The 143,757-nt window shown below is 37.2% G+C and overlaps 8 protein-coding genes and 2 long non-coding RNA genes across 15 annotated transcripts; 3 read left to right on the forward strand and 7 right to left on the reverse strand.

The window, feature by feature from the left end:
- The first annotated feature begins 279 nt into the window (after nucleotides 1-279).
- On the forward strand, nucleotides 280-11,632 carry LOC116717647 (uncharacterized). Its single transcript, XR_004338776.1, has 2 exons — nucleotides 280-2,198; nucleotides 11,391-11,632. It is a non-coding gene; the product is annotated as an uncharacterized LOC116717647 (long non-coding RNA).
- LOC116717596 (P2Y purinoceptor 1-like) lies at nucleotides 2,136-4,358 on the reverse strand. Of its 2 annotated transcripts, none has more exons than XR_004338769.1 (2): nucleotides 3,003-4,358; nucleotides 2,136-2,860 (listed from the first exon to the last, which is right to left on the reverse strand). XR_004338769.1 is itself a non-coding variant. In XM_032559091.1 (2 exons), exon 2 carries the CDS (start codon nucleotides 4,093-4,095, stop codon nucleotides 3,097-3,099), a length of 999 nt encoding a protein of 332 aa, XP_032414982.1. In that variant the 5' UTR covers nucleotides 4,096-4,136; nucleotides 4,274-4,351; the 3' UTR covers nucleotides 2,136-3,096. The 2 variants fall into 2 exon arrangements, 1 of the variants encoding a protein (XP_032414982.1); XM_032559091.1 differs by having other exon boundaries at nucleotides 2,136-4,136; nucleotides 4,274-4,351.
- Nucleotides 8,061-9,435, reverse strand: LOC116717638 (P2Y purinoceptor 1-like). The gene has a single exon (XM_032559153.1). The coding sequence runs from the start codon at nucleotides 9,103-9,105 to the stop codon at nucleotides 8,113-8,115; it is 993 nt and encodes a 330-aa protein (XP_032415044.1). The 5' UTR covers nucleotides 9,106-9,435; the 3' UTR covers nucleotides 8,061-8,112.
- On the reverse strand, nucleotides 9,536-26,536 carry ccn5 (cellular communication network factor 5). Of its 2 annotated transcripts, XM_032559068.1 has the most exons (6): nucleotides 26,182-26,536; nucleotides 24,222-24,438; nucleotides 22,680-22,928; nucleotides 19,943-20,184; nucleotides 18,305-18,339; nucleotides 9,536-10,417 (listed from the first exon to the last, which is right to left on the reverse strand). In XM_032559068.1, the coding sequence occupies exons 1-6, from the start codon at nucleotides 26,239-26,241 to the stop codon at nucleotides 10,255-10,257; spliced, it is 966 nt and encodes a 321-aa protein (XP_032414959.1). In that variant the 5' UTR covers nucleotides 26,242-26,536; the 3' UTR covers nucleotides 9,536-10,254. The 2 variants fall into 2 exon arrangements, with proteins under 2 accessions (XP_032414959.1, XP_032414950.1); XM_032559059.1 differs by lacking the exon at nucleotides 9,536-10,417 and having other exon boundaries at nucleotides 17,743-18,339; nucleotides 26,182-26,529.
- Nucleotides 12,032-13,495, reverse strand: LOC116717624 (P2Y purinoceptor 1-like). The gene has a single exon (XM_032559128.1). It carries the CDS (start codon nucleotides 13,302-13,304, stop codon nucleotides 12,306-12,308), a length of 999 nt encoding a protein of 332 aa, XP_032415019.1. The 5' UTR covers nucleotides 13,305-13,495; the 3' UTR covers nucleotides 12,032-12,305.
- A 12,865-nt stretch (nucleotides 26,537-39,401) lies between the features above and the next one.
- Nucleotides 39,402-61,727, forward strand: ada (adenosine deaminase). Its single transcript, XM_032559174.1, has 11 exons — nucleotides 39,402-39,585; nucleotides 46,435-46,496; nucleotides 49,674-49,796; nucleotides 53,861-54,007; nucleotides 54,090-54,205; nucleotides 55,448-55,572; nucleotides 57,170-57,241; nucleotides 57,902-58,003; nucleotides 58,432-58,499; nucleotides 58,579-58,708; nucleotides 60,272-61,727. The coding sequence occupies exons 1-11, from the start codon at nucleotides 39,439-39,441 to the stop codon at nucleotides 60,374-60,376; spliced, it is 1,197 nt and encodes a 398-aa protein (XP_032415065.1). The 5' UTR covers nucleotides 39,402-39,438; the 3' UTR covers nucleotides 60,377-61,727.
- LOC116717653 (uncharacterized) lies at nucleotides 58,715-59,727 on the forward strand. Its single transcript, XR_004338780.1, has 2 exons — nucleotides 58,715-59,213; nucleotides 59,244-59,727. It is a non-coding gene; the product is annotated as an uncharacterized LOC116717653 (long non-coding RNA).
- A 773-nt stretch (nucleotides 61,728-62,500) lies between the features above and the next one.
- pkig (protein kinase (cAMP-dependent, catalytic) inhibitor gamma) lies at nucleotides 62,501-93,390 on the reverse strand. Its single transcript, XM_032559190.1, has 3 exons — nucleotides 93,108-93,390; nucleotides 66,377-66,558; nucleotides 62,501-63,141 (listed from the first exon to the last, which is right to left on the reverse strand). The coding sequence occupies exons 2-3, from the start codon at nucleotides 66,528-66,530 to the stop codon at nucleotides 63,062-63,064; spliced, it is 234 nt and encodes a 77-aa protein (XP_032415081.1). The 5' UTR covers nucleotides 66,531-66,558; nucleotides 93,108-93,390; the 3' UTR covers nucleotides 62,501-63,061.
- A 3,210-nt stretch (nucleotides 93,391-96,600) lies between these two features.
- On the reverse strand, nucleotides 96,601-102,857 carry ttpal (tocopherol (alpha) transfer protein-like). Of its 3 annotated transcripts, XM_032559221.1 has the most exons (7): nucleotides 102,803-102,817; nucleotides 102,663-102,721; nucleotides 102,000-102,226; nucleotides 100,465-100,708; nucleotides 99,003-99,196; nucleotides 98,809-98,919; nucleotides 96,601-98,631 (listed from the first exon to the last, which is right to left on the reverse strand). In XM_032559221.1, exons 3-7 carry the CDS (start codon nucleotides 102,207-102,209, stop codon nucleotides 98,353-98,355), a joined length of 1,038 nt encoding a protein of 345 aa, XP_032415112.1. In that variant the 5' UTR covers nucleotides 102,210-102,226; nucleotides 102,663-102,721; nucleotides 102,803-102,817; the 3' UTR covers nucleotides 96,601-98,352. The 3 variants fall into 3 exon arrangements, with proteins under 3 accessions (XP_032415112.1, XP_032415093.1, XP_032415103.1); XM_032559202.1 differs by lacking the exon at nucleotides 102,663-102,721 and having other exon boundaries at nucleotides 102,803-102,857; XM_032559212.1 differs by having other exon boundaries at nucleotides 102,663-102,808.
- A 12,813-nt stretch (nucleotides 102,858-115,670) lies between these two features.
- Nucleotides 115,671-126,135, reverse strand: hnf4a (hepatocyte nuclear factor 4, alpha). 2 transcript variants are annotated; one of them, XM_032559232.1, is made up of 10 exons: nucleotides 125,831-126,135; nucleotides 124,436-124,610; nucleotides 124,253-124,347; nucleotides 121,350-121,456; nucleotides 121,122-121,277; nucleotides 119,610-119,697; nucleotides 119,382-119,534; nucleotides 118,142-118,378; nucleotides 117,179-117,301; nucleotides 115,671-116,241 (listed from the first exon to the last, which is right to left on the reverse strand). In XM_032559232.1, the coding sequence occupies exons 1-10, from the start codon at nucleotides 125,916-125,918 to the stop codon at nucleotides 116,099-116,101; spliced, it is 1,365 nt and encodes a 454-aa protein (XP_032415123.1). In that variant the 5' UTR covers nucleotides 125,919-126,135; the 3' UTR covers nucleotides 115,671-116,098. The 2 variants fall into 2 exon arrangements, with proteins under 2 accessions (XP_032415123.1, XP_032415129.1); XM_032559238.1 differs by lacking the exon at nucleotides 125,831-126,135 and adding an exon at nucleotides 125,106-125,646.
- Nucleotides 126,136-143,757: the final 17,622 nt, after the last annotated feature.

The following is a 143,757-nucleotide window of genomic DNA, read 5'->3' on the forward strand; positions in this document are numbered from 1 at the left end:
CTTGAAAATTAAATAATGTTGCAGGCACATATCTTTTTTGACTGAGTGCATGAAATAGAAAGACTGAGAAACGTTGGCAAATTTTGTTGGGTTAATGCAGTGCTTCTCAATTCCAGTCCTCAGGCCCCCCTGCTCTGCATGTTTTAGATGTGCCTCTATTCCAGAGCAGCTGATTCAAATGATTGCATGACCATCAAGTGCTGCAGAAACCTGTTGATCACCCATAGATTCAATCCAGGTGTGTAGCAGAAGGGAAACACCTAAAACATCCAGGGCAGGGGGGCCTGAGGACCGGAATTGAGAAACGCTGGATTAATGGCGCAACAAAATCACATTTTTAGTGATTATTTGTTGAGTTGACTTCTTAGGTTAAATACAACAAAGGAAGCAAAATCTAGCCAACACAAACAATAATGACTTTTTTCTTTTCAGTTAACATCAAGCTACAAACGTCCCAGGTTAACTTTTGTAGTTTCTATTCAGAAACTACAAAAGAAAAAACCTTGGTGGAGGTGACAATCAACAGCTGAAATTCAGCTGGTTCATTTTGACGTATTCAGTGTCTATTTATGAAGTCAGAGTAATAATAGCCATAAAGAACACACCCAGAGTTTGGAATTGCAACTTGATATGTTGGCCAACCTAAACCTGAAAATCCACAAGATGTGTAGCACAAATACGTAAAAGGTGGTAGCAATAAACAAATGGGTAGTTGCACATATTATGATTTGTACCATATTGTCTGAATGCATAAAATATAATTTAATTTAAAGGAAATTCTTTTGGTTTGTGTTGTCAATGCTAGTGGCAGGCTTTCCAATGTGCAACTAGAACAGAAACAAAGACCCCTAAAAATCCCTGCCCTCAGGTTATACAGCTAGCTAATGCTTGAGTTGGGAATAATCCAGTCCTTAATGGTTTTGTGACTTTATGGATGGCCTGCGTGTTATTGTTTATATCCGGAAATTTCGCACATGCGCACAACAATGCGGGGTATAAAAAAGGCTATTCATTTACATCCACAGCCGTGCTGCCACGGTAGAACAATTCCGTTTACTAAACAAAACCTGGAGATTTACGTATTATTAATTTAGTGCAGTGCGCCCCAGCAAAGGGAAAAAAACTTTAAAAGACAACTCAAAACAACATATTTCTCTGTGTCGGCTGTGCTACACGCAGACTCAGTTGCTATAGCAACTGATGACACCACCAGCAAAAACATCCCCCACACAAAGAACAGAGCATTCAGTCCACTAGAGTATTAAGTGTTTAGGGTTGATGTTTATTTTGCAGTTATTGTTAAGTGAAAGCTGTGATAGATTAGCTACTGTTGCTACTAGCTAAGCTAACACAGGGTGGTTGAATAGCTAATTTAAACATTGCTCTACTGATGATTTGTCAGACATTACTTAAACGTGGACTACTAAACTGGATTAATGAGAAGTCTCCCACTTTAACTCAGTGATGTAAATCATTTTTTAAGATATTGATACTAGAAGCTCAGTACAAGATTGAGAAACAATGATGATGGATTTATGAATATATATTGACCTCCAGTGGAAATCTGCTCCGAATCTACAATATATTATCCAAGGCATTATGGTGTGGTGAGGATATGGAGGGGTTACTTAAAATTAGAGAAAGGAAATGTGTATTTTTATTAAAGCCTTTTTTATTTTGCATGTAAGCACAAAAATGTCTCTAAAACTCATAAACTGATCAGGAAACCAGTTATTGGGTATAAGAGGCAATTTTTTTTTTAATAAATAAAACTATAATTTGCAAACATCAGTTTTCATCAAGTCAAAAATACCTTTCATATTGCAATGTTTAATGTTAAACATTTGAGTGTGACAAATAAGAAGTATACAAGCGGACAAATACTTTTTCAAACGATGGTATTTAGAATTTTCTCCATGTGTGAATATGAAGAAAAAAGATAATAATAAATTAAATCAAGAAGGGTTATAAACAGACTGCACATTTAACCATTTTCACACTATATTAGAATCTGTTGTTTGAACTACGTCTGTTTCAGTAAGCAATAAATCAATCGCATGATAAATGAAAACAAGCTTGTGTAGCGTAGTTGATTCTGCGTTGTGTTTTGTGGGGAATAACAGCCAGACAACAGCTGATCTGAAGGCACTTTTAATGCTCCTGCATTCAAATAGCAGAAAATAGTCATTCAAAAACAGGTTTTTTCATCACAGGGTTCCACAGCGCTTTCTCCCACGGAATCCGAACAGAAAGAGAACGTGCAACTTGTGTAAAGTAACACATTTACCTTACAAAATAAAAATAATTGCAACAATAATGAGTAACTAACCCCAAGCATGAGCATAATGATCTTAAACAGTACATGAATAAGACAAAAAATAATAAATAAAATAATCCCACACCAAAAGTAATGAAACATCACATACCTGCATTCAAATAGCAGAAAATAATAATTCAAAAACAGGCTTTTCATCACAGTGTTCCACAGCGCCTGTCGACTTTTCAAAATAAAACCCGCCCGTGCTCATATTATTTAGCTTCTAACTTGACAATCTAGTGTAATAACATCGCACTGCTACATTTGATCATTTTTATTTGCTTGATTTACAGTTTTTCTTTTTTCTCGCGCTTTTTATACCAAAACTGGATGACAACTCTTCAGTGTGTTGCTTTGGTCTCAACTAGCCCTTTAATTTGAAGGACAATTTATTTTACAGAGACTTTATAATTCAATATATTTGTTGCTTTGGTTAATAGTTTTAAAATGTCTTCCAGTTCCAGTGTTAAATGTTCATTAGAATTTAAAGTTTATTGATCTTTGAGGATGTGTTCTTGCCATTACCATTATATTACTTGAAAATTGTCTCAAAACAACAATGTTATCGTTTATCGGAACAACTTCTGGGAAAATTTATCGCCCAGCAAAATTTGTCATGGTGACAGGCCTAACTCCAACAGCAACAGTTAAAATGTTTACCTTCATTACTTGTTAATTAGGAATTTTCTAGAATCAACCAGTTGGAACAATACAAACCAAACAGAGCGTCAAAAAATTCACCTCATGACATGATTAACAAAGAAAAACTACACCTGCTGTCATAGAGGACTGTCAGCTTCTTGTTCAGTCTGTGGTACCGGTACAGACCTGGATTTGGACTCCAACAAACAACTGAAACTCTGTGAACATCTTTGCAGCAGCTGTGTGAACTGAACACCCATATCCTCGTTTACATGGAGGTAAACCAGCGGGTTGAGAGCACTGTTCAGGCTCACGAGACCTCGACTTGTCTGACGGGCAATAAAGACTCCAGAGTCCCACTGAGGGCATTGATTCTCATTACTCAGGGTTCTGGAATACAGGCTGAGGTTCTTGAAAATATGGTAGGGCGCATAACAAATTGAAAAGAGAAGAATCATAAAAACCATAAACTTCAAGAATCGTCGTTTCATGTCCTTCTTCATTTTATTTGAGCGGCAGACAACAACAGTCACATGTCCATAGCAGCCCAGAATGATGGCGAAAGGAATGCAGAATCCAAAGAAGGTCCAGGTGAGGCTGTAATCCAGATAACGCTTAATATGTTCATCAGAGGTGGTGTCAAAGCATTTTGATATGTTTGGATATGTTTTTTGGTAGAACATGTCTGGAAGACTTTGAACACTCACCAGAATCCAAACCACGGCTGAGATGACCACAGAGTGAGTCGTAGTTAATCTCCCCATCATTCTCATTGGATGGACAACAGCCAGGTACCGGTACACACTTATACAGGTGAGGAACCCGATGCTGCCGTATAAATTCAAGTTGAAAGAGAATCTTGTTGCCTTGCAGAATCCTTCTCCAAAGATCCATTTGCTTCCTTCAAGGTAGTACACGACGAGAAAGGGGAGTGTCAGCAGATATAAAATGTCTGCTAGTCCAAGGTTAAGAACAAGAATGTTTATACGCCGAAGTTTCTTCCAGTTATGCAGCAAAGACTTCATTCCCCATACATTCAGGACCAGTCCAACAGCAAATACCAAGATGTAAAGAGTAGGCAGGACTGTATGTTCGAAAACTTTCTTATCCGGTTGAGGACAGTGAGTTTTATTCATTTTGTTTCCAGAAACAAGTTAGTTCAGTCTTTCTGCTGTGTCTTCGCTCACAAAATGAAAGCAGAGTGAATGAAAACTATCACAAACAACTTACTCCTTGAACTCTAGTTAAGTTAGGTAATATGTTGTGTGGAGCCGGTCGAAAGATTTCAAAAGTCAAAGAATTGTAGATATCTACCTTTTTATAGCATAAGCTAAACACCTCTTCAACCGCGGCGATGCCTTCAATTCCCAGGAAGCAAGTCAGGTAGTTGGCAATTGGCCATGTATTCAGAGAAAGGCACGTTCAGACAAATCAGTGAATCACCAATTATTTTTACATGCATGTGGTGTTGTGTAATTTGTTTTACAAAATCAAACTGTGTTTTTTGTTCCTCAGAAGGAACAAAGTTTTTTTTTAATTGAGAGTAATCAAAATGTGTGTTGATTTCAAATATGTATTTAAAGGAGTATAGAATAGAATATAATTACTTTATTCATCCCAGCAGGGAAATTATTTCGCAGTTACAGCAGCATAGAGACAAGACACACAACAACCACCACTGAGTAGCAATTGTAGACAAAATAAAAATAAAAATAAAATATAACATGCTGTCAATATCAAAAGCAGCTTAGAGCAGTCCTTGCAAAGATTCAAAAAATGCAGATACAGTATGTATATGTAAATATATGTACAGCAAGTGTGCCACAGTGCAGTTGTGCAAAATTGGACTGATTAGTGCAGAACAATGATTTAGCTTTTATTGTACTGTGAGATGGCATGTGGCAGGAAGGATTTCCTGTATCTGTCCCTACGACAGCGGAGCTGGAGCAGCCTATGTGAGAAGGTGCTCCGCTGTCTGTCCACTATGTGGTGGAGAGGGTGCTGTTTATTGTCCATAATAGACAGAACCTTCTTCAGTGTCCTCCTCTCCACCACCTATCATGAGTACTTCATGATAGGAGAAAATCGAAGTTGTGGAGCCACATGAAGATCACTATGCACAAGAAATGTATTTGAAATTAGATAAATAAAAGAAAATTTCACTGGCAGATTGTCAAGATGCAGGATGTTAATCCACTTCTACCAAAGAAAACTGAATGTCGAAATAAATCAGAAGAAGTATTTAAGCATTTTCACATTTATTCAACCAAGTTGCACATTTTTAATTTTCCTTTTAACAGAATTGTTTTATTTTAGCATAAATGATACATTATATGGAGAAAAGGTTTTAATTTTTTTTTATTTTAAGCCACTGCGTAGTAATAGAAAAATGAAGTAAATCTACTGTATACTAGCATATTAATGTATAGCCAAACTGAGCAGTAGTTTAAATCTTAATATTGGGAAGTGAACAAATTCAGTCTGTGTTGTTCCAGCTTCCAAATATTGAATTAACAGTGCAGGGTGACAGTTTACAGCCCAGGCTGTTTCTGATAAACTTCATAGCATCAAACTTTAGCGGCTGAGTAAAATTTAAAACTTCAACAGCGTTCACACCTCTAAAAAGCAATTATTTCTCAATAGGCCAGAGTACAGAGCTTCTGTACAACTGCAATGTCACATGCATTTGTTCTAGTTTGTCACATTAAAAACATCAGTTGTGGTTATCTAACATGCGCCACCTCAGAAGAGCACACTCACATATTTTTCCATTGTTGTAAGTGTTACGACAGGAAATGAGGAGACTATCGCATCTCAAAGGAAACCAATGCAAGAACTGCAAGAAGAGACATGCAGAAGAGTTCACATCCCTTGTAACCAGTGTATTAAAGGTGTGAATGCCTGACTATCTGCAGGCTGCAGATGTAACTGTGGCCAGATTCTGCATTCACACCTTCTGTTCGTAGTCACTGCAGCCATAAAGGTGTTTTGGAGGGACGGGGGGGAGGGGGTTGACAGAGCTATGAAACCGAGAAACAGAGGTACAATTATATTTTTAAACACTAAAAGGGAAAATGTGATGTGTCAGTTGCAAAAAAAAAAAACGGCTTTTAAAGCGATTTCTTCTTTCAGAGCCTGGTTCTGGAGCCAGGGCTGCTGGTTGAATCCTTCCCTGTGACCTTAAAGCCCCATCAATAGAAAGCATGGTTTATTTTTTTTAAGACTTTTCTTATCTGCTTGTGTTGAATTTTAAACCCGGTGTTTGGATTTCCCGTTTTTCTTTCATGGCCTGGAACTCAGAAATACACAACTGTGGGAAAATAGCTGGATTTGTCAGCGTCAGCTGTATGTTTGTGTGTGAGTCATTTGGAAAATGTTGAAATGTTAATCTGTAAAGCTGAAGCAGGGTTGTTTTTTTTAATCATACATGGATAATATCACCAGGTATATCAGTTATTTCAGCTAGAAACGACTGATCAGGCCCAAAATCTGGGTGAACTTTCAGAAACACATAAAGATAATTACAAAGTCAGCCTTTTATCACCAGAAGAACATTTAAAAGATTAAGGACTGCAAAAACACACACTCTTACCAAGTATTTTTGTCTAGTTTCAGTCACAAGGAGCTTAGTACACTTGAATTAAGTCAAAACCAACTTAACAATAACTTATCAGCAAGATAAAGGAGCTTTTTTAAGTAAATAATTCCTTCATATTGATGAAAAGGTTATAGTTCTATTGGAAGATTATTTCACTTTTCTTGTCATAAGTAAATTTATCTGCCAATAGAACTATAACATTTACATTGATATTAAGAGATTATTTACTTAAGCAAGAGCTTTATCTTGCTGAAAATATACCTGTTAGTTAGTTTTGTCTTATTTCAACTGTAGCAGGATATGTGCACTAGAAATGAGATTAAAATACTTTTGGTGTTTTGCAGTGTAATGTTCCAGCAAGATCTTGAGAAACTCATCCAGGGGATTATCTTTAGTTGCATTTATCTTTGCTGAAGTGTCTTCATGTGTCTGCCTAAAAACATCACAAATGATGCTGCTTGCATTTTCTCTGAAAGTAGGAAATCAGTGGATTTCACCCCAACTCTAAAGTCCTTACACTGGATCCCGATCTCTCAAAGAACAGATGTTGAAATGCTTTTGTTGGTTTATAAATCACTGAACTAGCTTAGCACCAAAATCATTTTTTTGTGGTTGTTTCAACCTTCCACACCTCTCAGGTCTTCTGGTTGCGGAATCGGCAAAACTGCTGAAACACCGAGCTCCTTTAAATCAAAGCTTAAACCCCGTTTGTTCAGAGCTGCCTTCGATTTATAGCTGTTTTAATAAGAATTTATTTATTTATTATTTTTTTACTTATTTTGTTTTGCAATGTGATGTTTTTATCATGTAAATTGCTTTGGACTGCTTTGTTGCTGAAATGTAAACCTGACTTAATCTTCAGGACGCTGACATTTTAAAACATGGAAATGAATTCTGACTTTTTCTAGACATTCCTGCATGTTTGTGTAATATTCACCAATATAATCACTCAGTACCAGGATGTTAAAATTGAGATAATACCAGAGCAGTTGACATCCTTCCTGTTTCCTGTGCAAAGTATTAATAATATTTATAAACTACTTGACTGTCCTCCGGTGGGTTGCAAATGTCTTTTATGTGCAACAGATTTGATTCAGCTATTTTATTTCAAACCTTCTGCATCCTGTTTTTTACACATCAGTTAAGCTTTACACTTGAATAAGCAGTGCATTTAGCACTACCACCACAAACCACAAACAATCTAGTAGATATTTTTTAATATAATGTGTAATTTCCATAGAAACATATAACAAACACAATTTATAGAATAGAATAGAATAGAATAGAAGTACTTTATTCATCCCAGCAGGGAAATTACTTTGCAGTTACAGCATAGAGACAAGACACAATAACAACTACCACTGAGTAGTTGTAGATAAAATAAAAATAAAAATATAAAATGCTATAAATTGTTAAAATATGAAATGCTGTTAATATAAAAAGCAACTTAAGAGCAGTCCTTGCAAAGATTTTAAAACATGCAGATATGTATATGTAAATATATGTACAGCTAAATATATGTACAATATATGTACAATTTAAACCCATAACTACATCAGGAATTAGCTTGTGTATTCCTGAATGTTCTTGAGGAAAGAGTTTGGATGTTTGCAGAGAGCTGATTTGCATCTTGCCGAGTCCACTGGCACAACTGCCTGAACTGAGCAGAGATATCCTCGTCTACATGGAGATAAACCAGAGGGTTGAGAGCGCTGTTTAGGCAAACAAGACCGCGACATATGCGTTGAGCGATGTAGACTCCATTAAACCATTTGTAGCATATTCCCTGTTTGGAAAGAACTCTTGACCAGAGGTTGAGGTTCTTGAGCACATGGTAGGGGATGTAGCAGATGGAGAAGAGAAGAATCAAGATGATTAATAGTTTTAAGCTTCTTTGCTTCAGGACTTTGTCAACATTATCCTTGTAGCAGAGGAGGACGATCACATGTCCGTAGCAGGCCACCGTGATGAGAGACGGGATGCAGAATCCAATGACTGTCCAGATGAAGCTGTACTGCAGGTAAACATCAACATGCTCAGTCATGGTTGTATCAACACATTGTAAAGTCTTGTTTTCTGAGTTTTTGGGGAAGAACATGTCTGGTAGGCTTTGAAGACACACTAAAGTCCAAACAATGGCTGAGATGATAACCGAATGAGTCACAGTTATTCTCCCCATCACTTTCATCGGATGGACGATGGCCAGGTAACGGTACACACTGATACAGGTGAGAAACCCGATGCTGCAGTATAAATTCAAATTGAAGCAGAACCTTGTCACCTTGCAGAAAGCTTCTCCAAAGATCCATCTTCTCTCATTAAGGTAGTAAGCGATCAGAAAAGGAAGCATGAGCAGATACAAAATATCTGCAATTCCCAGGTTGAGGATGAAGACATTGACGTTCCCCAGTTTCCTCCAGTTGCGCCACAAAGAGGCAAGTCCACATCCGTTCGCTATGAGTCCAAAAACGAACACCAAGATGAAGACAGGAGGCAGGAAATTCAGTGGAAAGGTAAAGTCGACTTTAGGACAAGATGTTGGGTCCATTATTCGTTGGCAGGGCTGAGGAGAATTTCTCCTCTTGGTGCCGGTGTTCAGCTCTTAGACAAACAGAAATACGCTGCACATGGTCTAGACACTTCCTGTTTTATAACGTTCATGGTGGGGATTTTTTTCAGGAAACCACATTGGTTGAATCATGCATGAGATATGAAAATGTTTAGAAAAGTGAAACAAAGTATTTCAAAAAGATCCTAAGCTCCACAGGCAAGATTAGTTTTTCACACATTATGCTGAACATCATATGGAAATTGTCTAAATGCGATGTTAAAGATTTCTCTCTTTTTTGTGAAATATTAAATCAGTTTGTTTTGTGGTTTGTTTTTAACAGTACATCACTTACGGATTATTTCTTCATTTTTAAGGCAATAAAAACCTCATTTTATTTCATTTTACTTTCGCAGCTTTAGCTCTTAAATTGCATTGAAGACTGAAGATTAATAAGATGTAAAGTCAAATGGAAGCTTTAGCATCTGAGAATACTGTACCATAGCATACAGAATACTGTGAAACAAGGTGGTGGTAGCGTCATACTGAGGGTCTTTTTTGCTTTGGATCTTCAGAGAATTAGAGAAAATCCACCAAAAAATCAACTTTCTTTACTAAAATATTGGTTTGAAAAAATATGCACAACCAGTCCAACATGAAAAGACCTCAAATGAATCCTTAATTAATTCTGTTCATGCCCATTATGACTACAAGTGAACTTCTGGTAGCTGGCTTAATTTCCTCATGTTTAAAATATAAATTAAAAGCTGAACAAAATGTTTCAAAACAGAGTTTACCACATCTTTATATGTTTTTGAGGCTGCAACAAGAAAAGATTTTATTGCTATTCTCAAGTTGAATGTTCTGTCCAATGCTCTGCATCTGCAGTACACTGTTCCGACCACTAGATGTCAGAACATGCTGAAAGGTTTGGGCTGTAAACCTCCTTGTCTGAAGGCAAATGAATAGTCAGCATAAGATGATTACAGCTATCATTTCAGGCACAATTAAACTGTTTTAGGAGGGTTGAAAGTTGACAGAAGGAGCAGCTCTGACATGCAAGAGCAATTTGTTTTACAATCTACGATCTTGATACTTCCCAGAATCAGTACAAAGTAGTAAAATATGTTAAAAATACCACAATATTCATTAGGAATTCAATTCAAAACTTGGCTGTGGAAGGTCACCTGAACGGTGGAGGTTTGGTGCGGCGTGCAGCATCGAGAGTCGTTGCACTGGCCACAGTACTGCAGCTGGTAGGCTTTGAGTGCTGAAGCAGCCATGATGCACAAGTCGGATGGGACCTGGTGACCTGCACCAACCCTTCTGTCCCCTCTGGGAAATCAAAAATATAGGTAAATCAGAAAGCTTTTTGCAGATTAAAGTTTCTACAAATTTTGCTGGACGACAAGTTATCCCACAAGTTATTGCGATAAATGATAATATTGTTGCTTTGAGGCCATTTTCGAGAAAAATGTCAATGACAAAATAATGCAAAAACACATTTTTAAGTATCAATAAACTTTAAATTCTAATGAACATTTAACACTGGAACTGAAAGACATTTTAAATATCCAAAATAAATAAAACAACAGAAACAGCAAACAAAATGAATTATGAAGGAAAACAACATTTTCCTTCAAAAAAAGGGATAAATCATGTTTTGTCATCCAGTTTTTGGCTTTAATCACTGTCAAGATTGAGAAACAATGATGATGGATTTATGAATATATAATTACCTCCAGTGGAAATCTGCTCCGAATCTACAACATATTATCCAAGGCATTATGGTGTGGTGAGGATATGGAGGGGTTACTTAAAAGTAGAGAAAGGAAATGTGTATTTTTATTACAGCCTTTTTTATTTTGCATGTAAGCACAAAAATGTCTCTAAAACTCATAAACTGATCAGGAAACCAGTTATTGGGTATAAGATGCAATTACTTTTTTTTAATACATAAAACTGTAATTTGCAAACATCAGTTTTCATCAAGTCAAAAATACCTTTCATATTGCAATGTTTAATGTTAAAAATTTGAGTGTGACAAATAAGAAGTATACAAGCGGACAAATACTTTTTCAAACGATGGTATTTAGAATTTTCTCCATGTGTGAATATGAAGAAAAAAGATAATAGCCTAATAAATTAAATCAAAAAGGGTTATAAACAGACTGCACATTTAACCATTTTCACAGTATATTAGAATCTGTTATTTGAACTACGTCTGTTTCAGTAAGCAATAAATCAATCGCATGATATAGCAGAAAATAATAGTTCAAAAACAGGTTTTTTCATCACAGTGTTCCACAGCGCTTTCTCCCACGGAATCCAAACAAAAAGAGAACGTGCGACTTGTGTAAAATAACACATTTACCTTACAAAATAAAAATAATTGCAACAATAATTAGTAACTAACCCCAAGCATGAGCATAATGATCTTAAACAGTACATGAATAAGACAAAAAAATAATAAATAAAATAATCCCACACCAAAAGTAATGAAACATCACATACCTGCATTCAAATAGCAGAAAATAATAATTCAAAAACAGGCTTTTTCATCACAGTGTTCCACACCGCCTGTCGACTTTTCAAAATAAAAGCTGCCCATGCTCATATTATTTAGCTTCTAACTTGACAATCTAGTGTAATAACATCGCACGGCTACATTTGATCATTTTTATTTGCTTGATTTACAGTTTTTCTTTTTTCTCGCGCTTTTTATACCAAAACTGGATGACAACTCTTCAGTGTGTTGCTTTGGTCTCAACTAGCCCTTTAATTTGAAGGACAATTTAGTTTACAGAGACTTCATAATTCAATATATTTGTTGCTTTGCTTTGGTTAATAGTTTTAAAATGTCTTCCAGTTCCAGTGTTAAATGTTCATTAGAATTTAAAGTTTATTGATCTTTGAGGATGTGTTCTTGCACTATTATGCTATTACCATTATATTACTTGAAAATTGTCTCAAAACAACAATGTTATTGTTTATCGGAACAACTTCTGGGAAAATTTATCGCCCAGCAAAATTTGCCATGGTGACAGGCCTAACTCCAGCAGCAACAGTTAAAATGTTTACCTTCATTACTTGTTAATTAGGAATTTTCTAGAATCAACCAGTTGGAACAATACAAACCAAACAGAGCGTCAAAAAATTCACCTCATGACATGATTAACAAAGAAAAACTACACCTGCTGTCATAGAGGACTGTCAGCTTCTTGTTCAGTCTGTGGTACCGGTACAGACCTGGATTTGGACTCCAACAAACAACTGAAACTCTGTGAACATCTTTGCAGCAGCTGTGTGAACTGAACACCCATATCCTCGTTTACATGGAGGTAAACCAGCGGGTTGAGAGCACTGTTCAGGCTCACGAGACCTCGACTTGTCTGACGGGCAATAAAGACTCCAGAGTCCCACTTAGGGCATTGATTCTCATTACTCAGGGTTCTGGAATACAGGCTGAGGTTCTTGAAAATATGGTAGGGCGCATAACAAAGCGAGAACAGAAGAATCAGTAGAGCCATCAGTTTTAAGATTTGTCGTTTCTGGTCTTTTTTCATCATATTTGAACGGCAGATAACAACAGTCACATGTCCATAGCAACCTACAATGGTGACAAAGGGGATGCAGAATCCAAAGAAGGTCCAGGTGAGGCTGTAATCCAGGTAACTCTCAATATGTTCATTAGAGGTGGTGTCAAAGCATTTTGATATGTTTGGATATGTTTTTTGGTAGAACATGTCTGGAAGACTTTGAACACTCACCAGAATCCAAACCACAGCTGAGATGACCACAGAGTGAGTCGTAGTTAATCTCCCCATCATTCTCATTGGATGGACAACAGCCAGGTACCGGTACACACTTATACAGGTGAGGAACCCGATGCTGCCGTATAAATTCAAGTTGAAAGAGAATCTTGTTGCCTTGCAGAATCCTTCTCCAAAGATCCATTTGCTTCCTTCAAGGTAGTACACGACGAGAAAGGGGAGTGTCAGCAGATATAAAATGTCTGCTAGTCCAAGGTTAAGAACAAGAATGTTTATACGCCGAAGTTTCTTCCAGTTATGCAGCAAAGACTTCATTCCCCATACATTCAGGACCAGTCCAACAGCAAATACCAAGATGTAAAGAGTAGGCAGGACTGTATGTTCGAAAACTTTCTTATCCGGTCGAGGACAGTGAGTTTTATTCATTTTGTTTCCAGAAACAAGTTAGTTCAGTCCTTCTCCTGTGTCTTTGCTCACAAAATGAAAGCAGAGTGAATGAAAACAATCATAAACAACTTACTCCTTGAACTCTAGTTCAGTTAGGTAATATGTTGTGTGGAGCCGGTCGAAAGGTTTCAAAAGTCAAAGAATTGTAGATATCTACCTTTTTATAGCATAAGCTTGTCATGTTGGATTTTAGTTTCCTTGCCTACATGCAGGTGCGCACAGAAGAACAGACTTTACTGTTAAGAGGGTTGTCTTTAATCAGTTTTACGATTGTTCAGGAATCGAGAAGAGCGGACGTCAGAAGGGGAACCGACTGATCCAGAATAAACGATCTGGGAATCCAGGAGCGCTCCTCCGGGCCGTACCCTTTCCAATCTACCAGATACTGAAACCCCCGACCTCGCCGACGGACATCCAGAATCTTATTTACCGTATAGGCCGGAGCTCTATCGATGAGGCGGGCAGGGGGAGGGGAGGCAACAGGAGGACACCACGGGCTAGTCCTCACCAGTTTCAACAAGGAGACATGAAACACGGGGTGCACCTTGAGAGAGGGCGGGAGTTTGAACCTGACCGCAGAAGGGTTTATCACCTCCTGAATCTCAAAAGGGCCCAGAAATCTAGGGGACAGCTTCCGTGGTGCAGCTTTTAGGGGAATATCCTTAGCAGATAGCCAAACTCTCTGACCAGGACTATAGAGAGGGGTCGGCTTCGTCCTCCTATCAGCAAAGCAGCGGTTCTGGGCAGCGGTGCGATGCAAGGCTGCCGCGGCATCCTTCCAGATGTGCTGACACTTGCGGATGTGGCTGTGAACCGACGCAACGGCATTCCTCGGTTCGTCAGAGGGCAGGAGAGGGGGTTGATACCCCAGAGAACACTGAAAAGGGGAGTGACCAGACGCAGAGGAAATGTGACAATTGTGTGCATACTCTACCCAGGGCAGATGGACGGACCAGGCGGAGGGGTTGGAGGAGCACAGGCAGCGGAGTGTAAACTCCACTTCCTGATTCAGGCGCTCGGTCTGCCCGTTGGTTTGAGGATGATACCCCGAGGACATCGATACTTTGGCCCCCAGCGCGCCACAAAACTCCTTCCACACTCTGGACACGAACTGGGGCCCCCTGTCGGACAGGATCTCTGTGGGGATTCCATGAAGCCTGAAAACATGTTTAATGAGCAACATGGCGGTCTCCAAGGCCGACGGCAGTTTCTTAAGGGGAACCAGGTGACAGGCCTTGGAGAACCGATCGACAATAGTGAGAATTACACTAAAACTCTTTGAGGACGGGAGGCCAGTGACAAAATCGAGTGCAACATGGGACCAGGGACGTGCCGGGATGGGTAAGAGTTGCAGGAGACCACAGGGCGGCTGGTGTAGGGACTTGTTTCTCGCACAGGTGGAGCAGCCTGAAACATACTCCTTCACATCCTTGTGAAAGGACGGCCACCAGAAGGAGCGTCGAATAAGAGCCACGGTCTGACTGGTGCCAGGGTGACCAGAAAAAAAGAGAGGCGTGGGCCCAATGGATTAAATGGGGGCAAACAGAGAGGGGAACATAGATACGGTCCGGAGGGCCGGTGCCCAGATCAGGATTGGACCGTTGAGCTGTGATTACCTGATCAGAGATGTCCCAGGACACCGCCCCAGGATGCAGGAACTCGGGACTATGGTGTCGGCGACAGGAGGTTCGTTGTCCGAGGATTACTGTTGGGAAAGGGCGTCCGGTTTCACGTTCTTCGATCCAGGTCTGTAAGAGATGAGGAAGTTAAACCGGGAGAAGAAAAGGGACCACCTGGATTGCTGTGGGTTCAGCCGCTTGGCTGCCTGCAGGTAGGATAGGTTCTTGTGGTCTGTCCATACTACGACTGGAAGGGCGGCTCCCTCCAGCCAGTGGCGCCACTCCGCTAAGGCCAGCTTCACCGCCAGCAGCTCGCGGTCACCCACATCATAATTCCTCTCCGCGGGCGACAGGCGGCGAGAGAAAAAGGCACAAGAGTGCAGCTTGTGATCGAAGGGTGAAACTTGGGACAAAACCGCTCCCACCCCAGAATCAGAGGCATCCACCTCCACGGTGAACTGCTGAGTGGGGTCCGGTTGAATCAGCACCGGGACATCCGCAAACTTTTGCTTCAAGACCAAGAAGGCTGCATCCGCTTCCGAGGTCCAGGAAAACTGGGACTTGATGGAGGTAAGACAGGTCATGGGTCCCGCGGTCTGACTAAAGTTGCGGATGAACCTCCGGTAAAAGTTGGCGAATCCCAAAAACCTCTGTAACTGCTTACGAGAGGCAGGAGGCCATTCCAGCACCGCACGAATCCGTCCCGGATCCGGCTTCACCCGCCCACTCTCTAAAATGAACCCCAGGAGCGAGATGGATGGCACGTGAAAATCGCACTTCTCCGCCTTGACATACAAATTGTTCTCCAGCAGGCACTGGAGGACCAACCTGACGTGTCGTTTGTGCTCTGTCATGTTCTTAGAGAAAATCAGAATGTCATCCAGGTAAACGAACACAAACTCATCCAAATAATCCCGCAGCAACTCATTAATCAGGGATTGGAAAACGGCCGGGGCGTTCGTCAACCCGAAGGGCATGACCAGGTACTCGAAGTGGCCCACCGGGGTTTTAAAGGCGGTTTTCCACTCGTCGCCCTCCCGGTAAGAACTGTGAAACAAGGTGGTGGTAGCGTCATACTGAGGGTCTTTTTTGCTTTGGATCTTCAGAGAATTAGAGAAAATCCACCAAAAAATCAACTTTCTTTACTAAAATATTGGTTTGAAAAAAATGCACAACCAGTCCAACATGAAAAGACCTCAAATGAATCCTTAATTAATTCTGTTCATGCCCATTATGACTATAAGTGAACTTCTGGTAGCTGGCCTAATTTCCTCATATTTAAAATATAAATTAAAAGCTGAACAAAATGTTTCAAAACATAGTTTACCACATCCTTATATGTTTTTGAGGCTGCAACAAGAAAAGATTTTATTGCTAATCTCAAGTTGAATGTTCTGTCCAATGCTCTGCATCTGCAGTACACTGTTCCGACCACTAGATGTCAGAACATGCTGAAAGGTTTGGGCTGTAAACCTCCTTGTCTGAAGGCAAATGAATAGTCAGCATAAGATGATTACAGCTATCATTTCAGGCACAATTAAACTGTTTTAGGAGGGTTGAAAGTTGACAGAAGGAGCAGCTCTGACATGCAAGAGCAATTTGTTTTACAATCTACGATCTTGATACTTCCCAGAACCAGTACAAAGTAGTAAAATATGTTAAAAAATACCACAATATTCATTAGAAATTCAATTCAAAACTTGTAAAAACATTAAATTTATTTAGAAAAAAACTCCATCACACAGGATATAAAAATATTCATTTGAAGAAAAGCTTCTGTCTAGAAAATATTTACATTATACACAAAAAAATAACAAAGTGCAACATCAATAAACTGCTATTACGACTTTAAAACTGTACATTTTAGAGGTTGCAGGAAAAATTAAATCAATGCTCAAAGTTATTCTTTAACATACACTATAAACAGATAATGTACATGTACTAGAATCTATTTACATTTTAGCTCCAAAAGATGCTGCTCAGCTATTCAAACAAGTATTTAAAATATCTATTACTTTAAATCTAGTTAGGTCCAAGGTCAGGTTTACAGGAAAACAAATCCATTTCTTTTCCCTCTTCTTTGCCAAACTGTTTCAATTCACTTTTCATCCTAACAAGCTGCTGGCCACGCCTTCCAACTCAACGTTTAAGCTCACATGTGAAAATGGCTGCAACTAGATGCGCAATTATGTCTTATTACCTTTGAAAAGCAGAATTGGAGCCTCCTGCACAACCAACAAGAATCCAGCAAGTGGTTTCTGGATGGTAAATCAACAACAAAACACTTGTCTTTCCAGCAGCCATTGTACAGTCAAACAGCCAAACAAGCTGGAGCTTGGCTGGGGTTGCTAGGTAATGGGCAGAGTTCCTCTGGGGTTGCTAGGTAACCGGCAGAGTTCCACTGGGGTTGCTAGGTAACGAGCAGAGTTCTGCTGGTGTTGCTAGGTAATGTGAGGGGCAGTAAAGACCCAAATGTAAGTACAAAAACATGGTCACTGCAGAAACACAAAATATCTAAACTTATGAGTAAATTTTCTGCAAACAAAGGGAGCTCAGTTTAAGTCAATAATTACTTAATATTGATGAAAAAGTTCTAGTTCCACTGCCAGATTATTTCATTTACAACAAAACATTTTTCCCATAATATAAGTGAAATGGTGTGCCAATGGAACTAGTACGCTTTCATCGATATTAAAGAATTATTTACTTAAAACAAGCTCCTATAACTTGCAGAAAATTTACTTATAAGTTATTTTTCTTATTTCAAGTTGCACTAGAAACTAGACAAGAGTACTTAGCAAGATTTTCTATTTTTTCTGTGCAAAATAGGAATTTTGCAGAATAGCTCCTATTTAAGAGAATGTTTTTGAACTAAAGTTGCTTAAATTGTGAATAAAAATGAGCACCTAGATGCTTTAATAGATGCCAGAGCTTCTTGAAGCTTTCAAAAGAGTGCAGAGTTCATCAAGGTGTATAAATCAACATTCGTTCAGGTCAGTCACAGTTTCCTCTGATCATTTTCATGTCTATCTTCATTTACATTGAACCTTGTGATGTTTTTCACCAGTCAGCCTATCAGATCAGTCGTCTGATTCTCCGCAGACCAATCAGGGCCTGTGTGCCCAGAGAGCCGGGTTTGTGTAAGGCGCGTAGGGACAGTTGTTGTGACACACGCAGGAGTGGATCATCATGACGGCTCTCTGCAGGAGTCTTCCTGTAGGGCAGCGGAAGGTCACCTGAGCGGTGGAGGTTTGGTGCGGCGTGCAGCATCGAGAGTCGTTGCACTGGCCACAGTACTGCAGCTGGTAGGCTTGAGTGCTGAAGCAGCCATGATGCACAAGTCGGATGGGACCTGGTGACCTGTAGCTGGCTTTGCACCAACCCTTCTGTCCCCTCTGGGAAATCAAAAATATAGGTAAATTAGAAAGCTTTTTGCAGATTAAAGTTTCTACAAATTTTGCTGGACGACAAGTTGTCCCACAAGTTATTGCGATAAATGATAATATTGTTGCTTTGAGGCCATTTTTGAGAAATATGTCAATGGCAAAATAATGCAAAAACACATTTTTAAGTATCAATAAACTTTAAATTCTAGTGAACATTTAACACTGGAACTGGAAGACATTTTAAATATCAAAAATAAATAAAACAACAGAAACAGCAAACAAAATGAATTATGAAGGAAAACAACATTTTCCTTCAAAGAAAGGGATAAATCATGTTCTGTCAATCACCGTCTAAGTCTGGATTTACTTCTGGTTTCTTCTGGTGCTGCTTTGTGACGCATGTGTCATGTTTATGAACTAAAAGTCAAATAAAATTCAACACAACCATTCAGACCATCAACACTTGCAATGTTATTAGTTTTATGATGTAGGAAGTGGCACAAATCTGATTTCTTTTAAGAAAGAAAAGATCAGAATTGGTCCATGAAAAAGTTGGATTTGAGTCACATTTGCTTGTTCCTTCCTAATTTAGAGCAGGATTTCTATAAATGGAGATGAAGATAATGGTGCTTCTAACGCTAAGAAAATACATGCAAATACTACGCTTATCCATCACATTATGCTGGGATGCTCAAAATGGATCCCAAAAGTATTCTGAAACACAAACAAACAGCTAATTGTCATTAAGTACTGCAGTACCTTCGGTGCCAAGAGAAACAAGAGGCAAAGTGACAACATGAACCTTAATCTCATTGCAGAAACTTGGACAATCGGAGGAAATCTACGTCCATAGAAGATCTTTGCTTAGCTCTGCATAACCTACCAGCTGAGTTGCACAATAAAATTGTATGGATGATGCTGTTTTGAGTGCAAAAGGCGGCCATAACAAACACTAATTTGATTTAAATTTCTTTTCAGTTCATGCACTACATTCTGTTAACCTTTGGAAATACAACATTTGTAAACAAATGCTCAGTTAGGGAATTTAGTAAACATAGTAACTCCTTGCTGCATCTATAATTTAGCTAAAAATGGAGAAAGATAATGATTATGATAAAGACTGTGTGGTTCAGAGGCAAACACTGAAACCTTGTGGTGAGTAAAAGACGTCTGTGGTAAGAGAGGAAAATATGTTTTCTGTTTTGGAGGAAAAAGTTTGCCTACTGCTGCGTGGCAAATCCCGACTGCTTTCCATCTCTTCGCATAAGCAGCAGGAGATGTAATTAAACTTTTAGCACTGTCTAATTTTACTTACAGGCAGCAGCTTAAATATAAACAACACCACAGTCTCTGGTAAGCTAATGTAATTATCTGAATGACTGAAAATTGAAGACTGAACATATTTCTATTTCTAGTTGCATATTTATGAACTGCTGCACAGCAAAACATATTTAATGACATAAAAGTTTCGATTTTGCTTATGCAATTCAAAAATACAATAAAAACAAGTCATTTTAGTTTCTGTTCTATTATTTATTTTTTTAATAATCACACTTCCTAATGCTAATTGTTCATAAATATCTGAAACATTTTGTAGAGTTGTAGAGCTCACCCTGGGTTTCCTTGGCACAGGCTGAACGGCCCCGCAGGGCCGCACTTTGCACAGTCGGGTCTCCATTTGCAGCTTGCAGGCAGGATTTTGGTTTGAGACCCGAGTGGAGACGCCGGCCCCGCAGCTCTGGGAGCAGGCGCTCCACTGGGTGGCCTGCTCCACGCAGCTGGAGGCTGGCAGGACCAGCTGTTTCAGGACAGGAGCTCCTGCCATCGTTGACCCCGACCTGCCTGGATTCATGGCTGGAAGAGAAACAGACACAAACAATGAGTTGGAGAAATCTGCAGGATGAAGTTTTTGGTCAGCATGGCGCCAAGACAATAAACTTTGGGATAAATAGTAAGATATTAGAATAAGAGGCTTATGTAGACTAAAATTTTCTTTAAAATGTCAAGTTGGGATGTTTTCACAGTGGCAACACCCAGGGGGGGCAATGGGAGGCCGTGCCCCCCACAGAGAATCATGATTATATAAAAAAAAAGAGGCATACAGTCTTCTTCAATAAAGTCATAAATGTAAAATCCAATAAATAAATAAATCTATATTTTTTAATATCTAAAATATAGGTAATATATGTAACATATTTTATATATTATATATATATATTTAAAAATATATCAGATATATAATATATACAAAATTATATATATAATATTTTTTTATATATTTTGTATATTAGACAGTCAGACAGAGGGATAGATAGATAGATAGATAGATAGATAGATAGATAGATAGATAGATAGATAGATAGATAGATAGATAGATAGATAGATAGATAGATAGATAGATAGATAGATAGATAGATAGATAGATAGATAGATAGATAGATACATTTATTTTTTAATAGTCTTGTATGAATTGTTCTAACACAATACTTTCACTTTTAGTTTTTTAAAAATGGTATTCTAATTTTTGACGTGTACCTGTACGAACCTCCCTCCGCTCCAAGCCACCCAGGAGAAAAGCAGCTGCAGGAAATATTCCAGGATATAATGTAATGCTTCATAAGAACGCAGCTGTGGATGTTTTTGTGAAAGTAGGAAACTTTGACTGGTGGAGAGACGTTTTTAAATCTAAACCATGTGTCTCATAGCTGGACTCTGGGAGTTTCATTTTGGTCAGACTTTGTGATTTAATGCAAAAGTTAACTGGTGAAAATGAAAGTTTAAACATGTATTGTCTGTTTGCCTTCATTCATTCTTCTAAGTTTAAAGAGCCACGTTTTAACTGCTCTCAATGTGTTTAATTCTTGTACTATAAAAAAAAACTACATTCCTTTTCAAAACTGACTCAAAATCATGTTTTTCAAGCACAACAATAACAAAATGTTCCTTTGTTGTTTCCATAATGAAGTGTTGCTCACTGCAGTGGTGAGACTGGCTTCTTTTTCCCAACACCAGCCTCATGCACAAACACTCACTCCCCTTTTTTTTAACAGAGTAACGTAATCTTCACGTGTTTAAACCTTCCCCAGCTGCGGTTTTTGTTATGAAACGAGGAAACATGGTGAGTGACAAAATGAAATGTTTTGAACCCCCCAAAAAGAGGAAAAATGTGTTTTATATTTGGCCTTTTGGAATTTTCCTTTGGCCGGACACACCCTGGTCTAAAGCGAAAACGCTCCAGTAAAAACTTCCAGACATCGACAGAGCTCATAAAGCGGATTGAACGATTATTTTACACATTTGCTAACTGATCGACAGAAATGAAGCCACACGGACCCAAACACTGGAAACTATGCTGTCAGTTTCCAGAATAAAAACTTTGTGATTTTATTAAACACAAAACCACAGCCAGCAGACGGCTTATGTTAGCTTAAAGTCTGGAAATGGGGCAGGAAAATCCTTCCTGCTGGACGACTAAAGCTCATTAATTAACACATTTCAAGTGTTTAATCTTACTAACTGTCAAAATCGGTTCTTTGTCAACATATTCAACTTTCCTGTTTCTTTCTCCACATCTTAAAAATAATGTAAACAGATGCTAATCATAGCATGAAGCATGTTCTGGCAAGTTGAAACCCTGAGCATTAATGTATTTTATTAGGTGATAGACCAAAATAAAATTGTGCATAATTGTGAAAGTATAAAGTGTGGCTTGGATTTGTATTCACTGAACAAAAATGAAAAAGAGAGAATTATAAAAAAAATTACTTAATTGAAAGAAAGAAGAAAAAAGAATGACATATAGTACAAAAAAGAGAAAAGAAAGAATAAAAAGGAGGATTTAATGACTTGAAAGGAAAAAGACAGAAAGAAAAAGAACAAAAGAAAGAAGGAAATTATTTCAGACACAAAGAAAGGAAGAAAAAGAAAACAGGAAAAGAAACAAAAACAGAAATGAGAAAAAGAAACAGAAAGAAAGATACAGAAGGAGAAAAAGGAAACCTTTTATCTTTTCTACATCTTCGTTCCTTTTTCTTTATTAATTCTTTTTACAACGAACCTCTGACGCCTTTTTCTAATAAACTGACTGGATTTTATTTATGGAGATCAGAGTAAATGGAACAGAACTTATTTTCTTTCATTTTCTCATCTCTTGACATTTACACGCCCCTTTGTGTCAGTCAAACACATAAAATCCCAAAAATTTAATGTTTTTTTTTTTAAATAAGGTGAATTTGAATAATTCTGCAACCTCTTTGAATTTCCAGAATGGTTTGTTTTCGGTTTATTCTAAATGTTCTTCTGGATTTGATCCAATGTGTGTTCATCCATCCCATCCAGGTGTCTCTTACCTGTAATGGCGTCTTGAATCACGGTGTTTTCCAGGTTTTCACACACCCATTCCCTGCAGCACTTCCCCGGTAAACGGACGAACTGCGGGCTGGGACAGTCCGGAGTGGGAAGGCGGCCCGTCAGCGGACAGGTCGACACGCAGCTCACTCCTCCGCCTCGGCAGTGGCAGTAAGAGTCGCAGGATGGCTGGAACGACTGGCCGTTGAGGTACGTGATGCCGTTCACCTTGCAGCTCAGATCCTCATCACCTGCAGAAAAAACATCAGGAAAGGGGATCTATTATCAAAATTCACTTTTAGCATGATTTTGTACTTACATTTGGGTCTCAACTGCTACCAAAAACAGCCGAGGTGCTTAAAAAAACACCCAGCTGGTTTTTTGGCACTAAGTTAATGAGCTGTTCCAAAAACAACTACCTGTCTATGGAAAAGTTTTTTGTTGTTTACTTACCATCCAGAAACCACTTGCTGCATTTTTGTTGTGCAGAAGGCTCCACTTCTACTTTTCAAAGATGTACGGTTTGCATTTTTTACAGCCGTGCGTATCAACATCTGATGAAATTACGCTTTGCATGGCTTGGTTGGTTTGCTTCAAACCATAAAATGGAAACATGCCTAATTCGCATATTGTTTTTTTGTGACATCTTTAAGAAATTGCTCAAACTTTGCATCCCAATTGCCTGGAAACATGACCAGCAATAATCAGACAGCTGATGCTTATGAAAAACAAGGCCCTTTATCTTTCACCAGTAGCTGCATTTACTATAAAGTTGAGCAAATTGTATCACAAAAATACATTTGCTTAATGGAAACACACCAATTTTAGAAAAGAAAGAAAGAAAGAAAAGAAACAAAAAAAACACACACTATGGGTTTTGCGCTAGAATGATGTGCAATATTAGTTTATTTTGCAAAACTGCAATAGAAACATTTTTTTATATGAATCAACAACCTGATGTTGCTGGCAGGAAGTGAAATGAAGATGATGGCGTAGCATATTTTTAATGACTTATCTAGTGAACACACATACCCATGTGTGATTTTAATTGTGTTAATTACGTATGTTTTCAACATTAGCGAAATATCGACAGAATTTTGCACCAGTCAAGAAATCAGCAACCCTTACTACTGACGGAGAAGACGAAGAAGATGACAGGAAGTGGTGGGAGGATAATAGCGCAGCATTTTTAATGACTTATGTAGTTAACAAACCTGTTCACATGTGATCCTAATTGTGTTCCTTATTTAATCGAAATACCTCAATTGCGAAATTGTGTTTTTCGACATTAGCAGAATAACAGCAACGTTTTGCTAATGGAAACGCAGCTAGTGCAATCCATTACCCTCAAAGGACAGACATTAAACAAAAAGTGCCAACAGGAGCCATGGAAATAGAAATAAAAACATTTAGTCTTCCTGGAATATCACTGCCACCCCTCACTTGTTTCCTCCCGGCTGCACAGACTCTAAACATTCGCTGTCTGTGTTGCTCACTCATGCAGATTTGGTCTGTCATTCCTCCCAAGTGTGTCTTTCACTCACCGACACACTCTCCAGGGTCCCCAGGGAAGCTGGCGCTGAAGTCACACTGCAGTCCTTTCTGCCTGTCGCAGGGCAGCATCTCTGAGCACGACTCGCCTCGCTGCCGAGCGCACACCTGGCAGCACCTGCAGCCGTCCGGCACCAGAGGGACGCCCGCAGCGCACTGAGGGGCAGAAGCAGGGCAAAGGCAGGGCCTGTTGCAGAGCTGGCACAGAACCTGACAGAAAAACACGAAAAATGGTGAGGAGGTCCGAGAATGAAACATGCAAAGGATGAAAACAGACAGTTGGAGCAAACATTTAAGGGTTCTACGACGTTGTATTAAAGCAATTGTGTGTAAAGATAAAAATGGAGTAAATTTTCACCACAAAAAACCTAACCCCAAAATTTTAGATTAAAATCTGAACTTTTGGGGTTTTTTTTTTTTACAAAAACAAGGACCTTTATGAGCTGTATGGTGGAATATTTGCGAGAATAAAGGTAAAAAAATTTCTTATTAATCTTAGAAATTTTCTAGAAAGAAGAAGGAAATTTCTGACCTCCAGAAGTAGAAAACGTGCATAAGAAAAACCCAGTTTTTTTTCTTGCAAATTTTTGATTTTTGGAGTTAAGAAAGTATTTTTTCTAAAAAAAAAATCCTCAGGTTAATCTCAAATTTTCTGAATCTTTTGTTGTAAGCTTACTCCTCTTTTTTTCTGCAGGTCTTAGGATACCATTGCATGCTGCAGTTCAATAAGTCCTGGAAAAAAGATTAAGATCCAAGATCTTACAAACAAAAAGTAAAGGTAAATACATTTTTACAACGAAAAGTAATACATACATTCAAAATACATGAGGGGTATTTCAGGTGTATGTTATTCTTCTGTCTTTTTTTCTTTTGGCTTTTGGTCCATTCCTAAAGTCTGACCTGAAAAGTCAGAGGTTTCTCAACAGCCTTGGTCCCAAAATCCAATATGGCTGCCCTGCTTTTATAAAACATAATTATTCCTGTAGCAAAGTAATACTTTACACCCTGTTCATGTTAAAAAAATACTTTGTTTTCAGCTTTTAATAAGAATTAGTCTGATTTCTGACTTTGACTAACTAACTGTGTGTGGAAGAAGTTCAACTTTGACTCGCCAGCAGATTTTTCTGTCATATTTCCACTTGTTTAAAACTTTAAAAATATTATTCTGAGTGTATGTGGACAGGTTTTGGAAAGGCACATTTATCTGCACAGAGTTATGTAATGTTTTAATGTAAAAACAGATTCTGTTGTCTTTCCCATTCTGGAGAGTATGAAAATATCAGATTTTATCCCAATCCTTGATTAAAATCCCAAAAGATTCTGATCAACAATTTAATCTGAACAAATATTTTTTACCATGTGATTTTTTATCTACATGATAATTCATTCAAATCGAGTCTAAATATACTATTTTTGAATCTTTACTAAGATTTGTGGATGATGTCATCTAACAGCTGATTAAAAACATAATGAGGACATTTTTAATACTGGAAGTCAAAGATTAAAGTTTATTGAAAAATATCTTTGTCATGTTTAGTAGGCAGATTTTTTGTGCTTTTTATTTACCTCATAATAAAGTAAAAGCATTTACAATGTTTCCATGCTAATGATCTGCTAAAAGTTTAAATTTAAAGTTAGGGTGTTGTTGATTTTGTTTGAAAATCAAATGCTCATCCATGATAAAAATAATCAGCAGATATATGAATTCTAAATTAATTTTTAATAATATTTAGACTCAATTTGAGTGAAATACTGACCGGACTCTTAAAATAAGCATCAACCAAATTAATAAATGAATCGAATCTCCACCTCAGTTATTTTCCTGCATTTTCAAGTTTATAATTTAAAAGAAAAATCACCGAAATTTGACCTTATTGTTTTAATCTGGACCCTTTTTCCACTTCCTGACCGTTGATTTTAAGTTCTAAGTGGATGAGTGTGAGCAGGCCTCACCTGTGTGGCCACACAAAGCAGCGCAGACAGAATAATCACACAGCGATCCAGTCGGTCCATTGTGATCCTGGTGCCGCTCGGTGTTTCCTGCTGTGTGATGGATGGGAGCCGTTTGCTAAGAGCTCGTTCTCATGCCTGCTGACTTTTATAAAGTCTGGCCTCTGATGTCACTGCTGTGTAAACAGCCTCTGGTCCGGCACCAGAAATGTTTCACATTCCTCCTCCCTGCTGCCCATTTCCACCTCCACACACACACCCACACACACACACCCCCACCCGCAGACATGCCTCCACCCTGAGTTTTTTCCTTTCCTCATGCGCTTGGAGATTTCCGAGCTTCACTGGAGGAAAAAATACACCAGCTAACTGGTCTCTTAAGTAACAACCAGGCTTTTATGGCGACAGATGTGACTCAAGTTGAATCTATGTTCCAGATGTTTTCACAAGAAGCCGACGTGTCATTTTTGATAAGTGACAGATGTGTGGAACCTTTAAAGGGGCAGCATTGTGTGTTTTCAAGGCACATTGTGCCATTTTATAGCATAATCAAGTAACTAAATTCAGTTGTTTTAAAGATATATATTGCTGAGACAAAATGCTATTTACAGATAAGAGACTGCTTAAAATTAACTCTGACTTTACTTTGTATAGGTATATGTTTGAGTAAAATAAACATTGTTCTTTTATTCTATGAACTACTGACAACATGTCTCTGAAATTCCAAGCAAAAACTTAGTATTTATTTGCAGAAAATTAGAAATGGTCGAAATAACAAAAAAGATGCAGCGCTTTCAGAGCACAAGTAATGCAAAGAAAACAAGTTCATATTCATTTAGAAACAACAATACTAATGTTTTAACTCAGGAAGAGTTCAGAAATCAACGTTTGGTGGAGTAACCAAGAGGTGTTCAATGGGGTTCAATGCAGCGGTCTCTTAATTTTTTTCCAGAACTGTGTATCAAATACAACTGGAAAGAAATTTGACTTTCTGATTTAACATCTTGAAATTGGACATTAATTCCTGTCTTCAGGAAGTTATCACATCCTCCGTTAACCCTTTAACAAACTACTAAACATAGCATTTACTGGAAAAATACACCTTACAGGATGAGAAATGCTAAAACAGACACATAGATAAAGGCAGTTTGGGCCATAAATGCTACCAACTGCTCAACCGTGCAACTCTAAATAAAAACCAGAAGTAATTTAAAGTTTTGGGTGTAGAGTTGTAATAAAAACAAAAAAGGTCTAAATGTTGTGTTTCATGTTGCGTCTTACTACCTATTTAAGCTCCATTGCTTAATTTGTATCCAGCCACAGGATGTCTAGACGAACGGCAGAAAGAATGCAGCTTCTAAATCGATCCATCCATTATGAGGCAGGATTTGAAAGTAACACTAGATTCCTGAATGTCAGGATCAGCCATGTTTCCCAGTGCTGGGCGGGCTGGAAACCAATCCTGCGAGTTATAAATAGACGTGAACAGACAGTGATATAGATGAACGTGTTAGCGTAGCGGCAGGATGGACTCCAGGTGGCCGGGAACCAGAGATGTACTGTAAAAACTCAAATTCAGCTTTCACATTCCTGGACTCTGCCGCATGTTTTCCGTCCACTCTGTGAATGACTGAGGCTGGAAGGATTGCATTGTAATGGATAATAGCTGTTAAACAGTTTATTTCAAAGAACTGAGATAAAAAATGAGACGTTTTCTTTAGTGAATTAGTAATGATGCCGTTCTTCAGAATGAAAAACCAGCAACGAGTCAAATGGAAATTAGATCCACTGGTTCTAATCAAAACAGAAACACAAGATAACACACAAAAAAACAGACGGGGTCATTTCTACGACAGCGTATACTGATAAAAAATGTTAAAATATTACGAGAATAAAGTCATAATTATGAGAATAACGTCAAAAGTTTGAGAACAAAGTCATAAAGTACTACAAGATTAACTTGTACGAGAATAAATTTATTAAATTGCAAGAATAAAGTCATAATAATGAGAATAGAGTCAATATTTTGAGATTAAAGTCATGTTATTACTTTATAACATAATAAAGTAATATTATGACTCTACTGACATAATACTATGACTATTCTCACATTATTTCAACTTAATTGTCATAATACTATGACCTAATTCTTGTAACATTATGACTTTATTTCCATCATTTTATTTTTAAAGTTTTCTTTGTGTGGCCCATTGGGTTGACTTTATTAAAGAAACATGGACATCGCCTGATTCTGAGTTGGTGGAAACATTATTTGAACCTATAAAAGAAGATGTTTTGAATTCCTTGCTGATTTACAAATGCAAAAACATAAGAAATATATCCTTTTGCTTGTAAATGTTACAGATTCAGTTAAAATCCCGGTGCTGAAAGCAGAACTAACCCTTCAAAATTCATGAGCCCAAATGTCTAACACATGTTTGGACACAAATCTGTCTGAAAACACCAACATATTGAACTTTAAAATGTTGGAGGACATTGTGTTGCTTCACAGTGAAATCAGACACTAACCAGGATTTCAACAAGGATGAAAATATAATATAACTTTTGACAATTTCAAAGGTTAGAGGCCAATTTGTTCATTTGACAGCTGAAACTGAATCCAAACAGCTCCAGACTGAAGTGTCAGCAAAAGATCTGAACAGATTTTCATCAGATTTTCTTCAATTTACCGTCTTAACAGGTTGCATACTGCCAAATACCTGTCAGGTTTGATCCAGTAGTCTTTTTTTGCTCATCTGGAGCAATTTTTAACGGATTGAGGAGAACTATCCTTTAAAGCTGCAGTATGAGACTTTTACAATTTTTTTTTTTACATATTTGTTAAAACTGACACCATGTCGGGACAGTTTGTTATCAGACAAGCGCTCTGTGAAAAAAATTATCTCCTCCATCTCCTCCCTGAGCTATTATTGCCGAAATGCACAACTCCAGACCAAAAACAACCATTCATAGTCTGGAGGCGGGTCTTAGCGTTGTCAATCAACCTTGTGTATACACTAATAGATGTGCTAACAGTGGAGAAGAAAACTATTTATCTGCCATCACACTGAACATGATTTGAGTGTCTTGTTAACATACAAAGTCTATGTGGACAGGCGTTGAGGGCGCGTTGAGGGCGCGTTGCTGCGTGTTTCATGCAAGCAGAAGGATATATTTCTAACCGCTGCATGGTTGAAGTGTTTTGAGCATTCCCAAAAAACTTGCGACAACCAATCGGAGAGACTCCACCATATGACGTAGTAGCCTGTAGTTGGGTCCTGCCAGCAGATGCAGGAACCGGTGCATGTTAGCAGGTCATCAAACTGGGCTCGGGTGAGACAAAAACACCGCTGATAGCGACCCTCGTCAGTGCCCAGCTAGCTTGTAAAACTCACCAAACTTACAACACCTCCGAATTATCTGGTACATTCAAACATGCATCCGACAGCCACATTCTGTTGATTCCAGTAAATAAAACCTAGGCACTCAATATTTCATCCGCCATTGTTCAAAGTAACAGGGAGAAGAAAAAAAGCTAAGAGGCTCCAACACGCAACGGCCGTTACCAGCTGAAACTGAACACAAAATGTTCAGCAAAGTCATCTGAGCCTCCATTATGATTGCAGAAGTTTTCACTACATATTTTTGGTGCCACTCTGTCAATGTCATCCGCCATTGTACAAAGAAACCGGCAACGGAAAACAACGGCTCGTCCCTGCAGGCGTCTAGAGCGATTTTGATGCATTTGACATGCAAAACGCGTTTGATGTGAACGCAGCATAAGCCCCGCCTCCTGGCTCTGATTGGTTGTTTTAAGTTAGCACTGGGAGCGCTAGGAGAAACCAGAGAAGACTGATCTTTTGACAGATTATCTGCCTCATAACATACCGTCACGGCATTGTGCCAGTTTCATAAAGTATGTAAAAAATATATTTTTTGTAAAAGGTAAATACTTCCGCTTTAATACAGAAATGTCAGATATGGAGCCCATTTGAAGCAGATGGAAGTTTTTTCTGTTTAATGAGTGTCAACTCTTCTAAAACTGCCAAATGTTAAAACCAATTATCTTTTAATAACAAGGCTTTTCTTTCTGTTTAGTTTTATAGTAAATAGGACCACATCTGTCTGCTGACCTTCACTCAGAAATCTGCTTTTATTTTTATTAAACCTGGCTAAATATAAAGAAAGAGTGACTTAAATCCTTCTCTTGAAAATGGATTAAATGTTTTTCTTTCTTTTAGTCGAGCCCAAAACAATTAGCTAAACGGATAATAATGTGCAAAACCTTTTAAAGTTTTAAAGCTACAATAAAAATGTCCTTTCCCATAAAAAACAAACCTATTTAATGATTTAATTAGAATACCAGGTAATTTATTGTTGCTTTTGAAAATAAAATAAATAGGTTTTTGCCAGTTTAAGCTGCAGTGTGTATTTATTTTTAGAGAAAAAATAAATAAATAAATATATTCACTGGTTTCCAGTGTATGGAAACCAGTGAATATATTCCACTCTCTATCTATAGGCAATAAAAAGACATGACTACAACATCGTTAGTTACATAAAAATGTAAGAAAAGTAAACAAAAAAAATTATAATTTGAACAATGGAACAAAAACAAACTGTAAGTTTCCCTGAAATGCTGCTAGCTGCTGTGAGTCAAATTATAGGAAAAACTGTGAAGGTTCAGAAATAATACCAAAATCATTTAACTAACAGCAAAAGGCCTTTCATAAAACCAGCAATGCTGACATTTCTTCATCTTTCATCTGCAACCTTATGCTACTCCGTTTGTGGAAAACAAGCCCAGTTCACTTTGTTCTTAGTCTGAAAATGTGTTTTTGTCTGCTGACCATTTCTGACCTCGACAAACACAAAGTTTGACTGTTCCAGTGCGCAGCTCTGACCGGTGCCAGGAGTGACTCAGAATAAGCAGCCGCCACAACCCAAATCTTCTTCCAGGACAACATTTGACACACGCTGAATAAAATGCAGAGTAGCTCCCGACGCACGTGCTGCTGGTTGCTGTCTGAGGCTTTTAGCTCCACGTGTTGCTGAAAGTTTCCCGTCACAAAAACGTAATCCTTCCCTGCTGGATGAGTCAGGTAGGAAGAAAAATAATGTGAGATGCTTACTTATGATTTTCATGGTCATGCTGGCTTATGCTTCCAGTAAAGTAGAGGGATGATCCATCATTTTCTGGTCGTTACTGATCAGTTCCGTCTGAAAACGGGTTTGGAGGAAATTGAATTCTCATTTTCATCCAAGTTATTAGAGCATAAAACTGAATTTAGACCTGATGTAGTTGCTCAAAACGACCACACTGTCTTAAAAAATAAAAGCAGCTAAATGCTAAAAAAAAAAAAAAAAAAAAGGGCCCAGCTGGTTTTTGGCAAGAAGCTCATCTTTTTTCTTTTTTTTACTTAAAAATAACTCTTCCCATTACCTAACAACCCCAGCAAAAGTCTGTCTGTTACCTAGCAACCCCAGCAGAACACTGCCCGTTACCTAGCAACCCCAACAGAACTCTGCCCGTTACCTAGCAACCCCAGTGGAACTCTGCCCATTACGTAGCAACCCCAGGCCAGTTCCAGCAAGTTTGATCAGCTTGTTTTACTTTTGAATTTGCCACTTCAGCTTTTCAAAGATGTACGGTTGCATAATTGCTCATCTGTTTGCAGCCATTTTCATGTGAAAGTGCAAAAGTTGACTTGGGGGCGTGGCCAGCAGCAGTTTATTGAACAGCTCATTCTGAAAGGAGCTCATAATAGGCAGAAGTGAGCAGACTAAAAATTCATCATATAAGAATGATTTTCTGCATTATTATGATTTTAAATCTCAGAATTATGACTGTGAATCTCATAGTTATGACTTTGAAAGTGAAAATCTTGACTTTATGTCTCATAATTATTGATAAACGTCATAATTATGCCTTTCAGTTTTATAATTATGGCTTTCTATCTCATAATTATGACTTAAGGACAAAATTGTCATGATTTGCGGTATGTAGTGGTGAGGTAGATGCGGTGGACCCAGGTCATAGTGAGTAATGGTTGTTTAATGACGAAGGTACAGAAAATCCCAAAGTCCAGACAGTATAGGTGAGCAAAAGGCTAGGAGCTCAATCCCTGGTAGCAACTGGTATTTGGCAAAGATGATGACACAACATTAGACCTGACAAGAAAACGCAGAAACAGGTGGGATTAAATACACAGGGGAGTAATCAAGGAAACAGGAGACCGCTGGGACCAATCAAGGGGTAGACAGAACAACACAGAGACTCAACTGAACACAGAAACCTACATGAACACACAGAAAAACCAAATCTTCACAAAAGAGTTTTTATCTCACAATTATGACTTTACATCCCATAATCGACTTTTTGTCTCATAATTAAGACTAAATCTCATAATTATGACTTTCTATCACATAATTATAACCGTAAATCTCAAAATTATGATTTAATCAAACTTATGACTTTATATCTTGTAATTATGGCTAAATTTTATAATTATGCCTTTGTATTTCATAATTATGGCTCTAAAGTCCAAAATAATTACTTTTATCTCACAATTATGACTTCAAATCTCATAATTATGACTTTGAAAGTCGAAATCTTGACTTTCTGTTGGGCATAATTTTTTTTTTCTTTCATGGCAGAAATGGGCTTCCATATATAAATGATCAATACATGGCCAAAATCTAGAAGTGAGCCCTGATTTAAAGCAGCCTGGCCTTTCAGCCAGAGACTAAATACAGCAATCACAGAAATGCCACAAGCTGAAAGTCTAAAAATGTTCTGGCGCAGACATGACAAACCACAAAGTGGAAACTGTAACAGCAAGGAATTTGGAGATTTGATTTGGAACGATAACATGACTAATGTGTCAAGATGCGGTCCAGATGTGAGCCGCCGGTGGGAAACACACTCACACACACAGACCTAACATGGAGGCTTCCAAATGGGATTTTTCATACAGTTGCCAAAATGTTTTCCATAAAAATTACACCTGGATTCCAGTCATTCCTGCCCGACGTGTGAAAGTCCCACGGTGTTGCCAGGGAAACACCCGGAGCGGACGATACGGACACCATCCTGTCCAAAGGTTGCCTCTTGACCTTCACAGGTGAAAGATTGCTTCCTGTGTCAACAGATCCTATTCACTCCTAGTGACAGCTGCAGAGATGAACACATTGGTGAAGGTGGAGAGACAAATGTCGGAGGTCAAACACTCCCAAAATCAAGCAAACAAAGTAGCCCAATTTTTATTTTTATTTTTTTGAAATAGATATTTCGAAAATGTCCAAAACTTGAAAGGGACTTTAACAGCGGTGTATTAGGGCCATTTTAGATAAGAAAAAAATTCACAGAGTAAATTTCCACCAAAAAACTCAGAAATTTAGTCTCCAGCTTCACTTTACCTAGACTACAACTCTAAGACTCAAAGGCAGTTTGCACTGCAGCCCGTAGTGACCCAATTCCGATTTTTTGTCAAATCTGATTTTTTTTTTTGCCGTGATCATTCACACATCCAAAAATATGCGACCTGTATGTTTTCTCCGGTGTGAACTGCAAACGACCTGAAAGTGCCCCGCATGCGCAGTAGAGGGCGCAATAACGACACATAGGGAGCGTGCTCAGTTTTTTGCCAACTGCCACACAAAAAAAAAGAAGTGCTCAGTGTTTGCAGAAGTAAGCAGGGATGCTAACATTGGAGCATAGCTTACGATTTTGAAGTTGTTGTCCGACCGGAGCCAGCACATTAACAACTTAATCCTTATCATAGTCCGACATGGTTGTTATTTTTCTTCCTGCTCTGGCGCGTCAGGACGCAGAATAGTGACGTTTGTCGAGTATCATTGACTTTCCAGTCGACCTGGATGTTAGGTCACATTTGAATGGATACGTTTCAGATACCCTAGTGGCCTGGGGCGCACTCGAAAAAAATCTGACCTGTGTTGTTTAGTCTCTCATGAAAAGATCAGATAAAAGTTGCATTATGCAAAACAAAATCTGAATCGGGTCACTTCAGGATGCAGTGTGAATGCAGCCTCCTCAGCTTCTTTTATTTTTGGGAATTAGTTTTGCAGCATTAACGCTTCATTCCTCACTGCTGGCCTGGGCTGAACTCATAAAGCTAACTCAGATATTTTGCTGTCTCTCTGGGCTTCATCCTGGCCTCACAGGCTTCTGAAGTGTTTGTGGAGAGCTTATTGAAGCGGCAGAGAGTGAAAATATCCTTGTTGACACACCTAAACCAATAGCGAATCCATTTTTGGCTCCATTTACTAAAAATAAAACCAAACAAATAAACAAGAAACAACCGGTCAATTCAAGAGCAAAACTCAAGCTGTGCAGAGTAAACAGTGAGAGTGTTTTCAGAGGAGACAGATGCCAACTTCACTTACAGGAGAGACAAAATGCACAGACACCGCAGAGATCTGAGGCAAAGGAAGGTCACTTTAATCACAAACACGGCTCAAAATGAAAAACACTCAAGAACAAATGAACGACAAGCCTGCAAAATACAGCTTCAGTAAATTATTCTTCAGATTTCATCCCACATGCATCATCGGCATATTCAAAGATCTTCCAGCAGCAACAAAAACAGTGATTTGATTTTACAGAAAATTGAGTTTGAACGAGTGCAGATGTGAGATAAACAATGTGAGAAACACCAGAGTCCTGCAGAACTGAATTACGGGTGGAAAAACGCTGCAGCGGCTGAATGCGTGGGAAAGTCAGAAAGCAGTTGTGCTTTCAGTGTAGCTTTTGTGAGACAGAATGAAAGATGATATTATCCATCCACAAAGCTTGGAGGGCGACTTTTGTCTGGTTCAGAGTTCTGTGAGAGAAAAAAGGAGAAAAAGAAACATTTAATTTGTTTAACTAAGAGGAGGTTGACATTGGAGGCTGTAATCAAACTGTTTTCTATCTGGTTTCATGAATAAAATTGCATTATTTTCTGTAAGAATACTAATTTATGTAAAAAATGAAATTTAGGTTTAGAAATTGCACCCACTGGCGGTAAACTTTAATGTAACATGAAAGTTTTAATATGTTTCAGTTTTAGGGTTCAGGATGTTTTTGTTCCTGGTTTAATGTTGTGTTTAAGCCTCACATGTTGTTTACTTTCTAAAAGTACAAATTGCCAGTGGACATTGGACAATATTATCTGTAGATGCAAATAAAAGAGAACTTAAGCAGCATCTTGTATTTATTTTAACTTCTATTTCAATCTGGAGAGACTCAGACGGAAAAACAGCGATTAAAAAGGTTTATTGACATGCATGAATTTAAAGTTCTTTGGCGCTCGGGCCCCGGCTGAGGACATTGAGCTGTGAATTGCGATCAGCTCGGATGAGCATTCCCGATGTAGGTTAGGAATGTCATCCCCCGGGACCCGACACTGGTGGTGGGGGTCGGTGAAGGATGGGAGCCTGAAGAGTGGAGGTGGAGAAGGGGTGGAGGAGGGTTGAGCGCAGCTGGAAAGCGGAAGATGCCATGGATGGAGGTCCTTATCAACTGGGCCTTGGTCGGTGATTGGACGTGACGTGGCTTGGTCCAGCGTTGATAGGTTGGTGGTGATGAGCGGGACGCGCCGACTGGATGATGCAGGTGGGGCTAAAGAGTCTTCCAGTTTGAATTTGCGCCTAGGCTTCATTTCACTTAAACCAAATATATCTAATGTATTATCACACCAATATTTTTTATTGTTTTATTATTTAAGTCTCTGGTTATCCCCTGGTAAACCTTTTCTGACCGTACTTTTTCCTTCCACTCAATTTTCCGCTAGTGTAATAGAAGACAACATTCCTCCTTCCTTGCTGTTAAAATGGATTTCTGCATTTAGAAATCCATTTTAGCTGTTGATCTTTGAGAATATATTATTATACAATATTATACAATATTATTGTTTATTTGAATTTATAATGACATGCCTAATCACTGTGTGTAATAAATCTATATTACCAATTTCTTCTTTTTAAACAGAGCCACAAAAGCAAATACACTTTTCAATGATGTTCTAACTTATTTACTTGTTTCTATAAAATCAGAAGCCAACAAACGGATCAAGTTCAAACACGAAAAACTAAAATAAACTGGTATGAAACATGTCAGAGAAGCATGTAAAAGTTATCATAAAGTTAACATTGAATAGTCACCCAAATTTTATCAGCTAGATGATAAATTTCTTTACTTTTATTTCTTCAAAATGGCTTAGAAACATGTCTGAAAGAAGTAAGAAAACAACTACAAATAGTGACGTCACAAAACACAACAGAATAATAATAATAATAATAATAATCCATTTTATCTATAAAGCCCTGGATAAGTAAATTTAAAGCTCAGATTTATAAATGTATTACTTAATAATAACTTAATAATAAATGTATAAATCTCAAAGGGCTCATACAGTTTGTGTCACTGCTAAGATCTTCGGCCTTGACAAAATGGGTGGATATTTGGCGCCACCTGCTGGAGGAACGTAACATAATTTATTCAGCACTTTTCCTGTTAGGTTTTAATCAACACTTCCTTCAGAAATCTAAACCCCTAAGTTAGTTTATTAGAGGAACTGTTCTCAAATTAGCTTTTATTTGCTGGTTGCTGTGAAGTGCAGGGAAAAAGGAAGTAGTTATGTTCTTTTTAAAATATAAAAAGAACGTAAATTACTGGTTTTCTTACTTTTCTGAAATTTTAATTATTATTTTAAATGTTGCGAATATTTTGCACCGCTATGTATTTGTCAATCGTGCTGAGACTTCCTTCATTTTCGCATGCAACACTTCCTCCGTAAACGTGATCCTATCTTGTTTTGGCGAGTGAAAATGACACCGCATGTCTTCTGTTTGGTAGAGCCTCAGCTGTTTGCTCACTAATGAGCAACTAATGGATGTTTGTGCAGCGGATAAACAATCAGCCGGGGAGAAAATATGTGTTTTCTCCATCACTAATGTGAGCATCTCTTGTAAATAAACAGGTTTAGCTTTAGCATTGAGTCAGTGGTGCAATAAACACAGGAGTCTGGGAGTTTTCCAACAGGTTGCTTCATTTCTTATATTCCTGTAAATCCTTGAACAATTTATTTCTCTGTATTAGTTTCTGCTTTTGCATAAAAAAGAACAGAAAAAGCAAACAACTTCACAAGATATGTTGTGTTTGTTTTAGCTTTGACCTTTGCTAAAAACTCTCCAAACGTGTGTTTTTAAATATATTTTTAATTTTATCTTTTAAATTAAAGTGTGTTTTTTTGGAAGAATTGTTAAAATAAATACATAAATGACTAAATAAATTAAAACTATCCAACTTTCTGCAATGCTAGGTTGCATCTAGACGTCTGACAATGGCTCAGGAACCAAAACTGTCCACCTCAGAAGTAAAACCCAGACATTGAAAAAATAGAAAATAAAAAAATAACCTTAAAGGTTTCGGTTAGGCCTGGATTGGAGCAGCTGCTTTGTGAAACCGCCAACAGCCCACAGAGCTCCAGAGGATCCCAGAAGCCTCTGCTAAAAGTAGAGCACAGACTTTTATTTTTTCACTCTAAGCATATCTTTCATAACTTTACTGACCAAAAACATGAAAAAAAATAAAGTATAGAAAAGTAAAATTTCTAGATATTGCTAACAAAATTTTCCTGTTCCTTCTTTTTTGTTCTGTTTTTATAAAACCCACATAAACCTGATGAGAAAAAACATTAATTGTGTTTGTCAAAGCGAATATAGAACATTTTTTACCATGCAGTGCCGTGGCATAAAAAATGAGGTTTTGAAATGAGGTTTCAGGGATGTTGCCGTTCTGCAGTTTTGATGTGTGTGTTGATAAAGCAATGCAGAAATCTTCCTGGACTGCTGGAACATTTTAATGAAAAAGGGAGGAAAAGTCTGAAGCTGAGAGTTTCTGTTTATCCTCAGAAGTGACTTCAGTGGAATTTGATCCAAGAAAACCTACTGTGGGTGATAAATGTATATGTTTGGAGCTGGATTTTTAAACAAAGTAAGCCCAGAAGAGATTATTACTGACCTTAGATTCACATTTAATATGAAAGTGGAATGAGGAAGGACAGCCAGATATGATGATGTGGTCAGTTTTACAGCTGCATCGGTCATTAAAACTGCCGCACAGGCAGATTTGATTTATTTTAGTGCAATTTTAACATTTTTCTTAACAATAGATATTTTTGCATGACTCTACAGAGCAAATAGAATAATAAAAAAACAAAACCAGGCAAAATAGTTTTTTCCAAATCAGTTTCCATCAATAAGAAACTGCAGGTGTCTGTGTCTGGTGGATTTTTTGGTTAAAATGTCTTAGTTTTTCATTCAGTGGGTAAAAAATCCAGAAATGTAACTCAAGTAAGAGTAGAAATACTTTATACTAAAATTACTCAAGTAAAAGTAAGAAATTATTCAAGTATGAGCCAATGAGTACTTTGTACAAAGTCTACTCAAGCAGCACTTCTTCAAAATGTTTTTACTCATGTAAAAGTAAAAAATTAGTCATCCAAGAAAAATTACTCAAGTAAGAGTAAAAACGTATTTGGTAAAAAGTCTCAAGTACTGAGTAACTTATCAAATGATTAATCATATAATATCTTAATATTTCATCATTAGATGCACCAAAATATAAAGTGAAGTGGAACTTTTTGGCATTTTAAGGATCAAATTGACAATAATTCATGTAAGTAACAAAAAATAACAAAATCAGGCACAAGAAATTGTTTCTTTCAATAAAAAAAATAACAAAAACTGCAGGTGTGTGTCTGTGTCTGGTGAATCTTTGGTTCAGTGGGTAGAGAATCCAGAAATGTTAATAAAGTAACATTTCTTGAGTAGTGATACTTTAAACTAAAAAAGTAAAAAGTACAGCGTAACAAAAATACTCCTAAAAGTACTTTTTTCTTTTCCAAATTGAGGAAACGTAGCCGCTTTCCAACTCTGGACTAAAGTTATAAAATCTTTTACTGCGAATAAAAGCGTTGGGACCAGTTTGGTGACCTGGTTCATTTGATTAATTGGCCTTACTGTAAAGCTCTCATCACATGGGTGGAAAGCTGCTGCCATGCCGGGCCGCTAATCCTTCCGAACCCAACCTAAATGTGACGAAGCTGCGTGCAGCCTGTTGCTTCGCCCTGCACAACATCTTCCCCGGCCCGTCGCTGCTGTTATCTGCAGAGCGCACTGTGCTGAGTGTGTGCGTGTGTGCTTTTTTTTTTTTTTTTTTTTGCAGTGAGCAGAATAAAGGCGTGTCTCTGAGTCATGCATATAATAGCGCGACGAGCCGCGATAGGCTTCGGCTCTCCGCTTCTCCTCAGCTCAGTGCGCACCACCAAACCCACCGGCTGCCGCGGGCTCCCGACCATGGCCGAGCGCTCCCCACACTCAGAGGTGTTCAACAAGCCCAAGGTACGTAAGCGAGCCGGAGACCACGGCGGCTCAGAGCGTTGTTTACGGGCTGGCTTCACGGTACAGTAAGTACAGTGAGGCTGAAAGTACAGGGAGTACAAGCGAGAGAACATCCGCAGCGGAAAGGTGTTTCTGAGCCAATTAGGAAGGAGGAACATCAAAAACTTCGCTTTGGTTGGCATGGAAACCTGTTTTAAACGAGGAAGTTGGATCGTCTTGCTTCTTTTACCGGTTTGTTGGTGTTACTAACCACAGGTGTTACTAATCATCAAGGGTTAGGCGGGACAACACAGAGAAACCAAAATAAACTCAGCAAAACTCAAATCCCTTCACATTTTGGTGGTTACTAGATACATTTACTCAAAATGTAAATATTTAACTTTTACTCGCGTATGAAGCATCGCTACTGAGTAAAATTTATCTTTTTTACCCACTGAATGAATAACAAACATGTTTTAGCCAAAAAAAAAAAAAAACCAACTACACACATACAGTTTTTGTTGAATTTTCCTAATATTTTTATTGAAAGAAACTAATTTGGAAAGCTTTTTTTTAACTTTTTTTTTTTTTAACTTATAATAATTATTGTCATTAAAATACAAAAAATTTCACATAACTAAATTTTTGTCCATCTCATATGTAATTTTTAAATATTAAATGATTGATCATTTTACTCGGTATTTGTGTAGACTTTTTACTTTTACTTTAGTAAAAATTTTCAAGTAGTGCAAGTCAACAACCCAGCTTTTTTGGGTTGTTGACACGTTTACTCACTAATAAGGTTCAAATAAATAGCTTTAACTGGCACTAGGAAAATGCTTTCCATTTAAATGTTTATTGTCACATCTTCTTAATCACTTGTGCCCTTTGAATCGGAGTCCTAACTGAACATGTAGCTGTTCTGACAGCTGATAAGCTGACAACAAAAGCCTGAGTCAGAGTGAAAGATGGGTGGAGGATGTGGGCAAATGACGGAGATCAGCTGTGCATGTCTGCAGAAGCAGAGTGCTGGCAGAGATAACCTCATTACATATTAATATGCTGCTGCAGAGCTGATGGTGGCGCCGGAGTCACTGTGCACTGCAGCAACCGTCACAGGTTCAACATGCAAACTTATTGTGCTGATTGTGTTTTTGGAGCGTTACATCACCTTCATGAGGTTAATGAGTTCAATCAATCATCTACGTCCTGAAAACTAACGTCTCAGTTTCACTTATTTTAGTTTGGCGCTACAATATTTAGTATATAAGCTCAGCATTTAACTTACAAATGAAATATTATAGTTTGTAAGCTAACTAATTTGCTACCAAGCTAAATATATAGAGTGAAATATTTGGCTTACATACTAAATATAATCCAAGCTAAAATGCGTGAAACTGAGCTATTTAGCTTAGTAGCTAAATACGGTAATTAGGAACTCAAAGAGCTCAAGATTGGAGCCAAATTTGTAGCTTTCCAGTTGCAGGTAAATATTTAATTTGTAACCTCCTTGATAACTAAATATTTAGTCTGGAGCTATAGCTTACTAACTAAATTTACTAACTAAAGTTTGGAGCAAAGTATTTAATTTGGAGCTAAATATTTTGCTTGTAGGTTAAATATTTAGCTTACAAACTAAATCTTATAGTTTGTAAGCTAACTATAATTAGGTTAGCTCCAAATATTTAGCCTGCTAGCTAAATATTTGGTTTGAACCAAAATATGTAGCTCTGTAGCTACATATTTAGATTGGAGATAAACCTTTAGTTTGTAAGCTAAATATTTAGCTTTCTAACTAAATATTTAGTTTGGAGCTATAGCTTACTACTAAATAATTATTTTGGCGGTAAATACTTGTTCTCTATGCTAAATATTTAGCTTGCTAACTACATATTTAGTTTGTAGTAAAATATGTACCTTAGCTTGCTATTTTTAATTTGTAAGCTAAACATTTAACTTACAAACTACCGTATTTTCCGCACTATAAGGCGCACCGTATTATAGGGCGCATAGAATAGATGCTACAGTAAAGGCTGGGGTTACATTATGCATCCATTAGATGGAACTGCGATAAAGGGAATGTCAACAAAATAGTCAGGTAGGTCAGTCGAACTTTATTAATAGATTACAAACCAGCGTTCTGAAAACTCTGTTCATTCCCAAAATGAATAAACAGCTGTTGCTTCCTCCACTTCTGCACCATTGATTCGTTCATGTTAAATTCTCTCGCTGCTGCTCTATTCCCGTGTCCTACTGCGTGACTGATCGCCTTGAGCTTAAACTTTGCGTCGTAAGCGTGTCTCTTAATAGGAGCCATTTTGGGGTCTTTACACAAAACCCAGCGTGCACCGCGCGCTTCTTCTTCTACGGGGGAAAATGAAGTCGGCAGCTGCTTACCGTAGTTCGAGACCTGTTGTGGCTCAATATTGGTCCATATATAAGGCGCACCGGATTATAAGGCGCACTGTTGGTTTTTAGGTGCGCCTTATAGTGCGGAAAATACAGTAAGTCTTATAATTTGTAAGCTAACTATAACTAGCTTACAGGCTAAATATTAGCTTGGAGCTAATATTAACTTGGCAGCTAAATACATGGCATGCAGTAAAATCTTCTGTTTGTAAACTAAATATTTATCTTACTAACTAAATATTTAGTTCAGAGTTAGACTAAATAGTAAATATTTGATTTGCTTTGGAGCTAACTTTTTAGTTTGTAAACTAAATATTTAGCACCAAGCTAAATATTTAGGTTAGAGTTGAATATTTATTTTATTTCTTAAATAATTAGTTTGAAACTGTGACATTTAAGAAAGTTTGTAAGTTTGACTGTGAAAACTTACCGTCTCCAATTTCTTTATTACCCACAAAGTTTCTCAAAATCCACACAGTACTCAGGTACAACTTAAAAAGCTGCCATATGTCAAAAACAAACTCGGAAGAAGTCTGATCATCTGATTTGTGTCTTATGTAACTTCAAAATCATCTCTGTGTTTGGAAATGTTTAATTTTCAGCAAACAAAGAATGAGGCAATGCTACATCGCTGCTAACTTTGTTGTGACTCTTGCATAATTTGTCTGAAACAATCGGAGCGGCTCTTAAAGTTCTAATGTAATCAAAAGAACTCTAATTAAACTATTTGTATGCACCAACTATTCCCAAATTCATCATGATACATCTAACGGTTTTAATTATGGAGGGCGTTCAGTCTGAGTCGTTCTCTTTTAGCTGACTCTCTTTCTTTGCGGTCAGTTGACAAATTCAGATCATGTCCCAGTGGATGAGTAAACATGTTCTGCACAGTCTGTGCAACATTTTATTGGGTTTATCCATCACTTCTGTGACATGAGGGAAAATCAAAAACAATTTCACACGGCAGAATGAAATGGTGCAGCTGTTGCATCATTTCCTCCCTACGAATTGCTTCACACCCAAACTTGCAGTCTAGCATGAATTGTTAGGACCAAAAGACTAAAAACTGTCTGAAATATCATGCATTAAATGATCCACAAATATGACTTCTGGGAAATTTCTGCACAAAAGTGGTTTTTCACTCTATATCACGTGAGAACCACAGACTTTTAGTTGTTTATTAAATTTTTATGTGACAGACCAACACAGATCCTCTTAGTGATGAAAAGATACAAACTCTTCCCATGGTAAAACACGGTGGTGGTAGCATCATGCTCTGGTGTTGAGTGTGATCCATAATGAGAAAAGGTTCTAGAGAAATTAATACTTTTATAAGCAGCTTATTTTTGTCCAAGTTATTCAGTTTTCTTAAAACAAAGTAAAAAAAAAAGTGAGTTTCTGTTAGTTTATGGCACAGCTGGATCACATTAAAAATGTTTTTAACAAAAAATAGATGTGAATAAAAAAGCAGCATGAGGGAGGGTCATAAATCTGAATCTCCTCAGTTCATCTGAGCTTCCTCTTTGGCTTCATACTCTGATATAAAACTTTCCTCTTGCAAAACTGCAGACATTTTCAGTGTCACGAGATTAATTTAAAATGACCGCAGCATGCTGCAGGGTGAACTGAAAGAAGAGCCACATGATTTCCTGAAGTAGATATCGAGGGGAGAAGAATTTCATCATCTGTAAACGGCTCTGAAGCTTCAACATTTAAAAAACTTTTATGAAAAATGATTGTTAATAAAAAGAAAAGCTAGAAAACACACATGAATCAGAGATTAGATCGATTAATTTGTGCAGATGGAGGTCTTATTTTAGAACTGAAACAGTTTTTCTCAACAAATAGGTAACAAACAGAGCCGGCCAAAGGTATATGAGAGTTAAGCTAGCATGATAAAAAGTATAAATTTTAAAATATATTGAAACTATATACAATTTTGTATTATTTTTATAGTTTGTACACAAACAATAGGTTGATCTCCTCCTGCTGTCACTGTTAGGGAAATATAACATATCAAACTTGTTAACTTATTTACTGTAAATTTAGTGTTTACTTTCAAATAATTAAAATGATGTGATGCACTTAAATGCCACTCTGCATTTCAAAATCCAAATAATTGATACTTTAGTTAAAATCAGCAGCCATAATAACATATAATGTAAGCTATAATAATGTGGTATAATATACTCTACTTAAAAATGATGCTAATGAAAGGAGCTGTGTTACACAGAGTGTTAGAAATGATACATGTTGGCATTGGGGCCCCCAAATTAAAATGTGTCCAGGGTCCCAAAAATGCTTGGGGCAGCCCTGGTAACAAATAACCAGTTGTAATGTTTGAGTGTTATTAAAGCAACATATTTGGTATTTAAAGCTAAAACATTTGCCCATCATCTCCAGTTAAACTGAGGATGGGTCGTTAAGATAACGAGACCAAGAGGATATCTCCGTCTCAAGCACTTCCTGGTGGGACCCAAGATGTTTCCCAGGTCATAGGTGACCTTTGACCTGGAAAACGACCTATCTGGGTTTGTCCCAGTCTCTCTTCTTCCAGGTTACAGTTCATTGTAGATGGACAAAAAGGAGGAGTAAATTTCTGCCAAAAAACTCAGAAATTTAGAAATTAATCTTAGACATTTTCTATAAAAAACTTGGCGTTTCAAAAAGAAAAAAATCTACATTTGAATCTGAAAAATTTTCTTGTTTTCTGAAACATTTCTGAGATTAATCTCAAAGTTTCAGAGTTTTTCCTCACAAATTTCAACTATTCATGCTCAGAAATTTTTAAGTGTTTTCTAGAAAATTTCTGAGATTAATTTCAAAATTTCCAAATGTTTTCCAGCAAATATTCAACATTTGGAGCTCAGAGGTGAATGTCAAAATTTCAGATTTTTTTTCTAGCAAATTTTCAACTTTTGAAACTCAGACATCTCCTTGTGTTTCCTGTAAATTTTCTGAGCTTAATCTCAACATTTCTGAGGTTTTCCTAGCAAATGTGTGACATTTGGAGCTCAGAAATCTTTCAAACAAATTTTGCTTGCAGAAGGATTTTGTGCAAAGAAAAATAATAAATGTAATGAACATGTGTTGCATAGCCCATAGAGCTATGCTAACCTGCTAAAGGAACCTTTAAAGGATTTTAATAACTGTTGAACCGTGGCTTTCACTGAGGCAAGACGGCAGAACTGGTTTTTATATCAACAGCTTCAGGAAACTAAAAACGGGAACTGCCTCAAAGTAAAAGCTTTGACAGACAGAAACTACTTATGTGTTTTACATATAAGGGCAGAAAAAGTGCAAAAATGTTGACTAGACAGATTTTAGAACTCGTTCTCTTCACCTCAGAGAGGCAACTCAGACAAGGATATTCCCTAAACAATATAAACATAACCATAAGTTCAACACACTCATAATGTAATAATATTTTCCATTACAAATACAAATGACCACCTGAACCTTTCATTGCAAGGCAACAGTGCAAATATCTTGAAATAAGACAAAACTAGCTTACAGGTAACATTTAAGCAAGATATGAGCTTGTTTAGAGTCGATAATTCGTTAATATTGATGAAATAGTAATATCTACGTTGGCAAATTATTTAACTTTTAAACATGTTTTGTTATAAGTGAAATAATCTGTCCATGGAGCAAGTAGGTTGTCATCAATATTATGGAATTATTTACTTAAAACAAGCTCCTATATTTTGCTGAAAAGTTACCTGTAAGTTAGTTTTGTCTTATTTCAGCTGTTGTGTTTTTGTAGTGTAGCTATTATTAAAATGTGTGGGAATAAAAAGTCTGATATGCAGAATGCTGTTGTTTACATTTCATCAGTCTCTGCCAGGTCATTTTTGGGGAAAATAGTGTGAAATATCTTCATAAGTTGGTAATGGTTTGTTCACATCCAAGGAAAACAACACATGCTTTGTTTTACTGCAGCTTTTTTATTATTTCTGCATGATTCTTGTTTCTTAAAACTAAAAATCATGTAACCCAGCTGAGTCTCCAGTCCAAAGCAATACAAACCAAGCTGTTAAGCAGCAAGTAGTCCGATTTGAATCATCTGAAGTTTTTCCTGGCCTGATCTTAAGCTTTAGCTCATGACGAGCCTCGCGTTGCTCTTTCTTAACCGGAGCAACTTATCTAACTCGTTGAGGGACGAGTCTAGATTCTTCCATTTCATCTGCTGGCATAAATCACAGCTTTCAGCAACAGAGGGGGAGCCAGGGCGGCTGTTCCTGTTTGCCCCCTGTGGCACCCCCGGCCCTGTTCGCCACTGGTTGCCCCACCATGTGCTCTGTATGCACAATGAGCTGCAGCCAAAGCACAACCTCAGCTACACTGCTCTGTTTGGTCCAGGAAGATGTGGCAACATTCCTGTGTGTGTGAGAAATTAACATTGATTGATTGATTGATTGATTGATTGATTGATTGATTGATTGTCTTCTTCATCCACAGATTGAGCTGCATGTTCATCTTGATGGAGCCATCAGAGTGCAGACCATTCTAGATGTTGCCAAGTAGGTGGATTTGCTTTTTTTATTTTCCTTGAATGCTAACATGTTAATGCTCTTTCTTCTGAGTTTTTATTTAATATATTTATTTATCTATTTATTTAACAGATAAATAAATTTGTTAATGGTTGCCTTGTGCAGGTGCTTGCCTACAAAACACTCCAACATCCCAAACCCCCCTCAAAATCTTAGCAAGTATTTTTCGTCTAGTTTCTAACACAAATATCTTATTACAACTTAAAATAAGACAAAAGTAACTTTTTATTAAGAGGTAACAGCTTGGTTTAAGTTAATAAGTCCTTATAATTTGATGAAAAAGGTGCTGGCTCCACTAGCACACTGCAAAAACATAAAGTCTTACCAAGTATTTTTATTTGGTTTCTGGTACCAGTATTTTAGTACACTTAAAATAAATAAAAAGTACCTTACATGTAACTTTTTAGAAGATATAGGAGCTGGTTTTAAGTATGTAATTACTTAATATTGATGAAATATTACTACTTCCACTGGTAGATTATTTTACTTATAACATGGTGAAAATGTCTTGTTAGAAGTGTAACAATCTGCCATTTAAATTAGAAATGAAAACAATAAGGAGTTATTTGCTTAAAAAAACTCTTATATCTTATAAAGTTACTTTCAAGTATTTTTATTTAATTTCATGTGTGCTAAGATTTTTGTGCCAGAAATACCTGGGAAGATTTTGTGTTTTTCTATCCTAATTGTGTGGTTGATTTTATTGAATCAGGGTTTCTGCTGGCATCAAAGTAGAGAGGTTGCGTAATGAAATATGAACCTGTATTTGTGTGACCTTTGACCTTCCGGATTATGTACAACTGAACGTGAGCATGTGAGTTCTGAGTATACAGCAATCAAGTGAGTTGATTGCCATATCGCTGATGAGTAACACAAACGATTATCACAACATAGCACAAGAATTTACGCCATTAAGTTGTAACATTCTGAACTTTGACAAGTGAAGTGAATTTATGATTTTGGTATCTCAGGTCAAAAGTGAACATTTCCAGTTTTCAGTGTTGATGTGTTAGAAGCAACCTAAGGATTTAATTGAGTTTCACGGGAACAAAATTGCAACATTTGTTACATTTTCAGCTGCTGCTGTTCGCTTTCAGACTGCACTGTGTCAAACAAACCAAACTGTTGAAAATCTGTTCCCCTCCTCACCTGTGGGGGCGCTCTTTCGTATTTGGTAAACAATCATGAGCCATTTCTCATGCTAGTGTTTGTTTTGGTTGTTTTTACCCAGAATGCCCTGCGCTGTAGTCCACTTCCTGCTTTTGGAACCGTCTCCAGTCTGTTTGCCGTTCACAGAAACCGAGGTTTCTGAGCGGACCAAAGTTTGTTTTTTGGTCCCAATCAGAGTTTGATTGCGCATTCACACCTCCCCAAACAAACCGGACTTTCTAGAAAAATGGACTACAGTTCGATTAAAGCAGACCAGACATGGCTGGTGTGAATGATGCACCAACCAACAAAACTGGTAATTTGTTTTACTGGATTTACCAGTATTTATTTTGGCACTGGTATTTCATACTCCATTGAAACCAAATGGGATCCGGTCCACCACAGCGATATGTAGTTGTAGCCAAAAGGGTGTTGGTGTTGGTCCAAATCGTGGCTGTAGGTCCTGAGATGAAAAGGATCTTTCAGTCTAAAGAAAGCATCTTGAGAAGCTAGGGAAAATAGCTTTCCATCGGCCATGAAAAGATTCTGGCAACCAGTCAGACATTACAGAAAGGGGACGCTGTCAACGCCGTTTGCAGCAACTCTGATCTCATGGAATCCATTCTGGTGGTGAAAGGATATCAATCGAAGAGCTTCAAAACCCAACTGACTGCATCTTGTAACAGAAGGAGTTCAGTACAAGTTTTTCTCCATTTACAGCCAGAAATGAAAATCATTTCCAGAGAGAGCTAAAAGTTCAGCTATCTTTGAGAGGCGAAAAAGTGAGAAGGGGCTTCTGCTTCTTGGTTGGAGGCCTTCCAGATTTATCCCAGCGGGTTTGTTTTCAGAGGACGGAGGTCTAGCTAGGGGAAGAGCGAGTTATGGTGGAAAGGTTGTATCTGACAGCTAGATTTGGAAATTCCAAATATCCCACAGAAGAGAAAAGTGGTGAGAAAAGGAGGTCTGGTGATCTCTGCTCAGACTTCTTCCTCCAAATCCCAATGGGAAGCGCTCCAAAAAGCAGAACAACGATTGAAAATCCATATTAGTGAATTCTGTCTGTAGGGAATGGTTTCTAATTTCATATACTTTCTAAACTTAAACATTACAGCTATAAACATTTCATCATGGAAAAAAAGAAAACTGAATGGTTGCCTCGTTTTAAGTTGAGCAAAAATTTACATTCTGCGTGTTTTTAAACAACCCAAGTGCTTCAAAAATAAACACCCAGCCAATTTTTTGGCTATAAGTTAATGTTTTTTGTTAAGTCACATTCAACGGTCACTGAGCCGTTACCTGGCAACGCCAGCACAGCACAGCCCCGTTACCAAGCAACCCATGTTGAGCTCCGGCGTATCTGGTCAGCTGCAGAGTAGCAAAAAATTGTACTAAAGTAAAAGTAGTAATACTTCAACATATTTTTACACAAGTAAAAGTAAAAAGTATCCGTCTAAGAAATTACCCAAGTAAGAATATAAAAGTATTTGGTCAAAAGTCTAAACAAGTTCTGAGTAACTGTTCAAATTATCAATCATTTAATATTTTAAAATTGCAAAATCAGAGAAAGCAAAATATAGAGTTAATTGGAAATTTAGCTATTTTAAGGACCAAAATGACAATAATAGTAACAAAATCAGGCAAAAGAAAATGTTTCTAAATCAATTTCTTTCAATAAAAAGATTTAAAGTTTGACAAAAACTGCAGGTGTGAGTCTGTTTCTGGTGAATTTTTGTTTGTTTTTCATTCAGTGGGTAGAGAACCCATAAATTTTACTCAAGTAGAAGCAGCAATACTTCATAATAAAATTACTCAAGTATAAAAAGTAATTTAAAAACAAAAAAGTCACTCAAGTAAATGTAATTGAGTAAATGGTACCTCAGTATTGGTATCGGAAATAAGAAAAAGTGGATTGGTGCACCGCCAAAATAAAGTACTTGTTTTCATTTTTACACTATCTTTTAACAATGTCTTCCATTTTTCCGTCTTTTATCCATCCAGGAGACGAGGCATCTCTCTTCCTGCAACCACAGCTGAGGAGCTGAAGGAGAAGATCATCATTCACGAGCCTGCCACTCTCACAAAGTTTTTGGAAAAATTCGAGGAGTACATGCACGTGATTGCGTAAGTATCGACACAGCAGTTTCTTAAATTGCATAACTGTAGAGGGAGTTTCCTTACAGGAAGTGCAAAGTGTGACAGCGGGGTCAGAGTTCACCTTGAAAGCTGAAGTCCAGTCTTTTGTAACTGTAGTTATGTTGCATCCAAAGTCTTTAAAGAAGGCTAGGTGTGATTGATGGAATTGGTATGTAAAGCACAGGAAGATTATGCAATGTAACTCTGCCCCACAGCAGGGGGCGTCACTTTTAAAGTCCAGACATGTAGAACAGGAACACGGCATTATTGAGATCAAGTGTTGGCAACCAACCAGAAAAAGGACAGTAAACTTATTCAGGAGAGCTTTTCATGTGTCACTCTGCCTTATTTTTCATCCTGAACTCTGAAGAACAGACTAAATACAGTCCAACGCCGCCGGTGTTGCACCACATTCTGTCACCACCATACACTGTGACCGTTTGAGGCGCTGTTGCAGTTTTACAGTTTTTTGCCATACTTGAGCTAAAGGAAAAATAAAGAAAAAATGCTGAACAGAGGAAAAAGTGACATCTTACCACGGTGTTTACAGAATATGATCTGATCAGATATTGTGAACACACTGTAGCTTATAGTAAAATATAAGTTACGATTGACCGTTTGCACGTGACGTCACGCTCTTCAGAAATCTGCACGCTCCGCCATGATGGACGGCAAGACGACCTACACGCTCCAGAATAGGTTGTTTGTTATAAACAAACATCTGTAACCTAATATTGCTTTTATTTAGTTGATTTCACTTTTAAAATGGTCATAGAGTGCTGCGCGGTCGGCTGCACAAACAGGCAAGGATAGAAACCAAACTTGTCACTTTAATGAGGAAAAATACGGCGGCGATGGAGAGCAGCTATCACTCATAATGACTGGCAGTCCTCTGAGTAATCGCGGATTTGCTGATTTTTACAAAGTTAGAATACTAGCGTTCATATACTTAATAAGTAAGTATGATTAGAAAGATATCAAATATCGCATTATGGAGAAGGTACGCATCTAACCATTGGTAACCATGGAGACAATGCCGCGCCATCATGTAGCCTAGCATGCATGGAAACAACTGGTTAGCATTTCGTCTTTTGTACGTTTTCAAGGCAGCTGCGGTGTAAAGAGAATCACTGTTTATGACATAGTGATGAAAATCATGTGGCGTGAATTCAGGAAAAATCGGTAATTTGACCAACACTTCAGGGGGGAGGAGGTACGGGTCGGTTTCTAAGCTAGCTATTTCCAACTTTTGTAAATTCCGCCGTCGCTGAGTCCCAACCAGGTGTGTTACGTTCACAGACAAATTATCTCAACTCGAATAAGTAGAAGCCATGAATAAATTGGAAAAAACAACTTTGGAAAACAATTTCAGAAGCTCCGTTGCTCTGTTCAATACCCCTGGTATTCTGACAGAACACCGTCCATCATGGCGCCTCCATTGATTAAGTGAACTTGTTGCATAGGGTCAATATTTTAATTCTCTGTTTACAGAGCATTATGAAGTATTCTGTGACGATTTATATTTCCATAGTTGCAATATTAGTAGTAAGTTGTTGATTGTTGGACTTTTTCTTTATCTCTCGAGGAATGGCAAAGTATGGCTTTAAACTGCGACAACACCTGCTATGGTTACAGAATGTGGTCTATAACCAGAATATGGTCTGTAATAATATATGATCTGTAACCAGTGTGCAGCTGTTCACACTGGTTACAGTGGGTTGGACTGCAGTGTGCAGCCGTACCTTTCTTCTGTGCAGTTCGAACATCAGGGAACTTGCTGGCTGGGTTTAGCTCTTGCAGGGCAGTAGTATGGCTCTGTGCAACAGGAGGATGCTGCAGAACAAAGGTCATTCAGGTGGGCAGCATTCACTGTAAACGCTGGAAGCGTTTTGTTCTGTGACACGTAGCGAAATGAGGCCTGTATGACAATAAACGTGCGACAGAGAAGAATTTCTGAAGGATAAAAACCTCATAACCACATTGTCATTGGACAACAAATTTTGTTGGGCAACAAATTGTTCCAGAACTTATTGTGATAAATGGTCATATTGTTGTTTTGAGACAATTTTCAAGTAATATAATAGTAAAAATGGCATAATAATGCAAGAACGCGTTCTCAAAGATCAATAAACGCTGGTCTACTATTTTTACACTATCTTTTACTAAACTAAAGTCTACTAAACTATTTGCACTAGAAATTAGACTAAAAATACTTGAAGTTTTGTGTTTTGCCGTTTCTGCTCCAGTGCTGATCAGCATTGTTACTCTAGTGCTTACAGGCATGTACAAATTTTATATGTGCTTTATAGTTAACTAATAAGTTAAAATTCTGTCAGTTTGAACAAAACAAGTTCACCAGAAACCGTTTGATACAATCGCGCCAGCTGCACTTGGACTATCCCAGATCAGCTCTCTTTTGATCTCAGTATTTTGCAGTTTGTGATCTTATCACACATCTGCAGACAAAACTTAATTCCTGTCAGGTTGTGGTTTTCAAGATCACCAAATTAAACATGTAGCAAGAAAACAAACAGGAAGTACAGCAATATCTCGTAACAACTCGCATAAAGACGATGCAATAAAAAGATGCGAACATGAAGAAAATCTAAAGTAATTTGAATGTAGAAATGAATTTTTCCTTGTAAATAAAAATGCTCAACAAGCAAATCAAGCTGATAAATGGGTCAAACGTACGTAGAAGAATCCACGTTTGACCCATTTATCCCATTTCTTATTCTTGATCAGAACAAACAAGAGTAACAAGCTGAGACGGCCAACATTTTTTGGCTGCCATGTTTTACACTCCCTGCTCAGGTGGCGTCACAGAAACTATAAAGATTATAAAATAACATCATGAACCAGTTCTTCTGCATCTTTGAAGAAATGATTCTCCTAAATGTAGATGTTATAGAAATGAACAAAGTTGTGATTGAGGTTTGCTTGACACATGATACACAGAAATGCCCTGATCGAAACCAACTCCAGGATTCCTGACATAAATGTATAATTGGCTTGTGAAAAAACAAGTTTAACTTCAACCTGAATTTAAAACAAGAGAGTGTACAGTGCAGTACAAAGGTCAGTCTTTTTATTGTTATTTTGCTTCTGCAGGCTTTCTGAAAGTTTTTCAGGAACGTCTTACTCCTTATTACCAATCTGTAAAGAGATTTGGATTGGTTTGTCACTTTTGCACAGCACTACAGATAAAGTACAGCACCTCTGCTAATATGACTGCTAGAAAAGAGGTGTAAAAAAACCTGAAATAAATTCATCTTTGACTACAGTAAACAAATGTAGAAAAATCCAACTCTCTTTTAATATCTGTAATGTTTTAAAATAAAATCCGAGTAGGTCAGAGTTGTTGACATCCATTTAAATTGATATAAAATTAAAAATGTGTTTTTACCTTTTATACTTTAATCAGGTCAGTCTGACTGTATAAAATAAATGTGATGTTACACAGAGATCAATTTTGAATCGATCTACAGGTTTTTCCTTCTTAGTAAATAAATTAATAAGTGTTGATTTTTTAAATGTTGTTGGAAATTATAAAATTAAATAAATGTATTTAGGAAGAAATTACAGATTAATGCCACTAAAAAAAAAAAAATCGGACTTTTTTCTCTGAAGATTAAAGTCAGAAATCTGAGATTGAAATTTGAATTTTGTGATTTATGTAGAGTGTTGATGGTAAGTCTTTTTTTCAGTGGCACTAAACCTCTTCCTGTATCCAATTGCTCTTTGTACCGCCTTGTTGCTGAAATTTGCTATACAAATTAACTTGATTGATCGATTAATTGATTGATATTCAACACTACCTCCCGTAACTTTTAGCTGAGATGTCAAGTTGAACAAATAACATTTAATAGTTCATGACAAGCAAAAATACTACTGATGAAAAGCTGAGAACTCAGCCATAAAAAGTGTTACGGTACACAGCATGATTTTTATCACATCAGTATTTCTGTTGCTCATTGCTTATTTTGCCACTGCAAAAAACAAAGTACTGATTGTTAATGAATCAAAGCGTTTCATTGCTTTTTCCATTTCAGCGGCGACAAAGACGCCATAAAGAGGATCGCTTACGAGTTTGTTGAGGACAAAGCCAAGGAGGGAGTCATTTACGTTGAGGTCAGGTACAGCCCACATTTCCTCGCCAACTGTGATGTTGGCGAACCCATTCCTTGGAACCAGACAGAGTGAGTGTTTTTTATTCATTTATTTCATTATTTTCTGGCTGTGGTGGGGTGCCTTACATTTGTTTTGTGTTTTTGTGGACAGAGGAGACTTGAGCCCGGATGAGGTGGTGCGTCTGGTTAACGAGGGCCTGAGAGAGGGGGAGAGGGCCTTCAATATCAAAGCCAGGTCCATTCTATGCTGCATGCGCCACATGCCAAGTAATGACCTGTTCATGCTCGTGTCTGCCAAAACACGCTTGTGAGATAAGGGTCCTGTGTGCTAATGTCTTGTGTCATCGAAGTTCTGCCTCAGTTATTCTTTCAAAGAGACTCGATTGATTTTATGGTTTAGAAATTTAAAAAAATCTTTTCCAGAACAAAATGTGCTTTTAATTAGAACTCCAAGAAATGTCCAATGCCTATTAGTTAGGGCGGAGATAACTGGGGAGCATAATAGTTTAAAAAGAAGGAATGAAAATAGTTGCTAGCATGGGATTTTTTTCTTGACATAATTTGCTGCATTACTAAGAGAAAATAAAAGTAAAGTAAAAAAAAAAAAAGTCTGAATAATTTGACACATTTAAGTCACATTTAAGTGTATTTTCTAACTTACAAAGTGATGAAAGGAGGATTAAATCTATTCTTAAATAAAGCGAAAGATAAAATAGAACAAAATCCTGCAGCTTTAGTCAAAAAAGAAGCATTTTTCCAACCCATGGAAGCTTATTCCTCTGATTTGGTGTTGCAGCACTTTCAGCACCAGCTGGTGTTACTGTGTTAACATGAAGCAGCGCTGTCGGTAACATGAACTGCAGTAACATGAGCTGCTCTGTTCCAGCAACTGTTTCCATGCAAACCAGCAGCCAAATTAACTTCACATGCCAAATAAATGTGAATATGTTCTAAATAAACCCAACAGGAAACATTATGCAGATATTCTAGGTGGAAATAAGATTATGTTTTGTTTTAGAAATATGTTATAATTAGAAAATGTGGACGAGTCACAGATTATTCTGGTTTTATTCAGTTTTAATAGCAGTAAATGTATGATTGAAAGCAGTCAAACAACAAATTAGTTGAATATTTTTCAGATCCCCTCTGGCAGAATTACAAGAGCGTTCATGTCTCTCGTCTCTGCAGTAAATATGAGAGGCGGCACATAGACCTTGCACCAGCAAAATCTGATTTTGACTTTTCTAAGTTAAGCTCAAGAATCCAGCTGCTGGCCGAGCTTCAAATTTCCTGCACAGACCTGAGAAGAATCCATCTCAAAACCTAAAGCAAATCATAAAAAACTAGTCATAGTGTTCAATTCTGCAGCCTGCGTGTCGATTCATGTTTTTCTAGGCTCAGGATTTCCTTGGATTTATTCAGATGTCTCATTTCTTTTGCACACTTCACACATTGTGTTCAGTTAGCAGGCCTAAAATGTGTCGTAATGGAAGTTTGAACTCGTTCCAGGCTGGTCCATTGAAGTGGTGGAGCTGTGTAAGAAGTATCAGAATGATGGCGTGGTGGCCATCGACCTGGCAGGTGATGAGTCGATGAACCTCGAAGCAAACCCAGAACACAGGACGGCCTACGAGGTGAGCACGGAAAACCATAAAGATATTAAAAACACTCCAGACTTCAGCCAAAAACATGGAAAAACAGCAGAATTAGATGATAAACATCTTTCTGAACGTCTTCACTTAAAAGTGAGTTTCCACTTTTACTACAATTCTTTCAGGAATAACTTTTTCTGGACATGTCTCGGCATACACTATAAAAACACAATATCTTACTGCGTATTTTTGGTTTAGTTTTTAGAGCGAATATTTTAGTACTCTTGAAATTAGATAAAACTAACTTTCAACTAACTTTGCAGCAACATATAAGAACTTGTGTTAAGTCAATAATTCCTTAAAAATTATTTTTTTTTAAATGCTGGTCTCACTGGCACACTGCAAAAACAATTTAACTTAACAACTATTTTTGGTCTAGTTTTTAGTGAAAATATCTTGAAATAAGATAAAACTAACTTACAAGTAATTTTTCAGCAAGATATAGTTGCTTGTTGTAAGTAAATTATTCCTTAATATTTATGAGAAAGCTCTGGTTCCATTGTCAGATTATTTCACTTTATAATGTGGGGAAAAATATCTTGTTCAATCTCCAGTTTGTCCAGTTTTTTGCTTTTCTGTCCTTGTTCTTCCAGTTCAATAGATTTAGGTTTTCATTCATGCCAACATTTCTTTCTGCGCTGAAGCATGAAGACGTTTGTTTACCTGTGAAAAGCTTTGGATCGAATATAAGTGACGCATTTTACATGGACCGCCCACACTGATCTCATCTACAGACATCTGTACTGATGAATGAAATGGAAACTTTATTCAGCGAGGAGAAAGAGCAGAGTCCTCTCCGAAAGCAAGTTTTATCATCTACGGTTTATGATCTCAGATATAAATGTGCCGACTAAACAGAAGTGGGCAGAGTACCAAAAGATTGTACTCAAGTAAGAGCAGCATTACTGCAACAAATTTTTACTCAAGTAAAAGTAAAAAGTAGATGTCCAAGAAATTACTCAAGAGTAAAAAAGTAAAACGTTTACTAAAGAACTGAGTAACTGATCAAATTATCAACCATTTTATATTTTAAAATTACATCATCAAATGAACCAAAATATAAAGTTAAGTGGAAATTTTGGCAGTTAAGGACCAAAATGACAATAATACAAGCAGCAAAAAATAACAAAAGAATTTTTTGCAAATCAGTTTCTTTCAATTAAAACTTATGGAACTATAACAAATACTATAGGTGTGTCTATGTCTGGTGAATTTTTGTTCAAATATGTTTGATTTTCATTGAGTGGGTAGAGAATCCAGAAAAATACTCAAGTAATAGTAAAAATAGTAAAAATGTTACTCAAGTAAATGTAATTGAGTTCATGAAACTAGTTGCTACTATAAGCACAAAATGCTGACAATCCTGAAATAAAACCAGACGACATAAACATGGGGAGTGTTTTATGTCTTCAGGTTTATGTGAAGTTTCGTTGTGATTTTTTTTTTTTTTAAAGTGAGCTGGAAAAGTTGCACAACGTTGCTCCAGTGAGAACAAAACAAAGCGTTGCAGATGTGAAAGCCAGATGTTTGGCCGCGCCGCTTTGTTTCTCATGTGTTCCTTGATGGATGTCGTTCCCAGGAGGCCGTTCGATGTGGGATTCACCGCACGGTTCACGCAGGAGAGGTGGGCCCGGCGTCGGTGGTGAAGGAGGTGAGCCGCTCGACAGTAACTGCTCCGAGGTTTGGCCGTCACGTCTGACTTCTTAACCGTCCTTAAATGTGCGTAAACGAAACCCCGAAGCCACGACAATAGAGATGAGGGCAAAGAGCCGAGCACAACAAGCAGAGCAGAGTTTTGTCGACTAATTGGAGGTCAGTGGAAGAACAAACTGGGAAGAACGATAGAAGCGATCGACTGAATGGGTTTTGTTTCAACAACGAGGAAGCTGGTCAACAATACCGGGAGCCGATTCTGAAGCTGCAGAAGAAGTTTAAACTGTCCTGACGTGTGAATATCTTAACAAAGAAGCAACATGGAGGCAATGAAGAAAGGGGAAAATTTCCAAACCAAACCTCACCTGCTGTGAGGTGGTGAAGATAAAACTGGGAGTAAATGAAACGTACAGCTGAAACCAGATATTGTGTTTTTCTACATGACAGAATAATCAGAGGGACTTTTTTAATCACTTTCTTCAAATTCAGGCATTAATGCCTTTAAATAATTAAGGGAAAACTCTGATGATCATGTCATGCCTTTACAAGCTTCCTTTAAAGGGGAAGCTAGTATCAGAATTTCACTTTTTCAGGGGTTAAACTTGTCAGAGATTTTGTTGTTTCTTAACTTTTTTTGCGTGTCTGTTTGGTGTTTTAGGCTGTTGAAGTGTTGAAGGCCGAACGAGTCGGACACGGCTACAACACGCTTCAGGACCCGGCCCTGTACAGAAAACTGCTAGAGCAAAACATGCACTTTGAGGTAAACAACCAACTTCACAAGCCTTTCCATCAAAACAAAGTCCTTATTTTATTCTCTTGTGTTTATGATGCCATATTATGGCCATGCTAAGAAAAAATTAAACAAAATTGCAAGAATAAAGTCATAATATTTTGAGAATAATGTCATAATATTATCACCATATTCTCAAATTATTTTGTGTTTATTCTCATAATTTTACTGTTTTTTTCTTTGCGTGGCCCAAATCTCGTATCGTATCTCAATCTCGTTGTAATCTGTTGATGACAATGACAAATAAGTCTTATCTTATCTTAAATACTTTATATTATGTAAGTATCCTGAAAGTATTTCCTCTTGATTATTAAGTTTTAGTGGTGAACTTTCCATGGAAGTGGAGATATTGCGCCCTCTAGTGGAGACATGAGTTGAATGAAATGTTCTCCTTGCAGATGTGTCCTGTTTCCAGTAAGCTGACAGGTGCCTGCGACTCAGACTTTACCCAACACCCCATCATAACGTGAGTTTTTTCCCCTCACATTGAAATACAGATTAAAACAAAAACGTTCATGAAACCGGGATTTATTTTGCTTCTGCAGGTTTAGAAAGGACAAGGCCAACTACTCCCTGAACACAGACGACCCTCTGATCTTCAACTCCAATCTGCTACTCGACTACAGCGTTGTGCACCAGCACATGGGATTCACGGAGGAGGAATTCAAACGGCTGGTGAGATCAAATGCAGTTTAATAATAGCACCAGATCACAGGGAGAAGCCATTTAAATGAGGCTAGAAAGGAGAACACGGCGTCTATTTGCCTTTTATCGCTGATTATTTGAACGAGAACAAAGCCGTACTCTGAAAAATATTCCATCTTAGTTCTGTTTAACATTTCAAGTCCTTCTATGCAGCATAAACTCTTAATAACACTAAGAAAAACAACAAAGCAGGTTTGCATGAAACATGGCCTTGCATAAGACCGTAGAGGAAAAAAACTGGCATTTGGATTTGCACAATCGAGTCACTTCAAAGCCTGAACAGCTCAACCTTAAAGTAACAGATCACCAGCTCCATTAAAGGTCAGTGATTATATTAAATACCAACATGTAAATAAATTAACATCAACGGACTTTTTCCTGACTGTTACTGATTATATTTGCTCTGCAGTTCTGTAAAGTGGCTAAAACAATTCAAGGGTTTTGCAGATATTTATTTCTACACGAGTCCTCTAAGGTCTAACTGCAGCAATTCATTAAAGTTAAGGTCTAAACTTTGACTGACCACCTGAATTGATTTATTTTTTGTTGTAGATTTACAGCATTTTAGTTTGTTTTATTTTAACCAGAGATATATCAAGTGATTACATTTATTGTAAAATCTCTTCCTTGCATAGTCTGAAGAGTAAAAATTATAGTTACTTAATAAAAACATGAAGATTGATTTCTTTAAAGAAGTAATTATCACAATTTTTAGTAGTTATATAGTCTAGAAATTGATCTAGGACTTTTACAATATCACCACCTGCTAGTTTTATCCTTGCAGTGTTTATAAAAAAAATTAATTGAAACAGTTGAAATGTTAAATAGCTGCAGCGATTAGCACAAGAAAAATTGCAATCACAAAATTTTAAGTATATTTGTAATGTGGTTGTAACAGAACCTCAACTGCTAAAGAAACATGCAGAATATGAACCACTTAGACTGCAAAGTGTATGGAAAGCTAGAAGTGCCACAGTCTTTAAAAAAAAGGATAGTTGAGACCAAAACACAAGATGGAAGATCAGTTTTGGTAGAAAGAGAAAGGAAAGAGAAAAATGATAAATCCAGCAAATGAAAATGATTGAGTTTGTTTTAGTTTATCATGCGATTAATTGATTTATTGTTTATTGTGACAAGCCTAACTGCAGCTTAGTCACTAGATGACATCGCGATGTCACCAAGCGGAAAAACACAGCCTCTCTAATGTGTTTTTTTTTTAACTTTTCTTTTGATGTAAATATTTAAAATATTTTCATTTAACTAGAACAGAAAAACTTGTAGCTCTTATATAAAAAATTCTGCTATTACAATAAGTTACATACTGAGGCCAGTAGAGTCTGAAAATGAGCGTTTCAGACAAACCCTGCTGTTTCTATTGACCTGCTCACACTGACTTATAATCACTTAATCAATGCATTTGATTAGAAAAAGAGCTGAAGAAGCTGAAATCCATTTCCTCTCATCATCCTGAGCCAAGCAGGAGGGAACTCTCAGTGCTTACTGAATGGGAACTTTTGTCGTTTTGTCTCGTAGAGCATCAACTCTGCGAAGTCGAGCTTCCTCCCAGAGGAGGAGAAAGAGGAGCTTCTCTGCAAACTGTACGAAGCGTACGGGATGATACAGAGCACCGCCCTCTAAAGCACCATCTGACCTCTTAACCAGCTCCCAACGACACAAAGAAATGTGAAGCCTGGAGAACATCAGACAAGCAGGTTACTACTTCCCTTCCCCTCATCATCCGGTTTCATCTCAAGAAGTTCTCCACAGTTTTTATCCACATGAGGCTACATTCCTCTGGAAGGTGCAGAAACATCCGAGGGTTGTCGTTTCATCATCTCATCTTGAGTTTACATGTTTTTGTTATGAAGACGAGCTTTAAAATGCAGAGTAATTCGCTATTCACAAACATATGCAGCCTACAGACGCCGGCTTGTTTTTTGTTGTTTACATCCCATAGAGGTAAATTGCAGCGCTAAAAGATGATGGGAAAACGAATTGATTTAAGAGCAGAATATGAGAAAACACATGCGCACAAGCAGTCGATGTGCTTTTTGTTCTCCACATGAAACGAACCCGGGACCAGATGCATGAAACATTCACGAACATATAGATGAATACAGTTTTCTAACTATTAGTCAGTGGGAGACGTAATGCAGACACATTAACTTTATTCCCACGTCCATCTTTAATTCTGGGAGGATGCGAATCACTAACATGAATAATGTTGTTGCACTAATGAATAAAAACAACTGGTGCCAAACTGGAAGAAAGTAAAGCAAATTATTCTTCCGAGGGAAAAATAAAAAATGGTTCGATTAATAACAATCTATGTCTCCTGCTTTTTCTGCATCAGATGAATAAACAGTTTATTGAATCTGTCATCCAGTTTTACTAGGAGACTATTAGGAATTATGAAAAACTAACAGCAGCACCAGAGGACAAAACAGCAAACTTCAGATATTTATTCTTCCTTTTAAGACGCTTTAGCAAAATGCTGGAAGACGAGTCTGAGTGAAACACATGAGACTTAAAATCTAAATATGTGCTTAAAACTAATAAGAAAAATATTATTTTCATTTTAAGGTTGTTAATCTTTTTCTTTTAAGATTTTTTTTTATCCAGTTTCATCACGTTTTTAGTTTTTTTTATTTTTTTATTTTGTTCAGTTTCTCATTCACAAAAGAAAAGATGCTCGTTTCTTTTTCCCACCCATGTTTCTGCATCTGGCCCCTGGAGAAACAGCAGGTGAAAGAGCTCCATACCAAAAGTGCAGTCTTATATGTGTCCACTAGGTGGCATCGCGATGTCACCAAGCGGAAAAAACACAGCATCTCTAATGTGTTTTTTTTTTTTTTACTTTTCTTTTGATGTAAATATTTTTAAAATATTTTCATTTAACTAGAACAGAAAAGCACTTATTTGTCAGCACTCATTTGTAGCTCTTATATAAAAAAAATCTGCTATTACAATAAAAGCCATTTAAAAGACAGTTTTGTTCTACTTTTGAAATCTTTTCACATCTGATTGCTAAAATTCACACTACTTCAGCAAAGAATTGTATGGTGGTGTATTAGAGCCATTATAGACATAAAAAAAGGTACATTTCTACTAAAAAACTCAAAAATTGGGAATATTCTTGGAAATTTTATAGAAGAAAAAAATTTCTGAGCTTCAAAATTTGAAATGTTTTACATTTTCTAGAAAAAACATTTCTGAGCTTGAAAAGTAAACAAATTGCTTGAGAAAACTAAAAAAATCTGAAATCTTCTAGAAAAAACAACTATATATACTGTATATATATATCTATATATAGAGATATAAATTTCAGAATTTTTTCAAAACATTTTGGTGATTTGAGTTTGAAAAGTACAAAAAAATTCTAGAAAAAAAATGGCTTAACTTTAAATATCAAACGTTTTCGACTTTAGAAACTCAACATTTCTCCGGGTTTTTTTTCTAGCAAATTTCTCTGTTTTTTTGGTGGAAATTTACTTAATTGTTTTGTTGACCTACAATATCCCTAACACACCGTTGTACAAACGTCCGTTTCTTTATTGTGCTTAGCAATAAATGAACACGGCAGCCATGCTGGATGGAAATGTCAACACCATCCTCATGTACACAACAAGCTGCGTTCAGGAATATTTATGGATCTAATTAACACGGCCTTTTACTGCTCCCAGATCTGCAGCCTTCAGTAACCCACAACCCGGACGGATTCCTAGTGGAAGAACGTAATTATCTCTGAGAAGCACACAAATGTTACAGTAATTCATCAGTGTTTTATTACACAAAGAATAGTTCTATCACAAAGTTATCACTTAACATTTAGCAATAAATATTAAGTCTTTACTTGACAGTAAAATGAAGACGATACTAGAAAAAAAAATGGAACAAGAGAGTCACAAAAGCACACAGACGTGAAAAGAGAACGACAAACGGATGATAATGAATCCATGACACAGTTCCATTCTAGGCCGGAGCGTTGCCTTTAGTTATAAATAATTTTGTTTAGCTCAGTTCTTCTCCTCAGGCATTAATCCAAAGTTTCTGTGCTTCCTCATCCTGTCAGGAAATACAAATGACTTACAGAGTATAAAGCAAAGGATCCCATTTTCCACTTCCACTCAGTTCTCTTAGCCATGTTTCTGGACCTCGTCCGGTAAAAAAGAAGAAAGAAGTGGGCGACATTTGGGACGAGGGAAGCTCCAAACAGGCCGGCAGTGAGTGAAAGTGTCCTCAGCTCCAGAAAGGACGGCTAACGTTCCACCTCTTCGTTTCCCTCTCTGCGTTTCTCCACGCTGCTTCTGTCTCCTGCTGCCTTTAGGACGGGTCCCCGCCGCTCTGGGCGTCTTGGCTTGTGGAGCCCTCGGCCTCCGGAGCTGGGGAGGCCCCCGGGTCTCCTGCGGAGACAAAAATGATATCGGGACACATTCAGGGGAAAAAATGACTATTCTGTTAAACAAAAAAAATTCCTACAGCGACTCGGGCTGAAACGATTAATTGAATTAATCATGATTAATCAATTATTGTAAAAATCGTCAACTAATTTAGTAATCGATTGATTGTTGACCGGAGTATACAGATTGAAGAAAAGGTCACTTACTCAAAGAACAACATACTCAAAGCAGTAATTAAGCCAAAACTGTACAAAATATCTGATTAATCATGATCATAATTAATCAATTATTGAAATAATTGCCAACTAATTTAGTAATCGATTAATTGTTATTGAGTATACAGGCTAAAAAAGGTCACTTACTCAAATAACAACATACTCAAAGCAGTAATTAATCTAAAACTGTACAAAATATATGACTAATCAAATTAATCATGCAGAATATGCCAATTTCTTTATTTGATTAATCAATTAATCATCAGAAAAATTGATTAAACGTCAGAATAATATATTATTTAGGTAGTGTTAGAGCCTTAGCAGTGACATAATGTCAGCCTGACACGAGTTTGTTTCCCAAGACGTCCTTCTCTCACCAGAGTAGGTCTTATCTCTGCAGGTCATGGGTCACTGTTTAACAACTAAAGAGGAAGTCATTTCCCAGTAATACAATGAAAAAGTGCATCAGAGTGGAAAGATTTGAGTAATATGAAAGGGAACCAGACACCATTATGAAGAATAATTGAGGGCTGTGTCTGCTGCTGCTGTTCCGGCTCATTTAACACAGAAATCCCACAGCTGAGAAACCAAACACCTGCGTGAGCTACTAGTTATTGGTGCCTACAGCTCCAGGATCAGCTGCTCACCTGCACACTTTCTATTATTAGGACACAAAAGAACTGTAATGATCATGAAGAAAATGACGGTTTTAAATTTGGGACTGGCACAAACTAAAAGCCTATGTCTAATGGTGGACAATTAAAGTTTAGGCCAAAGCTAGCCACAGCAGGAAGTGGTACTTTTTGGATTTAAATAGGACTCTTACAGTCAAATTAATTCAAATTCAGGTTTACATTATTGCAGGGATATGAAGAACCACCAAGAAGAAAAATATTAGACAAAAAAAAGGATATATTTCCATAGCCAGAAGATTAAGATGCACTCATTTGAGGCTAATGAGTGCAGAGCTATTATTATTATTTTTTTTTTTTTTGCTAACTTTTAAAATGTTTAGCACACTTAGCTTCCTCTAAATTTATTTACTTATAATTTACATGGCTGTTTTGTAAACCTTCACTTAAATAAAGTTAATCATTTGTGTTAAAAGTATTAACACAAATACTTTTTAAAGGATAAAATCCTTCACAGAATCCAGCTGTAAAGGATTCTTCAATCAACTAAATATTAATATTCAGAAGTGGGTGAAGACCTCTTCCTCGCCTCACGTCCTCCATTCTAAAAACAGAAAATTATGTTTATTTTATTCCCAGAATGCATCAGTTTAAAATCCATTGATCAACCATGATCAATTATGGAAAATCAGCAACAAAGCTAGTAATAATCAGCAAGTATAAAACTGAAACCATAAGTTTCTGAAGCACAAACAGCATATAGGTAGGTGTGCAGTAACAAATTTCACCCTGTTGGGGGCGTAATACTATATATTAAAAACATGTTGAGTCATTGACACATGGTGGGTATCAACATGGCTGAATTTAGCACTTTAGCATTAGCTTGTGCTAAATACAATGTAGGTATTAGCAAAACTAATGGTTATGATTAGCAGGACTTGCTTTTCAGCTAGCAGTGCACACCACTGATTATTCCTGATTTGTAGTCATTTAAGTACGAATGTTTTGGGTCAGGTGAAGAACTTTACCATTCACACATCCATGTTGGTTTTAAAATGATCAATAATTAAGATTTCTGAATGATTTTGACCACAACAATATTAAACATTAAAGGCTGAGCAAGTAATTTAATGAACTTTATCAATTCTGAGAGAATAGTGAACTAATATCCACATCTAAATTGGTACAAAAACTGTGTAATTTCTCTTAACATTCTAAGGAATATTTACCCAAATATTAAAATGAATGTTATATAAATGAAAACATTTGTTGATTAGTGATTCACTGGTGCACCCAATTATTGTTTAAAAATCCATAGCAAGTGTATGTAGCATCGTCATTCCACCTTGGAAAAAAACAAATGAATTATTAATTCATACTGCAGAGTTTGTGAAAACGCCTTCAATTCTTGATTTTATACTTTATTATAGTGATATAGATACACAACAATCTGCCTGATCTCCTCACTGAAAACACAGAGCTCAAATAATCTTTCACTTTCTGCAGAAAAAAAGGCCTTTAGACGTAAAACCTGTCAACCTCCTGGACACTGCTGGTCAAACAGACACAAATACTCCATCTTTACTCTGTTGCAAAACACTGCAGGCACATAATTATGCTGCAGTCTGGTGCCGACGTTCAACATTTCTGAGTTCTACCCATAATTTAATTTTATGAAAGAGTGTGTGCCTTGTGATTAACTTGGAAAAGCCCATAATAAGAACTCTGTTCTTTTTTTTTTTTTTTTTTAAATAAATGTGATTTTCCAGAACTACTCCTGCAGGGGATTTAAAAACTGTACATGCTGCAGTTAAAATGGAAGGAAGACTTTTCAGATGTAAAAAAAGATAAATTATTGCTACAGGTACAAAAAAAACAAACAAAAAAAAACTTTGCCACTAATATGCACAATTAAATTTAACCGTAAGAAAAATTAGCAAAAATTGAGAGCAGTGTGCAAAAAATTGGCCCATTTAAAAAAAAAAAAAAGAAAATGTCTTGCAGACATTCTTGGTTTTGCAGGAGTCAGGTTTGGAGATGTTGACTATTTTAGAACATAAGTTATTATGCCATTACCATGATATTACTTGAAAATGGTCTCAAAAACACCAACATTATTGTTTGTCCCAATAACTTCTGGGATAATCTGTCATCCAGTAAAATGTGACACAGTGACAGGCCTGATAAAATGCCACTATATATGATGCTACCGGTTTAAAGGTGATTGCATGACATTAAGTTCTAGTATCTTCCAGATTTTCCCATTTCTATTTTGATTTAAACTCAGACCCTGTGAAAAACCGGTTTACTTTCCATTTCCAGCTTCATCTCCTCAGCTGTAAGTAAAACCGTCCTTCCTGGCGTTGGACGCACATCTCCGGTTCCACCCACCTGCAGCCTTCAGATCCATCTCTGCCATGTCTTTGGTGAGCTCACTCGTGCTCGCCGTGGCCGCCCCCTCCCCTGTGATGTCGGGCACGGCGTTCCGGCGGCCTGTGCGGTCACAGTTGATGAAATCCGAGTACGACGTTTCCACGTCCATCATCTGTCCATGACCAGCGCTCTCATTACACCTGAGGGAGGGAGGGAGAGTCAGGCTGCGGCAGAGCGCTCAAAAGAAACACTCTTCTACTTGTCTGCTCCTGCTTCTTAAACCAGGGGTGTCCAAAGTGTGGTCTGGGGGCCATTTGTGGCCCTCTGGAGGACTCTGTGTGGCCCCCCGACCTCAATTTAAATTCAAAATTACTTTATTGATCCCAAAGGGAAATAAAATGTTGTTTTAACTCATATTCATTCAAAATTTTCAAAGAGTTATTGTAGATAATGATGGCTGTTGGCAGGAATAAAATCTCTTGTAGCTGTTTGTATTACAGCAAATTTGAAGAAGCCTCTGACTGAAGATGGATGGTCAGGATGGCCATCCATTTTTTGATTTTATTATGATAAAAACATCTTAAAAAATATGTGGTAAAAAAAACAAAAAAAAACTTTTCTGCCTCTACCTAAAAAAGTCTGAAACTGTGGGCTGGTTAGCATCTCCAGTGATTTTCATTTTTACTTTAGTTTATTATTGGCACAAAACGTTTTGTCTTAAAATACTTTTTGCGGCCCCATAGGTGGATTTTGATTTTGGCAAAACGTTTGGACAGAGGAGAAAACGAGTTACTGGAGAGAAAGTTACGATATTTAGGAAGCAACTTTGGATCTTTAGGATGAAAAGAGAAAAGCAGATGAGAAAGAATCGATAAGAAAAAAGGAGAGAACATCTTAATCATTGTTCTTCCTCTTTCTGAACCGAGACTAATGGAAGCACTGACATCTTTCCTAAATGCTTGACCTAATTACATGAGGGTAAAGGGCCTTCACTTGTTCAGTCCAACCCTTCTCAGAGTCCATTTGTCTCTCCTGAAGGTACTTACACAGCATTTAAAAAGGAGGAGTGGATAAACTACTGTCAATATGGAAATCCGGAGTAGGAGCGCTCTGACAGCCAGCAGAGGTGGGGCCAGAGGGAAATATAAATAAAAGAAACCCCATTAGCAATTCACTCCTCGTCTGTTTCCTGTTTTCGCTCCAATTTCAAATGGCTCTTAGATCAGGCCAAGCCAGGAAACCGTTTCCTCGAAGAAAAAGGACGAGGAAGAACCTGCTGCAGGGTGTTAAATAAACGGAGAAAAGCAGCAACAGAAAGAAAAGGTTAGAAAAAGGGGGCAGAAGCTCTCAGACTGGAGACGTCGTCACCACTGCTAAAGGTTTCCCTGGAGAGATCTACGTATGTGAGGCGTAATTACAGAAACAGCTGAGCGACGAGAGCCAAATCACATGAAGAAGAAAAGGAGCCGCCAGAGACGATGACGTCACGCTGACCTGGGGTCACACCCTTCAACTCTTTCACTGAAACTCAGTGAAAGAGTTTCACTGAGTTTACTTATAATTCCCTTGACATTATAAGTGAGCAATTTAACATTTCAGAAATGAGTTTGCTTAATTTGAACACACCACTTTAGAAAAAACTCAAGTCTTTTGGTAAAAGTAGGAATTGAAATTGGCTTATTTCGCAAAACTGTAATGGAAACATTTTTTTTTTCGCATCACTTGAGTCACACGATCAACAACCGGTGTTGCCATCGACACAAACCCCAAATAAGAAGACGACAGAAAACAACTCAATGCTTACACTCGCATGTGAAAATTGCTGCAAACAGCAACCGTACATCTTTGAAAAGCAGAAGTAGAGTCTCCTGCACAACCAACAAGAATGTAGCAGGGGGTTTCTTGATGGTAAATCAACAACAAAACACTTGTCTTTTCCAGCAGCCATTGTACAGCACATACAGCTTTAAAACCAACTGACCAAGCGTGCTGGAACTCTGGTTGGGTTGCTAGGTACGGGATGGGCTTCGCTGGTGTTGCTAGGTAACAGGCAGTCCCTGCTGATTTGTGGCGTTACAGGTTTTTTTAAAATGGAACATTTTCCAGAAACCCAAAAAACATTTACTGATTGCCAGAAACCATCTGGCTTCTCTTTTTAGAAGCAGTAGAAACCCAAATAGAAGTACAAAAATGTGCAAAATCAAAATTTTGCATAATACGTCCCCTTTAAGTATTTTTGAAGAACAGTGTTTGAGCATTTTCTCCACTGCTGGTCGCATGTTTCAGCTTCTATTCACCACGAAACTGGAAAAAACTTACAGAAAGTCTCGGCGTTCCTTTAAATCTAGACTAAAAGGCCATCTGTTTTGCTTTTCAACCATAATAAATGAAACAATGACCAACATTTTGATGTCCAACAATGATCTTTTATGACTTTGCATTATGTTTTTATGACATAAAGCACTTTGAACTGCCTTGTTGCTGAAATGTGCTATACTAATAAACTTGATTGACTTATTCATGTACAGTATATATGTGTGGTCTGTTAAAATAAAGCAAGTCGTCAGTCTGTGGGACGCCAGCAGCCGATGCCGAGTGAGGAACTGAGGTCCTGTATGTAAGAGTGAAACCTCTGGAAATGTCACCGTACTCTGAACTGATGGCGTTTCCTCCCAACTGCTCCTACAATCCACCATTTGTTCCCAGCCGCAGATGGTGGTATGATCCACGGATAACACTGTGGCCTTAAAAAGCAGGCGGCGCAATCTTTACTGAGCCAAGAAACAGCAGGAGGTTCTCACTGAAAGACCCTTCCACAACCTGAGGGGTGAAACAGACGAAGATAAAAGCACCACCGTTATCCACCGGAGAACAGAACGGGACAATTTTTGTCTTGATTGGATCAGATCAGCAGGGAAAACACAAAAAAACTGCACTATTTCAGCCATTTTTTTACAAAACAACCAGAGGTGAAATTTAAAAATCCTTAATTCTCTATTTAAGTCAACCAGTCAGAGTCAAAAAATACAGATGAGACAGCAAAAGACATCAGAAAAAAAACAAAAATTATGTCTGAATCTTATATTAACCTACATGTTTTCCTTTTCTGAGTAAGATTTAATATAAATTCAATAACTTTGTGTCTTTTATTATACAAATCACATTTCCCAGATGCCGTTTTGATCACTTTTCAAAATAGGAAAGACAAGAGAACGTTCCATAAGTCAAAAAATTACTTCAAGAAAGTAGCTGCTCACCTAAACATGCATATATCTACAGTCGGAGCAACAATTAACAGTTTACAGCAACTTCAACTGCGACAAACACAGACGAACCAAACTCCAACTTAATTTTGGCACCAACCGTAGTGAACAGGGTGGAAAGAAGTAAAAAACTGAGAGAAATCTAAAGAGCTCTTTGTGAGATTTGTTATAATTGATGCCAGCAGACTGTTTGGGAAGAATGCCAGGAAAAAAGGCTTTTTCTACTCACCAAATTTAACATGACTGCAGGGCAAATAAAACTGTGAACATTGGGGAATAAACGGTTTTTCTTTCAGATGGTTTGCATCTCATCAAACCAGTGGAACACAAAGTTTTAGGCGGACCAGAGTTCGCTTTTTCGGTCCACATCAGAGTTGTATTATACATTCACACCTCCCCAAGCAAACTGGTCTTTCTAGGCAAACAAAATAGAGTTTGATTAAACCGGACTAAACAGCTAACTCATGGAAAAAATGAATGGAAACGACATCTTTGTTTAGGAAAGAAATGTCTCTCCAAGCAGTAAATGACTTTCTCTAGCAGCAGCTGTTGTCAGGCACTGGGAAAGCTTTAAGGAAAAAAAAAAAAGTAAGTAAGGTTTAATTCACGGCTCAGGAAGCTGTCACTACAGACCAAAAAGGCCTAAAAGTTGTTTCTGGCTAGCATTCAATCAATTCCTCTGCACAAACCAGCCTATAAAATCCAAGTTGGAGTTAAGAGTTTAAATGCCAAGTGTAATTGGGCTTCTTCTTGGTCAATGAAAGCCTTCAAGACTCAGAGAAACACAAATAATATCAACAATGTTGACATTCTGATTCCATTTCCTGCTACATAAAATCGTCAATTTGAAATCCCACTAGAACAGTTGAAGAGTTATTTCTCCATCAACAGTAATGTTTCGCAGAGAGGTTTATGACAACGCCTCGCTGAACTGGTTTGTCTCCACTCGCCTGGTTGTTAAGTGGATTATGGGACTCCCGTCTAATTGCCATTTGTTTGTCTAATTAGTTGCCTGCACATGTGGATCGATTCCAACTCCAAGATCATTAACATGGTTTCCATGATGATGATGGTGGTGGTGGAGATGATGATGTTTCTTCAGCATGCAGTTACTCTTGGTCTCAGCTGCAGTGGCAGGACATTAATGGTGTTGTGTTGCAGAGGAAAAAACAGATTTTATTCCCAGTAATCATGAAGGGAACTGTGATGATGAAGTTGTTATTGTGTCTCCATCCTCACCTGGTTGTTATTGTCGTTTTGGTCCACCTGCTGCTGTTTAAATAATGTCATAGAAAACAAAAATAAATGCTCATGACATGTCAAACTCAAGGCTCAGGGGCCAAATGAAGATCATGAATGTTCTTAAAGGGCCGGTAAATGAGCTTTGGCCAGAATGTACTGCTAAACTCATCAAAAAACTGTTAAAACATAAATAAATTCTTAAAATTAAGCTATTTCACTCCTTCCAGGATTTTGCAATTGTTTTGAGATTTTTTGCAAAATAAAAAATTGTTTAAAAAGTGTTTGTGGTAATAATTTTGAAATATTTGCACTTATGTATGATAGGAAATATAACTTTTTATTATTTACCGTATCATTAAGGATTATAAATCATGTAAGGTATAAGTATGAAATACTGCCACCTGCAGGTGGGAGTAAGCAGTCACTTGGATCCAATATTTTGTACCATTTTTGCCCAAAAATCTTCAATAAGCTCAATTATGTATTAGCGTGAAAAAATACAGGGATTTGTTCATTTTTACCTGAATGTCCACGATAATTCTCAAGAAATTGGAGGGACTAATTTAGAGTCTAGAGGGCCACATAAAAAGCTGTGTTGACACATGTGCTCTAAAGGAACACATAAATACAACTGTCAATATAGCATTGTGCTTAGATTTTGCTTTATTGATCAAATCAAAGCAGTTTTTATCTGTTTATCGTGGAAATTCACAAAAAAAAAATCAACAAATCCCTGCACTTTTTCACACAATGTATAAATGTGAATTTATTGCAGATTTTTGGCAAAATGGTGAAAAATATTGGATCCAAGTGACTGTTTACTCCCACCTGCAGGTGGCAGTATTTCTTACTTCTAACACTCACTCATCAGGTTTACTTGATTTATAATCCATAATGATACAGCAAATAATTAAAAGTCCCATTTCCCATCATACATATGTGCAAATATTTCTAAATTATTACCACAACACCTTTATTTATTTACTTTTTTGCAATAAATCCCCAAAACAGTCACAAAATCCTGGAGGGAATGAAAGGATGTTCAATATTATTTAATTTTAAGAATTGATTTATATGTTAACAGTTTGTTTATGGATCTTACCAATACATTCTGGTACAACCGGCCCTTTAAGAACACTCATTTTAAAGTTTAAAGGAATTATAAACAAAACAACCAGATTTTATCCAATCAAATCCACACCATTGCTTTCTTGCATTCAAACATCATAAATGTAGAAACAATATCCTCTCTTTAAATGTTTAATAAGCTGAGCCTTTCACATTTATGTCTGCCTACATTTAATTTACCATATCCAATTATGTGAAAAGCCCCCGGGAGTTTACAAGGAGAGACACGACAGCTGCAACTAGAAACCCCACCACCAGACAAATGTCACCGGTGTGGTTTTCACAGACAATAATAACCCAATCCTCAAAGGTAAACTCAACGCAGCTCAGCTTATTGGCTGATCTCCGCTCAGCCTCCCTCTTTTATACATCTCTCCTTCCTGACCTCAAAAACCTTTAAAAATCTGTTAATCCCTGTAATTTGGAATTAAGAAGTCATCCTGATCATTTTGGCTGCAAGAGAGTGAGAGAGAGCAATACTTTAAGCACATAAGAAGTCTGAGCAGAGAGGTTTTCTCTCCTAATCCTTTTGAATACCTGGAGAGATGCTATTTTTAGCTGTGCTAGCCAGGCTAACCGCTAATGTAGCATGCTAAAGACCTCAAAACATAGCAAAATCTTGTTTTATTGTGAAATCTCTTACAAAGCACTTTATGTTGACACCATTTTGTTCTTTTCAAAATCGACCACATTCAGTTTCAACAGAAACTACATACATACATCAGAAATTGATCACAAAATTCTGTATCGCCAGAAATGCTGGCAGCAGAATCAGAATGCCTTTCTTGTCATTGTAAAGAGGCACAACAAAAGTAAAATTCAGTAATAGCCTGTAGGGAGAAAACAAAAACAGACAGGGAAGGGAACAGAGATGCCTCAGGCCACAGCCCTTCAATAGATGAAAATGACAATATTTGGAGGATATGATCAGGAAGAAAGAACAAATCTCAAACTGTGTCCAAATAGACATAATGTGGGGGTTGCAAGAAAAACCTCTGCACATATAAAGCAACATATAAACAACATAAGCAGGACTAATAATTGTTTTCTGGCTTTAAATTTCAGCACTTGGTTCATGTTACGGTTTTTGTTTTCATTTTTTGTGTGCGACTGAAAAATGAAACTGGTATTTTCCTTGGTGGGAACTTCATACTGTCCTGTCCCTGTTAAACACTGAAGGAAAGTGGAGCAGCGACAACATTCAGAAAGCTTTCAGACGCGACACGTTTGAACCGAGACATCGACCAACACTTGCAAGGTGACAATAAACAGCGGAGCTTGTGGCGCAGAGATAACCAGGAACATAAAGCCTTTGGGTTCACTGTGGGAACATGAGTCAGAGCACCTTCACCCATTAGAGACTCAGGCTCACTTTTGTCCCACTGGAGCCCTTTAAGCCTGATTTGTGTGTAATAAACTTGTATTATCTGCAATAAGCCGCGCTGCGGCCGGCTTCTTTGCCGATTCGGCTCTCCATTAGAGCCGTCCGCCCAACCGATTTTAGGTCCGTCGACTATTTTTGCAGCGATTATTGAAGAGGCAGGAATTATCCACGTGGACGAGAGTCACCTGCAGCTGAAATTTTCCACTCGTCCTTCATTTGATTTATAATATGTAGCTGACGAGGCGTTTGTTTCTTTAAAGGCGAAAATCTCTAAAATTAAACGATTAACTTTTAGTTTGATGTTTTAAGTATTTAAATGAACATTGGAGATACACCGATTAGGCTGAAGACTTTTATCATCCAGTTTTTGGTATAAAAAAAAAGAGGAGAAAAGCAATAAATCATGTAAATGGAAATTCTTGAACTTGTTTTAATTTTTCATGTGATTAATTGATTTATTGCATTAGGAATAGCACCGATCCACTTTTTTTTACTTCCAGCACCAATATCTAAGGTTTGGTATTGGGTGATACCAATCCGATACAGAAAAACAGAACCGAATTGACTAAAAACACAGACGTAAATATAATGAATTACAAACTTATTTGATGACTTTAAATACACAATAACTTCAACATGACTTTAATTTGTTCTGTCAGTGTAATTAGGAGTATAACAGTAAATGTAAAGTAAATAAAGAACTGAAACTAACTAAAACAATATATGAAACGTGTAAAAAAAACTTTCAAAAGTTTTTTAAAGTACAATAAAGAATATTAAATATAATGTAAAATAAATAAAACACGATCGCACAGAGCTCAAAACATAGAATTAGACTGACTAGATCGAGCCTTATGGATCGGGTACATTGTCACCTATACTAGATCTAGAATATTTCCAATATCAGGCTTGATACAGATATTAATACTGGATCTGTGCATCTCTAATGAACATCACACATTTCTCCTCGTGACATTTTATACAGAATTTACTGTAGACTGTAGCACAATTTACATTGTAAAAATGTCAACAACTCTTTGAAACGACACAATAAAGTGTGCAGAACCACGTTCTTACCAAAGAGAACGCAGTCGCCTCCTCAGCTCCCAGGCAGACCCAAACTACTTCAGACAAATTCATGCAAATCCATTCCTCGTGCAGCGCCAAGTGTTACAGACACTCGTGTTCGCTGCCTCTCAAACCTCCGTCAGAAGACGCAGCGACAGTTTGGTCGACAGCTAGCTGTATTTCCTCACCGGGATTAGCATTGTTGTCTCTCTCCGGCCTTCATGAATAAATAAGAACCCAGACTGCTCAGCTGCGCCTTGTATACTTGCCCCACATCCTTCCTCTTCTTCTGGGATCCAGGCTGGGTGTAAAGACCTAATTTCCCCTGACAAATTGCACCTTTGCACACAGCTGGTTTTTCCTCTGAAGTGGTAGGCCTTTTTAGGCAGGAACAGTGAAAACTTCTAAAAATAAAATAATAATAAAAAGGATCTTTCTCCTCTAAAAATTTGAGCATAAAATTTCTCTCTTCTGTCAGACATACAGGATTATAGGTGATACCAGCTGATGTGATTTGTAATTTTTCCTCCTCTTCTCACTCTGCAGAAATCCTGAAAGTACTTTCACATAATTGACATCCTAAACGAACGCACTTGGCTCTCACACACCGAGGCATTATGAAGCATCCGAGGAACACGAGATGAGAAGCCTGACCAATACCATTAGCATCAGCTAAAGTGGGGTAAGCTCATTAATTACAAAAGCAGCAACCAAAAACTCTTCAGAAACATTTGACCACAAAAAAACAAGCCTCCTGTTGGATAATTACTGTATGCCTGGTTATCTTTCACCTAGCAACAAGATATTCAACCCAAATTGAAGCAATAAGTAGCTTCTTATGACTTAAACAGCCACGTTGAAAAACATCCCATAATTGTGGAGAAAATAATAGGTCTGCATAAGAAGGGCAAAATCATGGCATCAAGCAGAGAAAGCAAAATCTAACATAACCAGTCAGTTGAAAACCCTTCATCACAGATAACAAGGTGTGTTTTGGGCAGATGAAGCAGCAAAGCATTTTTTCATAAGCCACACTCTCTACACAACACTAATAATCTACCAGCTTTAATGGTCAACAATGTTATGAACATTAAGGAACGTCCGGTTTTAATGACTTTATATAGCTGGACTGTGCACATACGCAACTGGAGAAACATGGAGAGGAGTAATAATATCCGAACCTTTGGGAGGGGAAAGAAGATCAAGCGGAAGGCGAAGCTTTATTTCCCATCTCTGCTAAGACGCAATTTGCTCGTTTAAAATCTGAACAACAGGCAGTGAGCTGGAGTTTCTGTTTTGTAGATTTGGTTGAGTAAAACAATACATAGTTTCCACAAGTCTGACCTATGAGTGTATCTTAGTATTACACAGAGGTGAGTAGAGAACTCAAAAATTGTGACGCATTTAAGTTGTAATGTACCTATATTGTTTATAAGTTAGAAAGGAATGAATTGAGAGCTAGTTGTAAGCTTGTGGCTTTTTTATTGTCGTAGCAACTCCATAGCAACTGCCTGGCTGGTTACCGGTTCGCTTACAGCAGCACCAGATTTAGCTGATTTTAGCTCAACCGCTAACAGATAGTTAAGTTAGCTCACTCACTCATTCATTCTTTGGTTACCTAACAACTCACTCATTCTTTGGTTACCTAGCAACAACCTGTTGAGTAACTGGTGCAGCAGCAGTTTCAGATTTTGCCACAGTGTCTCATAACTGCTTAAAAATAAAAAAAAACAATAAAGTACTTTGGATTAAACTGGAAAAGTAATGCCACGTTTGCTAGTATTTCATATATTTAAAACAAGAAACTATAATTATCAATATCAACTGACAAACGCTTAGATTTTCCCAGCTATATTGTCCAGCCCTACGTTAATCACCATAAAGCTTACATCACAAATATTAGGGCAGCACAATATATCAAAAAATTTGAAGTTACTCAATATTGCTCTTTTTAATGTCAATAGTGCAAAAAACTGCAATAGATAGTAGCTAATTTAGCGTTTACAACATATACAGGCTCGTTATGCCAGCAAAATAATTGGTAATACTTGTTTAAAGCAACAGAAAAATGTTTTAGAAAGGCGATGAGTAACAACAATTAAGCTGCGTTATTGTTTAAATGTCACGTTGCCAGAGTAAAACTTTGTTGTCATAAAAATAACAAATCCTCACTTTCTGGGTCTGTGTGTGCAATGAATCCAAAGCAGAATAACATTACCATCGAAAAATATTCGTTAAATTACTGCAAGTTATATCACTACCAACATTATCTGAGGTTTTTCTTATATCATTCACGAACATCACTTTCATCAAAGGAGTCATAATATAAACGATCAGTATCCGTTTAAAGGACAAAGCCTGAAATCCATGTTATGTTCTATGCAGCCAGTAGATTTCCTCTTTAACTGGCCGGCCTGAGAGCTGCTTGGCTATAACTGGGCCTGAGCTCAGCTACACTGGTTGCCAGGAGACCTCCCAGTAATCAAAACGTTCCAGGAAGTGGAGCTAATCTTGACTGCTGCCTCACATTGAAAGCTGTATTCTCATCTGATGCCAATAAAAATAAAACCAGTAAACACCGCAATCACAGAAGTGTATATGACTGTTTATTTGAAACGACAAACAGCAACCAGCTGAACCAGAAACACAAGTCTGACTCAGTACTGCTTTGCATTTTTAAATGGGACCTATTATGCTTCCTTGACCATGTTAGGATAAGTCCATCACAATCATTCTTAGATAATTACATTTTAGTCTGATCAGTTCTGCCTGTTTCGAGCTGTTTTAGGGCATCTTTTCACTTTAAATCCAAATAAGCTGCTGCTGACCACGCCCCCAACTCAACGTTTACATTAGCGCATGAAAATGACTCCAAACAGATGTGCAATTATACAACTGCCCAGCTTTGAAAAGCAGAACTGGTGCCTCCTGCACAACAAACAAGAAAGCAGCAAATAGTTTCTGGATGGTAAGTCAACAACAAAACACCTGCCTTTTCCAGCAGCCAATGTACAGCAGTAAAACTAGCTGACCAAATGTGCTGGTGCTCTGTTTGGGTTGCTGGATAATGGGCTGGGCTTTGGTGAGGTTGCTACATCAGGCAACCTCACCAAAGGTTGCCTGATGCGCAGTGCCTGCTGACTTATGACATTACATTCAGGAGGTTTTCACTGCAAAAACACAAAATCTTACCAAGTAGTTTTGGTCTAGTTTGTAGTGCAAATATCTTATTACACATGAAATTAGACAAACTAACTTAAAAGTAACTTTTTAGCAAGGTATGTTTTAAGTAAATAATTCCTTAATATTGATGAAAAACTACTTGCTCTATTGCCAGATAAATTAATTTATAACATGGGAAAAATGTCTTGTTATATTTTAAACAATCTGCATCAATATTAAGGAATTCTTTACTTAAAAGAAGCTTCCATTTCTTGCTAAAAAGTTACTTGTAAGTCAGTTTAGTCTTATTCCAGGTTTGCTAAAATATTTGCTCTAGGAACTAGACAAAAAAATACTTGGTAAGATTTTGTGTTTTTGCAGTGAAACGGTACATTTTCCAGTCACCAAAAAAACAAGTGGGTGCTTTTTTAAGCACTTGAGTTGTTTTTAGAGGCAGTAGAAATGTTTAAAAAAGTTGAAAAATGTCCAAAATGTGAATACTGCACAACAGGTCCCTCTTTAAAAACTGCATGTTTGTTTTAAATTGATAAGAGTGTATCAAACACTGGAGCCTAAAATAACCCAGCCACAAAAACAAACAAACACACTTAGTTTCTGTTAAGCAGATAAAACGCCTCTTCTGTTCAACAGATGACCGGATCACGTAGTAAACACTAAAGACACAGACAGACAATGCTCCTACTGCAAAAAGCTGGCAACAGCTGGGCCGATCAATGGCAGCTGACGTTAGCTTCACATGATACAGAAACACACACGGGTAGACGGAAAGGTCAAGTTACAGGAGGAAATGTGTGTGAGAGTGTGTGTGTGTGTGCCAGACTCCAAATAAGTTGTGATCAATTCAGGCAGCAGACAAGCAGACATATGAGACCGAACCAAACAACGGGCAACAGGGAATTCCTCGTTCACTCCGTGTGTGTGTGTGTGTGTGTGTGTGTGGGGGTGTGTGTGTGTGTGTGTGTGTGTGTGTGACAGGTGTGATTGATTCTCATCAACCACCCGTGATTCACGGCTGAGTCACAAACAGGTGCTGGACTCAAAGACACACGTTCCAACTCCCATTTCTACTTCAAACTTGAGCAACTAGTGTGTGTTTGGTGTTTCTACAGAAACATAGAAGTCTGCATCAAACAGAGAATCAAACAACTTCAAAGTTTGAGCAATAAAAGAGACGAACGATCACAGAGTCACAGTTAATCTTTTGTTTTCTTATGAATCTGACGTAATTTATGCCGGTTGTAAACACTCTCTTTACAAGAGGCAGAAGAAGGAAGTGGAGAGGCTGTAAGCGAACATCCCAGTGGAAAATATTCAGACTCTGTTTTATGTCCGGAGCTAAGAGAGCGCTAGACTGGGAGGAGGAAGGACTGTTCCCTTTACTGCAGCGGTTTTGTCAAGTGGGCCGAGAAAATAAAAAATATAAAATCACAACTTTTTGTTCTGATTTTGAAGGTTGTTTTTCTTTTTTGCGAACTCAACAACAAACTAAATGTGCAGAAGTTTAACCAAGCAACCGAAATATTTTTTTAGGGAAAGGAATGTTATCTAAAATTTATTTAGCCAAGTTTAGTAAATTGGATAAAAGCTGATTTGGGAGTAAAGTTGGCTTTTCAGTGAACGGTTACAAATAGGCAAATACTTTGTGTTGAACTTGGGATTTTATATTGTAAAAAGATTGTCGGTAATAATTCAATAAAAACAAACATCACCATCTACTTCAAACACCAGTGATGGTTGGGCTAAATTTTTATTATTCTTGAACTGCAGTTGGCGGCCACAGAAATTCAGTAAAAGGTCCACCAATAGCCCTCGGGCCTCACTTTGGGTACCCCTTGTTATACTGCTTGGTAATGACATAACAGGGAATAATCTGTCAATGGCATGTAATTATAAAAAGTATTACACGTTATAGAAGCAGCTTTAATAGAATAACTAAAAAAAACTATTTAAAAATATATATTCCCTCAAAAAAACAACTTTAGACTTCCAATAGACTTTAGCTGCTAAGCTAGCTGCATGGAATCAACTAACTCACTCACTCCTTGGTTACCTAGCAACGGTCTGTTGAGGAGCAGTTTAAGGTTTCGCCTCATTGTAACTGCTTAAAAGTAAAAAAGCAATGAGGAGTAAAAACTGGATAAAACAGGAAAGGTCACAAAGCAGTTAGAATTTCAGAGATTTAAAACAGAAAAATTGAATTTTTAATATTGATATCGACTGAATTTTATTTTATATTGTTTAATCACAGTAAAATGCGGATAACAAATATTAGGGCTGCACAATGTATAGGCCTGTCGCAATAAATTGATTAATCACATGACAAAATTAAAACAAGCTCAATAATCTCCATTTGAATGATTCAGACAAAAGTCTTCAGTCATTTTTAAGAACAGTTTTGTTTACAGAGACTTCATAGTTAATTGTATTTGTTTGTTGTTTTTATGCATTTTGTACATCTAAAATGTCTTCCAGGTCCTGTGTTAAATGTTCACTAGAATTTAAAGTTTATCCAATGAGTTCTTGCATTATCATGCCACATCACTTGAAAATGATCTTAATACACCAATATTGTCGTTTACCGTGACAACTTCTGGGTAATTTAACATCCAGCAAAATTTGTTAATGTTTCAAAACATTTTTCATAAATGTAACATAACTAATTTTACTGTACAATATCAAAAGTGAAGCAGCTTATTCAATATTTACCTCTTTATGCCAGTAAAATAACTGGTGATCCTTGCTGTTTAAAGTAGAAGAAAAATGTTTTTTAATAAAGGGCATTAAGTAACTACAACTAAGCAGTTTCATTGTCAAAATGTTGAATTTGATATGACACGTTTTTCAGCCAAGCCGTCCAGCCCAACCGCTGCACTTACGAAGGCAAACAGACAAAAATAACAAAAACCTGATCCTAAGCATTTGCCTTAATTATCCCAATCAGCTGTTTATTCAGGGTATCTCAGCCTCTGTCATGCTTTCTCTATCTCTGCAACACAGAGGCTTTCTGGATCGCTGCAGCGCCAGTCTGTGTTTTTCCTCCCACGGTCCAATCCATCTCGTCTCATTCTGCTGCAGCGTTCCCATTTACGTCCGCACATTTAGCGACACGAGACCTCGGCAGGAAGCAGGTGCTTTGTTTGCGTGCCTTGTTTATGCCCTCATCTTTTCCCAGGCTATCTGCGCACACGCTGGAGGCCAGCGAAGACACAATGAGGCAAGGACAAGCTGGAGATGAGGAGGGGAGAAGACGAGAAGAGAGGATGGGGAAAGGTCAGAAAGCACATGAGGACAAGGAAGTGATGGGAGGGAAAAAAAGAAGAGTTGAGGATGAGGGCGGCAGAGGAGGAATGCATGTTTATTGTGCTTGCTAAATATGGACATATTCCTTCACAGGCTCCAGTGTTTGCATTACTTTTTTAAGCGCTCCATAAACAAAATTCCCTCCTTCAGCATCGGAGCAGCACTCAGTTATTAAGGCAGCTTGGAGCAGAACATGTAATTAGATTGTGGCCTACCGCTCTCGGCTACAACCTGCTTCTGTAGCCGCTTTTTGTTTTTCAATCTCCAACCACGACTCCAATGTAAAAAAAAACAAACTTCTGCTGCGTTTCCGCAGAGCAAATCCTCCGTCGCATTTTTCTCCCACAAGTCAGTAGAGGATGGAGGCGTCATGTGACATGAAGCACATGTGACCCTCACTCACAAGCAAATCAAAACAAAAAAGAAAAAAGGAGAAGAAGCGAAAAGTACGCAAGATCAATATTCATGACAAACTGGAACAGGCTCCAAACTGGGCAGGAAGTGTCCAGTTGAGGAATTAAAGTGGCAAAACATCAAAATTATCCAATAAATTCAAGCTAAAAGCAGCTGAAAGTGTAAATATGCAAACTGGATACATTTAAACATGATGTATTACGTGTTTTAAGCACTTACAAGAGTGCTACTTAAGCTGATTGAGACCAATTAGCAATATTACATCAAATCAGTGGATGAAGCGCTAAAACCATTAGAAAACAGTTGATTAAAGAGGCTTTGACATAATTAGTGTTGTGTAAATGTGTTTTTCTCCACAAACAATAGGTTCTAACCAAAGGTTCGATGATGAAATTCCCATAGAATTAATTATACACCAATAGTCAGTCCAAGGAGAAAACATTGCTAACTCAACCTGATTTTTAAAGTTGAATGTATTTAGAGTGTAATCCAATTAAACTTTAAGGAATAAATGGAAAAAAAAATTTCAACAATTACTCAGTTTGAAAACAATGCATTTCCTGGGAAACACAGAGGCCAAATAAATAAAATCATAGTTCGTTAACAAGAACATTATTTTTGTGATTAGTTAGAGCCAAATAAACGTTATTTTTGCTGTTGAAGTGAATAAATTGCAATTTATCACTGAAATTGAATGTGCAGTGTAAAGCAGCATAATCAAAAAGCAAATGTTCATCAACGAGTTTAAATCGGCCAGGTAAAAAAAATTTTTATTTAAATGTGTAAAAATTAAAAAGTCCAACTTTTTAGCATCTTTTACAGACGATACTAGTTGCCAAACTATTAATAGAATTCAGGATGGGTCAGGGCAGCCATGTTTACACCAAATACTGACCTTAACTTCAAAATTTTGCAGATGAAACAGGGACTCGGAGTAGACAACACTTTAAAAATCTGTCACTAAGCTACGTTTCCATTACAAATGTGGGCAAAACTTTGTTGAAATTCCACTAATGTTGGAAAAAAAAGACAATTTTGCAATTGGAAATGCAATTAAAATTCATATGTGAATAGCTTTGTTCCTGCGATTATTTGTTAAAAACATGGCGCACCATCTTCCTACCACTACTTCCTGTGATCTTCTTTGGCGTTTCTGCCAGTAGTAAGATCCGGTTGTTTATCTTGTGACTTCTGTGGTGTAAATTTGTTCAAATTTGGTGCATTTAAAGCAAATTTAAATCCTTAACGATCTATGATATCCAAACTCATTTGTGTAAACATCGTTTTAATTCTATCATCTGAAAATGCATAAAAACATATTTGACAACAAAATTGCTGCAGATTTTTTTTTTTTTAAAAGATGACAGCATTGACTCACATCCTTCAACATTAGGATTTTCCACTGAACTCAAAACAAAGTGAATCAAAAAAATCCATATTTACAGACAAAAAATGTTTTTCAAAATCCAAACTGGGCCTCTGATCATAACTGATAAAGAGAAAACTGATGAAATCACTGGTTGACTGACAGAAGCATTTTAAATCAAACTGGCAGTGAAGCTGACATAATGAAACTCTGATCTGCTGTCAAACCACGGAGAACCATTTTGTCCTTTTTTTCTTTTTATCTGTCCCGGATGTTTCCGTCTCGCTGCGTTCACAGCTCACCGACTTCACCTCTTTGATCGCGACACGTGGAGCTTTAAATGTGCCGATCCATCTAAAATAATTAAAGCTCATTTTCATTTTTCATAAGGAGAGACGGCCATCAAATCATCTTTTCAATAACCTGTTGGGCTAAAATGGGACAAGCCGGTTCACTTTGATGACAATCCATTCATAATAGAGAAGTCTTGATTAAAATTTTCCTTGCACAACACATTTAAAATGACATTGTGTGAATTCATTTAATCAACCTATAAAGTCTGCTAGACTGATGCAGAAAAACGGGAAAATTTGTTGCTATTTGGTGAACCCATCCAGCAATCCTGCAGCCTATCCCAGCTTAAAATACTGTTTATGGTGCCAAGTTTAGGCAGGAGTGGGAAACCAAAGCTTGAAATTCCCTTCAGGCTATGACGCACACAATCCCTCTGGGCGTAATATATGTTTTCATCTTTAGCAGGAAGAAAAGGGGATTGTGGTGTGTTTAATTTTAGTTTATTATCAGACAGTTTGACAGAGTAAAAACAATGTAGACTTGCAGCAGAGTAGATTCCTAACTCCATATATGGTTCAGGGCACTGTGACCCTGCTGGACCTTCAGGGAGCGCTGTATTTGGGATTGAGTTTGCCAAAGAAACAGCCTGCTGATCCCAAATTGGTCAAAGCTGATGAATTTTTTCTTAAGGGGACCTTTTATGCAAAATTCACATTTTAAATGTTTTTGTACTTCCATTTGGGTTTCTACTGCTTCTTAAAAATCAACCCAAGCGCTTAAAAAAGCCTACCAAGCTATTTTCTGGCAATATATTAATGTTCGTCCTCCGTTACCTAGCAACCCTATCCTTACCCAGCCCATTACCTACCAACCTAACCGGAACTAAAGCATCTTTGGTCAGCTGGTTTTACCGCTTTATGCGCAGAACAATGGCTGCTGGAAAAGACAAGAGTTTTGCTGTTGACCACTTACTGTGTTCTTTTTAGTTGTGCAGGAGGCTCCACTTCTGCTTTTCAAAAATGTACAGTTGTAAAATTGCGCATCTGTTTGCTACAACGTCTTACAAGGGCCATTGTAGATGCAAAAAAAAAAAAAAAAAACACAATTTCAGCCAAAAAACTCAGAAGTATTTTTTATAGAATTTCTGATATTAGCTTAATCTCAGAAATTCTCTAGAAAATTAAGGAAATCTTTCACCTTAAAAAAGTCACATTTTTAATTTTATGAGCTAAATACGCCAAAGAAATTTTAGCTAGCTTGGGAAGCTGAAACACTTTGGCGCAATGCTACATGACACGCTATTGGCTCGAGTTTGCAAAGCGGCCAATCCAGGAGCGGCATTTATATTGGTTGTTAGCATCTGAGCTAAGTGCTAAGTCAGGTTCCACTGTGTGGAATTATTATTATTGCACTTTTAGGTATTGTCTGCGTTTGAACTATTAAAATAGGTAGTGTGTTTGCAGACTTTAGCTATTCGAGGTGGTCTCTAAACTCTTTCAATAACGGGGTTCCACTCTTATCTCATCTTTCACCTCATTGACGCATTGTACCACTTTGACTTAGCAATCATTACTCAAGTTTTAAAAAAATAAAATAAAAAATCAATGACTGATTATTGTGACCATTATCACAATAATTCATCTAGGACGATGCTGCATCGACGAGACTTGGACCTTTTCATTTTTTCCCCCTGAGGGGAAATGTGTGGTTCTCTGGCAGATAAATGCACTTTGTGTTCACCAGGTAGCCTCTAACTGCTTCTGTCAGCTGTTTGGCAAGGAGCAGGTAGAGAGCTGAGAGATTTTCTGAGGTTTTCTGGTGGAAACAGCTGCAGCTGCCAGACACTGTGTTAGAAGAGCAGTGAAAATGAGTCATAGCAGTTCTAATATAAGAGGACAGCTGTGTTGAGGCTTGCCATGAAGCTTTAATAAGCTAAGGGAAGCTGTGAATCTGAGAAGTTATTATGTGTGGGACTCATTATTACATACAATGTATTTTACATTGGTTTCACCTGGTCAGATCCAGAAAAGGCACCACTTAAAAATTGCTTCTTTTAAAGATTTAATGCTTTAATTGTGACCTTTAAAAGTGACCTATTATGCTTCCTTGAACAGGTTAGGATTGTTTTATGGGCTATTCAAAACATATTTATTACATTCTCTGTAGAAAATCATTCTCAGAATATAAGATTTTCTGCCTATTTTCAGCTCCTTTCAGGATGAGCTGTTTTAGGGCTTCTGTCACTTTAAATCCAGATAAGCTGCTGCTGGCCCCGCCCCCAACTCAACGTTTGCGCTGGCACATTAAAATGGCTGAAAGCTATTAGGGCCTTTGTAAATAAGACGATAAATTATCCCAGAAGTTATTGCAAGAAACTTTAATCTTGTTGTTTTGAGACCATTTTCGAGAAATATAATATGCATAATAATGCAAGAATACATTCTCAAAGATCAAACTTTAAAATCTAATGAATATTTAACACTGGAACGGGAAGGCATTTTAAAAATCCAAAAATAAACAAACAAAACAGAAAAAACAAACAAAGTGAACCATGATATCTGTGAACAGAATTGTCCTGAAGACACCTCATCCAGTTTTTGGTACAGAGAGAGAAAAAAGAGGAAACCAATAAATTATTTAAATTGAAGTTGCTGAGTTTGTTTTAATTTATTAAATGTTAAATCAATACTTTATCCTTCTTTTTTGCGACAGGCCCACTCTGCCCAGGTCCATCTAAATCTTTTTTGAACTGTTGACTGCTCAGATCGGCTCCGGTGGCCCAACATGCCCTCCTGCTGGCTAAGCTGCTGTAGTGCCAATCATAGATTGTGTTCATCTACCTTTTGAGTGATTTTCTCAGCAAGGGATGGAGCCCAACTCACACAATGTGTGGGACTGAAGCAGGTCACAGAAGTCATTGCTCTGCTCTTTGGGAGATTTCCTGAAAGTTCAGAGCTCAAGGTATGAGCAGATAGTACAAATTCAATTCAGATCAATCAGATTCATTCCAATACTGACACATTTTGATCCAATCACATTGATAATAAGTCGATCCTAATTATAAAGCAACACGATTCATTTCAGTTGGTATAATGACAAAGGAAGCCAAGTCGACTTTGCAGCATAGTCCTAAAAACAAACACGTGGCAACATGTAAATTTATCTGGATTGCACATTCCAGAAACAACATTCTGTCACAGTCAGACTTTTTCCTGTTGTCCTTTTAGATAACTTCAGGGGAAACCAAAAAAACAAATTGATATTACAACCTGCAGTTCAGTGAGTGTGAAGCAACGAGAGTCAGTTTAAATCTGAGATTCTTGACAGGAAAAACGTGGAACAATTAGACCTCTCTCCATAAGCAATAACTCAGTTAACAGAAGGGTAAATTAAAACGAGCTAAATAATTTTCATTTGCATGACTTTACATTTTTCTCTTTCTACCAAAAACTGCCTGATGAAAGTCTTCAGTCTGGTGCTTTGGTGTCAATTAACTTTTTTTATGAAGGACAATTTTGTTTACAGAGACTTTATAGTTCATTTTATTTATTGTTTCTGTTTGTTTATTTTGGATATTTAAAACGACTTTCAGTTCCAGTGATAAATGTTCATTACACTGCAAAAACACAACATTTTACCAAATATTTCTGATTTAATTTATATTGCAAATATCTTAGTCCACTTGAAATAAGACAAAACTAACTTACATGTAACTTTTTTCTGCCAGACTTAATTTCACTTACAACAATTATTTAATTTATCTGCCAATTAAACAAGTACTTTTTCATCAATATTAAGGAATTATTTACTTAAAACAAGACTATGTCTTGCTGAAAAGTTGCTTTTAATTATTTTTGTCTTATTTCAAGTGTGCTAAGATATTTACACCAGAAAATAAACCAAAATTACTCAGTAAGATTTTGTGTATTTGCAGTGTAGAATTTAAAGTTTATTGATCTTTGAGAATGTGTTGTTGCATTATTATGCCATTACTACCATTATATTACTTTAAAATGGTCTCAAATCAACCATATTATCAATTATCGCAATAAATTCTGGGACAATTTGTCATCCAGCAAAATTTGTTATCGTGACAGGCTACAAACAAGTTATTTTACATAAGCAACAAACCACACGTATTAGGTAACGCAACAAAATTTATGCAAATCCTACTCAAAGGTTGCAGAAATAATCACATATTAGCATGACTTGACGTCATGCTATGCAGACGCACTGTCTGCAACGAGGAAAGTTTACTCACCTCAACATGAAAAACTAAAGGCAAACTTAGGAAAAACTTAAAGTCCAAGAGGATACATTTCCGATGAGTTCAGCTTCTATTTATTTAATGAATTAGGTGCATTATAATCTGTAGGGCTGTGACGATTAATCGCATTAATCGTGATTAATCAATTGTTGAACCAATTTATAAATTGATTAATCGTTAACTGGAGGATACAGACTAAGAAAAAAGGCCATTTGTTGAAAGAACACTCTAAAAGCAGCAATTAAGCCAAAACTTTACATAAAACACATACAGTACAGACCAAAAGTTTGGACACACCTTTTAATTCAATGAGTTTCCTTTATTTTCATGACTATTGACATTGTAGATTCACACTGAAGGCATCAAAACTATGAATAACACATGTGGAAATATGCACTAAACAAAAAAGTGTAAAACAACTGAAAATACCCCTTATATTCTAGTTTCTTCAAAGTAGCAACCTTTTGCTGTGATTACTGCTTTGCACACACTCTGCATTTTCTTGATGAGCTTCAAGAGGTAGTCACCTAAAATGGTTTTCACTTCATAGGTGTGCCCTGTCAGGTTGATAAGTGGGATTTCTTGCCTTTTAAATAGTCATGAAAATAAAGAAAACCCATTGAATTAGAAAGGTGTGTCCAAACTTTTGGTCTGTACTGTACATTTTAGATTTAAGACACAAAAATGTCTGAATCCTCCTTTAAACCAGCAATATGTTTTAGCTTCATCTGCAACTTGATGGATTTTCTAGGGAAAACATTCATGAAAGGGTTGAATTATGCAGCCAAAATGTAGAACATGAGGCAGATTCTTGGTCTGCAGCAGAACAGATTGACTGGATCTTTCCATCTGTCACATGAGACAGTTAAGGTCGGGGCGATGGCGCTCATTTTCTCCTTATGGGGAAGTTGGAAAGCTAAAATCGGAGACTCTCAGAGGCTCCACTAATAAAAAAAAAAAAGCAGTCTTAACCTCTCTCGTTGGAGAGAGGTTAAGACAGTTGAACTGACAAATCCCCCAAGAGCAAAGTATGTACACATCAGAGCAATGATTATACAGAGCGAAGAGGACGGAAATAGACCGAGAGGAGCAAAAGCACAAAGCATTAAAACTCTGCTTCACCATTGTGTGTGCACATAATGTTTAACTCTTAAACAAGCTCTTTGGGTTGTGAAGGAAATCTACAAGGCATTTGAGCTAATTTTTGAGAATGGATGGCTATATTTAGCTAAAGAATGTCATGTTCTGTCCACAACGCAGGAAAAAAAAAAAAAAAAGTGGCTGCTAAGATTTCCATTTAAGGTCAGAATAACCAGCAATAAACCAACAGGACACAGTGGGGAGCAGTGACAGGAAAACAACCTGATGTCCCGTAATGAACCAACAAACCCACATTAAACTGTCGTCTCAGTTTGTGGTTCTGGTTTCTAGCATTTTACAGATCGAGTAAAATGGGTTTCAGCGCTGCAGATGATCGCAACAGCACCGCTGTGACCCGATTACTCAGCATCTAACCGCTTTCTGAGAAAAAAAATGTAAAATGGCATCACAGTTTAAGGGGATGCGTAACGAAAAGAACCCGAGGACAAGATTTCATGACTGTGAAATCATCAGCGTGTGTAATCTCATTGGGAGAGGCTGAGCCGTTCCTCCTGCCTGAATGCCTGCCGCGTTTTGCATCGACTGAAGGAGGCTCTGCAGGGCTCAGTCCAAGGTCAGCAGGGCATGAGCGTCTCTTTGGTGGCAGGGTTGTATCTGGCCGTCCTCCAGCACCCTTAGCCATTTTGACAGACAACAGGCTATGTTTGGTAACGACCAAAGAGATGAGGTGAAGCGGCACGGAGCTGCTCCACAGAAAAGCACATCTGACCTCAGAGAGAACAAACTGTGCCAAATTTAATCTTAAATTCATCAGGTGACCTAATCCCCTCTGACATGTAATCTTTCTGCTAAGCAAAAAGGTAATATCTGCCCTGAACTGGAAATAAATTGACCTCAGGATATAAAAATAGAGTGAAATAAAAATGGGTTTAAACGTAAATATTTTCAGATAAGTAGATTTTTTTTTATTTTTTAACTGGATTATTTTTACTATTTAGAAGCCTTCTCACTTCGGCTATTCAATTTATTTATGTAATAAGCACATAAATTAATAAATAATAGCATAATCTAGTAACTGCTTTCCGTTACTCCTACTCGTAAGTAGTTGCTCATTAACAGATTTATACTTAATTTTAAAATATTTTTAAAAACTAAACATGGTAGCAGAGTTGTAATAATACTAGAATTTTAAACTCTGCAATAATAAGAAATACTGAAGCACCCTTAACAAGCATAAGGTTATTTTAAATAAAAAAATAGAAAAGTACACCCAATAAAGCAACAATATTTTTATTCGCGACTAATTAGCAGCAGTTATTCAGCATGTTTGCTAATAATACTGCAGTTCAAGACGTAACTTTTAGTTTTTAACAACAATTATCTGAATTCTCAGACTGAAAATTCATCACACAAAGTGACTTTAGCAATAATAATAATCATAATGATAGTTTGAAATATTAGTTCAAACTGTTAAAGATTAAACTTGTAAGCTCTAAAAGCCAATTTCTGAACAAATTCTAAAAATTAGATTGGATTCATCTTCTTGCACTGAAAACAGTTTGATTTTATCCAAAGAAAAGAAAAAGAAAAACAGATTAATATGGAATTACCGTATTTTCCGGACTATAAGACGCACTTTAATTTTATCAAAAAGCGGCAGTACGCCTTATAATCCGGATACATTGTTATATGTTGTTCTGGAGTAAAACAGCCACTTTTAGTGAATTAATATGGATTAATTCTGGTTGTGCTTCTGAACCTTAAAGCGATTTTGTGAGTGTTCATCACGGCGCTCTGTCAAAATGTTTTAGTTACATTACGGCTACTAATCAGGAGCATTGCAGAGTAATACATACTGTGCTTTGTGCTTTGACTGACTGACTTATCTGACTGTTTTGTTTCGCTTAATGTGGATATACAGTATATATTAAAAAAGATCGAAAATAGATCATTCCTTAACAGTGCGCCTTATAACTCAGTGCGCTCTATAGTGCAGAAAATACGGTAAAAGGATTGTACAGTAACACTCTTTGGAATGGGATTTTAAAACTAAAAGTTTCCTAACTCTTAAAAATATTCTATTTTTAAAGTTTTTTCCAGCTACATGATCATAGTTCTGCCCCTCCTCCACCTGTTGCTGGGCACTGCTGGTCAGAGGGCTACTACATTTTCTCCTCCAAGCAACAAATATCAACTCAGCCGTTTGGAAACAGTCCCTGTTCAATAAACCCAACCAGTCACGGGTTCCCGAAGCGTCGCTGTCATTCTTATTAAAACATAATAATGTCTATAAACTACAGTTGTCACTCCATGAATACCATGACTGTTAATTAGCAGACAGCAAGCTGTCTAATTAGCAGCCATAGACCAACAAATTACCCAGATTACTGATGCTAAATTTAGTTGTTTTGTACTAAAAAGTCTAGGAATCCAAAAGTGCAATAAATAAATGGTATTGATGCTACACCTGGAATAATCATCTTATCATTTGGCATACAAAAAGCTGCTATTGCAGAAAAAATAAAATCATGTTTTACTTTGTGTTCAATTTTTTGTGTAAACACAGTGATATACAGGTATTTTTACTCAGAAGTACATCATTGGATCTGCAGTTATTTATATTTAGGAACTTGAACAATCCAGTTTAATAGCCTTAATTTATTAAAACCAAAATACAGTGACTTCACTGAAGGCTGTTGTTATGAGGTGACCTTCAGGGAAGTCTTAGTTGTACTCATTTATCATGATCAATTTCTCACCAAGATAATGATTTTCACTTATTGTTGTCACAGTTGATATTTAAAACCTTAAAAACTGTCTGTATTGTTGAGATTTTTTTTTCACTGTTTGCTCAATGAAAGCATCAATAAATATCAATAAATTTGAAAATATGACTAAATGCAGTTAGAATTTAATGATATCTCACTGGTTTTTCAACAGCACTATTTGTGTTTGTAGGGCTATGCATTGTTACCTAAAAAGAGGCAATAAAAAGTTTTTGTTTTCACTTTTATTGTTGTAGTATCATATGGTATTGTGATAAAACTTTAAGTCCATATCACCCATTGCATGTACTCTATAAAGATAAAATGACCAAAATAACTAAAATGCTGGTAGGCATTAATATTAACCCTAAGACAGACTTAAAACTACTTCAACCAATTTGCACTCTTTAGTATTTTAAAAGCAGCATTCAGAGTATTAAATATTGATAAATAATAAATAAAATGATAAATTGTATTAGGATTTAAAAATGCCCTCAGAGAGTTTATATTTTCAGATTTTTCTTTTTATTTGGCAGTGAAGTGAATGAGTTGTTGACTCATTAAAACATGTATTTTGTTTGGGAAGTCCCCTCATTAGGAGGAAAACTTTACATTAAATCAGTTTCAGGCCTGCTCATTAACCCAGTTTGGTTTCTTCATGTTGTATTTTTAATCGTTGGCCTAGAAACAGTAGTTCCTTTTGTCTTTCACACACCCAGGAAAAGAAAACTATGCCAAATATGTACACGTATGTAGAGTTTTAAAACATTTCGTTAAGCCTTTGCCTGTTAGGACAAGCTGCATCTCCGTTTCCCAGCACCTGTGTGACAGTTAACCGATTGTTCTGGTGTAGGGCAACAGAGCAAAGCCGTGTTATTTCTGCCTCGTCACGAACATATTTAGGTAGCTCAGTGCGCTTGACGCTCTGGGAGTTCTTCTTTGTCTCAGTCAACAGTGAAACAAGCCACCACAGGCAGGCAAGGAGCCAGTGTTTATTTCCACCAGTACATGCCCAGTAACACTGGCACTTGCCCACTATCACACACACACACCCTCTCACAAAGTGGGGGGTCCTGCTACTGCTGCGCCTTAATCACATCCACCATCCAGTTCCTGAACTGTTGTTGTCCTCTGATAACGGCAAACATCTACGAGTAAAAGTTATGGAAGAACAGATTTCTGCTTTATCGTGGCAAAGTTTAATTTACAAAACAGGAATGGTTGATTATTGTGTAATAAGATCAATACAAAGATAGATGGATGGAGGGAATCACGGTTGGATGTGTTGTGGATGGATGGACGGATGGACAGACGGATGTGTTTGGGCGGATGTGTGGTTGGATGTGTGGTTGGACGCAGAGCTCTGATAACAGCAGCCTTCCCCCATGCCGAAGCCTCCCAGCCCAAACCTTCCCCGGAGCTCCGCGCTTTAGAGGAGCCGTGAACTCCACCACCTGGCCGCGGCACGCAGCGCGTTGCCACGGGTCATCTGGAGTCAGGAAACCGAAGTTGATGTGGGTTTACGGGATAGGGGGAGGGGTGAATGGACGGCAGCGTGGTGCATTGACGGAAAAGAATGAGGCTAGTTGATGAGAAAAGGAAGAGGAGGCTTTCAAAGCGCTCATGTGTAGGAGGAGCAGGCATGCCAGGCTTTTTAAAACGGAACCCACACAAAACGCAAGCGCTCACATTAATGGATCCACTCGATCACCTTCAACAGAAACGCGTAAATATGATCAGGAAAGATGAGGTAGCTGAGCCCAGGCTGACCCAGAGGAGAGGCTGGTCGTTTGTATGCAGCGTGCGTTTCAGCTGTTATTGTCTCCGGCTGACTGGAGGCTCGGGCTGGCTCGGAAAATGCCTTAGTAAAATCAAAGTGGACGCGCTTGATTCGTGACTCCGCAGCTCCCTGCGGATGGATGCCCACTTCTCACATAAACACATACACATTTCATTTTTCCTCGCTGCACTCACCTTGGTCGGGTCTCCTCCTGTTATCCACTTGTTACAATGGAAATTTAACACCATGGATCTCCAGTTAAGTTTCCTGGCAGTCGGACAGAATCACAATATCTCCCCCCGAAGAGAAGGGCCGAAACCCGGGAGCGCGGCGGTTCGGAACCTCCGGTGGCGGAGGAGGAAGAAACCGTCTGGGGAGATTTTTTTTTTTCCTCTCTCTCTCAGGAAAGCATCGGTGAGAAACGAGAAAAGCTTGCGCCTTCAAACAGCTGTTTTTCCAAAATGGAGTTTAGTCTTGTGTGAGCCAATCAGAGCGAGGCTGTGGGGGCTCCCGCTCCTCCTGTGGGCTGGAGCCAAATCCACGCCACGCAACGATGAAACGCATTTCGTTTATTCTGGTGGAGAGAAAAGGAGAGGAGGGGGAGCCTTTGTTATATCCTTTATGTCACTAATGCTTTTTTCAGGCAGACATCAAAACAACATGAAACTCCGAGCAGGGAACCCCGTCAGGTTCCGCAGTCTGGAAAAGTGGGAATTAGAAATATCACGATTGGATATTTATTCAAAAACAAACTGTAATTTTACGACGGGATACAAGGGAAATTATAGATAGAAAAAAAAGGAGGACATTCTTTTTCCAAAACACAGAAATATTTAGATTAATCTCAGAAATGTTCTTGTTTCTAAAAGAAATTCTGAAAATAAACTTAATATTTCTCAGAAATATTCTACAAAAAAAACAAGGAAATGTATGAGAAAGAAAAATATTGAGATTAATCTCAGAAATGTTCTTGCTTTTTTCATAGAATATGTAAGATAATCTCAAAATTGCTCAGAAATATTTGACAAAAACAATGAAATTTCTTGGTTTCACAAGTAGAACATTTTTTAGAAAAAAACTCAGAAATGTTGAGATTAATCTCATAACTTTTCTACAAAAAACAAGGAAACTTCTGAGCTCCAAAAGCAAAAAAAAAAAAAGAAAAGAAAAAACTCTGAAATATTTAGATTAATCTCAGAAAGATTCTACAAAAAACAAGAACATTTCTGAGTTTCAAAAGACGAAAACGTGGAAGAAAAAACTAGTATTTTTTTTTAGAAATATTCTACAAAAAACAAGAAAACTGCTGAGCTCCGAAAGTGAAAAATCCATTTTAAAAAACCTCTGAAATTTTTAGATTAATCAAAAAAAATTCTACACACCACAAGGAAATTTCTGAACTCCAAAAGTCAAAAGATTGCTAGAAATAAATCTGAAACTTGAAGATAAATCTTAGAAATTTTTGAGACATAAACGTGGAAATTCCTGAGCCATAGAACATATTTCCTGTTCCATTGTCTAAAAATTGCATCCATCCATCAATCTGTACAATCAAGTCATCAAGCTTTTTTTCCATCCATCCATACAGTCGCCAACACTCAAACAATTGATAAACATTGCATTTTGTCAATTGCCATCATCAATCCACATTTTAATAAGTTAATCAGTGTCCAACCTAAATCTCCCAGGAGTGTGAACAATTTTAGGCTTAAGTGCATCTATCTGATCATGTATTAATAGACAAAACATCTTGGGGAATAATATTGGAGTCAGAGAGTGGGAAAATGCTGAGTCACTGCTTACACTGCCTCTTTTCATCAGTCAAACTGAAATGCAAACAACAATCTCAGCGTTGAACAAACAGTCCCGGTGCAAATACTTTTAAAAATTCTTGAACCGTGGCAGAACCTTCTGATGGGATCTCGTTTTTCTGTACCTTTTTGTGTTGGCACGTTGAACTGAAACTTTCAGGTTTGGAAGGAAAATGTACAACATAAATGCAACGAGAGTGAATAAAAGTTTGTGAGGTTATTAGAACAAAAAACAGAAGTCATATGAGAAGAGAAAAAAATTTGTTTTTGATATATAAACTGTACAAAGAGATGATAGAGGGATATAAATATTCCATCAATAGATCTCTAAACACCATAAAAGTCAAACTGTTACAGGAAACCATGCGTGTTATCAGAAAACCAATTCAGGGCAATAAAATCTAATATGCTTTGAGTTATTTAGTCTTTTATTGGTGTTTCACTGGTAAAGTGGAACAAAAATATGAATCTACAAACCAAGCCTTCATTTACTTGTTCTTGCAAATTTTAATTACAAAGCTATTGCTAGCTAGCCTGAGCATTCTTAACAGGCTCTGGAATTCGAAATAAGATGTAGCATATAAAAGTTATGCACTGCAGTCTTAAAAGCAAAAATTGCTTTTTCTTAGCATGAAACCATACTGCTGTTCATAAATGCTCCTTTCTGATTTAAGCCTACACTCCATTACTATTCCCCGCTGTAGCTGCACTTCCACTGCAAATTGGAATTACGAAGATAATTTTGGGGGTAAAAAACCTCAATTTGTTTGATAAAAAGAATTTGCATGCTAGGATAAGGTGTTTTTTTGGCCGTCTCAAAATTACTGAACTTCGCAAAACTTTAATGAAAACTTTTTCGCATCACACAAGTCATGTGATCAACAACCGAATGTTACTACTGAAAGAAATGATGAAGACGACAACAGGAAGTGACAGGAGGATGACTCGTGAATAAACTTATTCACATGTGATTTGTAACTGCATTTCTTATTTAATGGAAACGCCGCACAAGTGAAATTGTGTTTTTCAACATTAGCTGAAGATTGACAAAGTTTTGTGCACGTTTGTAACGGTTATGACTCATTAGCTTTACCACTTTTGACACATGTTCAATAAAAATCGGCACCAAGCTTCACAGGTCCAGTTGCTGTAAAATTGGCCCAAATTATTAGCTTTTCTAAACTGTGACTGACACTGACTGGAAGTGCTCAATTATTTTGCATCTAAATCTTTATTAATGATGCCTGGTTGTTTGTCTCCATGTTTTCCCTGATACGGGTTGGCAACCTCTCCATGGTGAACCCTGCTTCTTGTCCTTTGACTGCTGGGATATTCTCCAGCTCACCCCTTGCAACAATAAACAAGATTATGAGGATGCAGAAGCTAGAAACAAAAGGATGGATGAATGAGCTCCACTTCATCTGTCCTAGTGATATCGTTCCAAGGTTCTGTAACATGTTTAGGTGCAACTTTGCAAGTCTAAGCAATGCTGTCATATCCTTTTTAGAGAGAAAAATGCTTTACACTGGCAGTCCTTCCAGCAGAGACGTTTTTGCTAATTGCACTGTCATAAAATGTAACATTTAACATTTGAAACCAAGCCTTTAGAGGCTGAGAGGGCGCTTTTGGTGTTTTGTATTCTCTTTGAGCATCGCACAGTCTGTCCTTAGAGTAAACCTACTTGGACATCCAGTCCCAGAAGACGAGAAAACCTCTTCTGGCACTGACTTTGTGATTTCTTCAGAGACCCAAGGAACCAGTTTGGGAAACTCAGCTGAGGACACATGCAGCTATGTTGTGAAAATACCAACAGCTTCCCTTGGGGCTGCAGCATACCTCATCATTTGCCAACAACAGCACAAACAAGACACAAATAGCACTTTCTGTATAATAGCTTTACTGTCTTAACCGTTAACAATAAATACCCTGCAATACAATACAGCTCAGTCACAGACATGCTGGAAATATAAAAAAATATAAGACTGAAGAGAAGCACTCAGCAGATGCAAGATGAACAATGCAATATTATTGCACTTTTATGTACAATTTGGCAAATCAGATCTCAATAGTCATGTGATTTAACGGATTAAGACTGCATGATAAGACAAATAAACCTAAAATATATATAAGGCAGATTACCAAACTGAGAAAAATAATGAAGCCCAAAGACTAAACTCTAAAACCTAAACATTCAACTGAACTAGCAGCCACTTATGTTTAATTTCAAACACTCTGGACGATAACACACATATTGCTTTGGTGCACACAAGTGTAACATAAAAAAAAACAATTTAAGGCAACGTTTTCAATGGCTACACATAAAAAAAACCACATTCAGCTTTGTGGTTATAAAATGAAACGTAACACTGACAGACAGGAGATAAAAAATAAAATTCATCGACCAGTTTTTGCTTGTCTGACAAAAATGGAAAATACTTTACTTTTTCTTAGTCAATGAATGCAACAGAACTTTAAACTCCAACCATTTTTGGTTTATAAACGCACCAATTAAGAGGACTTTTTAGAGATTCCTAACAATAAGACTAAGATTTGTCTTAGTCTCATTGTCTTAGTCTAAGTGTTTATAGTCCTTACAGAAAAGAAAAAAGCTGACTCAGTCAAAATGAAAAAGAAAATATCAAGTCAGAATTAGCCAGAAAAAAACCTGATTGATGCTTTTCGAAGAAATTTCAATTAGTTGTAGAATTTCTAATCACCTGAATATAATTAGATAAGAAATATGGAATTTTAGGAAGCAGACCTCCAAAAAACGGCCATGAATATGTTTTTAATTTCACTTATTATTTAGAGTCAGCTGCCGGTAAATATACTCCATCTAGAGAGAGTTTTAGTAACAGAGAAAAATCTAATTAGCAGTTTAATTGAGTTTCCTGGTGTTTTCCATCAGTGAGTTGGTTCCATCTTGATTATATTTATATTTTAATATAAATGCACACCTTTTCTTTATATAAATGGTAAAGTAAAGCCAAATCTGTGTTTTGGCTCTGGATTTTGAAAGGACAGGTTAATTTCTTGCATTGCAAAAACATTGTTCTCATTTCTAGTGCAAATGTCTTAATAAAATAAGTTTTCATCAAGATATAGAAGCTTGTTCTAAGTCAAAATTTCCTTAAAATTGATGAAAAATTGATTGTTGCGTTAGCAGATTATTTCACTCAAAATATGGGAACAATGTTTTGTTATAAGTGAAGTAATCTGCCAGTGGAACTAATATTTTTTAATCTATATTAAGAAATTATTTACTTATAACAAGCTCCATTAGCTTGATGGAAAGTTACTTATAAGTTAGTTTACTGAGGTACTTGCACTAGAAACCAGAACAAAATTACTTGGTAGAATTGTGTGTTTTTGTGATCATAAAATAAACAAGTACCATCCAAGCACACAACTATTAGAGAAGCTAATAAAATGAAGAGTGAACACACCGAATGAGCTGCCTTGGAGCAATGCCTGAATGCTGGACTTCTTTTAAAATTGAGCAAATTCTAAATAGTGTAGTGCTGTTTAGTTAGTAAAATAAATCATGTGGAGTATTGGCAACTTGCCCTATAAAAGTTTCCGCTCATGTTTCAGATGAAACAGAAGAAGTCCTGTGGCTGTGTGAGCGTCAGTAGCAGTAGTAAAGTTGAGAGCGCAACGCCCTGAAGCCGTCCTCCTCCCGGCCTCCTGCCTGCTCCCCTTCACACAGCATGGAGTCTGGGAGCACCACGCCCTCTAGTGGATCCGGCTGGCAGAACTCCACCACAAACTCCTCCTCGCAGTCCAGCAGCAGCCTCGACCAGGCGCTCATGTCCAGCCGGCCGGCGGTGCCGCCGTATTCCTCTGGCAGAACCGACGGCGGGATGTTCCGGTGCAGAGAGCGCAGGTCCGAGCCGTGCAGGACGTACTGTCCAGAGGGACAGAGGAGACGATTACACCGACTCTAATCAATATTTCATCTCATAAAAGCAGCAGCTGTAGGTTGTTTTCACACCAACATAGAGGGCTCTATCCAGTGAAACCCTCTACACCTACTTATATATCTATAGAGAACAGAAAAAGATAATTCAAGGACAACGGTTACCCTCTCTGCCATTTTCTCCTTCAGGAAAGGCTTGATTATAGCGAAGATGCCTTTGAAAATCCGGGGCTCGTTAATTATGTTAACGGCCTTAATTCTGATGGGAAAGCCATCCTGTTGATTAAAAGACCACAATCAGAACCCGTTCAAAACATCTTTTGTCAAAATTAAACACATCGTATTCTACAATATCTCACCTGGAGGATGCTCACAATTTTTTTGGCAAGAAAGGGACCTGGATTGGAGGCTTGTGACATTCCCACCCCAGTGTAGTCGGCTAGGATGACCAACCCGTTCACCTGCGTTTCCTCCGGCTGGATCAGCTTCTCCAGAGTCAGATAAAGGGCCCGCACGTTGTCCACAAACGGATAGTCGTTTGGCTTCCATTTTCCTGGGAGAAAATCCATATTGAGAAATTTTGATGACATAAAGGTTGTGGATTGCAAATATTATTAAGGGTGCATTCACACCAGCCCTGTTTATTCTGCTTTAATCCGACTCCAGTTCGTTTGTTTAGAAGGTCTGGTTTGTTTGGGGAGGTGTGAAACAGTCAAACTCTGATTTGGACAAAAAAAAAAAAAAAAAAACTCTGGTCCGCCTAAAAACTTCAATCTAAGTTCATTTGAATTCTGGTGGGCTTTCAATGCAGTGTGAATACAAGCGGACCAGAGACCGCTCCAAAAGCAGGAAGCTAACCATAGCACAGGGTATTTTGGTAAATATATTGCTCTCTGTGGGTCAGTGAAGGTGTTGTGACCCAGAGAGTGAGGAAAAGCAGAATATAAGAGGTGTAAAGTCGTTTTACGCCTGATTATTGACGTTATTTTCCCTTTGCTGTGGCGCACTACACCCACTGTGATTTTTAAACCTTTAATAAAACTGGACTCTTCATATAACAATCATCAAATAGGATGAAATATTTTATAAAGCATAGAAGCCATGGTTTGTTCAATTTTAACAAACTAATTTTAACATCGGAAAGTATGTAAAATTAAATTATTGACCAATCTAAAAGAGAAAATTGCTTAGTTCCTTCTTGCTTGTTGACAGTACTATCAGAAACAAAACTATTTACATATTCACATCCAGAGACAATACATTTGTATTTGCTAAAACATTAACAATTTTCTCAGCTTTAATTTAAGCCGTATTTTATAGAAATCGGGTAAGAAAAAAAGACGCTACGACCATTTTTGTGACATATTTGCGCTCATCCCACATTGGAATAGTACGGTTTTGCGGACATGACGCAATGACTCACAGTAATGGCGCCTGCAGGAGCGCGAAGCTAGCGCTAGCGGCTAATAGGCGATGTCCAAACCAGTCCTGTATACCAATGGAGAAATCCTACAACTGCTAAAATCTGACTCTACTCTATTTTTGTTGACATTTTGTGAAGAAGGAAGTTGCGCTGGTCTTCTTCAGAGGTTTTGTATTGATACCTTCAGTAGTTCTTGGTGCAGCGCCCCCACAGGCGAAGAGGGGGACAGTTTTTTCAATTAGTTTGAGTTGTTTGGCACAATGCAGTGTGATTGGTTCCCAGTAGAACCAAGTCTACTGGACTATCAGGGAGGACTGAGGTAGACCTGATCTGTTATGGAGTTGCTTATTAGTTGCAGGACTGCTGATATCTTCATTGAGGCAAATAAAGAGACGGACCTGGCCGGAGGAAGAGGATGTATCTGCCGTTGGGATCGGGCCTCGGCAGGACCGTGAGGAAGCCCAGGTCCAGCACATGTTTGACCGTGGATGGCTTCAGGTCCTGGAAGACCTCCGGCCAGGTTTTACGGCCCGCGTGATAATTCAGCAGCAGCTGCAGAGCGCGGTCGTAGTCGAACTTCCTGGCCCGCAGGAAGCGCAGGAGGAAGGCGTCGTCCAGTCGAGTTCTGAGATTGGGATGTTCCTGCAAAGAAAATAAATTCACTAAATAAAAAGTGTCTAGTTGAGAGGCATTGCAAAATAATTCCTACTTCTTGATATTTAAAAAAAATCTGGACTCATTACAGCCACAGATTTTAATGAATTTCATAAGAATTTTTTTTATGAGAAACCAAGAAAAAGTATAATACATTGTTACATTTTCAAAATATCAACTCTGAGGCCTTGCACACACGTAGCTGGGTCTTTATAAAACAAATATCTCCACCACATATTTTATAAAAAATAACATTGTAAACGATATTAGAACAATTTCATCCAAATGAACCCACAAAATTCAAGATTTTGCTGAACGATAAATTGTTCAGCAAATAACATTAATGATAATTGTTATCATTAACGTTTATCGCAATGACATAAACGTTAATGATAATGAATTTGAGACATTTTTTAAGTAACATATAATTTAAGTTAGGACTCTCAAACACCAATAAACCACAAATTAGTAAAGAACTCCACACTGAAGCTGGAAAATATTTTAAATTTAAATAAAATAAACAGAACAACCCAAATCAATAAATAAAAACTACTTACAACTGACACCATAAATAAAATTACAAGTTACAATGTTGCTGTAAACAAAATTGCCCTTCAAAAAACATGAACCATCAGAATGGAAATTATTGATCTCATTTTAAAATGTCATGCGATTAACTGCTTATTGCGACAAGCTTACCCCTAATTGTTGTTTTAAACATGCCAAACAAAGCTAAAACCTGCTGAAACTGCACTTTGTTTTTATAAATAATAATTTTTAGTGATGTTAAATTTAGTTTTCATGTGGATGAAGGGCCAAAACACCCAAAGAAGTTGTTTATTTTAGGATGTTCTTAATAGTAAACATGAAGATATCATTTTAATTCTAAGTCTATAAATAGGAAGCAGAAGCACAGAGAAAAAGTCAAGCACACCCTTGCTATTTAACAGCTTTTTAAATCAGCTTTAGCAGAAGTAACATGAAATAAATTGGCAGATATGTTTATATTGGATTAACGAGTTTGAACAAAGCTTTACTTTAAGGGAAATGGTCTCCCTTTAGACCCTGAGATCAAAAGGGTTTTCACTTCACCTACTTACAAGAAAAAGACAAAAATCAGATTATTAAATAAAATATTATGGTTCTGAACTAAAGATTGCAAAACAAGCCCAAATAATCACACCTGAATAATAGAAAAAATGAATCTGTGCTGATTCGTTTTTGTAATAGTTGACTTGTTTACAGTATTTATTATCATAAAAGCTTAAAGTAAGAAAACCTTAAGAATCATGTCTCTCAGTGCTTGGACATCTCGTAGGCGCCACTCGGGCTTCTCCTGGAGCTCTTCCCGTGCTTTGGCCACCAGTTCAGGGGTCAAGGTGCAGGAATACATGGGTGGAGGTGGGCCAGGGAACCAGCTGTGTCCTGCAGATGTTGCACGGTCCGCCTGGGGAGGACTGAGGCTGATGGACTCATGCTGATCGGCCATGGACTGACTGAGAGAATCTGAAAAAAGAGACATAAAGGAAGCATCTGTGAAAACACAAAGACATAAGCAGTACTACTTCCAGCTAAGTAGCAAGCATACTTCCACTGGTTAAATAGTAAAGCAGATCTTTTTAAGTCAATCCAGCTAAATTAACAGCGAAAACTGGTAATTTCTTTCTAATATAATAAAGACAAACAGCACTTTGTCATTTATTTATCACAAGACACTATGTTCGGCATAAAAATTAAAATATGGTGCGTTCAGGAGCATCGATGTTTGCATATAGACCACTTTATCTCTACTAATTTATAAACTGCGCAGATCACTAAACTGTTTCAAGCCTTTCACGCAACGATATGATCGAAATATTATTTTATTTGTTCTCATAACCCAGAACGGACGGAACCTATGCGGCGGAACCTGGTTCAGGCAAAAAGAAATATGCATACTGACCCAAAATGAGTCAAATAATGACCTCCTGCAGGAGACAGTGGTCTACCTAACAAGCTCCGCTGGGAAAAAATATAAACATCAACAGGAGGGAGGTAAAGACTTTTAAAAAACCAGCAACTAAGTCAAAAATCACAACTGACCTGTCGGTACAAAATCCTTTTTTTCCGGGTTTTGTAAACGGGGTTCTCCCATTGGTCCGTTTGCATCACGTGACGCTCTGCTAAAGCGCAGCGTCTGTTGCTCTGATGTGTTCAGGATCTGTCGGAAACAAACTCACATAGACATTTTTATGCTTTATGCTCATTTAAAAGCATATCTCATTGCATTTAGAAGTTAATTATACTAACGCAACATCCTATCGTCTTCTACCTGCAGATTATAGAGATAAGGGGGGCTAAATATGTAAATAAAGAGCAATATGTGTGTGTCCTTATGACTATCACTGCTCATTATTATTTATTATTGTTGTATGTTGTAGTGCTTTTAGCATGGGTTTTATTAGAGTTTGAGATTTTTGTTTTTTGCAGTTGGGCAGGTGTTTAAACCGGAAGATGTCAAATCTGGCAGCGTGGCGCCATTTAATGAGCGTGAGGCGCATGCGCCATGCTGGACAGAAATTTTCAAGCGCAGTTTCGACGTGAGCTTTTTTAAACCAAGGCCTCATGGACAGTGTTGTATAAAGTACTGGAATCTCAGAGTCAAGTAAAAGTACAAGTACCTCTCCAAAATACGACTTTGGTAAAAGTCGAAGTCACTGACTGAAATGTTACTTGAGTAAAAGTCTTAAAGTATCTGAAACTTCTTGTACTTAAGTATGGAAATTACTGTAAAAATGGATGTACTCAAGTAATGTAATGAAAAGTACAAGTAAAAAGTAAAACAAGGCAAGTTTGAATGACATTTCTTATATCTTGGTAAACTTGTCAAATAAACTTAAAATAATGTACCCAACCAAGTGCAGGCAAAATGAAACCTGCTAATAAATTGTTCCAGTTTTAAAGAGTAGCACATGTTAATGGTTTGTGGTTTTGAACTTGCATGCCTTTCCTATATTCGTTAAATTTAGTCTAAATTGCTATCGCTATGGCTTCTGTCCCCCATTGAACTAGGGTGACCAGACGTCCTCTTTTTCCCGGACATGTCCTACTTTTCAGACCTAAAAAGATGTCCGGGGGGAATTTAAAAATTGTCCGGGATTTTGGTCAATTGCCTCAAAACACATTACATAGCTTACAGTGGATTATAGGGCACGGCGCTGCGTGTCACGTAATCCCTGAGCCGCGTCAGTGCGGGCAGCACTCTTCTCTGTTCGACCCACCCTCTCACCCGATGCAAGGTGTTCCGATTTCTGATTTCCCCAACAATGGGAGAAGCGAAACAGGTGTATCCTATTGGAGGTGATGAACAAGCCAGGCAAGCAGGCTACGACTTTGTTCGGTAGCCTGCTTGCTAATCAGTAGGTGGGGTCAAAACACTTCGTTTCTCTCTCTCGCTTTTTTGTAACGAGTAACTAAACCACACATTGAAAATGTATCGGAGTAAAAGTACGCAATTGAGTTCGGAAATATAGTGAAGTAAAAGTGAAAGTCATCAAACATTTTCATACTCCAGGAAAGTATGAAGTACTCCAAAATGTACTTAAGTAAAGTAGTGAAGTATTTTTACTTCGTTACTATACAACACTGCTCATGGAAACATGAAACGTTCTGATATTCATCCATTCTGGACCCCGGATTAAAACAATGTCCTTTTCTGATCTCCCAAGAGCCAGAATCCGTCTGGAAGCCCAGCCTAAGTGACTGAATACTTTTGCGGACATACCTGAAATGTCTCCGTGATTGGTTGGCGCCCACCTGTTGAGAATCAGCTAGAGTGGGCGAATAGGCCGCGGAGCGAGCGCCATGTTTGAAATCGCTGCGTTTGTAATTCGGTAAGTTGTTTTTCGGAAACCTTATTCGCAGTTTTGACCCTGATGAAGTTATTGAAGCCATTTTTTGTGCTTAAACAGAGCAGCAAAAGAGGAGCGACCTGAGCATGGGGTATGGCGTCTCAGCGACGGTTTGTTTGGCTGCTGGCTTCCCTGAAATAACTGAAGAGTAAAAACAATGTCTGGAACTAGCGGCAGATCGATTGTGGATATTTAGGTGATCTACAATCAAGCTGAGCTTCCCTACAAGCAGCCTGGGGGATCCGCCCGACCCATCAAAGGTAGGTTAGCTCAAGCAACTGTTCCAAAGGCGGGTCCAGAAGACATCTCAGGGTAGGAGCTGTTGCGGATTTTGCTGCTACGCTGCTGATGCAAATACTGTTGTTGAAGGCCAAAGCTAGGCCTCTTGGTGTGCTGGTTTGATTTGATTCTCCGCTGAGAGTCAACGAGCTGAGGAGGAATCTGCTGTTGTAATCCCTCTGTTTTGAAGTTGTTGTGCTGTTTGAACCAATTGCTGTGGTCTTGTGACCTGTGGAGGTTTAGGATTAACTAGCATATTGGAATCTAAAGTTCATGGTTGAAAGTAAGTTGTGAAGGAAAAGGAAGATGGCTGCCAAGGATTTGGCAAATACAGTTTGGAGACTGCAGGAAGGGATTCAGCTTAATAAATATCACTACAATAAACACACATAATATTCATGCATATTATTAGTGATGATTTAATATGGCTATGTTGACATTAATATAGCTAAATTAAGATGATTATCTTTTTACAGTGAATATTGACAAATATGTTTGAGAGAAAATAAGGTCTTTTATATTTCAACATGCATACCTTTTTTATTTTTTTGTCTACTTAATATTTAGTTTGAAATGTACTCTAAATATTCCAAATATAGGGACCATACTTTAATAATTCAATAACTCAAACAAATTTCATTTACGTTCAAAAATTTGCGTCGAAACAAAGCGCGGAATTTCATTTTGCGATTTCATTTCTTCTCAACAACGTCGACGATTTCAACGGAGAGATATGCTGGAGATGCCGTCCGGAGTCACAGCTGCAGGTTTTCAGCTGAAATTTAAATAATTGGTGTTAAAATTTTTTTGGAATGTTTTCCCTCTGCACTGTCACCACATAGATCCTCATTATGAAGAATGGCATAAGCTACTTGCATTAACCAATTTACAAAATTTGTGAATGCTAACTTTCTTTTGGAAAGTCTTCAGTTAAAGGGAAGTTTACTTGGGAAAGGTTTCTGTTTGGAAAGTCTTTGGGAAGTTTTCCTTTTTGGAAAACTTTCCAAAAGTTCTTCATTTTGGGAAGTCTTCCTGTTAAAGGGAAGTTTTTCCTCTCGACCTTCACCACATGGATCATCATTATGAAGAATGGCATAAGCTCATTTGTATTAACCAATATTCAAAATTTGTGAATGCTAACTTTCTTCTGGAATGCCTTCCTGTTTCAGTGCCCCTAATCCTCTTCGGTATGATCCTCATTATGAAGAATGGATTAATCTTACTTGTATTAACCAATTTACAAAATTTGTGAATGCTAATCCTGTTAAAGGGAAGTTAGTCTTTTTTAATGTCTTCCTGTTAAAGGGAAGATACTCTTTTTGGAAAGTCTTCCTGTTAAAGGGAAGTTAGTCTTTTTGGAAAGTCTTCCTGTTAAAGGGACGTTTTTCACTTTGGAAAGTTTTCAGTTAAAGGGAAGTTTTTCTTTGTGGAATGTCTTCCCGTTAAAAGGAAATTTTTCCTCTTGACTGTCACCACATGGATCCTCATTATGAAGAATGGCTTAAGCTCATTTGCACTAACCAATTTACAAAATTTGTGAATGATAACTTTCTTTTGGAATGTTTTCCCGTTAAAGGGAAGTTAGTCTTTTTGGAAAGGCTTTCTGTTAAAGGGAAGTTTTTCCTCTCCGCTGTCACCACAAGGATTCTGATTATGAAGAATGGCTTAAGCTTACTTACTTTAAAAAATTTAAGTAATTGTTTCAGTCTTAACTTTTTTTGGGAATGTCTTCCTGTTAAAAATACGTATTTCTTTTTGGAAAGTCATCTTCTTAAAGGGAAGTTACTCTTTTTGGAAAGTCTTCCTGTTAAAGGGAAGTTGGTCTTTTTTTAATGTCTTCCTGTTAAAGGGAAGTTACTCTTTTTTTATGTCTTCCTGTTAAAGGGAAGTTAGTCTTTTTTTATGTCTTCCTGTTAAAGGGAAGTTGGTCTTTTTGGAAAGTCTTCCTGTTAAAGGGAAGTTGGTCTTTTTGGAAAGTCTTCCTGTTAAAGGGAAGTTAGTCTTTTTTAATGTCTTCCTGTTAAAGGGAAGTTAGTCTTTTTTTAATGTCTTCCTGTTAAAGGGAAGTTAGTCTTTTTTTAATGTCTTCCTGTTAAAGGGAAGTTAGTCTTTTTTAATGTCTTCCTGTTAAAGGGAAGTTAGTCTTTTTTAATGTCTTCCTGTTAAAGGGAAGTTAGTCTTTTTGGAAAGTCTTCCTGTTAAAGGGAAGTTACTCTTTTTGGAAAGTCTTCCTGTTAAAGGGACGTTTTTCACTTTGGAAAGTTTTCAGTTAAAGGGAAGTTTTTCTTTGTGGAATGTCTTCCCGTTAAAAGGAAATTTTTCCTCTTGACTGTCACCACATGGATCCTCATTATGAAGAATGGCTTAAGCTCATTTGCACTAACCAATTTACAAAATTTGTGAATGATAACTTTCTTTTGGAGTGTTTTCCCGTTAAAGGGAAGTTAGTCTTTTTGGAAAGGCTTTCTGTTAAAGGGAAGTTTTTCCTCTCCGCTGTCACCACAAGGATTCTGATTATGAAGAATGGCTTAAGCTTACTTACTTTAAACAATTTAAGTAATTGTTTCAGTCTTAACTTTTTTTGGGAATGTCTTCCTGTTAAAAATACGTTTTTCTTTTTGGAAAGTCATCTTCTTAAAGGGAAGTTACTCTTTTTGGAAAGTCTTCCTGTTAAAGGGAAGTTAGTCTTTTTTTATGTCTTCCTGTTAAAGGGAAGTTAGTCTTTTTTAATGTCTTCCTGTTAAAGGGAAGTTAGTCTTTTTTTATGTCTTCCTGTTAAAGGGAAGTTGGTCTTTTTGGAAAGTCTTCCTCTTAAAGGGAAGTTAGTCTTTTTGGAAAGTCTTCCTGTTAAAGGGAAGTTAGTCTTTTTTAATGTCTTCCTGTTAAAGGGAAGTTTTCAGTTAAAGGGAAGTTTTTCTTTGTGGAATGTCTTCCCGTTAAAAGGAAATTTTTACTCTTGACTGTCACCACATGGATCCTCATTATGAAGAATGGCTTAAGCTCATTTGCACTAACCAATTTACAAAATTTGTGAATGATAACTTTCTTTTGGAATGTTTTCCCGTTAAAGGGAAGTTAGTCTTTTTGGAAAGGCTTTCTGTTAAAGGGAAGTTTTTCCTCTCCGCTGTCACCACAAGGATTCTGATTATGAAGAATGGCTTAAGCTTACTTACTTTAAACAATTTAAGTAATTGTTTCAGTCTTAACTTTTTTTGGGAATGTCTTCCTGTTAAAAATACGTATTTCTTTTTGGAAAGTCATCTTCTTAAAGGGAAGTTACTCTTTTTGGAAAGTCTTCCTGTTAAAGGGAAGTTAGTCTTTTTTTATGTCTTCCTGTTAAAGGGAAGTTAGTCTTTTTTTAATGTTTTCCTGTTAACGGGAAGTTAGTCTTTTTTTTATGTCTTCCTGTTAAAGGGAAGTTAGTCTTTTTGGAAAGTCTTCCTGTTAAAGGGAAGTTAGTCTTTTTTTATGTCTTCCTGTTAAAGGGAAGTTGGTCTTTTTGGAAAGTCTTCCTCTTAAAGGGAAGTTAGTCTTTTTTAATGTCTTCCTGTTAAAGGGAAGGTAGTCTTTTTTAATGTCTTCCTGTTAAAGGGAAGTTAGTCTTTTTGGAAAGTCTTCCTGTTAAAGGGAAGTTAGTCTTTTTTGGAAAGTCTTACTGTTAAAGGGAAGTTAGTCTTTTTTGGAAAGTCTTCCTGTTAAAGGGAAGTTAGTCTTTTTTTAATGTCTTCCTGTTAAAGGGAAGTTAGTCTTTTTTTAATGTCTTCCTGTTAAAGGGAAGTTAGTCTTTTTTAATGTCTTCCTGTTAAAGGGAAGTTAGTCTTTTTTAATGTCTTCCTGTTAAAGGGAAGTTGGTCTTTTTGGAAAGTCTTCCTGTTAAAGGGAAGTTAGTCTTTTTGGAAAGTCTTCCTGTTAAAGGGAAGTTAGTCTTTTTGGAAAGTCTTCCTGTTAAAGGGAAGTTTATTTTTCTTTGGAAGGTTGTTTTCTTTGGCAAGTCTTCCTGTTAAAGGGAAGTTTTTCTGTTTGGAAAGTCTTCCTGTTTAAGGGATGTTTTTCTGTTTGGAAGCTTATTTTCTTTTGGAAAGTCTTCCTGTTAAAGTGGAGTTTATTTGCCGTGGGAAGTCTGCCTGTTAAAAGGAAATTTTTCTTCTCCACTGTCACCACATGGATCCTCATCATGAAGAATGGCTTAAGCTTACTTACTTTAATAAATTTAAATAATTCATGAAGTGTTAATTTTCTTTTTAATAGTGTTTCTTTTTTTTAAGGTTTTGTTGGCTCTAGTGGCCTTTATTTGAAAGTAGTTTGACAGGAAACAGGGTAATCAGAGAGGGGGAAGACATGCGGCAAACGTCGCCAGGCCGGGAATCGAACCTACGACCACCGCTACAAGGACTAAGGCCTCAACGTGGGTCATGCTTTGCCCCTGCGCCACCACAGCACCCCCTTAATAGTGTTTCTGTTGAACTGAAGTTTTTCTTTTTGGAACGTTTTCTTGTTAAAGGGGAAGATTTGTTCTCTCCACTGTCACAACAATGAACCATATTTTGAGAAATGGCTTAGGCTTACTTGCAATAATTAATTTACATGATTGGTGAAGTGTTGACTTTCTTTTGGAAAGTCTTCCTGTTAAAGGGAGAATTTCCTTTTTTTAAAGTTTTACTGCTAAAGGGGACACTACATGGTCTTACACTGGTATGTAATGTGGATAGCAATATGGATGCTATTTCCCTGGACTTAATGGCATGGAATGGTTTTTGCTTCGTCCTATAACCAATACTTAAGGATTTGAAGTCATCGGATGAGTTCATGGAAATCCATTCCACGCAGGAAAATCCATTCAGGCCATTTGAAAGGTAGGTGTTCTGATCTGGGGTACAGCAACCTGGACAGATCTTGTATTCAACAGACTGCACCGAAGGGCTGTGGTTGGTACAGGTGTTCAAACGGACCGGACCGAAGGGCTGTGGTTGGTACAGGTGTTCAAACGGACCGGACCAAAGGGCTGTGGTTGGTACAGGCGTTCAAACGGACCGGACCGAAGGGCTATTGTTGGTATAGGTGTGGAAATGGACCCGACCGAATTTGGACGTCATCGGATGAGTTGATAGAAATTGGTAACAAACAAGTACAATCAAGCCCAATGCTCCATGAAGGGAAAACACTTTTGGCCATATGAAAGGTAGGTGTTCTGATCTAGGGTACAGCAACACGAACAGATCTTGTTGCTGGTCTGTGATCAGTAAATCACAGACTTTAGGATGTGTAATTCATCCGAAGGTATGAAAATGAAAGAATGGGTAACCTTTGATAAAGGTTTTCTCACCTTTGTAGATGACACAGGTGTGAAATGAACCCGACCGAAGTTTTACGGTTGGTACGGGTGTGAAAACAAACGCAACAGAAGTGTTACGGTTGGTATGGGTGTGAAAACAAACACAGCCAAAAGGTTACGGTTGGTACAGGTGTGAAAACAAACAACCGAAGTTTCACGGTTGGTACACTTGTGAAAACAAACAACCAAAGTTTTACTGTTGGTACAGGTGTGAAAACAAACAACCGAAGTTTTATGGTTTGTACGGGTGTGAAAACAAACACAGCCGAAGGGTTACGGTTGGTACAGCTGTTAAAACAAACAACCGAAGTTTCATGGTTGGTACAGGTGCGAAAACAAACACAACCGAAGTTTTACGGTTGGTACAGGTGTGAAAACACCACAACAAAGGGTTACGGTTGGTACAGGTGTGAAAACAAACGCAACCAAACTTGGATTCTTTCTTCAAATAGGTGTATGGAATCCATTACATAGGTCACTAAGAAGGTAATAATTAAACTATTCAATTTATGAAAATAAAATGGCAATGAAGACAAGACCGACCCACATGAGAATAGCCCTTTAGAAGGCCCATCTGACCCACAACGTCACCCAAGAACAAAGGACAGAAAAGGCCTTCATTGCTCCCTCACCAATGATGTCCTTTGTGACCCTGCGATGGACACATGGCTCAACAGTATTTCTCAAGAAATGCTGCAGGTATTTTGCTGTTATTTAGGTTATATTTACAAGTGCAACTTTTTGAAAAGTGATGATTTCATTCTGAGTTGTTAAAAAGGGTTTGACCTGAAACCTGCACCCACCCTTTTGTCCTTCAGGAATCCTCCTTGATCATCTTGGTTTTTGTCTTTTATGTCGCCCTTCATCAACTGATGGAAAAGCCCTTCATCGCCCCCTACTCCCACTGATGACTTGTTGACCTTACCATCAGGCTCATCAGGTTTTCTGGAGGAAATCCTGGAAGTGTACCCAGGTGAGCAGGTAAGGCAGACGCTTCCTTATCCAGTTCTGGATTTTGACATGAAACTTTCTCAACAGTCTTCCGCAAGAAATGCTTTAGGTATTTTGCTGTTATTTAAGAGAGATTTACAAGTGAGTTTTTGAAAAGTGATGATTTCATTGTGAGTTGTTAAACTGTTTGACCTGAAACCTGCACCCATCCTGTTGTCCTCCACCCTGCTGTCCTTCAGGAATCTTCTTGGATGATCTCGGTTTTATCTCCAATGTCACCCTTCATCCACGGAGGGACAAGGTCTTCATCACCCCGTCATCCACGGAGGGACAAGGCCTTCACCGCCCCGCCATCCACGGACGGACAAGGGGACAAGGCCTTCACCGCCGCTCCATCAACGGATGGACAAGGCCTTCATCACCCCATCATCCACGGAGGGACAAGGCCTTCATCGCCCCGTCATCCACGGACGGAAAAAGCTTTCACCGCCGCTCCATCAACGGATGGACAAGGCCTTCATCGCCGCTCCATCAACGGATGGACAAGGGGACAAGGCCTTCACCGCTGCTCCATCCATGGACGGAAAAGGCCATCAACGGATTGAAAGAAAATGGCTGAACTTGAAACACTTGTTAAAATGAACTCAGTTTCTTTTCCTTCTACCAAAAACCAATAAGTCCTCAGTATTGTGCTTTGGGCTCAACTAACCTTTTTTTTTTGAGACTTCATAATTCATCTGTTTCAGTGTTAAATGTTGGTTAGAATTTGATGTTTATTGATCTTTGAGAATGCATTCTTATTATGGCATTACGATGGTTATGGCATTGATTAAGAAAAGGCATAGACTGGCTTAAGTTATCCTGATATATCTCTGTTATGCTACTGTGGGTTTAGGTTACTGGAGGACAAATTGATAAAATTTTCTCATTTTGTTTTTCTACTACATTATTTATTTCAGCTTTTACCTTTTTGTTGTGTCTGTTATTTTTCTCTCCATAGAAGCTACACCTGGTCTGGTTCTAATTGGCTGTGGTTCCTTCCTGAAGGAGGGCATTGGCTGACATGATGCCACCATCACCTAACTGGTCTCCCTCTCCTGTTAACTTTTCCCTTCCATGAACATAGAAAGTTCTCCTGGTCAGTTGACCTGTTGCTGTGTCTCTGCTTTGTCTTCTCTCAGCTCCAGTTGGTCGTGGCAGATGGCTGCTGGAACTGAGCCTGGTTCTGGTTCTTCTGGAGCTTTCTTCCTGTTAGAGGGGAGTTCGTCCTCTCCACTCTCACTACATACATGGCTCCATATGAGTGATTGCTGTAAAATCAACGACTCAATTAAAGTGATTTGCTGTCGCCCCCTGCTGGTCCAGGAGGAGTGAATGCTGCAAGTCAATGACTCCATACAATCTGCTGAGTTTCCCATTGTTCAAACTTTCTAAACAACTTTAATAATTAACTGAGTTTATTGTTCTATCAACTAATAGCAATTGGGATATATGTGATTGCACTAAAATTATTTCAAAGTGCATTGAGACAACATTTGTTGTGAATTGGTGTTATATAAAATTTAACACTTAAACCAACAATTGTGCCCCACCAATAACCAATATAAAAAATCTAACAAATACTCCCAACAACCAATATAAAAAAGCATTCAAAACCACCAATAATCAATATAAAAAAACATTCAAAACCAACAAAAACCAATATAAAAAAACATTCAAAACCACCAATAACCAATATAAAAAATCTAACAAAAACTCCCAACAACCAATACAAAAACATTAAAAACCTCCAAAAACCAATATAAAAAACATTCAAAACCCCCAACAACTAATACAAAAAAATTTAAAAAAACTCCAACAACCAATACAACCCGCCCCCCCCTACCCCCCCAAAACAAGTCAAATTAAAAGGTAAAATAACATTTATTCATTTAATTTGTGTTTATAGCATTAATTCAGGACAATGTTGTTGTCGAGACATTTTACAAAGCCATTTCAATTTAGTTATAGATTCCAGTTGATCCTATTTGTCATTGTTAGGTTCAGTTTTTTTATTAAAGTAGTTTAAAAAGTTTGTACCAAAGGAAGTCCAGCAGATTGCATGGAGTCATTGACTTACAGCATTCACTCCTCCTGGACCAACAGGGTGTAACAGCAAATTGCTTGAGTTGAGTCGTTGACTTTACACCAGTCCCTCATACAGACCATGCATGTAGCAACAGTGGAAAGGAAGAACTCCCCTCCAACAGGAAGAAACATTCAGCAGAACCAGAACTGGGCTCAGTATCAGCAGCCATCTGTCACGAACGACTGGAGCCGAGAGAAGACTGGGAAGAGACACAACAACGGGTGAAATGATCCAGGAGAACTTTATATGTTTATGGAAGTGAAAAGTTAGCAGCAAGACAGGGAGACCGGTTAAGTGATGGCAGCATCAAGTTGGCCAATGCCCTCCTCCAGGAAGGAACCACAGCCAATCAGAACGCCAGAACAGGTGTAGCTTCTATGGAGAGAAAAATAACAGAGAAAACAAAAAAGTTAACAGTTTATACCAATACTATCCATTGATGTAAACAGGTTCTGTATTCGTAATCATTGTCCAGTTTGACCGTAAATGTAATAAAACTTTCTAATTCAGATTATACAATATGAGACTGCAGGAATTGTAACAGGAAGTCAACAGAACCAAGCTGATTGAAGGCAGCCATTTTAGATCACTTAGAACTGTCAGGTCTTCCTCTAACATGAGCGCCATATTCAGGCCTCTCTCCAGATCAGTTGAACTGTTTCTGGCTTTATTTTTCCCCTCCGTGGGCTGCCACCTTATCGTGGTGGAGGGGTTAGAGTGTCCCAGAGATCCTAGGAGCCGTCAAAGGCTTCACGTCTCTGGTTGGGTCGGGTCCGCCGGGGCAAACGGCTCCTAGGTGTGGGATCAGACCAAGAGCAGCCCAAAGACCGCTTAGAAATATAGACAGAGTTCCCACTTTGAGCTAGAGATATAGTCAGAGGTCAGGGTTTCCTCCAGTGTTTTATCAGCCTGACAGGCCATCAGGCTTTATTTGCCCTGTCAGGTTTTAGAAGCAGGTTGGAACAGAAATGTCTTCATTAAATTATCCAGCGTCTCTGATTATTAATTATGTTCAAAAAAACTCTTGAATTTTACAACTTGACATATAGGACAAAAAATGTGAAATGACATTTCATTTGCATGCTATCTACAGCAAAGTGAAAGAGTCGTTTTTAGTTTTCATGTTTATTTTATACCTTTACTGTATTTTGGAGATATAAAATCAGAACAACAGCCTCAGCAGGTTAGCTTTTTATTTCTCATTGGCATGTATAAACTTATCTTTGAAGTTGGTGTTGGTGCTATGTGTAATGATTTTACAACACTTTATCTGTTTATCAGTGACCAAGCGAGACTGCCACGTTGGAAGCCATTTCCCCCCCTCAGTAAACGCTTTGTTTATGACCTTGGCAAATAAAAATAATCAGCAGGGAATGCGATGTAAAAATAGACGATAAGATTTATTCAGTCATTTTCACATTGTAAGGTAAACCTTTCCTGGTTTGTAAGGCAGTACAGGTTACAAGGCACATTTCATCAGCTAAACCATGACAAAAACTAAACAAAAATACAATATATATATATATATATATATTTACTTTTTTTCTGTCTTTTGTAAAACCAACACATCATAGGGAAACTGTGTGCCAAGCTTGGTCATCTCGGGTCTAAATTTACAAAATCCTCTTTCGATTTCTCATGTGAATATGCATGTAGCAGTGCATAAATAAAACAAATATGTTTAAAGAAACCTGAAAGGGCTTTCCTTTAGCTTCTTGGTTCATATTTATCACCAATAAACAGAACCATGCTACATTAAATGTATGGAAATGTAAGGCTTGTTGTAACATTCATAAAATACTCACATGATCACGTTGCTGCATAAAAAATTTGCCTCGCTGCACTGCAAAATCACAATCTTACCAAGTTTTTTTTTAGTTCAAATATCTTGGTACACTTGAAATAAGACAAAACTAACTAAACATATTGAAAGGAACTTGTTTTGATTCAGTAATTATTGAATATTGGTGTAATGTACTGGCTCCACTAGCAGATTATTTCACTTATAACACGGGAAACATGTCCTGTTGTAAATTAAATAATCGGGTAGTAGAAGTAATTTTGCTGAAAAGTTACTTCTAAGTTATCTTGTCTCATTTCACGTGTGCTAAGATATTTGTACTAAAAACTAGACCAAAAGTACTTTGCAAGATTTTGTATTTTTGCAGTGAACCATCATGATTACAGTTTGGAAAATCATTCACAGCAAAAACACCAAATCTCTCAAAGTATTTCTGATTTGTTTTCTAGTGCAAATATCTTAGCTTTGTTTTATTTCAAGTGTACTAACTTGAACTTAACTTTTCAGCAAGATATAAAAGCTTGTTTTAAATAAATAATTCCTTAATATTGATGAAAATTCAGTTTCTCTTTCATATTTCACTTGAAAAATGTATTTTCGTAAGTTAAAAAAACCTGCTAGTACTTTTTCATCAATACGTAGGAATTCACTTAAACTCCTAAAGGATTACTTGTAAGTTTTTAAGTATAATAAAATGTTTGCACTAAAAATAGTCAAAAAAAAATACTTGGCAAGAGTTGGTGTTCTTGCGCAATGTTACCCGATAACGAGGTATGTTTGCAGCACTGGAAAATTACAATGCAGGTAGATTTATCTGAGCCGTGGAGCTCAACCACAGCTGCGTTTTATATAAAAATATGTCCCTGAAGGCTATTTATAAGGATCTTGAAATTACATATTTATTTAGCGACTTTGAATTTGACAGCATGTTAATGCAGACTGTGTATAAACTTTTCACAATATAAAAAACCAGAAAGAAGGAGGATTCAGGCTTTTGTTATATGGCCTCTTGCTTCGTGATGGTCGGCTGAGGGATGGAGGTTGGCTGCTTGGGCACCGTTGCTATGACGCCCTGAGGCATTTTGTAATGTTCTGATCCAGAGGCGGTGGGCGGGGACGGGATCGGGGTTTCAGGAGTGGCTGGAAAGTGAAATGCGAAAGAGACGGTTAGAGGCAGAACTGCACGGAAAGTGGAAATTTCTCAGCGCATTAAACATGCTAAGAAAGGATGGAATAAGCCAGATTAGTTTCCGTGGAGAATTTGAAGGATTAGCCTGGTTTTCTTCCTGCTCCACAAGAAGCTGAGTGGCGCGAAAAAGTGCCAATGTGTCTGAATTTTAATTATTTCTATAGTTATATATTATAATAGTTCTATATTACTAACGTAGAACTTCCACAGCCAAGCAAAATCGTGTAAAAATCCTTAAATGCTATTTCAGAGCAGATTGCTTAATATGGAAGAGGATTACAGCCACTAATCTGACTTTAATCCCATAATTCTGACTTTTTTCCCTCAGAATTTTGACTTTAATCTCTTAAATCTTAAAGTCACAGTTTAGAAGATTTAAGTCAGAATTGTGAGTTTAGACAGAATTCTGAGATTAAAATGAAAATTCTGAGAAAAAGTAAATTATTTTTTTCCTTGTGGCCCTAATCTTCTTCCATAGCTACAAAAGCAATCATGCAACTTAAAATAGTTTACATTTCAACACAGTGCAGCTGTAGTAAGTATTGCATAAATAAGAAATGAGATAAAAAGAATATACATTTTCTCGTTCTATACATTTTTTTAAAAGTAAAAATCTTAACTATGGCATTCAACAACAGCAGCAAATATATCTCCAGTAGCTTTACAAATATAAACACTGAGATTTTTGAATATTTTTCATTGTAAAATAGTTTAATTTGACCTATCAGAGACTGAACTTGGCAACCCCTTTGTATTGTAGTTCTGGTTTTACATTTAAAGTAATTGTCATGCACTGGAAGGTAACATTTATATTAAAGTTGTAATATCAATTGCAAGTGCATACTTCGGTAGAGGTTACAATTCCTGAATTAATTGTCATGAACTTACAGATTTGACCGTTGTGGATTGGCGTTGGCATGTTGCTGGTTACTATGACGTTGCTACTGAGATGCTCCTGGACCAGATGAGGGTGCAGAGAGTGCGGCGCATGTGGAGCTTCGTTAGCCGAACCTTAGAGAATTAGATTTATAGTCATTATACAGCAAGTAGTCCAATGAAATTAACAGGACAGCTCTTCTTAGGGCATTTATTAACAAAGTAACAAAACACATAAAATCACAGTGTGATCTGGGGAGGGGAAAGAAACTGCATTATTGATAAATCGTTAAAATTGTATATTTTATACAATTAACAGGAAAAAGACATTTTGCTTCAAAACTCAGAGAATTAGGTTTGCCTTATACAACAACATATTAGGGCCATTGTAGACGGTAGCAGGAGAGGGTGGTAAATTAACTGATATTAATCAAAATTGTTCCAAAAAAATCTTGGACATTTCTGAGTTTGAAAGGTCAAACATTCCCTAGAAAAAAACTTGGAGACTGAGGTTAATCTGAGAAATTTTCTAAAAAAAATAAAATAAAATCTGAGCTTGATTGTCAAGTTTGCTACAAGAAATCAGAAATTTTTAGATTAATTTCAGAAATTTTCTAAAAGAAATTTCTGAGTTTCAAAAATTTGCTAGAATAATCAGAAATTTTGAGATTAATCTTTGAGACTTTCTTGGAAAAACAAGAAAATTTCTGAGCTTGAAAAGTTAAAACATTGTTGGAAAAAAGTCAAATTTTGTGATCTTAAAAATTTTCTAGAAAATAGTTTCTGAGTTTCAAAAGTCAGACAGTTTAGACATTTCAAGATCAGAAATTAGTGAGGGTGCGGGGGTTCTAAAAAAAACTTCTGAGATTTTTGGTGGAAATTTACTCCTCCCATATTTCCCTCATCTGCAACAAGCCTAATGCGCTGTTGCAGTTTTGAGGCTTTTTTCTTTAAAGACCTTTAAAGAGCTCTTACCTCCAAGAAGCATTTCTTGCAGCAGATTGTCGATCTTGGCCATGCCGAAGAGTTTTACAAACTGGATCTGCTCGATCATCTGCCAGGTGATGCTCTGTAGCGTCGGCAGCAGCAGGAGGAGCTCCCCGAAGCGACCTCGGGAGTCGTACTGCCGGTCGTTGATGTAGTCCTCCAGGCTGACCTGGACCTGGTACCGCATCCGCTTGATCTTACCCGGGTCACTCAAGCCTTTTGCATCTGAGGAGAAAGAAAACAACAAAAAACAGGAAGTTTTGAGCTGCATCTCTGTGCAGATGAATGCTGAGTTCATGCATAAATACCCAAAATCTTATCAAGTATTTTTCTTTGAATGTAATTTCTAGGGCAAATATTTTCTATTTAAATAGAATAAATCTAATTTACAATCAATGTTTCAGCAAGATATAGGAACTTAGGTAAAAAAAAAAAATAAAGTATTAGTTCTCCTTAGATTATTTCACTTATAACAAGAGATGTTATAAGTGAAATAATTTGCAAGTGGAACAAGTAATTTTTTAATTACTTGAGGAATTAACTCAGAACAAGTTCCTATATCTTGCTGCAAAGTTACTTATAATTTAGTTTTGTCCTATTTCAAGTGTATAAAGATATTTACACTTGAAACTAGACCAAAAATACTTTATATGATTTTGTGTTTTTGCATTATATCTTGTCTAGTTCCTAATGAAAATGTCTAATGCTTAAAATAGGACAAAACTAACTTACAAGTAATGTTTCAACAAGATGTTGAAGTTTGTTTTGAGTTAATTCCTCAATATTGATTAAAAATTACTACACTTACAATATAGGAAAACTGTCTCGTTAAAGTGTAATAAACTGCCAGTACAACTTGTATCTTTTTCATCGATATTAAGAAATTATTTACCTAAACATAGAAATAGGAGCTTGTTTTAACTCAATAAGTTTTCAATATTGCTAATATTCTAGTTCCACTGGCAGATTATTCCACTTACAAGACATTTTTCAGGTTTTATCTGAAATAGTCTGTCAATGCAACAAATACTTTTTCATCAACATTCAAGAATTACTAAATTAAAACAAGCTCCTATATTTTTTGAAAAGGTACTTGAGTAAGTTTTGTTGTACTTTAAGTGCACTAAGATATTTGCACTAAAACACGAACAAAAGTATTTGGTAAGACTCTGTGTTTTTGCAATGTGCCTGTTTGAATTCAAAGAGGATTTTGAAAATCCAGACAGACCTGGGTCGAAGAAAACGATGGCCTTTAGGCAGGCGTATTCGTTGTCGTCTATCTGGAGCTCTTGAAAGGGAAGCACCAGCTCATCCAGGATCCTCACTGCTACCCTTCCCACCTCCAACTCTGGACAGTTTCTGGGAATAATGTGATCATTTCCTGCAAATAAAGCGCATTTTTAGCAAATTCCAGAACCTACTGAGGATACAACATTATGACTTGTGCCTATTTTACCTAATAAGAGGATGTCTTTGTAGAGCATGGACCTCTTGGCTGCACCAAGCAACAGATGCTCTCCTGCATGAGCTCGCAGCAGCGCCACCTAGAATAAAGTCAAGTTAAATCAGTTAACGGTGTTTCTGGAAGTTTTAGGAATGCATCCGTTCCTGAAGGTCTCTCACATGAACACAAAAAAAACAACAAAACGGACCCATCCTCTCGCCATCCACCCTCCATCAGCAAATCAGTTACTAAGACCCGGTGATCACACTGTTAATGATTGTGGACGGTTTTGGAGGAGGGATGTGACTTTAAAAACCAAAGTCATCATATTCTAACTGGGGATTAAAACACATTAACTATTCTGGTTGAAAAGTTGAAGAGTTTTGTCGAGAGGAGGTTTGCTTTTTCTTAGAGATTTGTCTTGTACTCCTTTTTTCCCACACTGCTAAAACACAAAATCATTTTGGGTCTAGATTCTCCTGCAAATATCTTAGACTTCAAATTAGACGACAAATTTGAAGGTACGTTTTCAGCAAGATATAGGCATTGTTTTGAGTAAATAATTTCTTAAGTTTATCAACCAGTTGGCTCACATCTACAGGTGCTTTATATTGGCTTGTAATCTGTTCTTCCTCCATAAAATCCCAGTTGCAAAATAAAAATCTTACCAATTATTATTGTCTAGTGTCCAGAGCAAGTATCTTGGTACACTTTAAGACGAAACTAACTTGGAAGAAGCTTTTCAGCAAGACATAGGAGTTAGTAATTCCTTAATATTGATTTAAAAAAGACTCATTCCATTATCTCATTTATAATATGGGACAAATGTCTTGTTATAAGTGAAACAATCTGCCTGTGGAAATGGTACTTTTCAAAATCAATATTAAGGAATTATTTACTGAAAATAATCTGTTGTATCTTGCTGAAAAGTTGTTACGTAGATATTTACAATTTAATGCAAGAGCCGTTGTAAATGGAGTAAATTTTTGCCAAAACACTGAAATTTTTCTAGATTATTTTTTAGAAAAAAAAAAACAAGACAATTGGAGTTTTTTTGTACCAAACTTAACTTTTTGGTCTCAAACTTTCAAATCTTGATAAAATCTGAAATTACTCAAATATTTTTTAGCTAATTTTTCAACTTTGCTAAAGAATAAATAAATAAAATCTAGAAGAAAAACTCAAATTCTGAACTTAATCTCACATTTTTTGACTTGTGGAGCTCTGAAATTTCCATGTTTTTCTAGAAAATTTCTGAGATGAACCTTTACGTTTCTTGGTGGAAATGTACTACTCCCTTTTTTTCCCATCTTCAATGGTCCTAATATGCCCTCGTAGATATTTGCACTAGAAACTAGACCCAAAGTACTTGCTAAGACTTCACGCTTTTGCAGTGCACCAACTGGGGTTTTATTGAGGAAGAAGTGATTACAGCCAATGGAAAAGTCTCCCATGTTGTAGATGTGAGCCAACTGGTTGATAAGTGACCAGACTGGCTGAACTCTGCTTGTGAATGAGCCTCACCTGGTCGTCCAGGGGAAGGTCGCAGAAAGCTGGGATGTACTTGGCCCACTCCACCAGAACCAGCAGCTGCTGCTTCATGGACTCACAGACGTCCGTGATGGTGGCGATCTTTTTGGTCCTTATGTCGCCGTTCAGTATAGGCGCAGGCGACGTGATCTGCACAGAGACGCACAGATTCGTCACCATTGATCAGTAACAGTCAGGTGTTGGATTGATGCCGGGAGTTACCTGTCTTGATAGAACGTCTGCCTGAATGAGTGCGTTGATAGAGGGTAGACTGCTGTCTTCGTAGCTGGACCGCCTGGTGCTGATTCGGTCTCTCTCGTTCTGTACAGCTAAAGGAAAACAGATTTGTACGGTTAAAATAGAACAGAGTGCTTTGGGTTTGTAGCTGCACTGCAAAAGAACCCAAAATCTGAGTATTTTTATCTAGTTTCTAGGGCAAATATTGGTACTGTTACGGCTCTGTTGCAGGTGCTTTTGTCTGTCTTTGTGCTCCTCCAGGTGTTGCTGGTCAGTTGATTTGGAGCACAGAGTATTTTAGCCTGGCTGTCTCCACTTTCTGGGTCGCCTTCGGCGTCCACTCTGCCGCTTGATGCTTGTGGTTCTCTGCTGTCGGCCTCAGCTCCCCTCCTTTTGCACATTTGAGTTTGTCTTTGTTTTTGCACTTCAACACTTCCATATGCACTCATACACCACATCCAAGCATTTGCATTACACCACTGATACTGGCATCCACAATCCATTGTTGTTTTTGTTAATAAATATTGTTTTTATGCACTTTAACCACTTCATGGTCTCCCGTTTGACTTATAGGACCATGTTGTATTTAGGCTGCAACCAACAATTATTTTAGAAATCTATTATTCTGACGATGAATCGGATTACGTAGCATTCCTTTAGTCAATCTGAACCCGGTGAAGCTAAAATAAAATGCCACTGGAGGAGTTTTGGTTAAAACCTATTTTTTTGTGGTGTTTTATCTTAAATGCAAAATGTATAGTATACATTTTGTACAGTTTTGGCTTAATTACTGCTCAAATGGACTTTTATAGAGTGTATATTCCAGTTAATTGATCAATTAAGTAATTAGTAGGCAATTATTTCAATAATTGATTTTTCAGCCCTAGCTGCATTATTTTGAAGACTTAATGAATTTTGGAAGCCTGACCATACGTCAAGATTTTAAAATTAACTCTGACAGTAACCAGAAAAAAGCTAGAGATAATACCGAAGTGATGTTTCCTCATAATCTTTCCAGTTTGGAGTCTCACTGCAGAGGCTTAAGCAGCTTTTTGTTAAGACGGATAGCAAAAATTGAAATGGGTAAAAATAAAAGTGTCATCAATTGCTCCTAAGTCAGAGTTGTACACCAAACAAGTAAAAAAATCTGCCAAACTTGACGCCTATGTTCATCAGCAGAAGTTAATTGGACATTCCGACTTTTCAGGTTATAACTGAAAGAAACCAACATTTAGCCATTTCTAAATATCCAACAAACCCTGCTGTAGTTTTCAAAATTGTGTAATGTGAAGTTCCTACAGAAACATACAGCTGACTTTCTTGTGTCTAATTAATTTTATTATAATATACACTGTAAAAACAGAATCTTACCAAATATTCTTTGTCTAGTTTCTAGTGCAAACATCTTAGTAGATATGAAATAAGACAAAACTAACTTAATAGTCACTTTTCAGCAAAATGTAGGAGCATTTTTAGGTCAATAATTTATTTATCTTGATTAAAAAGTACTAGTTCCACAGGCAATGTTATCAATAACAAGTAATGTTTTCGATGTTAAGCGAAATAATTTTTACAGTTAAAGTAGTACTTTATCAATATTGAGAAATTGACTTGAAACAATATTCTTGCTGAAAAGTTACTTGTAAGTTAATTTTGTCTTATTTAAAGTGTACGAAGATATTTGTACTAGAGAGTAGACAAGAATACTTGGCAAGATTCTGTGTTTTTGCAGTGTACAGCTGAGAGAGATGCATCTTAAAACAGAGCCCTGAGGGACTCTGAATGAAAAGACTAAAACAAACTAGAAGTTTCTGGGATTTTCACCAGATCGTGAAGACTGTGGCTCATCTAAAAGTTGTTGGTTTAATTACAGAGTCGTATTGGTGAAGTAATGTGGCTCAAAGTGCCTTGAGGAGTCAGTATTAGATCAATTCACTCTGTTTAGTGGAGCTCAGTATTAAAGCCAGAGGTAATGTACAATAAAACTGGGACTGTCATTCTCTCGTTTGTCTTTTCACACCTTGAGCAGTGCAGTTTCAGTGGTGGGCGTTTTTTAAAGTCTTGACTGAAAATGAAAGAAAATACAATGTGCTTCACAAAAAACACAAAATCTTACCAGGTATTTTCAGTCTAGTTTCTAGTGCAAATAGCACATTTGAAATAAGATAAAACTACATTTGCAAGTAACTTTTCAGCAAAATATGGCAGCTTCTTTAAAAGTCAATAATTCCTTAATATTGACAAATAAGTACTGGTTACATTGGCAGGTTATTTGACTTATGACATATGGGCAAAAGTCAATAAAGTGTTGACTTAAAACAAGCACCTATATCTTGTTGAAAATTTGCTTATAAGTTAGTTTTGTCTTTTTGAAGATATTTGCACTAGAAACTAGACTACTAGGAAATGCTTGGTAAGATTGTGTGTTTTTGCTGGGTAATCTGGAATTGGTCAATATGTGGTCTTGTTTAATCACAAGATCCTGCTTAAAACTGATTTTCCTTTTTTTTCACTCAGGTTGAGATAAAACTGACAGAAAAAAACGGAAGTGTTGATTTGTTGTTTTTTTTTTTCCCTCTAAGGCTGAATGTGGAGACACTGCAAAGAAAAATGAGTCTTCGGAGGTTATTATGTTTATCAGTATATGACCATTATTGCCTGGAAATGTTTGCTCAGCATAAGCTGGTCGGAGACTCCGCTGTTCTGCAGAGTGAACATTAACAAAGCCGTACTCTCTTGGGTGTTGCAACACCCAGAGACAAGTCGGATCAATTCTGCAGAGACGGCTCTGATTTGCTGATTCTTTGCTGAAATTTTGCTTTTGATTTGCTTCTGTTTAGTCAGACGCAAGATTTAGTCATCTGCAGGATGTTTTTAAATGGTCATACCTTCCTTCTTCATGCCAGCTCTGAAGCATTTCTTCAGTCTGCAGTATCTGCATTGGTTTCTCTTGTCTTTGTCTACAATGCACTGCCTATTAAACCTGAAAAACAGATATTTGTTTGGGTTTTGCTAGTGATGCCAGAGTTTCAAACGCAACATTAATGTTTCTCCAATTTCACCATTCTCACCTGCATGAGTACATGTGGTTCTTGCGGACGCTGCGCCTGAAGAAGCCCTTGCAGCCATCGCAGCTGGACGCCCCGTAGTGCTTCCCCGTCGCTCTGTCACCACATATGGCGCACAAGCTGCCTGCTGCCAAGTGGCCCGTGGTGTTCATGTTGGCGCTTTCAGCTGGCGAGGAATCTTAAGACAGACAGAAAACTTGCGTCATTAGCTTTTGGACGTATGCTGTAACAAGGTGACCTGATGCCAAAAGCCTGTGGAAATATGTTCGCTGCAAAAACACCAAATATTACCAAGTATTTTTTGTGCAGTTTCTGGTGCAGTGCACTTGAAAACTAGCCGAAAATTAACTTTTTTAGCACGATGTAGGAGCTTGTTTTAGGTAAGTAATTTGTTATAATTCCTTAAAAGTTCATTAAGGAATTATGTTTCATCAATATTAAAGAGTTATTGACGTAAAACAAGCGCCCATTTCTAGTTTTCTCTTATTTCAAGTGTACCAAGATGTTTACACCAGAAACTAGACCAAAAATACTTGGTAGGATATTGTCTTGTTTGCATTATTTGATCACCAGTGTTCCTTGAAAGGCATGAAAGGCCAGACATAAAAAAAAACCATTGGCTCCACTGTTTCTAATCAAAAACAACAATCCGGAGCGCCTGGGAGTCTTTTACCTTCCTGAGTGATTCAGTTAGTCAACAGAAGATAATTGATGTTGGTTTGATTTCCTCTGAGGAGATAATCACTGGAGACAGTTTTCTCTTTAGCTACAGTAACAGTCATGGGGCGAAATCAATCAATGAGAAGCTATGTTGAAATCTTTGGTGTAGAGAAAAACATTTTCATAAAAAGTTGCCCTATTGGTTTCAGTTTCTTGTCTTTAACCCTCTTTGGGAATTTTGGAATCAGTATCCAAGCCTGTTGTCATGGGAGACTGCCTGTACAAATAGGTCCGTGTCAGTTTAAGGACGAATCGAAGAACTTCATCCCTTTCTCTCCAGCTTGAACAGTGTGGGAACAGACGGTTTGTAACAAGAGAAGGGCGATCATGATACTCCGGTTACTGCTTCATCTGAGGGTGAATATCAATCCGACGTTACGGGAGTCACACCGAGTCACGGTGCAAGCTGGAACAGGTCAGAGCCGCTCGCACAGCCCTGACCTTCGTGTGCTTTAGGAGTATGACGATCTCATAAAAGCAAAGCTCTTAATGTTTTACTATCGCACCCCGAGGTGATAAAAGAGAGCCGCTGCAACAGGGTCATCCCATGCGAGCGAAGGGGGCAGATGGACAAATGACCCCGCATTATCACCTCCTGCCAAAACTCGCCTCTGAACAAAGTTTTAAATCAGTAAAAGTTTCAAAGTTCAATGCCAGAGCTGCATATATGAGACTCACCTGCACCCAAAGGGAGCACTTGCATGTTTTCGAACTCCAGCGTGGTGTAGGCCGGGTCCAGAGCCTCGCTGTAGTCTGCCATGTCCATGTCTACCACCGGTTTGGGTAAAGGAAGTCTCAACTACCTGACAGTGGGGCAGAAAGACTTGTCCAAGAAGCTAATGCCCCCCTCCTCCTTTCTTTTCTCACACCTCTAATTTTGCCCCCTCCCTTGGTGGCTTTAGGCCTAGCCCCGCCTAGAAACAGAACCGGTCTTAGTCCTGGCTTGGCGTGATGAAGACCCGCCGCTGTCAGAACGGAGAGCAGTGACTGAGAGCAGTCCTGCTGTACTGCCAACCATCGGAGAGGTGGAGTGACTCCTCGGTTGATGGTTAACTAAACGCTCCAGAGGTGAATCACAGGGTTGCCTCTTCTTTTCCTTTTTTTAAGCAGAGATAGCACAACTTCAATATCAGCCACCTCTGCATAATTTTCCTTCAGAAGCGGGATAAACAATCTCTTTACGGTGCAAAATCTTACCAAGTATTTTTGTCTCGATTCTAGTGCAGATATCATAGTTTGTTTTATTTCAGGAGCAGTGACTTGCAATTTGCTTTTCACTGCAAAACACAAAATCTCACCAAGTATTTTTGGTCGAGTTTCTAGAGCAAATATCTTGGTACACTTGAAATAAGACAAAACTAACGTTTCAGTATATGTAGTTTTGTTTTGAGTCAATATTTCCTTAACGCTGTGTGATAACGTACTAGTTATTGGCAGATTATTTCATTATTAAAACATTTTTCCCATATCATTAGTACAATTATCTGCCAATGGAACTGGACGTTTTCATCAATATTAAGGAATTATTTACTGAAAACAAGCTCCTATATCTAGCTGAAATTTTACTTATGTTAGTTTTGTCTTAATTCAAGATATTTTCACTAGAAACTAAACTAAATTTACTTAAGGATTTGTGTTTTTGCAGTGTGGGAGCAGTAATTTGGAATTTGCTTAAAATTAAGCATAGTTATGTTTTCTAAGTAAGATACTGATATATACTGTCACATGTATTTAATTAGGCTGTTGTAAACAAATATTTTATTAATTGAGTAATCTATCAATTATTCTTACAATTAATCAAGTAATCGGATAAAAACATTTATAAAATAAAATATTGGTAAATCTTGCATAACAGCAGAGTTACTATCAGATATCAATATCAGTCCAATTTTTCGTATTTGAGCATCCCTAAAAGTTACTTTTTTGGAGTTTGTAAAATTAACCTGTAACAATAATAGCTCCACTTTCTAAGTTATACTGAAAAAAAGTTATACAAAGATCTTAAATTATATTAAATTTAATAATAAAGAGGCAGGCTCACAAATAGGCGTAGAAAAAAATGTCTAAAATTCAGCTTGTAGTTTATGTATTCATCTTCAGTCAGTTTAATAGATGAATTCATCTCCATACCTGTCAAGCTTTAGGTTTGAGAATACGGGAAACGTCACCTGGAGTGGGGGGGCTTGGAGAGGCGGTGGGGGGGGCAGGCGAATGAATGAACAAACGTAAGATGGAGGTGCAGAGGAGGAAATAGACCAGGGGACAGACGAATGAAAGTCTGGGGGGCGAAGACGAACGAACAAACGTAATGTCAGAAACTCATCTACCAGCTATGTTCCGCCACCCGTTTGTTCAGACCAGGATGATATGAAATTTATTGTGTGGTTCGTCCGTAAAGTTACACTTACACTGTAAGCATCAGCTACTCAGCTGCCCGCCGTGTTCAGTTTATCCGCTCACCTGTATAAATACTCCTGCATCGCTCTTCCAGTCATTCGCTCTGAACCAGCAGCTCCTGGAGGAGAAAGGCTGCCATACTCCAGGCATCGTGCCAGCCATTTTAAAGATCCTATTGGTCCCCCAAAAACGATAAAAACTCGGGCATTATCATCCATCAATAAAATCCCCACGGGCCAAACTTGAAAACTGGACGTTATGCAGCTAAGACTTAGCTTTCGCCACAACTCAGGCAGAAGTGAGACTCAAATCATTCGAGGAATTGTTTCAGCCCTAGTGTCAATCAATTTAAAGATTTAATCAGGTTAACTATACTTTAGCACAGTGATTAATCACCATGCTCAACTCTGTTATCTTGAAATGCAAAAATGCGCCTCATCTTAAAAATGCTACAGAAAATGTTTTACTTTTTCAAACCAAACATCTCAGTTACAATGTTTGTGCTTTGATGGAAAGATATTGCAATGATGAATTGAGTACATACTATGTTAGTTTTATATCTTGTAAGACAAACCTTACAAGTAATTTTTCAGCAATAAATAGGAGCATTTTTTTTTAGAAATATAATTTCTTAATATTGAGGAAAAAATACAAGTTTCTTTGGCAGATTATTTCACCCATAAAGATATTTTTCCCATGTTATAAGAGAAATAATCTGCCAGTGAAACTAACAAAATAGTAGAAATGCAATAAGAGACGCAAATAAGAAAATTAATAAAATCCTTAAAGAAAAAAAATAAACATCTTATTGCATAAAAATGTAATAACATAGCAGTTCTTTAGTGTAGAGTTGATCATTTGTAGCAAAAGATGCATCTGCAGCTAAAATAAACATTGTCAATTATAATCTGGTAATTGTTTCTTGGATTAATAATTGGATAACAAAAACAAACATTGCAACACATGCAACTTTGATACAGATTCAGTTTAGCTAGAAACCCTATTAGGTTTTTGTTCATTCAATTTGAACTTTTTATGAAAATACCTCAAAATTAGCTTTTCACCCTGCTATTTGAACAAAAAAAAAAAAAAAAAAACACAAAATCTTACCTCGTTTCTGTGGATTTCTTGATTAGTTTTGAGATTTAAAAAAGGTGCTCAGTAGGAGACTTTATTTTTATTTTTTTTTTTTACAGAATTTGAACCAGGTGAAACTAAAAATGCCACTTGAGGAGTTTTGGGTAGAACATGTTTACATCTGAAATGCAAAATATTTATATTTTTTACAGTTTTGGTTCCTATAAGAGAAATTTACTTCATTTTATTTGAAAATGGTTTTTTAGCTCTTACCAGATGATAAAATAAAATGCAATATTACTCTTATTTCTGACTAATTAAGTGGATTTATTGTAATTATTTTGGACTGCAACTAAATAAAAGGGCCTCAGTCCTGAGTTCATTCTGCCATAATTAACTGGGGTAATTACTCTCCTTGCAGCAAAGTGACGCCTTTGTGTAAAAGCTTTCTTTGTTTGTGAAAGTACAAGTTACACGTGAGCTTGATCCAAATGACCTGAATTTTTTGTAAATGCAGCTGATTCTCTGTGAAACATGCAGTCCTGACTGATTAACAGATTTATGAAATTCCCCCCAGAATGCTGAAAAAAAGTAACATTTATGTCACATTTATCCAAGGACAGGGTAAAATAAATCCTCTACCTGAAACTAATCAAGGAAACGACAAAAACAAAGTTTATTTGTGTGTTTTTTTTTTTGTTTAAATAGCAAATTTAAAAGTATATTTTGAGGAAGAATTCACAAAAAGTCAAAATTGAATGAATAATAAGGCAAACTAAACTGGTTTCTAGCAAAACTGAATCAAAGTTACATGTGCTGGTTTTTAAATTTAAGAAGAATTTATTTTATTTTAAATGAGCTAGTTTAGTTCAGATTTTGGTTCCATTCATCTATGGGTGAAATTTTCATTCAGTTAAAGAAAATTCAATGAGGCTTATTCACTAATTTATAATCAGTTTGTTGCAATCCTATGGAGATATAAGAAGCTGATTTACATCAATTTAATTTCGATCCAAGAGAAAACACTGCAGTCACAATGGTTGAAATTATATCCAAAAATATTTACTCAAAATCTCTCAAAACTCTTTACATCTCAGTTAAAATGCCAGAATTTTGCAATGTAAAAGGAATACAATATTAAAAATGGATTTTAAAAAAAGTACACCCTTAATATTACATATTATATTCTTTAGTGTATATAATACACTGTCCTGAGTTGTTACCAGTAAACAAAGGTATCAGTCAGAAAAGAGGTAGAAAACAATTGCAGAGAATTTTTGCATCCTTTGGTAACATAAGCTTTTTCTTATGAAGAAAAAATCCAAGCCTTTTTGCTTTTATGATAGAGGAAAATGTGCACATTAAAGAACATTATATTTTAGATGAAGCATGGTGGAGGTGGCAGCATGCCGTGGGGTTATTATTATTATTCAAATTTATGCATTTCTTTTTTATGGAGATTAAGTAGTGAACCATTTTTACGCCCATTTGATGTCCATACCCTCTCATTCTTGCAGCAAGACACACAAAGCAGACAGCAGAGAGACCAGCAGAGCGAACGGGAGAACATGCAAACGCCAAGTCAAGATTCGACAACCGCAACCTTCTTGCTTCAAAGCAAAAGTGATACCATCATGGAGCATGGTGCAGAATTTTCTTCAGAAACGAACGAACGTAAGAGGAGAGGAGGAAATAGACCAGGGGACAGACGGACTTAAGGTCGGTGGGGAAAGACGACCAGTAGACCAGGGGACGAACGTAAGAACGGGGGGAGCAATACGGGATATTTACGGCACCTTCATTCGTCACACTCAGAAACTCATCTACCAGCCATGTACCGCCAATATGGTTTCCGCCACCCATTTGTTCAGACCGGTATGATATGAAATTTATTGTGCGGTTCGTCCGTAAAGTTACATTCTCAGTCGCCCGCCGTGTTCAGTCTGTCCGCTCACCTGTATAAATACTCCTGCATCGCTCTTCCTGCCGTTCGCTCTGAACCAGCAGCTCCCGGAAGAGAAAAGCTGCCGTACTCCAGGCATCGCGTCAGTCATTTTAAGGATGCTTATTGGTCCCCCAAAAACAATGAAACCCCGGGCATTATCATCAATCAATAAAATCTCCACAGGCCGAACTTGAAAACTGGACGTTATTCCGCTAACACTTAGCATTCGTCAACAACTCAGAGGCAGAAGTTAGAGCTCCGCGCAACGCAAATAATGTTCCGGCTGGAACACGGTGCACTAAATAATAAAACATAAATTAACGAAGCTTTGAGGCAGGTAAATTTTCCTCGAGGAATTTTAATAGTCGAGGTACTCGAATCATTCGAGGAATCGCTTTGGCCCTACTTGAGATCAAAATCAAAATTCAGATTTTGCTGGGTTTTTTTGCACTGATCCTTTAGTAGAAAGTTGAAGATTATTTTCTAGCATCACTTTGGATTCAAGCATATTTGAATTGTTAGGAACATACATCAGATAAAGTGACACTTGATACCTACTGTAGCTGCAATTGTGGTTTAAAACCCCTCATAAAATCAGTAAGTGAATACCAAGGAACCAGAGTTGGCAGACTTTTCCTGGAAAACATGATGTGAAAGGCTTCTTGCATGACTTTTTCCACACAGTACCATAAATCGGATTGTTTTGCAAAGTGGCCGCCTCTTCCATGTCTCAAAGTAAACAGTAGTCTTGTATTTGAAGAGAAAGTGCCAGCACACACCAACAGGTCAACGATCGTAGGTTCACCCAGACCTGTGAGGCTGTTTAAGCCCCATATAGGATGACTTGTTAACCATGCCCTTAAATTACACTGAAAACTCATAAATATATTTTTTTTCCTGCCTGCAAGCAAACATAGTTACATTCCTTGAGGGCTGTTCGTGATTCTGACATGATTTGATTAAATATTGACAAACGCCACCCTTAGAGTAAAATCCACTCGAGATGAAAATGGGATTTGGCTTGGAAGAAACTCCCCTTTTTCTCCTTTGTGCCATCACTGATTTAGATTAAAGACCTTTACAGAAAAAAGAGCATGAAGCAATGGAAACACCCAAGATTAAAAACAGATTATTAGCCTGGTCACCGTGCGTCGGCCGCAGCTCGATCAGAGCGTACTGTTTCGCTTGCGTGTACAGAGGTCATCGGTTACAACACTGCTCCGCGTTCGATCCGTGCTGCTCTTCTGCTCTGGTCATATTTGTTCAAGAAGTGCGCTGATTATTTCAAAGCAGGGAGCGCGTGATGGCGGGGAGGGAGATGCAGGAATCACTGTGCTGCTATGAATGAGTCACTCACTGCAAATCTTATCTTCCGAGTCATTAAAGTGCTTTTATCACTGCTCCCATCTTAAAGTTCAGCAAAGTCCTCAAGGAACAGTCATATACTGAACTATAAAGTATAATCTGTAAGGTTACAGCTTTCTGAATCGTAAACTGACAAACTGTTCTCATGGGTTTGATAAAGCAGCTCAAAAAAAATCTGTGACTTGTCTGAATGTTGGTTTGGAGGTTTTTTATTTCAACATGTTTCAACAATGAAACAAAAACCTCATTTCTAAATTCTAAAAATGTGTGCAATAGACAGGCTTTTTTCTTTGTAGTTTTGTTTTATTTTGCCGACTTTTTGTCTAATTCAGTTAGTTTTAATTAGTTTTTAGAGTGTGTTTGTTTTTTATTTGAATATTTACTTTTAGGTTGTCAGACTGGGTGCAAGAGACAAGCAAAAAATAAATAAATAGCATTAAAAAATAAAACAGACAAAAAGAGGGTAAAAATTATAATAAAAAAATTATTTCCAGGTTCCTTGGTCTTTTACTTTTACTTTAGATTTTATTAGTTATAATTGCAGTTTTAGTTTGTTCATTCTTTGGTTGATTTTTAGGTGCAGAATTCAAAAAGCATTGCAGTGTAATTATATATATCAATCAATCAAATTTTATTTTTGTAGCACATTTCACCAGCAAGGCAGTTCAAAGTGTTTTACATCATAAAAACACAAAAATCAACAATTGAATCATTACATTTTCCCAAGTCATTACAAACAAAATGTTGGTCATTTATTACGGTACAAAAGCAGCTCTAAACAGATGGTTTAAGTCTAGATTTAAAGGTTTACATCGATTGGATAACTCAGTTATTGTTGAACAACAACTGACTTTCTCTCAACTTTTCCTGCTGCCATTATGCAGACTAACGTAAGCACCACCAATTTAATTTGTCGACAGCTGACGTAAACTACTTGTATTTGGGCGAAAACAAAATCAATTTCACATCAGTTTGAAAGGCCAATACATAGAATCATTAACACAAAAACGCAGGATATTACATCTATAACCTCAGCATTTTTTTGTTTTATAAATGCACAAAATAGTTCCAGTTAGTTGTATTTTCTCCATTAATTATCATTTTTGTCAGTTATTGAAAGCTTTTCTCAATTTGTTTTTGTTTTTGTGTTTAAGTCGGCTATAAAAACCTTGAATTGCAGGTTTTTATTGAGATAAAAACAGTGTTTTAGTGCATATATTGCACAGATATCTTCTAAACACCCTCAATCTTTCCTTCAGCAACAGGCCACTGACGAAGTCTATAAAGCAATATCAGCTAATAAGTAGATAAGGAAAGGTCAGAGAAACATTTATCAAAAAGCAGGAAGACCTTCAACAAAGGATCTTTAATGTGCTATGGTTTTTAATGGTGTCTGTAACTGGCATCTAAATAATTTTTTCATTCATTTTGGAAGAACGAGGATCTTAACAGGGTTCCAGTGTGAAGTTGCTAACAATTTGGAAATCTGGACAATTGTCATGAGCTCTGAGCTTCAAATTCAATATGGCTGCAGCACATAAACAAGGGAAATTTGTAATAATACGCTCTTTAAGGGGTTATGTCTTTTTATTAGTTAATGATCAAAGAAGAGGGCCAGGGTCACAATTTCCATTTGCTAACTTGCTAAAGATGGCATTAGCTAAAGAATTGGAACTTCTCTGCAGTATATTTATATACAAAAATGACATAAAATAAACTGTTTACAAAATATTATAAGCTGTAAAGAGTAATTAGTTAATAGGTAGGCGTTTCAAACTAGTTATATTCATTTCATTCATGTTTACTTTTTGTTTTGAAGATACAAAACCGCTACAAGTTCCACAACTCCAGTCCATGAGAGTTTATGAGTTTGTGTCCTACAACTTCCTGATGTGTCTCTGATCCAACACACAGGAATCAAATGACTGAATTACCTCCTCACTTCTACAGAGTCCTGCTAATGATCTGATTATTTGACAAGGCACATGCGATTTATTCGCCTGATCAGGACACCCGCACCACCAGAGGGCCCCCAAGAGCAAAAACCAAGCACAATTAAAAGAAAAGAATTAAACTAAATCGTGCAAACTAAATGGTATTACACATGGAAAGACAGTAGTTTAACACAACTAACATAATTTGTGCACAAATAGTTTAATTTCTTCCTGCTGCTGCCACTGTTAGGAAAATACACGATATTAAACGTACTAACTTGTTTGCTGTAAATGTAGTATTTATCAGCTGATGTTATTTTTAAATATTTAAAATAGTGTGGCACCCTTAAATATCACTCTATATTTTAAAATATATTTTTGTTATTCCTGTTAGGTTAAAACCAATTTCCATTTTAACACTAGTACTATGTAAGCTAATTAAAAATGAGGCTAATTAAAGGTATGTTACACTTTTAGTGTAACCTAGGAATGATGAAGTGTCTGTTGTTGACCTGTTGGTATGAGGGGGCCTTAAAAGAAAATCTGCTTGGGGCCCCAAAAAGGTTTGGGCCGGCCCTGGACTCAGGAGTGACGAAGCAGAGATTCATCCTAAAAGTTGCAGATTGACAATCCTTGAGGCCTCTACGTAAAGTATTTTTGTTTGTGTTTGTAGCAAAGCATTTTTACATCACGCAATAAAAACTGTTTTCTCTGCATAGTTTATTTTTATACTTTCTGTTGCTCATTACATTTTCAGATGATGGGAGAATAAAATGTGGCATCAGGTTTTCTTCGCTTCTGTGGTTTGAGATGATATTAAATGGTTGCCTTGGAGAAATATGAAGGGCCAGACACAGCTGCCGTATAATCAGTCACCCAAACTCCTGACCCGGGGCTAAAAGTCAAAGGATCGCCGAGACCTGATGTAACACTTGTATGATTCTCCCCTTTGAAACTTCAAACTCCAGTTTGTGAGCAAAGTCCTGTCTATCTTCTGAATAGGAATCTCCGACCACTGACCAAACTCCATTTGTAACCACTGCCTATTTGTACCTTCTCCTCAATGACTAGTTTTCACTTCGCCCAAGTCCGATCTCAAAGGCAAGCGGCCGGGGAAGAAGCAAAACGGTACAAATGAACAAGGCAGCAGTTGGAGGGAGAAAAAGACGACCGCTGTGGCCTGGAAGGGGACGAGGAATATACTCTGTCTTATTTTGGGGATTGTTTCTGAGAGATCTGCAACACGGTGGAAATGTGAGGCGCATTGAGGAGCGTGTTGACGATGATAAGAGTGAAACAGGGAGACGATATGCTGCCTGCAGCAGATTTGAGGCCGGCAGAAAGAGGGAGATGGAGGAGATAGGTGAGTGGAGCGTCATGGCAAAGACCTTGTCAACAGATAACTATCTGCAAATAAGCCAGCTTATGCAAGCCCCTGTGGCTCGGCGGTGGATAGCAATTCATTTGTGCCAGTGGAAGATTGTCTGATGTGCTGTGATTTACACTAATGGATATTATTTTGAAACAGATTATTTCCTTTTATGTTCTGCAGCTTTACTTTTACATAATTCAATGTAAAAGAAAAAAAGACAACTTTTTTGGGTTTGTTTTTTATGCAAAATCTTTATTTTGCATAAAAGTTAGGTTGAAAAAATTGTTTTATAGCAGTTTTCTTTTATTTCTTCAACTAATTTTGAACTATATTTATAAAAATGATTGAAGCAGTTTAAAATAATTGATTAACATCCCATCATGTTTTTGTCATTTTGTTGTTGTTTTTTTACTTATTTGTGAAAGAGTAATGGAAAAAAAGTCATGCCTATTTAAATGTGAATATTTTCACAGCATAACCTGTTTCAATCTTAAAAATACACTTATTTAAATAAATAAATAACGTGATTTATTCACATTTTAAATGTAAATTAAACTTATAAAGTAAGAATCTGTGTCCATATCAGTGCATTTCTGAACACTAAGTAATAATAAACAAATTTTTAATCACTCAGTCCTTTAAGTATCTCTCTAAGTTAGGTTCAACCTTGAAACATATTTTCTGAGTGTAAAACTCACTCCAACCTGTTTGGTCTTGTTTCATATCCAGTCACAGTAAGGAAAACAAAAAACAAAACCCCAAGTAGACTCTGTGCAGCAAATAAGTAAACAATTGCATCAATAAACACGAAAAGCCATGCTTGACGTAAATCAATCACAGTGTCTGATAAAGCTCGATAATCATTAACTCTGTTTTGCTGAGAATTCATTTTGACTGGTGTGCTAATCCCCCTGTCAGCAGCTCCGCTCTGAGTAGCTTTTTTTATCTGTATGGCTCCTTCAGCAGTTCAATAGACGTCTTAACCTCCTCAGCTTGAAAAACAAGACATGTCAACTACTTTTAGTGCGATTTCTAAACATCAAGCCTGATTATCAACTGTACAGAAACATGTTTTCTGTATTAAAGGGGGTTTAAACGGGTTGACGTTTCTATAAGTTTGTAGCGCATCAGTAATATTTGAACGACAAGCTGACGCTGCTACGTCATGCAACTCGGCTAAATGCGTAGTGTTATTAATGTGAAACTTAAGGAGCTCGTCGAGTGTCTATATTTCAAATCAGAATCGCATTTAGGTACATTTAGAGTCCCAAACGGACTTCGTTTGGACCGTTTCTCTTTCCAGTTCTGATACGGCTCCACCGCCATGTTGGTTTCTGTATCAACAGGGTCGGACGCCCTCTGCTGGTCGGCGGCCAAACTACAACACTAAAACAAAGTAACGGACACTATTCGTTAAAGCTGTACTATGCTCTACCTTTAATTAAATAATATATAAATAATATGGTTTTTTTTAAAACATATTTGTTAAAATTTACAATATGGGGGACAATTCCCTCATATTAACATGTTGTGTCAGCATTTTATGACAGAAAAGCTTAATCTCCACCTCCTCATTGAGCTACTATTGCTGTCTGAAGAAATGCACCATTCCACACCAAAACCAGCCACTCAGAGCTGGGAAGAGGCTCTAAACGTACAACAACTTATTTACAATGCTGCCAATCAACCTCATGTAATCACTGCTAAGTGCTAACAACTTAACGTTACAGGAAAATCGTTTACCTGCCGTCATCGCCGACCATGCTAACTAGGCTAACAGGCTTTGCTAGCTGTAGCATACCTGAGAGCAATGGTGGAAAGAGCAGGAGCATGAGGATGATTGACAGCACTAAGACCCTCCTCCTTTCTCTGATTAGTTGATTCTGGTTAGCACTGGAAGAAAGCAGAAAGCTTTATTTTTTAGTTTTTTCCCCCACAGATACTGTTACAGGGATGGTTGTGGCAGAATCTATTGATAATAAACTGTTAATATTTCAATAAATGGCTGCTTTTGCATGTCATTTACTTCTTAAAGTTATATAACATTGAAAGTCTCTTCATATTTATGTAGTTCTGCAGTATACAGATAAAAATTACTTTGATAAAATCAATTTTGAAATTATGCAACACAAGGATGATGTTGAAACTCTTGAGAATTCCATTCATAGCTGAACTAAAGAACTATTTCACTGTTTTTTAATGAAAAATATCAAGACTGAACTTGAACTGGACAATCCTACGCTGATTTTTGATCCATTTTAAATTAAAATGACCTTTTTTTTTTCTTTTTGCATCAGTGCCATCTTAAATTGACAAACCTCAATATGTAGGCTGGTCAAATCTGTATTGAATTTTTGTGTGTTTTTGTGGAGCCCCAAAGTGGAAAAAGAATAAAAAATGGCAAAATTCGTATCTCTTTTTTGTTATTCTTGTGCGCATTATATATATATATATATTTATAAACAGCTGTGAAAACAAGGCCACAAATTACTTCTTTGATGCTTTTTTCTCAAACTATCACATGTAAAACACATTTTTTAAAAGACTAAGTTAAACAGATTTTGATAGAAGTTTGAAAAGAATGTACTTTATATTACACTATATTATGACATCACTGTGTATAGTCTTTTATATTTACATTTACAACGCTGAAGTTGATGATCACTGATAATTTCTCAGTAAATGTTCAGTTTTTCCTGCTGCTGTTCGCTGCTGCCATCGTGTGGACGAAAAGCAACATTCCACCTTAATTCATCGGGGTCAAGTTCAGCACGTCTTCCAATCTTTTCACTGCAAAAACACAAAATCTTACCAACTATTTTTAGTCTAGTTTCCAGTGCAAATATCTTAGTAAATTTGAAATAACTTACAATTAACTTTTCAACAAGATATAGGAGCTTTAATTAAAACAAAAATCAATAATATTGATGAAAATATACTTGTTCCATTAGCAGATTCATTCACTTATAACATGGAAAAAAATTCTTGTAATAAGTGAAATAATCTGCCACTGGAAATATTACTTTTTTTATGAATACTAAGGACTTATTTACCTACAACAACCTCCTCTTGCTAAAAAAGTTCCTTGAAAGTTAATTTAGTCTTATTTCAAGTGTAGTGAGATATTTGCACTAAGAAACTAGACCAAAAATATGTGGTAAAATTTTGCATCTTAAAAATCCAAGTTGGTTTTCATGCAAATTATTCATAAACCAGAATCAAAACTGGACATAATGTAGTGTAGAAAAGGGATTTCTAGTTTTATGATCTCTGATCCAGAGAACAAAAAAGGCTTGTGCGACCTCGACGGTCCACAGAAAGACAGCAAACACTGGCTCAGCAATAACAAAAATGCAGCAAAAATATATCAGGAATAATTTTTTAAAATGCGTTTTAATTTCTGGAATCTGCATTAAGACCACATCACTTTCTACTTGCTGTTTAAAGATCCAAACTGGGGTCCTGACCTCAATATTTGGGACTCACCTGAGAATCAAGACATTCTCCTTTCTCTCAAATCAACACTGCAAAAACACAAAACCTTTCATTCAGAGTCCCTCAGGGCTCTGTTTTAAGACATATCTCATCTCAGCTGTACACTGCAAATACAGTAAATCTTAAAACATATTTTTGTCTAGTTTCTGGTGCAAATATCTTAGTACATTTGAAGTAAGACAAAACTAATGTGGGGGAAGGTAGGTGTATTACTATAAGATATATTTTGCTGAAAAGTCACTTGGAAGTTAGTTTTGGCTCAGTTCAACTCTACTAAGATGTTTGCTCTAGAAACTAAAAAATATTTGGTAAAATTTGGTGTTTTTGCAGTGAATCCTTATTCTTTCTGCAGAAACAAATCCGCCTGTTTTCAGCAGCTTTTCCGTCTCCACAGAGCTTTCTGTTCTCTGTTCACCAAGCTGTCTCCTCCCTTACCTGGGTCGTTGAAACGCAGCGTCCCATCCTGACAGTACATCCCTGTGAAGGCCGAGCTCTGACAGCGAGCCGGCGCGCTGATCGACGGCCCATGAGCCTCGGCGGCTCTCTCGGGCCCAGCCAGGCTGAGGCAGTGCCGCCGCCGCTGCTGGGGCCCTGTGGCTGACTGTGAGGCCACACGGGGATTATCCCCTAATGCCTGTCACAATGAGATTTGATTGGAGTCCTGAACACCCAGATTAATAGTTTAACGATGTAAAAATACCTCAGAATGATCAGCGAGGAGCTAATGTTTAATGTAGGTTTGATAAATGTTTTTGTTTTCAGATGTTGCCTCTTTGCATCATTATTACTTGTTTTGAGAGAACAAGTTATGCCTTGTTCTTAAAGATTAGATCAGATCTTCATAGTGAAGAGATGTTAGCATTACAAGCTAACATCAAGGGTATCCTGGATTTGACTTCTCTCCACATGAAGATTTCAATTCTCTCAGGGTACTCCAGCTTCATTATGCAAACCAAGTACATAGAAAGATCAATGCACTTTGTTAAAATGTAAAAAAAACCACAAATTTTTGGTGCTTTTTGGTATTAGCATCACTCACATTACATGTAGATTGGCACAAGAATGAAAAACAATGTTTTTAAAATTTTGTCACACTCTGAACTCAGTTTTGTATATCATCTCCTTTTCTGAGTTTGATTTGCAGCCTCACTGCTGCTGATAAGTATTATACCGTCAGAAAGTCACAGAGTGTTTATGCTCTGCAAAAACATCACATCTTACCAAGTGGTTTTGGTCTAATTTCTAGTAGAAACATCTTAGTTCACTTGAAATAAGTGAACAACTAACATTTTCAGCAAGATAAAAAAGCTTGTTTTAAGTCAAAAATCTTGAATATCAATTAAATACAAAAAGACAAGTCCCACTGGCAGATTATTACACTTATAACAAGACATTTTTCCCCATATTAAAGGTGAAATTTGTATTTTTCTTAATCTGTTAAAGAATTATTTTACTTTAAACAAGCTCTTATATGTTGCTGAAATGTATTTGTATGCTAGCTCTTAACCTTTAACCAAACTCAGCACATTTTACAATGTTGAATAGTTTTATTTCTGGTTAGTATGTTTGATTATTATAAAGTGAGAACAATTTTGAAATGTGTGGAGCATGTCTAGTCTTTTTTTGCTAATGTGCACCAAAACAAAGTTTCTCCTTCTGGGATAATAAAAAACTGAAAAGAATAATCACTAGAAATACGGTGGAGTCAGAAAATAACATAAAAACTAAATTAGATGTTGTGATTTATGCATTTCTGTGAGTATTCTCTGTATACTGAAGAACATTTCCAGGATTAAAGGACTAATGTCTCAGCAAGATCTAGAGAAACTCATCCATGCGTTCATCTTCAGTCGTATTGATTATTGCAACAGCGTCTTCACAGGTCTGTCCAACAAATCAATCAAACAGCTGCAGCTGATCCAGAATGCTGCTGCTGGCGTTCTCACTAAAACCAGGAAGATGGAGCACATAACACCAGTTTTAAAGTCCCTCCACTGGCTCCCTGTAGCTCAAAGAATAGACTTTAAAATACTGTTGTTAGTTTATAAATCACTGAACGGCTTAGCACCACAATACATTAAAGATCTGCTTTTATTGTATCAACCTTCCAGACCTCTCAGGTCTTCCGGTTCTGGTCTGCTCTGCATCCCCAGAACCAGAACCAAACGAGGAGAAGCAGCTTTCAGCATCTATGCACCACAAATTTGGAACAAACTTCCAGAAAACTGTAAAACAGCTGAAACACTGACTTCTTTTAAATCTCAACTAAAAACCCACCTGTTTAGGATTGTATTTGAAATGTGATCAATTACAAATTTATTGATGTAACTTGACTTAATGTCGTGTTTTGATTATTGATTCTATATTGCATTGTGTTTCTGTGTTTGTAATGATGTAAAGCACTTTGAAATGCCTTGCTGCTGAAATGTGCTATACAAATAACATTTGATTGATTGATTGATTGATTGATATACTGTAGTTAGAAAATGTCTGACTTATTTTTCACTTATGGAAAAAAGCTTAGTTTTACAGTTCTAGTTCTCTTAATTTATACACTTTACATTTTACTGTTCAGTAATGCTTTCATTTAACTTCTACATAGATGGTGCTAATTAAAAAAAGCCTTAATGTTGAAAGTAGATTTTCTGCTCAGTTTTGCTTCAGTAAATCAGTAGATATACACATATGCTTTATTTTCCCAAGGGATTTATAAGAATACTGAATTTTTGTTCACATTATTTAGGCTTCTTTTTCTGTTATACTATAAACAAACCATTCTGTATTATTTTTAGCCTCAGTACTTTCTGATGAATACTCAGAGGCCGCGTTTCAGTTTTGTAGGCAAACAGAAATGAGCCTATCTACCGGCTGTTGTCCTGTTTACACTCCTTACTGGGAGCTTGTCCTTTACTGAGACCGTTAAGCCATTAACGCCATGTGTTTGACACCAACAGTGTTTCTTCTATAAGCTCCCACTTACTATGTAACGAAAGAGGCTATGGAGGAATAAAATGGCAACAAATGTTTTGATAAAATGGCTAAAAAATTTTAAAAATTACCTGTATCTTCTGATATTAATATCAGATCAGAGGAGTAAATTAAAAACCCAAGATTGCAGTTTTCAGATGATCATGTCAATTATTAAGGAGAAAAAAACTAGCCTAGCTTAGCTCTTTGTTAAAATTTATATATTAAATTGTGTTAAATCATGAATTAATTTTGATTAAGCACATTTCTGGAAAGCTGAGTTGAATTTATTCAACCACATTCAGAATGACTGACCTATAGAATAAACATTAAGTATTATTTTACTGTTGTAGACAAAAAACAAAACATGGCAAATAATGATTTTACACAAAATTATTCTAAAGCAATCCTAAACTGTTTTTAACAGATGATAAACACAGAAAAGCAACAAAGACGTGATAAATGATTCAATGTTCAGCCTTTAACAGCAGCGTTAAAGTCTGCTAATCTAAAAAACGGTGAGACTTAATGTAAAGAAGTTTTGCAGAATTTGATTATTTTTTGTTTTACAGTTTTTCTCAGTTGCTTTAGTGTATTTCATTACAATTAACATTCACACAATAGCTGGCTCATTTCTGAAAAACAATTAGTACAAACTGCTAAACCAGCAAAAGTGAGTCACTTTCTCAAAATAGATAGTTCACTTTTCAAAAGCAGATATTTCTATCAATCAGTGTGTCAGTATAATCAAAACAAAAAGTCCTGATTCCATATTTATGAACAAATGTTTTTGTCATGTTTTCATTATGATCTTTCATTTCTGAGTGCTTTCTATTTAAAAAAAAGTGACATATTGGTGACACTACTTAAAAATGCTTTAGACAACACAATAAACAATTTGCTCAGTCATTTGAAATGTACTGTTAAAACAAAAACAAAACACTGAAAATATATTTTTACTGCAAATGTTCTTTGCAGTTACTGTGTTTACATCATCGTGCAACAAACATAAGAAAATAAAACTGTATAAGTAAAAGCTAAAGGTCACCTGAGAGAGAAAATGTTCAATTTGGGAGATGAATAAATGCATAAACTTGGTAAATATCGACAACTAGTTCAACATTTTTGTTTTGGAACAACTCAAGCAATGAAACGAGGACAACTAATTTACATGACTGTTCAGCATTTATACGCATGGTGTGTTATAAAACAGCTGAGAATTATTATGAGAATTTTAATTCGGATCATAAAATTAGCAAATCGAACTCAGTATGGTTAAAAAGTAAAAAAAACTAAATGAATGTGTTGGAATGGCCCTGTCAAAGTCCAGACTCAGGTCTGATTGAAATGCTGAGTCATGACTTTAAGCATGTTGTTGAAACCTAAAATACCTGAACAGTTATTAGGATTTGGGGCCGACTGCTTTCCCACACTGGGTCAGTTGGGTTTGGATTCCTTTTTTCTGCTTATGCAGGAAATAATCCTGCAATAACTGCTTTTAATATTCACCCAGATTAACTTTTCAAAATACAAAAATGAGTTTGATGATATGAAATGAATGAATGTGACAAAAAAAAAGCAAAATCACAAGAAATCTGCAATCTTGAGTACTTTTTAACAAGAAAAGGTAAATTCAGTCCTGTTTTAAAGTGTTTTCTTTCTTTATAAAGTTAAATAAAATCTGTGTTTTGACTTGTTGGGTGAAAGAAATTCCAGTGAGTCTGAGCCAAAAGGAGCTTAAAGCCCACAGCTGCCAAGGAATGCATTTGTAATATAAACGTCCTGGTTTTGGAGGATTTGACCAGCATTCAGTAAACTGTAAACAAATCCTTCCAGAAAGTGTTGCTGCTGCACTCTAAAACATTTCATTTTAGTTAATATGACACAACTAATTTCTAAACAACAAATTTTCTCACCGTTCAGATCAGCGTCTCTTCCTTTTTCATACATTTATCAAATAAATTCAGCTGTTTTAACCATTTCTTACTCAGTGAGACCAAGTGTAATAAATAAGATCTGTTTCTGTGAGAGAGAATTAAAACTGGATTTAGCA

The sequence above is a fragment of the Xiphophorus hellerii genome, chromosome 1, assembly GCF_003331165.1.
Source record: "Xiphophorus hellerii strain 12219 chromosome 1, Xiphophorus_hellerii-4.1, whole genome shotgun sequence".
Classification (NCBI taxonomy): Eukaryota; Metazoa; Chordata; class Actinopteri; order Cyprinodontiformes; family Poeciliidae; genus Xiphophorus; species Xiphophorus hellerii.

Coding starts and splice junctions, on each gene's coding strand:
- LOC116717596 (XM_032559091.1), bottom strand. CDS start 4,095: ATGAATAAAACTCACTGTCCTCAACCGGATAAGAAAGTTTTCGAACAT.
- LOC116717638 (XM_032559153.1), bottom strand. CDS start 9,105: ATGGACCCAACATCTTGTCCTAAAGTCGACTTTACCTTTCCACTGAAT.
- LOC116717624 (XM_032559128.1), bottom strand. CDS start 13,304: ATGAATAAAACTCACTGTCCTCGACCGGATAAGAAAGTTTTCGAACAT.
- ccn5 (XM_032559059.1), bottom strand. CDS start 26,241: ATGGACCGACTGGATCGCTGTGTGATTATTCTGTCTGCGCTGCTTTGT. Junction 24,439..26,181: donor TGCTTTGTGTGGCCACACAG/GTGAGGCCTGCT, acceptor TTTTTCTGTCAG/GTTCTGTGCCAGCTCTGCAA. Junction 22,929..24,221: donor GGACCCTGGAGAGTGTGTCG/GTGAGTGAAAGA, acceptor TTTTTTCTGCAG/GTGATGAGGATCTGAGCTGC.
- ada (XM_032559174.1), top strand. CDS start 39,439: ATGCATATAATAGCGCGACGAGCCGCGATAGGCTTCGGCTCTCCGCTT. Junction 55,573..57,169: donor AACACAGGACGGCCTACGAG/GTGAGCACGGAA, acceptor TGTCGTTCCCAG/GAGGCCGTTCGATGTGGGAT. Junction 57,242..57,901: donor CGGCGTCGGTGGTGAAGGAG/GTGAGCCGCTCG, acceptor TTGGTGTTTTAG/GCTGTTGAAGTGTTGAAGGC.
- pkig (XM_032559190.1), bottom strand. CDS start 66,530: ATGATGGACGTGGAAACGTCGTACTCGGATTTCATCAACTGTGACCGC. Junction 63,142..66,376: donor GATGGATCTGAAGGCTGCAG/GTGGGTGGAACC, acceptor TTGTCTCCGCAG/GAGACCCGGGGGCCTCCCCA.
- ttpal (XM_032559202.1), bottom strand. CDS start 102,854: ATGGGAGAACCCCGTTTACAAAACCCGGAAAAAAAGGATTTTGTACCG. Junction 102,227..102,802: donor AAAGGATTTTGTACCGACAG/GTCAGTTGTGAT, acceptor CTCTTTTTTCAG/ATTCTCTCAGTCAGTCCATG. Junction 100,709..101,999: donor TGAGAGACATGATTCTTAAG/GTTTTCTTACTT, acceptor TTTTCTTTGCAG/GAACATCCCAATCTCAGAAC.
- hnf4a (XM_032559232.1), bottom strand. CDS start 125,918: ATGGACATGGCAGACTACAGCGAGGCTCTGGACCCGGCCTACACCACG. Junction 124,611..125,830: donor AGTGCTCCCTTTGGGTGCAG/GTGAGTCTCATA, acceptor GTCTGTCTTAAG/ATTCCTCGCCAGCTGAAAGC. Junction 119,698..121,121: donor ACCTTCCCCTGGACGACCAG/GTGAGGCTCATT, acceptor ACTTTATTCTAG/GTGGCGCTGCTGCGAGCTCA.